Source organism: Neoarius graeffei, chromosome 17 (assembly GCF_027579695.1).
Source record: "Neoarius graeffei isolate fNeoGra1 chromosome 17, fNeoGra1.pri, whole genome shotgun sequence".
Classification (NCBI taxonomy): Eukaryota; Metazoa; Chordata; class Actinopteri; order Siluriformes; family Ariidae; genus Neoarius; species Neoarius graeffei.
Window position 1 is genome coordinate 31,615,238 of NC_083585.1, and position 121,896 is coordinate 31,737,133.

A 121,896-nucleotide genomic window follows, 5' to 3' on the forward strand; every position below is an offset into this window, starting at 1 on the left:
TGGACTCACAGGATGCTGTCAGGGGTAAGTCAGTGTGTTTGCACGACACTATTGATGGGGATGCCATACAGATTCATGTCAAAAATCCCGAACTATCCCTTTAAGTTTGTTTTTGGTCCACTAGAGTATAAATACCTGGAACTCCCCACTAGTCAGACAGAAGTGAAGAAGCCTTTCAAATAAGAGGTGAAACGTCTTCAAGAATTTCAAGCAAGTCCAGTTGCCTTCTTTAGCACCTACGGTTTTAAATGGTACAAACTCTTGTAGCAAAATATATTTAGAATGCAGCTATTCTTATGTACATCAGATCCATCATTAGTTACCAGAAATGTTAACTGCTTGTGAATTGTTTAGATGCAATTATGGTTTCACTTCAGATTACCTGATGGTATAAGACAGAGGAAAGGTACAGGGTTTTGTTACACACTGAGCCAAAAGCAATTTTATTGGCTGCAACTACAACAATTGTGAATTATACCACCTTAGTCCTGTCATAAACAATATAGATTTATCTTAAAATAAATAAGTTGAATAAGTTACAAATATATTCTCTGAATATATAGATAAGTCTACATCTTTGAAAGGTTATACACACATCAATATGGTTTAAAATACATTCATGTACTGAGTATACTAATTCAGAAAGTGACAATGTTCACATTGCACAAAAGCTCATATAAACACCATCTGTCTTCAGATTTCTTTGTTACATAGGCTCAAGCTGCAGGCTCAGTTTAAGATTGTATTTATCAATCACATGACCGCTGAGTAAATACAGAAAGAAAATATACCATGACTGCTCTTAATTTCAAACATTTTCAAGAAATACAAAACAGTTCAAATCAACACTCAACACAGACATGTTGATTTGCATGTATGTATAACACACCCGCGCGCGCGCGCACACACACACACACACACACACACACACACACACACACACACACACACACACACACTTGTACTTTTATCTTTGTGGGGACACTCATTGACATAATGCATTCCCTAGCCCCTTACCATAACTTTAAACATCACAACTGCTTAACCCCAACCTTAACCTAAACCTAATTCTAACCCAAACCCTAAAAGTGAGTCTTAATTCTCAAGCAATCCTTTCTGTCGTCACTTCCCTAAAATGTCCTCAATATGTAGCAAGCACAAGTGTGCGCACGCGCACGCACACACACACACACACACACACACACACACACACACACATTTTTCATTAAATGGTCTATATAAAAGACACTATTCATTACACAAGTGTCACTTACTTTGGTTAAGCAAATTAAGAAACTTTGCAGTTTTCAGTTCCTTCAGTGAAGAAACAGTTTTCATTAATACAAAAGCAACTAATATAACACAAGAGACCATTTACATCTCATATGTCATATTGATTTCAATTTATATATACTGTATAGGCAAACAGTATGAAAACAAGCACTGAATGTTTTAAGTTTCAAAAATTACATGATTCCACTAACAACCACCAAGTTTATTGACATCTAGTGATACCCTTATTCTGATGTATTACAGACAAAAACAAACCCTTGGGGTCTTTGCTGATTATAGTCCATTACACTCTTAAAAGCAAAGGTGCCCAAAATGATTCCTCAGAGTGCCATAGAATAACTTATGGTTTCCTAAAGACCATTTTGTTTGATGAATATTGCCAAAATATAACAAGCTAAAAACTATCCCTCCATAAATGTTAGCATTATGTATAAGCATCTTTCTGGTGAAAAGTGATTTATTCAGATTCAAAACGGGTAAAAATGTATGGATCGGTGTTCTTTAGGAAATCAAAAACTGGTTCTGCTGTGGCATAGCTCTAAAGAACTATTTTTGGCACTTTTATTTTCACACTGACCAGCATGTTATATAACAACTCCCCCCCCAAAAGTAGTGTTACTTTCAAATTTTTGGCCTATATGGTAGTCTATGCATGAGTCATTTATATGTAAACAATACCAATGTCACATTAAACAATTATCTTATTACTGTGTAATATTAGGGCAATATAGTCACAACCTTGTGAACAGCAACAACAACAACAATAACAACAATAACAATAACAACTATTTCAATACAAATACAAAAAACATTATTTGAATGGTAAACTTTGCTGTATTCAGCCATTAACAATTACACCTAGAGTACCATAATCAATTTGATTTAGTACAAGTTACAATAGTCACCTAAGTGAGAACTTGAGGAACATCACAATGTACAGAATACATGTAATACACTTCAGGTGCCCACCATTTAAATCTCTGAAAGTCATGCTTTCTGGATAGATGTCACTTACAGTTTAAAAAAAAAAAGCAGATATGAGCATTACATATTCTTATTTCAAGGGGAATATTAGCCACAACAGAAACCACTGACTTTTGATAATCATCTTATCTGGCAGTCAATCTATAACTACTGAAATATCAGGTATGAGAGGTGGAACATGAGGCATGACCTCACACAGGTAGGGGAAAGTTCAGCACTTCTCCTAGCAAAGGGTCATGTTGCCATATGCCTGTACTGACTGTGTAGCTGTGCCATGAAACAGCAGGTTTGAGTCAAACTGGCACTTTGGCATGGTGTTAGCGTATTGCAGTCTAGCCCCATCTCTGCAGCCACCATAATATTTACACAAAAGGATTATTGCAGGAGCCAGCATCAAGATCTGTCCAATAAGCACTTTATGAGCTCTCCTTTTCAACTGAGCATATTTCCTTGGGCTTTAGACATCCTGGTGTTTCAGCTGGAATCTTATAAATCTCCTCTTGCCTGACCCCAGACTGACAGAATACCTTGACATGAGATGCCTGGAGTCCAAGCTCAAGAGAAGAGCTAGGCACATCTTCATAAGACCAAACAACAATACCTCGGTATTGCTGGCTTCTTAAAAGCTGAAACTAAAATTAAAAAAAAAAAAAAAACAACTTGTACTTGGATTCTGATATTTAATTACTAATGAATTACTACTTACTGAGCAATTCAAATATGCTGAACCTCTGTTATTGCCTTGACTCAAACAGGATGATTGAGGAATAGGCAACATTTGCATTAAATATGATCCTTAGGGAGATGAAGCAAGCTGTAGTGAAGTTTGAAGCAGAGATGTAATTTGTGCTGCATCACCCAAAGGTTTAGATGTGAACATAATGCAGAAGTGAAACAGGGCACTGAAGGATGGACACAGAGCACAAATCCTCAACTGAAAGCCCATCTGAATACCTATATTTGTTCAAAAGATAAACAGAACTGTTATTTAACCAATAACATAATCAGTCAACCCACACATCTCATGAAGCAAACATAATTTTGCACCAAGTAAAAACTGAATTGGAAAAAGTCTGAGAAATCTGCCTTAAGATGAGAGACCACAGACGGCTAAAATGGACATGTGCATTCAGATTTCAGCAGTGCTGAGAGCAACGACAGAGTAGGAGATGCAGAGAGCTGCTCCTAATAATAGCTCTATCTAGTGTTTGGTTATGAATATCAATAAGACTCACATGAAAATAAAGGAAAACTTGTTTAATTAAATCAAAATCAAAAGTTAAAGTTAAACGTAGATTAAATCCATGTTAAGTTTGGACTAGTCTAGGGAAATGCAGTGCATTCATAAATGCTGTTGTTCATGCTTCCCAGGTTAAAAGCAAGTATGTCATACTCTTTAACAATGGTTCTCAAAGTGAAGTACATGAAGCATACCTTGGGGTCTGTGATTTTTTTTTTAAAGATTTTGTTACATTGATGTAAATAAAAACCCAACATTATCAACAACGTTACACTTATGATTAACTTCGAAGAGTTATTAGACTGTTTGTCTGGTACCGGTAGCTTGAATTGAATGAGTTTAAACCAAACATCACTAACTCTTAAACAAGTAGTTCTATAGATTATGTCAATTTGGACCTAAACAAATTAGACCACAGGAATAAAAAGCTCTTCAGTAAATATCCAGAATATTATACAATTTTACATAAAGAGTACTTGAATAGTTGGATTACTTGGAGAATATACCGGTAGATAAATCTGTACTATGGAATTTATTTTACAGTTAAAGCATTAAAATCAATGCTGAAATGTTTCCTGTTGGGGGGAAATATATGGAAAACACACTCTCAAGTGTTGTAGGACACAAGATTCACACAGTGGAAAAGTGAAAATGAATCACTGTTTATAGGAAAGACCTACTACTCCACTATGGACAAAATGTTGAAAAGAAATTACAAGAGAGATATTCAATCCAAGAGGGTCAGTATCTTGTGCAAAGGGATTTCATATATTCCCAACTAGTAAAAATCAAGCTCATCTTGACAAAACGGAGACAAATCATAATCAACACTCATTACAAACTACTTTATTATTTTCTGTATATATAATTGTCAGCAGAGAAGAGACTTACCAGGACACTGTACTGGGGAACCATGTCTTTTCTTTTCTCATCCTTCTTGCTTTCTGTGTGATCAGGGAGTGGTGTTACCCCGGTGCATGCCTGCCCGCACCCACATCACATGGGCACTTCCTTCAATACCCCCAGTCTCTTTATTGGACTCAGGCTGGCTTTGGGCACGCTCCGGTTTGGGATTCAAAGTCATGGGAGGTTCGGCCTGCTGCACAGACATGGTGCGTCGCAAGTGTGTGCGCTTGGACAGGAAGTCTGGCTTTGATGACAGGCCAAAAGAGCTCTTACGTAGAACCATGCGCAATGATGAGGTCTTCTTGGCTCGGGCCCGGTGGCCAAACTGCAGTGAAGAAAGATGCACAGCGTAGCCCTCGCTGAGGAACTGCAAAGCATAGTAAAACCAGGGTCAGGTCAGGATGCAGAGAAACAGTAGAAGGGGAAGCAAAACACAGCACCACCAACAAGATACCTCAGCAATGGAAGATAAGGACGAATTAAAATCTAGATCACCTGGCATTGGTTTTGGTATTTCTTGGATGGCCTGCCCACTATATATATCTGGTTGGGGCTGAGACCCAGCATACTGTAGACAGAGATGTCCTTCATGGAGCCGTAGGCTGAGTTGATCTTAATGTGACACTAACAACATGGAAAAAGGGGCTTTCACTTTCCTGTGAAACTTGTGGTGCAAAAGGGACACAATGAACAATTTTATAGTGAGGATAAATCAGAACACCAGACAAAGAGAACCTTACCTCCTGAATCAAGTTTCTAAGGAAGATGGTTTTCTGGCGTAAAGGGTCATGCACTAATCCTTCAGAGAAAAATATCATGCCCTGGGGAAAGTTATGCTGGGAAAGCCATGACACCACTCTCTGTTTCTGCATGTCTGGACGCCCAGTGATGTAGATAATAAGATAACTCAAGTCCTGCCAGTGTCTTAACAGAAAACACAACATTCATTAGTCATACAATGACACTGAATCAATTACAAAAATAGAGTTGTATTCAGAAATGAGTTAGGCATGCATAGTGAGGAGTTAATACAGAAAATGTGCAAATTGGTATCTGGACTTCAAAATAATCTTTGAACTTTTCACCACTCTAAGCTTTCTGGTGTTATTAGTACCAAATAGTATAACCTGCTGGAAATCTACTTCATTATTATTAGGCTCTGCCATACAGTGACACAGATGTAGATTACACTAATGTTAATATAAACAAATATGTTTTTATATAAATATAAAAAAAAATATGAAGTAAATGCATTTAACTGATGAATTGAACTGTACATATAATTGAAGTGTTGAAGATAACTAAAGTAATTTGGAGAAATCCAAAATTAAACAAGAAGACAGTCATTTATATCTCCCGCCCTATATACCAACTATATACCAAGTTTCAGGATATTTGTCACATTTTTCAAGTTCTGCTGCAGGAAACCAACTCTACCTCTTTACACTGACCTCAGCAGCCCATGACATAAACCCACCAGACCTGTGGTCCAAGTGAGCTAAAAATTAAAATTTCTCACATTTCTTAGTAGCAAAAGGCACATATACATTACCTGATCAACACATATACCAACTTTCAAGACCATGCCACTCATAGTTTTCAAGTTCTGCTCCGGAAAAAAAAAAACCCAACCCCTAAGACTAACCTGAGAAACTAAGTCTGAAATTGTTTCCATGGAAACATGAAAAATTAAAATTTCTCAAATTTCTTAGTATGAAAAGGCACATCTACATCACCTTGTTAACATGTATACAAAGTTTCAAATCTGTATCATGAATAGTTTTGGATATATGCTCCGGAAACGAACATTCCTCTTAAAAACTAAGTCAAAATCAATTTATCTAAGAACTTGAAAAATACTTTTTTTCAAAAATCCAAAATAGCAAAAGGCACCAGTTCACATGTTGCTTGATTTGTATACAAAGTTTCATGAAGAAATATTCAGTAGTTTTACAGATATGGCCTGGAAATGAAAACATGACCGGCCAGACAGACAGCCGGCCAGCCGGAACCCGTTTCTATATCCCCCGCCAAACTTCATTTGGGTGGGGGATAATTAGTAAGTGGTTGGCTAAGAAGCTGGTGCTTGTAGTAGTGTTGAAGCTGCACAGTAGATGGCACTCAAATGTTGCATCTAGTAAAAAATATTCTGCAAAGACACCATTCTGGATGGAGCTTTTTTCATTTTTCAGACAAACCTGACCATGCAAATAATGAACTGAATGGTGTTTGATATTGGCGTTCTCTGAGTGGCATACCGCCAGCGCTGTTAGACTATCCACTGAACTGTAATGGCTGACTTAATTTGTCAATCCTGAGTCCAGCCAATTGTGCAAAATATGTCTTTCTATTTGTAGATCATAGACTTTTCAAAATGACATGAATTTAATTCATTTTATGTTTCTAGAAAACTTCCATAAACTGCCAGTTTCTAGCAGTGATATGCTAACTGATGTTTAATTAGGTAAATGAGGAAATAAAGTTTTGAAACTTTATTTTTCTCTCTTTCGTTAATATTCACCTGACCACATCCACAGCACCAGCCCGTACTTTAGGGTCACTGCCCATAATGGAGACGCTAGCAGCAAAGGACCCATCGATGCTAAACACCACACACTCCATTCCCCGTGGCAGCACAGTCAGGAAAGCTTCTGCATTTGTCTGGTCTCCCCTGAAGGTCAAATCACAATGCTGAGTCAAGAAAAATAAGAGGGTAATAAACAGAAACATGAGAAAAAGGAAAGTGGGTGAATGGGATAAATGGCCATGAAAACACTTGTACCATCTACTGGAGAGTTACTCTGCATCCACCCTGAACTGAACGGTTTAGAAATTTGCCCAATCAAAGCAAAGCCTACACAGACAGTCTTAAATGAACAGTCTCAATCAACATATTATGCCAATAAAACAACTATCAACTATTAATCATAGAAACAAAAATAGTCTTTAGGATACTTGGGGAAAATAGGCACATAGCATGAACATACTTGACAATCATTTTAATAGGATAAACTCCCACAGGCAGCCTTTTGCTGTCAGGGATAGTGTAGGACACTCTGCCATTGCTGTTGGTGACCTCAGTGTCAAAGTGAACCCAGCGCCCTGACTGAGGCTGTGTCATTAAATATATATCCACCTACAGAGAAAAGCGGTGGAAAGAAAGAGACAGAAATATTAGACTAAGTAAAACTATACACAGACTTCACAAGTGTTTCTGACTGATGAGGCTAATGAAAGCTGCTCTCATACCTTCTCTCCTGTCAGAGTCACCATGTCCAGAGGGCCGTACATAAAGCGACCAACCAGAATCTGCGGCCCTTCCTCAGTCGCAATGACATCATTCACTCTGTGGTTGGCAGTGACATTCTGTAAATGAGAAACAGACAACATTTCTTCTTTTTTTTACCTTCCTTTATTCAGCGAAATATATGATGTTGCAAAAAGACATGTTCCTGCAGTGCAGGGTCCTGCCAAAAGAAACTGCCAGCTCTCCATGCAGGCATCTGCATTAATATTACCCTCCAACAATAAATCTTATTTTCAGTGAAACTGAAAAACTGCAGGAACAACTGAGGCAGACAAATAAAGCATAAAGCAACCTTTGAAATAAAAATATCTAATCAAGACTAAGAAAGCCAAATGAACATTTATCTCACAGTAGCAACTAGTGAGGAATTGATATAAAAATTGTTGCTTTCCTTCCAAGCTCAACTGCCATAGATATACAAAATCTAAATGCTACCGATGTAATTACTTTTATAAGTCACAAACCCACCACATTAGTGCATCACTTTTAAGCTGGTGCAACTCTATGGTGAGATCTACTCCGATATATTTGTTTTACAGAGATCTATGACATAAAAATTGAATATAAAAATCATTGACGTAAAAATCTTCATGGATGATATGATTTCTATTTACCTCAGTGGGAAAAACCTGAAAATTTGCCCCAACCAAGAGGGTGACAAAGAAAATATATCAAGCCCAAAGCAGCATCTAGGTTTCATATACTGTATCTATGCACAGCTGTTCTGTGACACAGCATAAGCAAACGTGACAAGATTTGCAATGGCTGGCTTCACATCTTGGTCACTAGCTTATACCTTCTCTAGTCCGTAGTTGCCGCATGATAGTGGAGAGCTATAGTTACTGGGTGGGGATGAGCAGATGATCAACTCAGGAAAAAAAATGTGGTTAAAAAATACTATGAGTATAAAGCTGTATTCAAGATAAACATTAGCATTATATCTTCCTCATCTTTAATAGAAATGAAGCATCTGGTGAAATATATTAGCTACAATACATTATAAGCTGAAAAAAGTCCTGTTTTAAGACTATTTCCTTAGACAACACACACACACACACACACACACACACACACACACACACACACACACACACACACACACACCAGTATATTTATCTGGCACACTTTTGGGTTTAGTCAGAAACTGGTGTACCACTCACCCTAAGCTTAACATGTGTGCGTCTTCGTAGCCATTTCTCTCTGGGGCTGGAAGGGGAAAAAGTGGTGAAGTCTGAGCTGTCTGCCTCCTGAGCCTTCACACAGTCACAGTGCATCACCTGTCAATCACACAAACACACGTAGGCAATCAATGATCAGTGTATTTCAAATATCTGATGAAATCTAAGGCTAAAAAAACAGTCTCTGTCTCAAGAATAAACTAATCTATTTGAAAATGCAACAGTGTGTTGCCAGTTTTGCATAAAGATATGAATGTTTGAAAAGGGTCTATCCTGCTTACTTTCTCTCAAGCTGCAGTTAGATTTTTAAATAATATTAATCTACATAGTACCAAAGGAATTAAGTCCTGAGACCATAAATTAGAAAGCAACTGTAAAGCTATACAGCCTTTCGATTTCATAAATTTGGTGAAATTTAGTTCCCTCTGAAATTTGGACATTGTGATGTATGTTTATTTCTATAATATCTAAAAAAAAAAAAACCCCAGGCCATTCTGTGGCTGGGAAGTTATTTAATTTGAGGGGATTCCCGAGCAAATAATGTGCATGAAATCGCTCGCTTCACCCAGTCAAGCAGACAGAGGAAGTCCGTGTGCGCATGCGCAGGTTTACCTTTGTCGTCTTCTTTTGGGTTTTACGGCAGTTGGCATCCACAGTGTTGCATTACTCCCATCTACAAGTTTATCTTGACCGTGCACTGACAGTTACATCATTTTGTCGCTAAACGAACAGCTGATCACACCAAGGTGCTCGCTGACCACCAATATTTATTAGTTTGGTCCTGCGTTTCCTTTCCTTCACAACATGACGTCTTTTCTTCTCACTTTCTGTTACTGTAGTCGGTCTTTCACGTTTCATTCCCACAGTCACATCCTCCATTCTTCTCTCCTATTTCAAATTTGTATCCCACAATGCCTTGCGTGAATGGGGAAAGCCCACCACGTGATGCATGACGTAGTATCTTGAATTGGGTCATGGTGAAGCAGGAAAAATAGTGGAGAATTTAGGGCCACGTGGCTCTAAATTCATTAATTGTTCTATTTTTAAAAAAACTAATAAAATTGGAAGTCTGTGATTCGAATTCAGTAGCTTTCGGTCCACTAAACAAAAATAATTGGGTGTCGGGGAAAATTCTTTTTATGACCTACAACTGAAAAATCTGAAAGCCAGTCTACCTTTAATAAAACAATTAAACTGTGATGGCCTTCTTTGACACTTGATGAAGAAAAAAAGTTATCAAAGTTAAAAACCTGAAACATCATTGTTTAATTTATCTTCACTAACTTGTGATAGCTCCAGAGCCTACTGTATTCCAGGAATATAAGGTACAATGTGGGTGGCACGGTGGTGTAGTGGTTAGCGCTGTCACCTCACAGCAAGAAGGTCCGGGTTCGAGCCCCGTGGCCGGCGAGGGCCTTTCTGTGCGGAGTTTGCATGTTCTCCCCTTGTCTGTGTGGGTTTCCTCCGGGTGCTCTGGTTTCCCCCACAGTCCAAAGACATGCAGGTTAGGTTAACTGGTGACTCTAAATTGACCGTAGGTGTGAATGTGAGTGTGAATGGTTGTCTGTGTCTATGTGTCAGCCCTGTGATGACCTGGCAACTTGTCCAGGGCGTACCCTGCCTTTCGCCCGTAGTCAGCTGGGATAGGCTCCAGCTTGCCTGCGACCCTGTAGAACAGGATAAAGCGGCTAGAGATAATGAGATGAGATGACATAAGGTGCAATGCAGTTTTACACCATAAATGGGAACCCTTGCTTTAGGCATATTTGAACAGTAAGCATGACGCCATTCAACAAGTAATGTACAACTAGCAGGCCAACATACATTGCAGTTACTTAAATCTGCATTCTCGTGAAGTGGACAACAGTTCAAAACAGTGAAATGATGAAATATTACAGAATAAAATAGAGGTATTCTTGTGCGAGATACAAATAAAGAGAGGAATGATCTTAAATTTATGTATTACCTGTCTGAGTAGAAAGGCCACAACATCAGTAGATTCCCAGTAGGATGCATGGAACAGGTGAGGCAAAGCCACAGTGGGGAATGCAGTCAATACATCTGGACAATAAAGTGCATAGTCCAGCCGTTTAGAGCCCCACCAGCTACTGGAGACTGAAACACACACACAGACACATGCATGCATAATAAATTATTAACTATAATTGCAAATGCATTTCATTTGTAGCTTAACCTTTAGAGTATGACTGATAGAATAGCAGTTCTGAGTGGGCGTGGGTGTGTTTAGCTTGTATAACAGAGTGTGCCTACACACTCACTGTTGGCAGTGATGCAGCTGAGCTTGCTCTCCCAGCAGCCGGATGCCTGGCTGTCTGTGCTAGTCAGACTTGCCCTGCGGCCTCTGCCAACCACCTGCTTCACTGTTCCCTCTGCGTCATTTACCCTCGGACTGAACGGGAGCACAGTTTCTTCATCCAGGAACACATCAGGGTGGTCATGGATGTCATCGGCTAGAAGGGGAGAGACGTGAAAAGGCAGCATGGTGAGCAATGTTTCAGTTAAAATGAATCAGGGCTCCACAACTATAGATAAAATTTAATGCTTTGCTGCTTATTCACAGCACTGTTAAATCTTACTAACGGGCTTGTATAATTAATAATTTTCAAGCAGTTCTTAGCATAATTAGGGTTCTTTCTTATTTTATTTGCAGACTGGATGTTTTTCATTGACACACATTAATGACCAAGTGAAAAAAATAAATAAAAGGAAACAGTCAGCCACCTAACCACTTTCTTTTTAATAGAAACAAAGATCTTATTCTATTGACCCGATTTCTCACATACCCTTTTGCCCAACTTCTACTTCTGTGTGTCTGGAGAAAAAGTGATTTTAAACCCTTCAATAGGCTTTCTAATGAAAGCACTTGGCTTTTACACTTAACTGAACTTTCTGAATTAAATGTCTTTACCTCTACCCTCCTGCCTCTAATACACAGCCTGTTATTCATCACAGGGCCAAACAACCAGCAATTATAACAACTAGCTCTTCTTATTAACAAGCCTAGTGACAGAGATGATGTAGAAAGCAGGTTGCTACATGTGTAAATTCTAAGCAACGTGACACAGGCCGGTAAGTTTGCATTGTTTTCCAGTCCTGGTACTGTCCCTCAAAAGTGGAAAACGTGCACAGATAAATGGCACTTTAATGTGTAAGTCATTGTCAAATTCACACACACTATTCTCACACACGCCTACCCTATACACCTGCTTGAGACTCTCAGTTTACAGTTCAGCCACTGACATGATTCCTCATTAGTCTGACCTGCAGCTCACATTTACGATAATTTATGGTAAGTTACTTGGTGCTTTCAGCAAATTGTTAGAAGAAAAAAAAGTCTTTATTTGTCACATGCACACTCAAACTCATCCTCTGCATTTAACCCATCTGAAGCAGTGAACACACACACACACACACACACACACACACACACACACACACACACACACACACACACACACACACACACACAGAGCAGTGGGCAGCCATACTACAGCGCCCAGGGAGCAGTTAGGGGTTAGCACGGGCGATTGCTCTAAGACAACAAGGGAGGCTCAGCCTCCTCTAAAAATGATGAACATTGTGTAGGATGAATTGCGCTAGGCTTATGTTATAGCCGACCTTATAACATTGCTATTTCAGATCCAGAATCATAGAAATATATGTGCTCAACCCAACTACAGTGCGAAATCATTCCGTTATAACTTTCCCCAGTTCGGCTAATGTGCGCGTGAGTTTTTCCCCCTTGTGACAACACGATGCAGCCCAGGCTCAGTGGACTTCAATGGCATTTGGGAGCTCTGCGCTTTCAATCTCAAAATGCAAGACAGTTATTGGACAAATACTGCAAAAACGCCCACCCCACGGACTCCCAGCCTCAGTGGACTTCAATGGCATTTGGGAGCTATGCGCTTTTCAATCTCAAAATGCAAGACGGTTATTGGACAAATACTGCAAAAACGCCCGCCCCACGGACTCCAAGCCTCACAGTGGGAGGGACATGGCAGTTTCCGCGAGGAGACTGGTGATTGGTGAAAGCGGCCGGATATTTTCTTTGATTGACAGCTCGTTTCAACTATAGACAGACAGCGGTGAATTTCAGTTCAGTCCCATGCGGATTTGCAAGTGCTGTGGTGTATTGTAAGAGATCAGCTTACATTTCGATTTCATTCATTATAAAACAGTTTCTACCAGCTTTTTTAGTTTGTATATATTTTCATTGTAAATAAAGCGTAAATATAGTGTTGTCAAGTTTGCTATCTTAGTTCCAGAAATTTCGTTAATTTGAGTGACTGAACTTGAACTTGAGGGGGCTAGTCAGCTAGCAAGAAAGCTGTGCACGGAGGCCAAGCATTGTTGATTTAATTTTGGCGAAGCCATTTGCCAGTCTTCCTTTCGAGGAAAAAATTAAAATTAAAGAGCAGGGTAGACCAACGCCTCAAATTGACTTGGTGAAAAAGGTAGGGAATAATACTCATTCCTTTCAGCTCTCCTGGTACGAGAAAGTGAATTGGCTAACAGCAAGTTCAGTGATGAGGAAAATGTATTGTTGGCCATGGCAACATGTTCCATGACAGGGTAACAGAATATTTTCTAGAAAAAGAAAGGAGGACAGAATTTTCTTTTAAATAATACTGATATGGTGGTGACCCACATCAACAACAGTAAATAGGCTACTTTAGTAATATGTCGTGGATGGACCAAAAATATAGAATCTATTTAAAATGTTTATGCTGAGTATATTATATTGGAATATATATTTTTCTGGATATGAATTAAACACAGCTACAATTTGGAAAACATTTTTAAACAAAAACACAGCCGAGAACATTTCACACTACAGACCTGGATTAAAAGTGAAGGGTTATCAAAATTGTCAATAAAACATTTCTCAGTCAAAATAAGTAAAATATAGGGAAAGTGTCATTGAATGAAATGTGTGGCACCCAGCTCTATGTTTGGCTCCCCAAGGTCAGTGCTTGTGCCGATTCCAGAACACTCTGCTGTTACTGCTGAGGTTCCTGACAAAGAGCTGCTTTCAATAATGATCAATTTTTAAACAACATGCCACAATTTTAAAATATTAAAATATACACCCCTAACACCACCATCATGTATATTGGACAGTAGGCTAATGGGCCAAAAGAACCTGTTATTTCACAGTTTGTGACCCTGCCAACAATCAGCCAGATCAGAGGCAAGAGTATGGGCAAAATTGATGTGTTTTTTCTTTTAAAATCTGGAAATATCGTAACCGACCAGCCTCCCCTGTTTGAAAGACTACCAGCCGCCACTGGGGGTTAGGTACCTTGCTCAAAGGCACTTCAGCCCAAGGCCACCCCATGTTAGCCTAACTGCATGTCTTTGAACTGTGGAGGAAACCGGAGCACCCGGAGGAAACCCACACAGACACGGGGAGAACATGCAAACTCCACACAGAAAGGCCCCCCGTCAGCCACTGGGTTCAAACCCAGAACCTTCTTGCTGTGAAGCGACAGTGCTAACCACTATACCACTGCAGTGCCACCCATTAATATATTCTAGTAAATTTACTCTCTGGCCTGCTTGCGTCTTCTGACCATGGACTGTGTAACAATACTCTGAATTTACTCTCTGAACTCTCTGAATTACCCCTTGTAATAGATATGTATGTGCTTGATACAGTGGCCTATACGTGCAAAACACATTAACAATCAAAAAGGCAAAAGTGACTCAGTAAACATAACAGCAAAAAACAAACAAACAAAAAGAAACATTAAAAAACTTCTCAACATAAAGCCTTATTATGTTATGCCTGTTTATTGTTGCATCATATTTGTGAACATGAAAGGAAATACCTTCCATCTCTCCCTCTTTAAGCCTGTAGCCCCTGTATCACAGAAACTGGAAGCTGAACCATGGATGTAGGACACAGCTAGTTTAGTCATTGAGGTCATCAGCTGGGACCAGTATGGCCCGAAGAAATGCTAATGGGGTGCCCCTGCTGACATACTATATTTATCTGTTATCAGGTTTAGGCTCCTGCATCCTCTGTGTTACTCTGTGTCGGGGTTGATATGACCACCCGAGATGGATGTTTTACCAAATCTGAACAGGACCATAGACACCAATATCCTATGTAAACTGTTTTCTAGTCTGCACACTTTTTTTATTTTGTCTTTTGCTTTCTGCCTGTGTCAAAACACTGCGAAGGAATGCAAGAGAATTTCAGATGAAGGATAATGGGAGAGACAAAAAAGAGGGTATGGTAGAGAAAAGAAAGATAGACAGATTGTGTTGGACAGACACAGCTAGCAAGCTGAAAGGAGTCAAACAATGGAGTAAAACAAACTCCATTCTCTGAACATTTAAGAGAGAGCTTAGAGATAATAAAAAAAAAAAAACTTGATTGTTTATGCTTATGAAATAATCCGGAGTAGAAGGAATGCAATCATATACAGACTATTCATGCATTTTCACAAGAGAGACAGAATACTCAGGGAATCAAGTAATGTAATGGTCTGAGAATCAAAACCAACCAAACAAACAAATAAAAAAGATTCATGAACTCCTATCTATCAACATCTTCATGTTATAATTTATACATGTAGAATAAATAGTTTGCATTTGGGACTAATCCACAAGAAAATTCAAGGTGCATGTCCAGAAAACCATTAACAAACAAATAGGCCAGCTATTCCTGGATATTACAGATACTAATCACATTTACAGACCAGCAGAGCAGATCTGTGATGACTGTAATGATGAAACTACCTTACCCATGGGGCAGCTCCAGAGCCACACCATGTGGCTACAGTAATTAATTACGGCATTAAACCAGAATCTGTGTGAGCATGTGTTTACTGATATCCATCCTCAATACAATTTTTTTCCTTTACAGTTAATGGGATGTTAATTAAGTAACATAATTGTAAGTCAGTAATTTATTTCTTGGAGGCTATAAGTCATATCCCTGAAATCACAATTAAAAATACTCATCTCAATTTTCACATCTTTAGTTTTCACATAAAATTATATATGGAACATATAATAAATAACACATTTTATGCCAAAATGTATTCAGGCAGCCTAAAGGTTAGAGAAGAACAGCACTCCCTCTGTATCCATGGTTGAAGTGCCCTTGAGCAAGGCACTTAACCCCCCAACTACTCCCCGGGCATGTAGCATAGCCACCCACTGCCCTGGGTATGTGTGTGTGTTCACTAATTCAGGTGGATTAAATGCTGAGGAGGAATTTTTCTTTGTAAAATAAATTAAAGGCTTCTTCTTCTAAAAATGTCTCAATGACTTCCCTGTGAGGATGATGTAGTTTCTGAACACTATATAACTGACTCTCTCCATTGTTTTTTACAGACTCAAAGGTTGCAAATGAGTTCATTTATCCTTTTATTGGATCATTTCCCTCAATAATAAATGACCATGTATCATATTTTTGTCTCATTTGTTTAACTGAGTTTTCTTTCTTAACTTGTGTGAAAATCTGCTGATGTTTGAACAGAAATGTAGAAATTTTTAAAGGGTTCACACACTTTCAAACACCACTGTATATTTATTTGCTGTTAGCTGGGACAGCAAAATGCAGCTTGCAAGCTAGGAAACAATATCCTGTAAGAGACTGTTTAAACAGGAGGGGGTTCTTAGATTCTGTACCATTAATAGTTGGTACTGCATAAAAACCACTGGGTGGTCAGTGGCCCAACATATCAACACTTAGTCTATTTTCCTCACCAATGAGCGTAGAGCGACCATCGCCTTGTGGGTAGCGCTGGTATCGTGGAACAGGGAATGGAGGCAGTCGGTGAAAGAGAGAATGCAGTAGGGGCTCCAGTCTGGAGGCTGACGGGTCAGAGGGGTAGAACAGGTTGAAGATCTGAGAGCAGGCAGGCTGCAGCTGAGTCACTGCCACAAAGAAGTGCAATAAAATTGCAGACAATTACACTTTTTTAAATAACCAAGTTATTTTCTATATAACTCTGTTTCCAAAAAAAAATGGGATGCTGTATAAAAACAGAACACAATAATTTTCAAATCATGGGAACCCTACAGTTAGGTCCATATATATTTGGACACTGACACAAATTTTCTTTTTTTACCTGTTTACTGAAACATATTCAAGTTATAGTTATATAATGGACATGGACATAAAGTCCAGACTTTCAGCTTTCATTTGAGGGTATCCACATTAAAACTGGATGAAGGGTTTAGGAGTTTCAGCTCCTTAACATGTGCAACCCTGTTTTTAAAGGGACCAAAAGTAATTGTACAATTGACTCAAAGGCTATTTCATGGGCAGGTGTGGGCAATTCCTTCGTTATGTCATTCTCAATTAAGCAGATAAAAGGCCTGGAGTTGATTTGAGGTGTGGTGCTTGCATTTGGAAGATTTTGCTGTGAAGAAAACATGCGGTCAAAGGAGCTCTCCATGTAGGTGAAACAAGCCATCCTTAAGCTGCGAAAACAGAAGAAAACCCATCCGAGAAATTGCTACAATATTAGGAGTGGCAAAATCTACAGTTTGGTACATCCTGAGAAAGAAAGAAAGCACTGGTGAACTCATCAATGCAAAAAGACCTGGACGCCCACAGAAGACAACAGTGGTGGATAATCGCAGAATAATTTCCATGGTGAAGAGAAACCCCTTCACAACAGCCAACCAAGTGAACAACACTCTCCAGGAAGTAGGCGTATCAATATTCAAATCTACCATAAAGAGAAGACTGCATGAAAGTAAATACAGGGGGTTCACTGCACGGTGCAAGCCACTCATAAGCCTCAAGAATAAAAAGGCTAGATTGGACTTTGCTTAAAAACATCTAAAAAAGTCAGCACAGTTCTGGAAGAACATTCTTTGGACAGATGAAACCAAGATCAACCTCTACCAGAATGATGGAAAGAAAAAAGTATGGCGAAGGCGTGGTACAGCTCATGATCCAAAGCATACCACATCATCTGTAAAACATGGTGGAGGCAGTGTGATGGCTTGGGCATGCATGGCTGCCAGTGGCACTGGGTCACTAGTGTTTATTGATGATGTGACACAGGACAGAAGCAGCCGGATGAATTCTGAGGTATTCAGAGACGTACTGTGTGCTCAAATCCAGCCAAATGCAGCCAAACTGATTGGTCTGCGTTTCATAATACAGATGGACAATGACCCAAAACATAAAGCCAAAGCAACCCAGGAGTTTATTAAAGCAAAGAAGTAGAATATTCTTGAATGGCCAAGTCAGTCACCTGATCTCAACCCAATTGAACATGCATTTGACTTGTTAAAGACTAAACTTCAGACAGAAAAGGCCCACAAACAAACAGCAACTGAAAACCGCTGCAGTAAAGGCCTGGCAGAGCATTAAAAAGGAGGAAACACAGCGTCTGGTGATGTCCATGAGTTCAAGACTTCAGGCAGTCATTGCCAACAAAGGGTTTTCAACCAAGTATTAGAAATGAACATTTTATTTACAATTATTTAATTTGTCCAATTACTTTTGAGCCCCTGAAATGAAGGGATTGTGCTTAAAAAATGCTTTAGTTCCTCACATTTTTATGCAATCATTTTGTTCAACCCACTGAATTAAAGCTGAAAGTCTGAACTTCAACTGCATCTGAATTGTTTTGTTCAAAATTCATTGTGGTAATGTACAGAACCAAAATTAGAAAAATGTTGTCTCTGTCCAAATATTTATGGACCTAACTGTATACTTCAATGAAAAATTGTACAAACACCGCAAGATCAAATGTCAAAACTGAGACAATTTATTGTTATTTGAAAAAAATATATGTTCATTTTGAATTTGATGCACACCCCGTTAAAATGATGGGTTTTTTTGATGTAAAAAATGAGACCACGATAAATAATTTCAAAACTTTTCCCACCTTTAATGTGACCTATAACCTGTACAATTCAATTGAAAAACAAACAAACCTGCTCAGGGGAAAAACATAAATAAAAAATGTACAATAAACTGGTTGCATAAGTGTGCACACCCTTAAACTAATACTTTGTTGAAGCATCTTTTGATTTAATTACAGCATTCAGTCTTTTTGGGTTCACGCCTACCATCAATTAGCATGACTCTGATTAACCCCAAATAAAGTTCAGACATTTACTCAGTTGCATCCTCCAGCAAAAGCCAGGGTTCACAGAGAGCTTACAAAGATAAGCAACACGTTTAAAAAAAAAAAGTTGGGACGGGGCACTGTGTTACATCACCTCTACTTTTAACAATACTCTAACATTTGGCAACTGAGGAGGCCAGTTGCTGTGGTTTTGAAAGAGAAATGTTGTCCCATTCTTGCCTGATAGACAATTTTAACTGCTCAACAGTTCGGTGTCTCTTTTGTAGTATTTTTTGTTTCATAATGCACCAAATGTTTTCAGTGGGAGACAGGTCTGGATGGGAGACAGGTCTGGATTGCAGGCAGGCCAGTTTAGCTCATGGACTCTTTTATTATGGAGCCATGCAGCTATAATATGTACAGAATGTGGTTTGGCATTGTCTTACTGAAATAAGCAAGGCTTTCCCTGAAAAAGACGTCATCTAGATGGCAGCTTGTTGCTCCAAAACCTGTAGATATCATTCAGAATTAATGGTATCTTCCAAGATGTGCAAGCTACCCATGCCATGTGAACTAATGCACCCCATACCATCATGGATGCTGGGTTTTTAACTGTGTGCTGATAACAAATTGGATGGTCCCTCTACTCTTTAGCCCAGAGGATGTGGAAAAAGAATTTCAAATTTCAATTCATCAGACCACAGGACAGTTTTCCACGTCACCTCAGTCCATTGTAAATGAGCTCAGGCCAAGAGAAGGCGGCGGTGTTTCTGGATATTGTTTATAGATTGGTTCTTGTTTGAATGGTATAATTTTAACTTGCATTTGTGGATGCAGTGACAAACTGTGTTCACAGATGACGGTTTTCAGAAGTGTTCCTGAACCCATGCAGCAGTTTCCACTACAGGGTCGGGTCTGTTTTTAATACATTGTTGCTTGAGGGCTAGAATATTGGTTTTTGGCCTTATCCCTGGCACATCTCCAGCTTCTTTGAATCTTTTAATGATATTATGTACCATAGATGATGCCACCCCCAAATTCTTTGCAATTTTACATTGAGGAATGTTGTTCTTAAATTGTTGCACTATTTGCCTGTGTAGTCTTTCACAGAATGGTGAACTCCTCCCCATCTTTACTTCTGAGAGACTCCACCTCTCTGTGATGCTCTTTTTATACCCAGTCATGTTACTGACCTGTTGCCAATTAACCTAGTTATTTGTGAGATGTTCCACCAGGTGCTTTTTTAACATTACACAACATTTTCAGTCTTTTGTTGTCCCTGTCCCAACTTTTCTGAAACTTGTTGTTGGCATTAAATTCAAAACAAGTATATATTTTTCAAAAAACAATAAGATTTCTCAGTTTCAGCATGTGATATGTTGCGAAATATAGGGTTTCCATGATTTGCAAATCATTGCTTTCTGTTTTTTGTTTACATTTTATACAGCGTCCCAACTTTTTGGAAAGCAGGTTGTAGAAAAATGTAATAAAATTGAAGGCTAGCCACTGTAATATGGTGACAGCACTGCAATTCACTCTTCTGGAACAGCAAGACTGTCTGCCAGGTGTAAGCTAACAATGCATGGAGAGGACAAGATGCTACAGGCTGTGTGGTACTTTAGTATGACGCACTCACCTTCAACCGAAGGAAGAACAGTTCGTCTCATTGCTAACACTAGTCCAAGTGGACAGCCTAGCAGGAAACAATCTGACACCTCGAAGTCAAAACGACCTGGATACAACATTGGACTGCTTCCTCCAGGGCTTAGGTCTCTTCCATCCTGAACTAGACTACACACACACACACACACTTAATGTTTGTATAAATCAGCTCTATGTAAAGAATGTGGTTTTATGGCTAGTGTTTTTACCAAAGATAAGCAACACAGAATAATAGTTTGATAATAACATAATAAATAAGTTTTGCATAAAAAATCATCACATACAGTACATTAAAGGTTCTAATGAAAACAATAATAAGGTGGGTGTTAAGCCACCTTAAGGTCAGGCATGAAACCAAAACAAAATCCTGGCAGTGACATCATTGGTTTGGCATTTTAATAAAGAAAGTGAGATGGATTTTTTCTTAAGGCTACAGTCACACTACAGCTCGTGATGGTTTATCAGTGAAAATGAGGCGTTTGGTGGTGATGCTTCCCTGAGCTTCAGGAAGTATTCCCAAACCCATCTGTGAGTATTCACTGCTTAGTTTGCCAATGAAAACATCACCACCAAATTTCAATGCATGCACTGAAATTTTTCACTACGTTTTTGGCCACTCACAAGGCAGAGACACACCAAAAAACAACTCATTTAGCTCGGAGAACATTCACCATGCAGCACACAATTGGTGGTGATGCTACCAATTTTTCATCACTGAGTATTCACAAACCCATCGTGAGCTGTAGTGTGACCAAGGCCTAGCTTTCTTAATTTTAATTTCATCCTCACCTACCAACCAAGCCCCAAGAATGCAAAGACAGGTGCCCTGTCATGGAAACCTTATACAGTATATCAAAGATGGAGAGTCAGTCAGAGAGCAACTTCGCATCAATTCAAGTCCTGGTCATTCAGCAGGCTGAATATTGATGACTTTGTGATTTCCCATTATTTGCTATGATCAACACCAGTTAATCTCCAAGCCATGGTCTCCAATTATAGAGATTCATATTGAGTCTATGCCCAACTCGTCATTTCTTCTGTAACTATCCAATCTTGTGAAGCAGAGTTTGAGAATTAGCATCTATGCTTTTCCAGCTCACAACTCCAGATAGCCCTTTCCAGAGGCACTGATGATAAGGTACAAGAGGGCATGGAAAAGAGCTCAAGTGGCCAAGAGATTAGCCTCTGCTTTTCAGCAGCATCAGGGAAACCGTTAGCGAAGCCTGGAATTGGCTCTCATGTGCATTCTACAATGAGCATCCACATTGTTCTGGGCTGCCAAGCGTCAGGCACATAGGAGAGGTTGGTGTCACACTTCTGGCACCCAATGCCATGTGCCTCACTACTGCAAGGAATCCCCAAGAGCAGCATTAGTCTACGTCACAGAGAATCTCAGGCAAGTGCATGAAATTTCAAAACAGCAGTAAATGCACATACTGCATATTTATACTAGCACAGATGGTATAAGGCTGCAGAAAGCAGATGGGCCGCATAATGGCAGGGTAGAGGAGACTGACGAAGTCACTGAGACCATGGCCAAGTGCCAGCTACACACATATGCTCAGGCTTATCAAACTAAATTGATGTATGCAGTTGATTTAAATGCTTGTATGCAATTTTGAGAAAATGTAACATAAAAGGAAGTATTCTTATCTTGTAGCTGTGACATAGCTGTGACAAGAACGTTCCATAATTTTCTGAGGAAAACATGAGACTTTGTTGTGTTTGTGAAGCTTACCTGCTGAGAATTGGATTTTGCTGGCTCTTGGATGAGTCAATAGCGCACGAATCACTCTGTTTGCGTGTGAGCCGTTTCCTCCTCACGCGACTCCCATCAGGAGCTGAGATGTCAGTGTTGCTTTTGCTGAGTCGCTTACTGGAGCGTAGACCCAAGTTGGTCTCTTCTAGAAGCCCTGGGTTATTCTGTGTTGGAACGGAGTATACAATACAGCTGGGAAAAAAGAATCACCGCTAAAAGTAACACTTTTACCTAAGTACAAAAAAAAAAAAAATCCAATTCTGGAACCTACTTCTTAGAGCACTGTAATTCAGTTACTAAAAAAGTCATATTGGGATAGGGTGCTTCTGAGAACTGAAATCAAAAGTGGATTAAAAGAAAATTTATACTGAAACCAGAAAACAATAACTACTTACCTGAGGTAATGGATAGACAAGAGGGGAGGGAAACAACTTTGGAGTGGGTTGAAGTAAAACTTACAGCCAAGATCCAGCTTCAAACTACATAGTAGTTTTAGCATGAAATACATACCCTTAGGCTCTCCATGCTGTTGTGTCTCTCTGTGTGACTCGGACTGTCATGTTGTGGGCTGTTGCTGAAACAGAGTGCATCAAAACATAGCACGCCACCCACACAGTCACCCAACAGACACACCTGATCAACAACACACACACACACACACACACACACACACACGTCAGAACCTACAGCAAAAGCAGTGTGCTCTACAACAAAACTCCACAGTAGGAGATCTTAGTTGTGGCCACAGCTCAATAGGACTGTCAATAACCTTAATTGCAGCAACAAAATAACTGTTGTGGCGTCTTAATTACTGATTTGTCACGCTGTAACTATGCTTGGAATTCATTTGGATTCAGGAAAAGTCTATGAAAACACACTGGCAAATTCAGAGCCTAATCTCAGATGAGTATGTTTTTTGTTTTTTCTTGATCAGAAGGTTAATTTGTTAGTCATGTAGGTTCCAACTGTTTTGGTCCGCTCAGGTGATGCACACTGAATATAAATATAAACCAGAGTGTCAGCGACGCAGTAGCTCACACAGCCATACCATGAGAAACCAGACTCGTTTATAATTAGATAAGTTGTTCTTCATGAGAACGATTACAACATTTTGATCTTCCAAACAAAACAATTAAAATCAAAATCCAGTGAAAACTCAGGGAGGAGTAGCGATTTTTGTGACTTGTGAATGGATGAAGGATGCCGCGTGATGGCAATAGCTCACCGGGCTATGGCCGTGTGAGCTAACAAAGAACACTTCCTCTAGAAATCACTTGTGCATCCTAAATTAACCAATCGTGTATTACTGCAATTATCAAGTGGACTAAGAAACCAGGACAAATTAAGGGAGTTCTTCCCCACTGTGGAGTGACTCATGACTCATCAGTGGTGACTCACATACCCCCATCAAATTCTCCCCATTACTACTGTAATGAAGGTTGCCTTTTAATGCTATACCTAGACCAGTTTAGAACAGCTTCTCAGTACCACAGCTCTGTCTATTATGAGATATATAATAAAAGCTAGTATAATAATAATAAGTCTGAAAAAAAAGCTAAATCTGCTTTCTAATCCACAGAAGACAAACCTGGCCAGTGAAACCTTGTCCTTCAGGGGACTGCAGGAAGCTGTGGTAAACCTGATTGGCTTGGGCGATAACTACTGCCACAGCATCCTGGTAGTGCGGTGCTGCAATAGCAAGGAGGGGAAGTGCTGCCAGTGGAAGGTGATCCACACTGCTTGACACACAGCTCTCATCATAACTGTAAGGGTTCAGGCTGTAACAGAAACAGAGATAGAGGTCATGTAAACAAAACAAAGCAAGTTGCTATAAATCTTGCAAATGCAACTCTGATCACGAGATGCCAGCCTTGGGTAAAACACTGATAGCACTATTTTGCCTTCTTATCAAAACTCAATCTGGTGGGACAAAATTGAAAGATTTCCTTGCTCAGAGAGATGAAGTTAGAGACAATGTCTAAGCCAGAGACTGGGTCTCCTCCAAGCCTTTTATACCCTTTAAAGTCATGTCAAACACATGTAGCATGTAGCTTATGTCTCTTTCTATTTTCCTTCCAAATTTAAGAATATTTATTCAAGATCATGCAACAATGCAGCTTGATGTTCTTCCCAGCATGTCTCATGTAAAGTATGTGCAAGGTTTGAGATATGAAGTATGTGTTCTCTGTGATGCAATGGCCTAATGGTTAGAGAAGCAGCTTTAGGACCAAGATGTTGCTGGTTTGATTCCCTGGACCAGCAGGAATGGCTGAAGTGCCCTTGAGCAAGACACCTAACTGCTCCCCAGGCTGCTTTGCGTATGTTGCTCTGGATAACAGCGTCTGCTAAATGCCAGTCACATGATGATGTTTCTTTTTAGTGTTTAAGTTTTTATGACGGGTGGCATGGTGGTGTAGTGGTTAGCGCTGTCGCCTCACAGCAAGAAGGTCCGGGTTTGAGCCCTGTGCCCGGCGAGGGCTTTTCTGTGTGGAGTTTGCATGTTCTCCCCGTGTCCACGTGGGTTTCCTCCGGGTGCTCTGGTTTCACCCACAGTCCAAAGACATGCAGGTTAGGTTAACTGGTGACTCTAAATTGACTGTAGGTGTGAATGTGAATGTGAATGGTTGTCTGTGTCTATGTGTCAGCCCTGTGATGACCTGGCGACTTGTCCAGGGTGTACCCCGCCTTTCGCCCGTAGTCAGCTGGGATAGGCTCCAGCTTGCCTGCGACCCTGTAGAAGGATAAAGCGGCTAGAGATAATGAGATGAGAAGTTTTTATGACATTGTAAATTGTGGAAGACTATGTATGCATTGTCACTACATATAATTGTTATAACATAAAATTACTAACCAGTTTTAAAACTTTGTGGCCAAAAATAAAAAATAAAAATCTAGAGTCCTGGATAAATTTACACTTTAGCCACACCATTAAAACAGCTCTGCTCTGATCACTGCTTGCAACGCCACTAGCAGTGCAATGAATTACTCAGTACAACAATCACAAAACTGGTTTTAAAAAACCCACACACATCAATCCAAACTCATTAGTTTTACTCATTTTTATTAAGGCTGAAATTTCACAAGTCTCCCTTGTTTGAGTCAAGTCAGGGCAACATGCAACTCAAGTATAACAATTCCAAGTCCTTAACTTGAGACCTTATTGTTACTTCCAAGTACTACATTTTTGGATGTATGTTTTATATCCCAGGAGAATTAGGCTTCTTGGCTCAATGATTAATAAATATCAAAATGTGATACAGACATTTTGCTCTCTCTTAAATGCAGGCTGCAGTTGAAGTCTCTGTGCAGCTGTATGGCTCAGCAGAAGGAAGAACTTCAGAAACCCTTTATCTGTTCATCAGCCCTAGCTTTGAATGAGGTGCGCAGTTGGAATCATGTGTAAGCAGGATCACCTTTCTGATATAAATTAAAGCTGAAGATCAGCCTTCGCTCACAGTGCTCATTATTCATTTTAATTTTTACCTTTCACAATACAACCCTCCACGTGCTACTTCTTAAACATTTCAAAAAGACATCAGACAGCAAACTCACATTACTCTGGTATCATCTCTCTAAGCAAGTGGACCACAAGATTGAATCCTGACGATGCCACAGCCATCCATGTCTGGGAGCCAATTAATTAATATTGGTCTATTTCTCAGAGGAAGAATGTGTTAGCCTTCACTTACCCCAGTTGGTAGTTATTGTATGATAGGAGAGAGCTGGTTGGTGGATGGGAATTGGCAGGTGACCAAACCGGGGAGAATAAATGGGAGGAAAATTGTATCTGGAGCAAGCCTTGATATTTTAAATGGCCAATAAAGGTACCTTTTTTTTTGGCTGCCCATTTAACATCTTGGTGAGAGCAATGGTCAGTTTTCCTGACATTAAGTCACTGGTGGGACAAGGGCAAAGCACAGATAATAATATTCTGTAAACAGCAGAACCAAAGCCTTAAAAGTAAAAAAAAAGAAAAAAAGAAAAAAAAAAGATGGGCCTCAAAAAAGAAATCCTTGAGGAAAGGTACAACAATAGATCAAATTTCACTTATACAACTGAAATGAGTTTTGTTTTTGTTTTGTTTTTTAAAGAATTTGTTAGAAGAATGAGGTAAGGGTGCCCTGGTATGAGTCAGGTATTCCCAGCTGAAAAACATGGACTCCCCAACTGCTATTTTTAGAACCTGGCTAGAAAATGAGCCAGGAGAAATGAGGCACCTCTATCACCTAAGACTCCACGATGACAATGAAACAAAGGACCCACAAAAAATGCATTCATTTGCAATTTTATTTTATGAGAACCTATCAGTCAGAGGCTTGTGATAACTCTGTAGCTGCTGAGCTCCTCTCAGAGGAAGACAGATGGGATTTAAAAATCCCATTGACTTTCGCTGAGATAACAAGAGCTGTGTGAAAACAGAACAATGGTAAGTCACATGGGGTGGATGCCTTTCAGCAGAATTCTGCAACAGTTTCTAGAACTTAATTGGCCCTAACATGTATGATGTCATGTCTGCGAGTATTCATGAAAAGATTCAGGAGACCTTGACTTCTTTTTTGTCATCCTGTATCTGTGTTGATTTTAAAATATTATCAAAAGCATTGATGTACATATCAATCATAATACATGAAAACCAGACTTACTGCAATCCTAATTAACTATTTTTGATATCTTGTATGCCATCACCTTTGAGCCTTATAGCCTCATTAGACAAACGGTTTCACAGGTTTGCGGCTGCTGATTTTCCAGAGTTGGCTCAAGTTAAATTAACAGTTTATGTGGATGATGTGTCTGTTTTATCACAAACTCAGACATGATAAATTTATCCAATCTATCAAAAATCTACATCTGCCCACATTAATAAGGCAAATCTTTAATTTTGGGGGAACGGAGAAAACAGGACCTTATTAGTGCTCAGAAAAAGAAGAAGCCTGAGAAGCCTCTGAATTTAACCCATCTGAAGCAGTGAACACATGACTGAGCAATGAGCGCACACACATACCCAGAGTAGTGAGCTGCTATGCTAGAGCACCCAGGAAGCAGTTGGGAGTTTGGTGCCTTGCTCAAGGGCACTTCAGCATGATACAGAGAGAGGGGAAAGTGCTATTTGTTCACACAACTTCCCTCACATTTTTCCTGCTGGTCCCGGGAATCAAGCTGCTGACCTTTTGGACTCAAGGCTGCTTCTCTAACCTTCAGGCCATGGTTGCCCCATAACAATGCAACTGGACCAAGGACTGTTTTAGAATTGTCGGAGTCCTCTTGGGATTGATGAATATATGAAGAAGAACTAAGATGACTAAGCAGATCATGTTATAAAACAGCTAGACAGATGGAAATGTATCCTCCCACAGCTATCTTACAGAGAAAAGGCCCATGTTGTTAATAATATAAAAGCTTCAATATTCTGGGATAAATGTTTAAATTGTGGACACCTCTGATGCCTTGCTTATATGTATTCAAGTCTTTTGTCAAGTTTGTCATGAGAATCACTGCTGGCTTCCTCCAGGAGAGTTACAGTGGTGCTTGAAAGTTTGTGAACCCTTTAGAATTTTCTATATTTCTTTCTCTGTATTCCCTATTATTCCCGACTATTGCACCATTCCCTTGTTTTGTTTGTTTGTTTGTTTTGTGTATACGCTTTAATCCGTGTTGTACTATGAAAGCTAAGTGGTACCGGAGTCAAATTCCTCATGTGTTCGCATACCTGGCAATAAAAGTGTTTCTGATTCTGATTCATAAATATGACCTAAAACATCATCAGATTTTCACACAAGTCCTAAAAGTAGATAAAGAGAACCCAGTTAAACAAATGAGACAAAAATATTAGACTTGGTCATTTATTTATTGAGGAAAATGATCCAATATTACATATCTGTGAGTGGCAAAAGTATGTGAACCTTTGCTTTCAGTATCTGGTGTGACCCCCTTGTGCAGCAGTAACTGCAACTAAACGTTTCCGGTAACTGTTGATCAGTCCTGCACACCGGCTTGGAGGAATTTTAGCCCATTCCTCCGTACAGAACAGCTTCAACTCTGGGATGTTGGTGGGTTTCCTCACATGAACTGCTCGCTTCAGGTCCTTCCACAACATTTCAATTGGATTAAGGTCAGGACTTTGACTTGGCTATTCCAAAACATTAACTTTATTCTTCTTTAACCATTCTTTGGTAGAATGACTTGTATGCTTAGGGTCGTTGTCTTGCTGCATGACCCACCTTCTCTTGAGATTCAGTTCATGGACAGATGTCCTGACATTTTCCTTTAGAATTCGCTGGTATAATTCAGAATTCATTGTTCCATCAATGATGGCAAGCCATCCTGGCCCAGATGCAGCAAAACAGGCCCAAACCATGATACTACCACCACCATGTTTTACAGATGGGTTAAGATTCTTATGCTGGAATGCAGTGTTTTCCTTTCTCCAAACATAACGCTTCTCATTTAAACCAAAAAGTTTTATTTTGGTCTCATCCATCCACAAAACATTTATCCAATAGCCTTCTGGCTTGTCCATGTGATCTTTAGTAAACTGCAGACGAGCAGCAGTGTTCTTTACGGAGAGCAGTGGCTTTCTCCTTGCAACCCTGCCATGCACACCATTGTTGTTCAGTGTTCTGATGGTGGACTCATGAACATTAACATTAGCCAATATGAGAGTGGCCTTCAGTTGCTTAGAAGTTACCCTGGGGTCCTTTGTGACCTCACCGCCTATTACACGCCTTGCTCTTGGAGTGATCTTTGTTGGTTGACCACTCCTGGGGAGGGTAACAATGGTCTTGAATTTCCTTCATTAATACACAATCTGCCTGACTGTGGATTGGTGGAGTCCAAACTCTTTAGACATGGTTCTATAACCTTTTCCAGCCTGATGAGCATCAACAACGCTTTTTCTGAGGTCCTCAGAAATCTCCTTTGTTCGTGCCATGATACACTTCCACAAACATGTGTTGTGAAGATCAGACTTTGATAGAGCCGTTCTTTAAATAAAACAGGGTGCCCACTCACACCTGATTGTCATCCCATTGATTGAAAACACCTGACTCTAATTTCACCTTCAAATTAACTGCTAATCCTAGAGGTTCACATATTTTTGCCACTCACAGATATGCAATATTGGATCATTTTCCTCAGTAAATAAATGACCAAGTATAATATTTTTGTCTCATTTGTTTAACTGGGTTCTCTTTATCTACTTTTAGGACTTGTGTGAAAATCTGATGATGTTTTAGGTCATATTCATGCAGAAATATAGAAAATTCTAAAGGGTTCACAAACTTTCAAGCACCACTGTATATATTTCAGCAGCATTTCAGAATCAGAAACACTTTATTGCCAGGTATGTGGACACACACGAGGAATTTGACTCCGGTTTCACTTAGCTCTCATAGTACAAAACAGATAAAAAGCGTATACACAAAACAAACAAAAAAACAACAACAACAAAAAAAAAGGGGGGGGGGGTGCAATAGGTGCATAGTGCAAAGTAATCCAGGTAAGTCAAGTATGAAATAGATAAATAAATATAAAGTACACAGTGTGCACAGAATGATGAGTGTTCAGATATTTTACAAGTGATATTACTGATATATGAGTCTGGATTTTAGCTGTTTATCACAGAAAGGATTTTCTGTTTTGGTGCAATATGGTACATAGTGCAAAGATGAAATAAATAAGTATAAATATAATATCAGTAACAGTGAGCACAGAATGTCTGTATGAGTGTGCAGATATTTTGCAAGTGATATTACTGATATATGAATCCGGATTTTAGCTGTTCATCACAGAGACAGCCTGAGGGAAGAAACTATTCTTGTGTCTGGTTGTTTTTGCATACAGTGATCTATATCGCCTCCCAGAGGGGAGAAGTTCAAACAGTTTGTGACCAAGGTGTGATGGGTCCGCAGAGATGTTACCTGCCCGTTTCCTGACTCTGGACAGATACAGGTCTTGGATGGAGGGCAGGTTGACACCAATAATTTTCTCTGCAGACCTTATTGTCCGTTGCAGTCTGTTCTTCTCCTGTTTGGTGACCAATCCAAACCAAACAGTGATGGAAGAGCAAAGAACAGACTGAATGATGGCAGTGTAGAATTGTGTCAGCAGCTCCTTAGGCAGGTTGAGCTTTCTGAGCTGGCGCAGAAAGTACAACCTCTGCTGAGCCTTTTTGATGATAGTGACTGTGTTGGTCTCCCACTTCAAGTCCCGAGAGATTGTGGAACCCAGAAACCTGAAGCTTTTAACAGCAGTCACAGTGTTATTGGTGATGGTGATTTCCATCTTGTGGACACTTGTTTCTGTCAGAGTTTAGTTGTGTCTATTTCCATAACAAAGTCTGATTGATGTACAAGAACCAGGGGTCTCATTTATTAACTTTGCATCTGCATAGCTTTTTGTGTAAACAATGTATACCTGACCACAAATATACAGGAATGCTTTGATAAATGAGATCTCGTGTTAATATAGCACTATTTAGCCACTCAGTCCCACTAGACAGGGTATATTCTATATTTGTGTGAATACGTACATGCAGGAAGATGGTCTTGTAATGACACAATAAGCTGTTTTCCATACAGATGCCTAAATTATCCTATGACTGCACATCTGCCACATCCTGTTGAACTCGAAAGAAGTGAAAAAACATAAAAGAGAAAAATAGACCAATGGGAAAATGTAGATTAATGAGGAAACTTATGGGGTTTTTCCACTACCAACGCGGCTGAGTTGGGCTGAGCCGTGCCGTGCTGAGTTGGGCTGAGTCGAGCTGAGTGGGGCTGTTGGGGTTGCATTTCGACTACAACCGGGCTGAACCATGCTGGCTGGAAGTGGGTGGACACATTGGGTGGAGTTAGCGAAAGTGGGTGGACGTCACGTGATGTCGTTAGGCGGCACAAACAGTGACATCAGTGACCTTTTAAGCGGTAGTCTCACGGCCCGGATAGTAAACAATAAACATGTAGGACATGGAGTCGTTAGTGTTGCTGGTCTTGGTGCTGTGGCTTGTTGTCACCGACAACACCAACAGATACTGGCAAGAACGTATAGATGAGGCGAGGCGCATAAGGCTTCAGAAAGAGAGGGAACTTCTTCAATTCCTTCTCAATGAAGACGACGAGGACACAGATCTTCTTCTTCTTCGTCGTAATTCTTCTTCTTCCGGGTTTACGGTGTTTACAGATCCCAGTGTGCTTGTGGGGCATGTGTGGGCATGTGAGGACACTCCTCCTCACCAATCAGTGCACAGGGGAGTGTCTCCTCACGCCCCTAGCCCCACTCGGCTCGGTTGGGCTCATTTCAGCCCAACTCCAAAACCATGCGAGTTTTGGGTGCTGAGTAAGGCTGAAGTGAGCTCAGTCGTGCTGCTCTGAGGTAGTCAAAACGTGAGCCGTGTTGGGCTGAAGTGAGCTGAAAAAGGGTAGTGGAAAAGGCCCATAAGGTACTGAGCTTAAATTGATTTTCTTTTTTACATTCCTACAGTGGGCGGCACGGTGGTGTAGTGGTTAGCGCTGTCGCCTCACAGCAAGAAGGTCCGGGTTCGAGCCCCGTGGCCGGTGAGGGCCTTTCTGTGCGGAGTTTGCATGTTCTCCCCATGTCCGCGTGGGTTTCCTCCGGGTGCTCCGGTTTCACCCACAGTCCAAAGACATGCAGGTTAGGTTAACTGGTGACTCTAAATTGACCGTAGGTGTGAATGTGAGTGTGAATGGTTGTCTGTGTCTATGTGTCAGCCCTGTGATGACCTGGTGACTTGTCCAGGGTTTCCCTGCCTTTCGCCCATAGTCAGCTGGGATAGGCTCCAGCTTGCCTGCGACCCTGTAGAAGGATAAAGCGGCTAGAGATAATGAGATGAGATGAGACATTCCTACAGTGACTCCTTCTACAATATCTGCCATCACTGACACCATCTTCATATAATGGTCAGTAATAGAGAGATGCATTTTGTGTCTTCTGTACTTTGAAAGACAAAACCTTCAAAGCTTTAGAAATGCAGCATGCTGAGCTCTCTGCTTGGATGCTCTACATGTGATATCTGTCAGCTCTCAAAATAGCCAAGCTTTAGCTGAGATTGAGTAAGACAATCAATATCACCCTTTTAGATGGGCCAAAACGTGCTGGAGGCTTACAAGGTTAACCTGTTATCATGATTAACTCATTAATGGATAACAAACGACTGTGATGTTAAACTTTAATCCACTAACCGTAGCATATACTCAGCAATACTCCCAAATAACCACTCCAGATAGTGTGCATATGTGAGTATGTAATCTGCATTTATGTCTCAACAAATTTGCAACAACCTTTTTGGCTAATTGGGCAAATGTCAGCACATCATGTTTTTTATCACTGCTTAATTAACATAACCTTTTAGAAGCATCATTTAGCTCGACAGCACATGACTGACTACCATCAGAAACTGAAGTCTTCCCAATTAGCAAACAAGCTACATGATACATGTTGCTCATGTTGTGCCTACATCATAAGGACAAGTGTATGCTATCTAGAACGCTTTGTGTCTGTCTCTGAGAACTGAGACTGTTGTATGTTAGAGATTATCCATTACTTCTCCAGGGGGTTCAGTCTTCTGCTGAGTTAGGAAAAAGCCATGTGGATGCCTATTTGCATTAATTAATAGCTTTATTCTCTTTTACTGTTGTGATACTTCCATAAGAGTAAACTAGCACAAACTGGAAAAAGAAAGCTCATAGAAATAAGACTGCCTGCTTGAAAAGTGGGTTTTGAGTTGAGGTTGAGACTGCCACCACTTTCACATCAGGAAACTGGATAAGTTGGATACTATAATAGTGACAAAAAAAAGATACACACCTCCAACAACACACTTCCATTTACACAACTGGGGGACATATCAGGCAAAAGCTCTTTCTTAAACTTGAGGTGCATCAGGTAAATGACCTCATTTACATTTGATGCTACAGGTTCATCTACACTAAGAGTGTATCTTTTTATGTGTAATATTGTCTGCAATTGTTGGTGAAGATGTTAGATACATTCAGCACATTGTGGCTGCAAAGAGCCATCAGCCATTTTTCACTTCATCCCAAAGACGGTCAGTCAGGTTCAGAGCTGGTAGATTAAGACCAATGAATCAAGAGAAACTGCTGTATCCCTGCAACCATTGAGTGATATATACAGTGGTGCTTGAAAGTTTGTGAACCCTTTAGAATTTTCTATATTTCTGCATAAATATGACCTAAAACATCATCAGATTTTCACACAAGTCCTAAAAGTAGATAAAGAGAACCCAGTTAAACAAATGAGACAAAAATATTATACTTGGTCATTTATTTATTGAGGAAAATTAGTCAATACGACATATGTGTGAGTGGCAAAAGTATGTGAACCTTTAGGATTAGCAGTTAATTTGAAGGTGAAATTAGAGTCAGGTGTTTTCAATCAATGGGATGACAATCAGGTGTGAGTGGGCACCCTGTTTTATTTAAAGAACAGGGATCTATCAAAGTCTGATCTTCACAACACATGTTTGTGGAAGTGTATCATGGCACGAACAAAGGAGATTTCTGAGGATCTCAGAAAAAGCGTTGTTGATGCTCATCGGGCTGGAAAAGGTTACAAAGCCATCTCTAAAGAGTTTGGACTCCACCATTTCACAGTCAGACAGATTGTGTACAAATGGAGGAAATTCAAGACCATTGTTACCCTCCCCAGGAGTGGGCGACCAACAAAGATCACTCCAAGATCAAGGCGTGTAATAGGCGGTGAGGTCACAAAGGACCCCAGGGTAACTTCTAAGCAACTGAAGGCCTCTCTCACATTGGCTAATGTTAATGTTCATGAATCCACCATCAAAAGAACATTGAACAACAATGGTGTGCATGGCAGGGTTGCAAGGAGAAAGCCACTGCTCTCCGTAAAGAACACTGCTGCTCGTCTGCAGTTTACTAAAGATCACATGGACAAGCCAGAAGGCTATTGGATAAATGTTTTGTGGATGGATGAGACCAAAATAGAACTTTTTGGTTTAAATGAGAAGCGTTATGTTTGGAGAAAGGAAAACATTGCATTCCAGCATAAGAACCTTATCCCATCTGTGAAACATGGTGGTGGTAGTATCATGGTTTGGGCCTGTTTTGCTGCATCTGGGCCAGGACGGCTTGCCATCATTGATGGAACAATTAATTCTGAATTATACCAGTGAATTCTAAAGGAAAATGTCAGGACATCTGTCCATGAACTGAATCTCAAGAGGAGGTGGGTCATGCAGCAAGACAACAACCCTAAGCACACACGTCGTTCTACCAAAGGATGGTTAAAGAAGAATAAAGTTAATGTTTTGGAATGGCCAAGTCAAAGTCCTGACCTTAATCCAATCGAAATGTTGTGGAAGGACCTGAAGCGAGCAGTTCATGTGAGGAAACCCACCAACATCCCAGAGTTGAAGCTGTTCTGTACGGAGGAATGGGTTAAAATTCCTCCAAGCCGATGTGCAGGACTGATCAACAGTTACCGGAAACGTTTAGTTGCAGTTATTGCTGCACAAGGGGGTCACACCAGATACTGAAAGCAAAGGTTCACATACTTTTGCCACTCACAGATATGTAATATTGGATCATTTTCCTCAATAAATAAATGGCCAAGTATAATATTTTTGTCTCATTTGTTTAACTGGGTTCTCTTTATCTACTTTTAGGATTTGTGTGAAAATCTGATGATGTTTTAGGTCATATTTATGCAGAAATATGGAAAATTCTAAAGGGTTCACAAACTTTCAAGCACCACTGTACATGCTTGGTGACATGGTAGATTATCATGCTTGGGGTCCATATGAGTGTAAATAAACTGCACCAATGAAGGTATGAACTTGGTTACCAACAATGTTCACCATGCATACATCATACCTTTCAAACTTCCTCCAATGGATATCAGCTGTACTAATTTGTACTAGGAAAGCATTCTGCACATTATCACACTGTCAGGAATCCAGGAATCTGTAAAATATGCCTGGAACCATGCATTCTTGTTTTTCGCTTCATCACCTAACCTGATCTTCAGTTGCTGTAATAATCCATTGAAGGTAGTGTATTCTGGGATGACACTCCAATTTGGCACAACACCACTTGTCCAGTGTCCACAGTGACCCTGATCAGAATCAAGCGCCTGGGTGCACATCAATGAACAAATGAACATATCAAACATTCACACTAATATTGAATTCAGATATTATTGCCTGGATGTGACCTGCCTGCTTACTTGCACAATTTTTGCCATTCACCTTTGTCCTTTATGATCCACAAGCTGTTTTTGTCCATCATATCACAAACCACTGGCATTCTTCTGTACTTGCACTGTTCTTGATAATGACAACCTTCAAGTGGTTATGCATTAATAGCCTCAGAATACTGCTAAAATTGCCATGTCTAGTGCCATCTATTATGGCACATTTAAAGTCATTAACTGAGCATAGTCCTGAGCTTAAAGCTAGGATAGGAAATTTATTTTAGAAGCCTTTTTTGTTACATTTCTTTTAATTCTCTTTACATCCTGACAGCTGTGAATACATCAAATGCTCTGACAATAAAAAGAAAAAAAATCTGTCATCTGTGGCAGTAGCAGGGCTGTAAAAAACCTGTCCAATCATTTCATTCGGTCCACATGAAATGTTTGGATAGTCTACCTGCCTGCCTACCTACCTACCAACCTACACACCTACCTGAGCGTACTCTGCCCGTGCACTCACTGCATGTGGCCAGAGTCTTCCACAAGGCTAGGCAGACATATTGCGAGCATGACAGCTGTGAGTACTAACAATAGCTATGTTCGTTTGTGGCAGTGGGGGCGTGGTCAAGTGCCGGTCTGTGACAGGATGGCGGAGTCAGGGAAGGTAAGTGGCAGAATCACTACACCTGAGGGCAATTAACCTGTGTTTGTGTGTCTTCCCAGTGACTGTGCCCTACTTAAGGAGGGAGAGCGAGAGCAGAGGGAGCTCATTCCCGAACCAGACGCCGGTCGTGTGTGTGTGTGTGTCTGTTTTGTCTAAAGTTGTTCACTGAAAAGTGTGGCAATAAAAGCCCTATTTTCGAACCTGATCTCTGTCCTGCCGTCTTCTGTGCTCCACCTACCCTTACGAACCGTTACATCGTTATTTACATTTATTATGATAATGTTAGTTGTTTTCATCCATGTAAATGAGACATGAGGTAGTGGTATATGACAATGATGCGCTACACTCGTCTCCCCAACGCTTTCTCATAGACTTGTCCTCCACCAGTAGTCAGGCAGTGCACGTTCATGTGTTTTGGAGGAGTGGCTTTGAAGGAAGGCCTGAAGCAGGGAGGGAGATTTTTCAGTTGGATACTTTCAAAATCTAGCTTACTCCTGTTAATTTCTCCAATGTTGCCTATCCTACCTTTATGTCTTACATTTATCATATGTTCATTCAGTGCTCTTCAGTAAGCATTTTATCCTGTTCAAGGTTACTCTGGATGGGAGCCTACCCTGGGAACAATGGGCTCAAGGCAGGATGGGATGCCAATCCATCACAAAGCAAGCAATAATAAATGTTTCATTACTTTCATTTTCCAAAGACATAATGTTTCCTTACAATACACTGAAAGTTCCTGTCAGGATTCTCATTCCAACCATTAACATCTCAAACTACAACAAATGGAAACATGACAGCACAATTAATGAGGGGGGAAAGGAATAGAGCTCTCAAAAACTGCAACACAGAACACAAAGATGCTCTTGAAAAAAACTGCTAAAGTTGGCATTTAGAAAGAACATTATTATTTTAGGCAGAAACTATTAGAAACTGGCAATTACAATCATTTTAACCATAAGTGTTTAATTGGGCTACCTAATTATGTATGAATTTGTACAACCCCAAATCAGAAAAAGTTGGGACAGTATGGGAAAATGCAAATTTAAAAAAAAAGAAAGAAAGCAGTGATTTCTAAATTTACTTTGACTTGTATTTCATTGTAGACAGTATGAACCCAAGATATTTTATGTTTTGTCTGGTAAACTTCATTTCCTTTGTTATTATACTGTACATCCATTCCTGTGTTTCAGCCCTGCAACACATTCCAAAAAAGTTGGGACAGAAGAAATTTAGGGCTAGTACTGAGAAAAACTATTAAATAATATCCCAACTTTTTCTGATATGGGGTTGTATATTCTTCCTATGCATAACAATCCCTGCATAACATAAGAACAGTCCTGCATATTGCACATTGTGCTCTGAAGAGTTCTGTGGCTTTTCACCCTCTGTTAATAGTCTCCAGCAGAAAGATAGTAAAGTGGGATATTAAATTAGCCTGTTTGTAGGAAGCTTGTATTTTAAATTTTACTGACTCAATAAAGCACCACCACCAATGCATGCACAATGCATGCACCTTCATTCATCCAAAACACAATGACAATGACATAGAAGTAGACATGAGAAGAAGGTATAAATTTGTATGTGTGTTTATCGATGTCTATGTCTATTGACTTGGTTTCTAACAATTTCTAGAGAACCTTATTTTCAGTATTTCATGCCATTAAATTTGCAGGCAAATAGACATTGAATTACTGAAGCCAATTCCTTGATATATATATTCAATCTTCTCCCTCAGTCTGTTCCAAGGGTAAATAATAACCATCACAAACCAAAAGGAGAAAAAATATGTGAGATCATATTATTAATAAAGATAGCTTGTCTAATCCCTTGATTTTAGAGGAAACAAATCAGTTTCTGGGGCTTCATTAGTGGGGTAATTTTTCCTTTAGCATTATCATGAATTGACTTTACTTTGAGGTATTACTTCCACTGTGTACTTCTCATAGATCATATAAATCAAGAACATCCAAGGGGGTTTATGAGCAATGACAGAACTACTTTATAAGCATTTGTTTTTCATAAAGAGACATAAAATGGTAGACAGTAGTGAAATACAGCTTAAGGATTCTCTGCCTAATGAGAAATTGTGTTTATAGCTTTCTGTGAACACTGGTTATGGCCCGAAGGACCTACAGTACACAGAGGTTAAAAATAATTCATTAGCAGTTATATTATCCCTGTTTAATGACTGATTAATGCCCGTGTCTTTGCACATGCTTTTTATACATTTGTTTTGGCTGTGTATGCCCTGGTCTCTGTTGACCCCACAGTCATAGCAAAACAAATACATTTTTTGCTTAGCAAACTCACAACATAACATCCCAGTACATGCATGGTTATTTCTGGAGTACTGTGACAAATTTGGTGGAGGCTGTGGAACAGCTTGCTGGAAAAAGACTAGTAAAAGCTATGTGTATTACATGGGGAAGACACCGTATAATATTATTCCCACAGAGACAGTGTGTCACATAAAGGACCGGGGAAAAAAAAAGAGATGCTGAACAAGAAAACATGACCCATGAAGTCAGGAAAAAAGGATCAGAGTGAGGTTGATAATAAAGAAGAAAATCTGTCAGAGGAAGGCCAATTATATGGACAAGAACAGTAAAACAGTGTGCAGTGAAATGAAAACCATCACTACTACTAACAGTCTTACCAAATGGTGGCTCAAGGGTTTAGGCTCTAGGTTACTAATTGGAGTGTTAGGGTTCAAGACCAAGCTGCTACTGTTGGGTACTTTGGCAAGGCCCTATTGGCTCAACTTATCCACACTGACCCCACAGAGAAGTGGGGAAAAAAGATATGAAGAAGACTCTGATGACCTTTTTATATCTGGATGAAATCAGACCCATAATAAGGACTGTGTTTTTTCTCACATGCCTTTAATAACTATCCTGACTTTGTACTGGATAATTACTTCTTTCTTGTCCTGGATTATTACTCATTAAACTTCCAAAACAATACTGGATCATTTTATGTAATTTCACAGACCTTGTAAATGATACACTCATTGCTTTTCATGGATAGTTTAATGTTTATTTTAAAATTATTAACAATATTCTCTGTAATTATTGATGGGAACAGAGTACAATGAGATGTTTCCCATTAATTATTTCCAATCAGCTCCATGGCATGAATCAGTCAGCCAAATGAGCAAATGTAATCTTTTCCCAATCAGTTTTATTTGCACATCTGCATATTTCTGCCAATAAACATATCATGAATATCAAAGAGATTGAGAAATATTCCTTTATCCACCAATGGGTTTCATATAAAAAAGTTGCACTAGGTACAGATGACTAGAAGGGCTGTTTCACAATTATGGTTGTCTTTTTTGAATAACACTAACTAACTCATGTACCTAGGTCCAGTGTATATATGCTGGAGTTTCTTATACCTTATTTTACAGGGACACACTCGCCCTACCAACAGCAGTAATGTCACTTATAAGTTCTTATAAAGATGTTCGTAAGAATCAAATGCGGTCTCAGTTTTGACCTTGTGGTCTTTTCATTTAATTCTACTTTCATTAATACACTTAGATTTTACTGGTTAAATTCACAATTGCATTTTTTAGCACTAACTAGGTTTTACTTTGGGACGTATATTTAAGTGGAAGTTATATTGTTTTGTCAACTAAGTGCCTCCGACAGTATCCTCTGTCCATCAAAAATGTCTTCTCTGGAAAACTCACCATATGATGAACTTGTAAATGATTTTTAAAGAAGATATTTGTCTCTTTTAAAGCAGAATACTTTGTTGTTGCACAATTTAAAAACAGGACTTGAAACAGCTGTGAGACACATTTGCAGCAGAGCTTCACATGTGGTTGAAATGTGAGTCCGTCAAAAAGGTGTCCTCTCCAGAAAACCACAAGCATCATCACCACTTCAGTTGTTATTACAGTTACCACCATGTACACAGCAAAATCCCCAGTGTTGAATTAACACCCAGAGTGTTGATTTAACACCCTACTGTGTTTATATAGGTCCAATTGGACACAAATTAACTCTGAAAGTGTTAATTCAACACTGAGGAATTTGCTGTGTACAAACATTGCTGCACAGTACTTGACAAATTGTACTTAGAATTACATACATTTCAACAGTTTTTCAATTTGTATCCCTGACTCTTGTGAACTATAAGAAAGTGAGTCAATTTTATAAATACACTATATGCCTCTTCTCACCACAAGTAACATGCCCAGTATATGACCTGTAGCACTGAAATTCTGTGCAGTTAATTTCCATCTCAAAAGATCATTTTCTGGCAGCAGAGAACCACAAAAATCTGAGGTTTGATTTTTTAAATATATTGTAGGCCTAAAATTATTTCTTCCATTGGGTGATATTAAAAAAGTGTATACAATGCCATGAAAGATTCACTTCAACCAGCCAAATACTACAGTGGTGCTTGAAAGTTTGTGAACCCTTTAGAATTTTCTATATTTCTGCATAAATATGACCTAAAATATCATCAGATTTTCACACAAGTCCTAAAAGTAGATAAAGAGAACCCAGTTAAACAAATGAGACAAAAATATTATACTTGGTCATTTATTTATTGAGGAAAATGATCCAATATTACATATCTGTGAGTGGCAAAAGTATATGAACCTTTGCTTTCAGTATCTGGTGTGACCCCCTTGTGCAGCAATAACTGCAACTAAACGTTTCCTGTAACTGTTGATCAGTCCTGCACGCCGGCTTGGAGGAATTTTAGCCCATTCCTCCGTACAGAACAGCTTCAACTCTGGGATGTTGGTGGGTTTCCTCACACGAACTGCTTGCTTCAGGTCCTTCCACAACATTTCAATTGGATTAAGGTCAGGACTTTGACTTGGCCATTCCAAAGCATTAACTTTATTCTTCTTTAACCATTCTTTGGTAGAACAACTTGGGTGCTTAGGGTCATTGTCTTGCTGCATGACCCACCTTCTCTTGAGATTCAGTTCATGGACAGATGTCCTGACATTTCCCTTTAGAATTCACTGGTATAATTCAGAATTCATTGTTCCATCAATTATGGCAAGCCATCCTGGCACAGATGCAGCAAAACAGGCCCAAACCATGATACTACCACCACCATGTTTCACAGATGGGATAAGGTTCTTATGCTGGAATGCAGTGTTTTCCTTTCTCCAAACATAACACTTCTCATTTAAACCAAAAAGTTCTATTGTGGTCTCATCTGTCCACAAAACATTTTTCCAATAGCCTTCTGGCTTGTCCACGTTATCTTTAGCAAACTGCAGATGAGCAGCAATGTTCTTTTTGGAGAGCAGTGGCTTTCTCCTTGCAACCCTGCCATGCACACCATTGTTGTTCAGTGTTCTCCTGATGGTGGACTCATGAACATTAACATTAGCCAATGTGAGAGAGGCCTTCAGTTGCTTAGAAGTTACCCTGGGGTCCCATGTGACCTCACCGACTATTACATGCCTTGCTCATGGAGTGATCTTTGTTGGTCAACCACTCCTGGGGAGGGTAACAATGGTCTTGAATTTCTTCCATTTGTCCACAATCTGTCTGACTGTGGATGGGTGGAGTCCAAACTCTTTAGAGATGGTTTTGTAATCTTTTCCAGCCTGATGAGCATCAACAACGCTTTTTCTGAGATCCTCAGAAATCTCTTTTGTTCATGCCATGATACACTTCCATAAACATGTGTTGTGAAGCTCAGACTTTGATAGATCCCTGTTCTTTAAATAAAACAGGGTGCCCACTCACAGCTGATTGTCATCCCATTGATTGAAAACACCTTACTCTAATTTCACCTTCAAATTAACTGCTAATCCTAAAGGTTCGCATACTTTTGCCACTCACAGATATGTAATATTGGATCATTTTCCTCAATAAATAAATGATCAAGTCTAATATTTTTGTCTCATTTGTTTAACTGGGTTCTCTTTATCTACTTTTAGGACTTGTGTGAAAATCTGATGATGTTTTAGGTCATATTTATGCAGAAATATAGAAAATTCTAAAGAGTTCACAAACTTTCAAGCACCACTGTATAATTAAGCTAAAAACCCATGAATACCAGTAAATGTTGAACTATATTAATTCTTTAAAGGAGAACTGAAGTAATTTTTAAACTTGCTTTATTTCTTAATTAACGTGTTATTCAATTACGTTTTCGGTTTTAGTAACCTTATATCGTGACTCCTATTGGCAACTAATTGCAATTAAATATTATACTTATTGGCCTGTTCGGTTTTTAGCCACGTTGAATTTAGTTCGTTTGGTCCACGGCAGGCGTCGCTTATCCGTGCGATCTTCACAAGACTTGTGTGAGACTTCGAAACATGAAGTGTCAGCCAGGTGTCAGTGCCACCATTTTGAAAACTGTTTTCCAAATGAAATATTGCACAAAAATGAGTTTAAATGATGATTACTGCCTACTTTTTTCAAACTTTCCTGATTGCTATCAAAACAAACAAAACTTCCAGCTTGCTTACATCAGTATTCGACAGAGGGCACGCGCGTCTTTTGACAACGTTGGCAGATGTTGGTCACTTTGATTTCTGCTGTACGTTTTACTTCCGTCCTACGATGTCTCACACAGGTCTCAACAAATCTTGTTTACAGTCGTTGCTTTGACGTATGGACTGATATATTACATAGCATATTTCAAACACTCATAACTTGCTATAGCAGTGACAAAATAGCTGTCAGAAATGCATTCCTATATTTAATAAAATGAGATAAATAGAATTTTGATAATAAAAAAATTGCCTTCAGTTCTCCTTTAATATGGAATCCTTTTTCATGACTCTAAATCAATCTCAGTGACTCACTTGGAAACCAGGGAAAAGGCCTCTGCACACACAGCAGGACAGGGTACCAGCTTGATTAGTATGTGGTGTGTGGCAGCTTCAAAGTGCGCCTGTGACACTTTCTCCAGCACCGAGGACAGAGTGGCCACATCTGCAGCCTTTGCCCCCAGGTCACCACTGGCTAGATCCAGAATGTTCCCTCCGTGCACCACCAATATTAGCACCTGGGTCTTACATCTTGTCTAGGAGCAAAAGAGACAGGACAGTGGGCTTAGCTCAACAAATAAAAGAGACAATGGGGCTGTATTTTTTAAGAGCTGGAAAAAAAAAGAAGTGTGGTTGTGGAGACAGACATTTTGTGGGTTTTTGACCTAACAATAGGCATCATCTAAAGTCCATACCAGAGTTAAATTCTTCTGGCATTTTATCTTTTTCATTTCGTTTGGTTGGTTTCACATGGAAACATTTTCAAATACACCAGTGTACGAGAGGGTTGTTTGATTAGTCAGGAATTTAGTGTAGTGTGCTTTGATGGACAGTTCCTGTTCATTGTGATAAAGAATATTGTATCTCTGTAAGTCTTGCCAGTGTAATAATTGATGTATAACACTTATGGATTATTATGGGGCGCCATTTGTAAAAATAGTTTAACCTTTTTTTGTGTCATTTTTTCATAATTTACTACACTTTTCATACATTTAGAGATAAAATCATGCAAAAAACAGTGCTCTGTTTCCTCATATTATTTTTCTGTGTAAAATTACTTGAAAATTTCTCATTATTTGTAAATGTAAATAATGTGTTTATATGTAAATGTTAAATGTAAATACTAAATGTAAATGTTAAATGTTATACATAAATGTTAAATGTAAAATGTTATATGTAAATTGTGCAGTCTATATGTTTAGAGGATATGTAAATTGACCACGCCCCTGTGATTACTTTTGTAATTGGTTATACCAATAAATGTGTACTTTGATGCCTCCCCTCCTAGTGGTGGGCAGTTCGATTTATCATAGTGAACTGATTCTTTTGAACAGTTTGAGAAACTAAACCTTGTTTTTTTTTAGGTTTTGGTGTTTTGATTCTTTTGCACTTCCAGTACATTTCTTCATTCATTTCTTCAGCTTACAAGAGGTGTGTGTGGAGTAAGCAAAAACTGTACAATTGGAAAGTCCTTTTTATCCCCCGCTGGCCGAAAGGCCTGAAGGGGGATTATGCCGTGGCGATGTCCTGGGAAGGGTGCTCACCTTCTGAAATCAACTCCTCTCACAACTTTTGGAGGAATTTCATGAAACTTGACAGGATTCTTTGTTATATGTTGGTAATACACATACTGCAATTTTGTTCAATTCACTGGCATTTTACCAGAGTTATGGCCCTTGATTAACAAACTTGTACTTTGACAATTTCATGAGGGTATATTAAGCACTTATAGCATAGATATAGTTGCCAGCAGGGGACATTGTGCTCTCAGAGCACTCTTGTTTTTGAATGTGGACTATCATAAAATTGTGCTTCCAGTAACAACAAACTGAACCACAGTTCACTTCCACAAAGGCAGAGACCTATAAATTTTGTTGGATGAGGGTTTACTAGTTTGGTTCATAACTGACTACAAGATTCACATATCTTAAAGCAAACCTAAACTAAAGAAAAAAGTGGTAGAAAGTACAAATGTTAAAGGAACAGTCCACCGTACTTCCATAAATGAAATATGCTCTTATCTGAATTGAGACAAGCTGCTCCGTACCTCTCCGAGCTTTGCGCGACCTCCCAGTCAGTCAGACGCAGTCAGACGCACTGTCACTCCTGTTAGCAATGTAGCTAGGCTCAGTATGGCCAACGGTATTTTTTGGGGCTGTAGTTAGATGCGACCAAACTCTTCCGCGTTTTTCCTGTTTACATAGGTTTATATGACCAGTGACATGAAACAAGTTCAGTTACACAAATTGAAACGTGGCGATTTTCTATGCTATGGAAAGTCCGCACTATAATGACAGGCGTACTAACACCTTCTGCGTGCTTCGACAGCGCATTGATATCTGAGCTCCGTATCAATGCGCTGTCGAAGCGCGCAGAAGGTGTTAGTACGCCTGTCATTATAGTGCGGACTTTCCATAGCATAGAAAATCGCCATGTTTCAATTTGTGTAACTGAACTTGTTTCATGTCACTGGTCATATAAACCTATGTAAACAGGAAAAAAGCGGAAGAGTTTGGTCGCATCTAACTACAGCCCCAAAAAATACCGTTGGCCATACTGAGCCTAGCTACATTGCTAACAGGAGTGACAGCACGTCTGACTGCGTCTGACTGACTGGGAGGTCGCGCAAAGCTCGGAGAGGTACGGAGCAGCTCGTCTCAATTCAGATAAGAGCATATTTCATTATGGAAGTACGGTGGACTGTTCCTTTAACAGAGAATTTATAATAACATCCAACACAAGTGCACAGCAAATTCCCCAGTGTTGAATTAACACCCAGAGTGTTTATATTGGTCCAATTGGACCAATATAAACACTCTGGGTGTTAATTCAACACTGAGGAATTTGCTGTGTGAATTTAATTAAGTTCAATGCCAATAAACATTATTGTTAAGCCAATTAGTTGGCTTTCAATGTACAACATATGCTGACATACAATATGCAATGACAAAACCAAAATAAATACAGTAATAATTTGCAGAAACAATATTATACTGATGCTACTGAAGATAAATTACCTCAAGGCTCTCTAGGCCATCAATGCTTCTCTGGTGGATGCACTTGGGCTGGTCAACACGGCACAGGCTCTCTGAAGAGTATGTGAGAGAGAGCGAGAGAGAGAGAGAGAAAGTGAGCTATTACAGGTCACTGCACACACATTCACAGATAACACCGAAGTGCGCAAAAGCATAGATCCAGTACTGTCAAACCTCTCTAAAATTAAACAACACAATCTGGAAATACATTTTGACATTGAAAAAACACATCTCAAGTATGTGTACAGCAGGAGTGAGTGCACAATTTGGTTTACAATCTAGTATGCTGTCAGTGTCTGTGAGCTGAAAGAGCTAAAACCATTACATTTCACCATCTTTCCCTGTATCTGTTCATCTGAAATTTCCACTGTCTACTCCTGTCTCATAAATCACACTGTCCATCTCATGTTCTCAGTGCCCATAGTTCTTCCACTGGGTAATGCAGGGTGATAGCATGGCACACGATTTGAGAATAAAAGATGTGCTAACTGACCAATGATTTTGAATCCTGGCCTGGCCTCCATTCTTATCACAATAGGAAAGCCACCAACAGCGGGTGTGTGCATGAAAGAAACTGATGGTAACAGTTTTGTTGTTGTTGTTTATTAACTCACAAATGGCAGTGTATGTGCAGAGATGGAGAGCACATCCTTTTTATTCTTGTACTAAAAAGATTCAAAGTAAGATATAATTTTTCAATGAAATTACAAAGAATAGAGAGGCTTTGCACTGTCACGTGACCCCATAGCAATGGTAACTAGGGTGCCATGATAGGGGGCACGCTTGTAGTACTTCATTCAGCCAAGTTAGTTGTTACTGATTGGTATGGGAAGGTTTTGCTGAGTTTTTGGATGTGCAAGCCATTTTCAACAAAACAAAGACATCAGGTTTTTTAATTTACCAAAAGTAATTCATCATCAGGGGAAAAAACTAGAAAAATTTCTAAACTTAGAAGGGAAAAATGGGGGGGAAACATTCAGCGGGACTCGGTGTTGAATGGAGAGGTCAAAAACCCAATGGTATGCTCACTTCATTTCCACAAAGGTAAGAATTCCAAAAAAGTTAATTTCACAACTGCAGCGCGGTGCTCATTCTTATACAGTGAAGTGAACATGAGCCTCAACACAGCAGCTCTGCACAGCCTCACCTTCAATGAGACTTAAAGTGCATTTACATTCGGGGATCCTTTGGAGCGTGTTGTGAGCACGCTTGGGATCCAGTCCTTATGGAAAACACCAGATGCTGATTTGAGTGCAATCAGCACATGCCAGATAAGGACGCTGTTTTCACAGAGCCTTTGTGAAGTGTTCTGTCAGGTATATGGCGGTAGACAGCTCTAAGTGCAGGAAGAGTGTTTATTAGCAGGTGGGATATTTACAAAAACAAAACACAAATGAAACCGAAAGCAGAGTCATAAACATGGCAAGAAACAAACAAATGTGACAGTGATAATGATAATACTTTGCAAAGCCTCTGTCCTTACATGATCACTTGATCACTCGGACCACATTTGGAGGTGGTCTAGGCCGCATATAGCTACATTCTTTTACCAGTGTGTGTGTAAATGTGTCCTGAGCCACACTGCAGGGCCACCTACTCAACTGATGTCTCCTCTGTGTAAGAAAAAGAGTCAGTTCAATTTCAGTTCATTCATTCATTTGGGTGATTCATTCAGAAACATTTGGTCTTCTTTTGGTAAGTAAAAACAAAACAAAACAAAAAAACCTTTTTGAAGGCTAGAGCCATTACAGCCAAGAGTTCTTTGGACAACTGTTCAAAAAAACCTTGAGAAAACATTTTTGTAGTGTAGACTGTGTGCCATTTCTCAGTTTACTCATGGAATAGGCATCTTACAATCATGAGTCATGTTTTGTTCAAGGATGTGATGTGACCACTCTGTAACCCCGCCATTTCTTGTAACCCATCCAACGGCAGATTTGTGGGAAAGTGAGAGGACACCCAAACACTGTCAGCTGGAGTGTTTGTGCTGAGGGCTTTTCTCTGAGTGATTAACTAATCAGCAAAAAGTATGGACTGCACAATAAATAAGCAACATGAAACACAGCAGTGACAGAAACCCTTACACTGAGCTGACTTTGATCAGATAAAGATAACTTTCAAGAGTGGAGAAAAAGATTGTGGAGTTTCTGGAGTACCAGGTGCAGCATTTCCCACTCGGTTTGCACAGCCTGTCCTAGTACCAAACTTTCTGAAATGTTGACTATCCATATAAGCAGCAAGGTTCTATGACTGTTAGCTCACTGGCTACTTTATTATTAAGACCTGTACACCTGCACATTCATGCAATTACACAAATCAGCCAGTCTTGCAGATACAGGTCATGAGCTTCAGTTATTGTTCACATTAAACATCAGAATAGTGAAAAATGTCATCTGACCATAGCATGTAGGTATATTGGTGCCAGATAGGCTAGGCTGAGTATTTCTGAAACTGCTAAGCTCCTGGAATTTTCACACACACAACAGTCTCTAGAGCAGCCTTTCTCAACAGGGGTGCCGTGGCACCCTGGGGTGCCGTCTGGCTTCGTTAGGGGTGCCGTCAAAAATTATATATTCTAACACTGAAATAACTAAAATTAATTAAAATTCCAAAAAACGATAGTTACACTAATGCAGATCATCGCCGCCTCATGCATCATCAAAATTTGTCTCACAGCCCCCTTTCCCATGTCACAATGTCATTGCTGGGGTCAGTGTGACTGCGCATATTTTATATGGGGGTGCCTTGAGAATTTGCATACTTCTGAAGGGTGCCGTGACTGAAAAAAGGTTGAGAAACGCTGCTCTAGAGTTTACACAGAATGGTGTGAAAAACCAACAACATCTTGTGAGTGGTTTCAGCAGAAACACCTTGCTGATGAGAGGTCAGAGAAGAATGGCCAGACTTCTTCAAGCTGACAGGAAGGCTATGATAACTCAACTCACAGTTGGAACTCAATAGCTGCTCAGAACCCATAACACATTGAACCTTGAGGCAGATGGGCTGCAGGAGAAGCCCACATCGAGTTCCACTGAAACAATCAGCTTTGTTGTTCACCGTAAGCACTTTATCTCTGATGGTGCTCTCACTTGATCTCTTGTATCAATCCCTTGAACCCATCAACATTTAGCAGATTAACATGAGGGAACAAAGGTAAGATCTCATCTCATCTCATTATCTCTAGCCGCTTTATCCTTCTACAGGGTCGCAGGCAAGCTGGAGCCTATCCCAGCTGACTACGGGCGAAAGGCGGGGTACACCCTGGACAAGTCGCCAGGTCATCACAGGGCTGACACATAGACACAGACAACCATTCACACTCACATTCACACCTACGGTCAATTTAGAGTCACCAGTTAACCTAACCTGCATGTCTTTGGACTGTGGGGGAAACCGGAGCACCCGGAGGAAACCCACGCGGACACGGGGAGAACATGCAAACTCCACACAGAAAGGCCCTCGCCGGCCACGGGGCTCGAACCCAGGACCTTCTTGCTGTGAGGCGACAGCGCTAACCACTACACCACCGTGCCGCCCCAAAGGTAAGATTTCACCTTAAATAACCCTGAGTATTCATAGTCATTGCATGCTGTACTGATATGACAGGCAAACTCAATCTGTCTGACCCAAGCTAATTAATGACTAATTGAACCCAAAAGCATGAGTAAAATATGAACCTAATAATGTAAATAAAAAGAGGATATGTACCAAACCAAATACTTGCTAGCAGTCAAGTGTTCCTGATTCCAGCTATTGTACATTTCCTGTGCCTGATACAGTTTTGTTGTTCAGATGAGTGGAACAAATATCACTGGTTGCAAGGGGGAAAAACAACTCTTGGCTCATGAAAGAGACTGACATGCAAAGTATATTTTTCTATTCATTTGAGGAAAAAAGCAGTACTACTAAACATACCATTAAACTTTAACCAGCACTAATCTCACAAATACGATTTATTCAATAAGTTACATGATAAGGTAATAAGGAGATAAGGTGCCAGAGAAGCCATGGCCTAAAGGCTAGAGAAGCAGCTTTGGGACCAACAGGTCCCAAACAGTTTGATTCCCTGGACCAGCAGGAATGGCTGAAATGCCCTTGAGTAAGGCATCTACAGTGGTGCTTGAAAGTTTGTGAACCCTTTAGAATTTTCTATATTTCTGCATAAATATGACCTAAAACATCATCAGATTTTCACACAAGTCCTAAAAGTAGATAAAGAGAACCCAATTAAACAAATAAGACAAAAAATATTATACTTGGTCATTTATTTATTTATTAAGGAAAATGATCCAATATTACATATCTGTGAGTGGCAAAAGTATGCAAACCTTTGCTTTCAGTATCTGGTGTGACCCCCTTGTGCAGCAATAACTGCAACTAAACGTTTCCGGTAACTGTTGATCAGTCCTGCACACCGGCTTGGAGGAATTTTAGCCCGTTCCTCCGTACAGAACACCTTCAGCTCTGGGATGTTGGTGAGTTTCCTCACATGAACTGCTCGCTTCAGGTCCTTCCACAACATTTCGATTGGATTAAGGTCAGGACTTTGACTTGGCCATTCCAAAACATTAACTTTATTCTTCTTTAACCATTCTTTGGTAGAACGACTTGGGTGCTTACGGTCGTTGTCTTGCTGCATTCTAATTCTAAGCTTTATTGCAGACACAGGTCCATATAACACATCATATAGTATAAATAATATAAAAAGAAAGTACAAAAATACAAAAAATGTGCAAATTGCATGACCCACCTTAAGATTCAGTTCATGGACAGATGTCCTGACATTTTCCTTTAGAATTCGCTGGTATAATTCAGAATTCATTGTTCCATCAATGATGGCAAGCCATCCTGGCACAGATGCAGCAAAACAGGCCCAAACAATGATACTGCTACCACCATGTTTCACAGATGGGATAAGGTTCTTATGCTGGAATGCAGAGTTTTCCTTTCTCCAAACATAACGCTTCTCATTTAAACCAAAAAGTTCTATTTTGGTCTCATCCATCCACAAAACATTTTTCCAATAGCCTTCTGGCTTGTCCACATGATCTTTAGCAAACTGCAGACAAGCAGCAATGTTCTTTTTGGAGAGCAGTGGCTTTCTCCTTGCAACCCTGCCATGCACACCATTGTTGTTCAGTGTTCTCCTGATGGTGGACTCATGAACATTGGCTAATGTTAATGTGAGAGAGGCCTTCAGTTGCTTAGAAGTTACCTTGGGGTCCTTTGTGACCTCGCCGACTATTACACGCCTTGCTCTTGGAGTGATCTTTGTTGGTCGACCACTTCTGGGGAGGTTAACAATGGTCTTGAATTTCCTCCATTTGTACACAATCTGTCTGATTGTGGATTGGTGGAATCCAAACTCTTTAGAGATGGTTTTAGAACCTTTTCCAGCCTGATGAGCATCAACAACACTTTTTCTGTGGTCCTCAGAAATCTCTTTTGTTCGTGCCATCACTTCCACAAATGTGTTGTGAAGATCAGACTTTGATAGATCCCTGTTCTTTAAATAAAACAGGGTGCCCACTCACACCTGATTGTCATCCCATTAATTGAAAACACCTGACTCTAATTTCACCTTCAAATTAACTGCTAATCCTAGAAGTTCACATACTTTTGCCACTCATAGATATGTAAAATTGGATCATTTTCCTCAATAAATAAATGGCCAAGTATAATATTTTTGTCTCATTTGTTTAACTGGGTTCTCTTTATCTACTTTTAGGACTTGTGTGAAAATCTGATGATGTTTTAGGTCATATTCATGCAGAAATATAGAAAATTCTAAAGGGTTCACAAACTTTCAAGCACCACTGTAACCTAGGAAATCAGAGTTTCTGAGTCACTGCATGATATGTTTCATTTGTTTAGAGGAGTCAGGAAGATATTTGTCAGTTATATGATTATAGATTTCTTATAAACACTTTCATACTTGAGTGTATTATAAAATAGATTTACATAGGCCTAATATATTATTCCATATAACACTCTTTGTCGCATTGTTTTATTATTAATATTGTTATTTATCTGTACTGTTGTATTTCGATATTTGTGTGCGCGCACATTTTTTGTTTGCTTGTTTGTTTAGTTTTGTTGTTGTTTTATTTTTTTTTTGGGGGGGGTGTTTCCCCCTATTTAGCATAAGCAACAATTTTCAATTGGGGCGCAAGCCCTGTTATTGTCCCTTGCCTTGCCCAAACTGCTCCTTGGGCTGTCCATTGCTGTGTGTATGTCAGGGTCCTGTTGTACGTTGCTCTGGATAAGAGCGTCTGTTAATGTCTGGAATGTAATATGGAGTTACCCTCCTTTGAGTTTATAACACCTCTTTTCTGGAAAGGCTTTCCACTAGCTTTCGGAGCATAGTTGTGGGGATTTGTGTCCACTCGGCAACAAAAGCATCAATAAGATCAGGCACTGATGTTGGATGAGAATGTCTGGCTCACAATCAAAGTTCCAATTGCTCTCAAAAGGATTTCAATAGAGTTGAGCTCAGGGCTTTGTGCAGGCCACTGAAGTAACTCCACAACTTGTCAAACCATGTCTTTATGGACCTTGCTTTTTGCACAGGAGCAAAGCCATGTTAAAACAGGTAAAGGCTTTCTTCAAATTGTTGCCACAAAGTTTGAAGCATACACTTGTCTAAAATGTCTTTGTATGCTGTAGCATTAACATTACCCTTCACCGTAAATAAAGGACTTCACCCAAACCCTGAAAAACAGCCCAGACCATTATCCCTCCTCCACTATACTTTAATGTTGACACTATGCCTTCTGCTAGGTAGTGTTCGCCTGACATCCACAAAACCTAGATTCATCTGTGAGATTGCCAGATAGTGAAGCGTGATTCATGGCTCCAAAGAACATGTTTCCACTGCTTTAGAGTCCATTGGCAATGTGCTTTACACCACTCCAGCCTTGACATTGTGCATAGTGATCTTAGGCTTATGTGCAGCTGCTCATCCATGGAAACTGATTTCATGAAGCTCCTGATGAGCAGTTCTTGTGCTGGTATTGTTTCCAGAGGCAGCCTTGAACTCTGTAGTGTAGTGAGTGGTGCAACAGAAGGTAAATGGTTTATATGCACTATGTGCTTCAGCACTCGGCAGCCCTGCTCAGTGAGTTTGCTTGGTCTACCACTTCGTGGCTGAGCACATTGCTACTCCTAAATAATTCCATTTCACAAAAGTACCACTTAAACAGCTCAGTGGGCGGCACGGTGGTGTAGTGGTTTGCACCGTCACCTCACAGCAAGAAGGTTCTGGGTTCGAGCCCAGTGGCCAACGGGGGCCTTTCTGTGTGGAGTTTGCACGTTCTCCCCGTGTCTGCATGGGTTTCCTCCGGGTGCTCTGATTTCCCCCACAGTCCAAAGACATGCAGGTAGGTTAGGTTAACATGGGACGGCCTTGGGCTGAAGTACCCAAGAGTGGCGGCGTGCACGCACATAGCAGCTTTGCACTCCTATGATGAACTAAAATTTCATTGTACATTTGTGCAGTGACAATAAAGGCATTCTATTCTATTTGAAAATTGATTGGGGCAGGTCTAGCAGGGCAGAAATTTCACAAACTGACTTATGGCAAAGGCGGCATCCCATGACAGTGCTATGTTTAAATTTACTGAGTACTACCCATTCTACTGTCAGTGTTTGTCTATGGAGATTGCATGTCTGTGTTTAATTTTATGTACCTGTCAACAATCTGTGTGGCTGAAAAATGACTATGTGTCTCTTTAGAGCATCCTTCATTTTCTCATCTATGAACAATGTATTCATACGCATTTGACCTTATTTAACTTTATGGCCTTTATGTGTTTAGGGAAGATGGAAGAAACAAAAACATTATTGTGGCAGCAGGGGCGTGGTCAAGCGTCGGTCTGTGACCGGAGGGCGGAGTCAGGGAAGGTAAGTGGCAGAATCACTGCACCTGATGTTGGTTAATCTGTGTTTGTGTGTCTTCCCCAGTGACCGTGCCCTATATGAGGAGAGAGAGAGCAGAGGAAGGAAGCTCTCTCCCCAACCAGACGACTGGTGTGTGTGCGCGTGCATGACTAGAGAGTTGACAACGTCTGAAAAGACTAAAATAAAGAGTTTGTGGAACTTAATCCTGGCCTGCCGTCTTTCTGTGCTCCACCCACATGAACTGCTACAATTATTATTTACCTGCACACCAAGAACAAGCCCAATCACCACCCAACCACCACCTCCACCACAAGTCACCCCAGGGCTCATTTACATGTCTTCCTCTGTTGTTCTTAACCATTTCCCATGTTTATGCCCACCTACTTTGCGTTCCCCTGATTAGTTATCTGCTATAAATTCTGCAGTTTCCCTACATAGTTGCTGAGAAAGGAAAAATCTGTGTTAGCACTGGCATTCTGGCCTACATCAGCTTGTTATTCACTTTATACATTTACAGCTATTATTTTTCTACTTTGGTCTGTCATTTTAACATGCACACAAATTCCAGTATTAGAAATGTCTTTTTTCAGCAGATTGATGCCTAGCATTGGTTCAGTATATTGGCTGGCTGATGTACCAGCCAACCACTAATAAAATTACCTACTTTCACACAGAGCATTACAGCAAAATAGTACTGTCTAAACCTCTCAAAGCATAAATGTCTGGTACATTAAGCAGGATAGAAGTGGACTGCAAAATGAAATACCAGACCCTGTGTAAAAGAATACACCTAAAAGCACCGAACTCCACACCCTGAAGTACAGCTTAGAATGTTTAAAAGCTTGTGTCTGTTAGCACTGAAACACCCACCAGTGGCATTTTAGAGCCTTTTCAGCAGCATTTCCTAATTAATGTCTGCCTTTAGCACACCAGGCTGTGACAGACTAATTAATCTATCACCCACTGAACATCTACTCCTTTCGATGCTCAGTCCAGTCAGAAACATGGAATCCAAGCTTGTTCTCTCTATTTTCTTTCATTTCAAATCCAATGTGCATAAACATAAAGACAAAGAACAAAAACTGCATTGCATTTGGGGTAATAAACATGACGATGTACATTAATAAACATTACCAACCATGTAAATATATTTTAGTGCTATAATGTTCCCTAAAGCAGTGGTTTTCAACTGGTTTGGTTTCAGGACTCACATTTTAGGTTGGACCATTTCAAGTCATGACCCAACACTACACTAAATTTGTTTTTCATATCGAAGTAAACAAAGAAATATATATATTAATTTTGCATAATAATGTTATTAGTACTACTAATAATTATCCATTACATTGGCCTAATAAAATTGGATAATACTCATTTACTATTTCAGATAACAGGAAATACATTTTACATATTGGATTGTTATATGAAACTTACATATTGGGTTGATAAGGTTGTACCGCATAAGTATACAGTGGAAAATATCAGTTTATTAAATGAAATGCACATGCTTAATTAAGTGCAAAGTTAACTGTTCACATGGCATTAATATGAAAATGGACCACTATATACTGTAAATACATAAACATAAGTGCAATTTACTTAGCCTAACAAATAAAAGAAATACTGACAAAATATTAAATAACAAATTGTCCACCCAATATGAAATATGCACAACTATTAAACACATACACATAACTAGAAGGACACATGGTAGAGTGCATACCTCCAGCAAGTCACATATCATCATCAAAATCAAATCACTCAAACCTAGGATAATATTAGAGCTGTACACCAAATTTTAACAAAATCTGTTCTCTACTTTTTGAGTTACATTAGGAACAGACAAATAAATCCTGGATCTGCATACATATCTGATTTTGCATCAAAAGCTAAGCAATTGTTCCTTGGCCCATGGCCCATCTTTCCTCAAAATTTCATCAAAATCCATTCGCTAATTTTGAGTTATGTTGTGAAGAGCCAAAAAAAAATCCTGCATCTGCATACATATCCAGATTTACATGAAAATCTAATCAATTGTTCTTTGGCCCATGACCCACCTTCCCTCAAAATTTCATCAAAATCTGTTCACTACTTTTTGAGTTATGTTGGGAACAGACAAACAAACGCAGGCAAAACAAACCTCACCCGGCAGTTTGGCCTATTCATCTTACAAGGTGATTCTGTGACCTTCAGTTTGACATTTCAAGGTCACTCAAGGTCAACATTCATGGTGCTAAATGAAAGCCCATATGGGACGACCTATAAGTTGATAATGGTAATATTTCTCAATCATCAGCTGTCAGGTTAGTCCGATGAAAATCCATGACCTTGAGTTTGACATTTCAAAGTCATTCAAGGTCAAAGGTCATGGTGGCAACTGAAAGCCCATATGGGACTTCTTATATGTTGATAATGATAAACATCTGTCTATCATTAACCATTTTAAAGTTATGAGCCTCTGAAAACCCATGACTTTGAGTTTGACCTTTCAAGGTCATTTATGGTCAAAGGTCATGGTGCCAAATGAGAGCCCATATATGATTTTTTATATGTCAATAATATTAAGTATCTGTCTATCTTGAACCATTTCACAGTTATAAGCCTCTGAAAATCTGTGACCCTGCGTATGACCTTTCACGGTCACTCAATGTCAAATGTCATGGTGCCAAATGAAAGCCCATATATGACTTCCTATATGTCGATAAAATTAAGTATCTCTCTATCTTGAACTGTTTCCCAGTTATGAGCCTCTGAAAACCTGTGACCTTGACCCCTCACATTTGACCCCCAACCGCTAAGAAAACTATGAGAGATACCCCATCATGTAGCACATCAATGCAAGCAGAATTGAAAGATAAACATTTTGGATTTGGTTTGAAGTAAATATGATGAATATGAAGGAAGATATCACAAAAAAAAGAAAAAAAAGATTTTTATCTTTTTGGTGACCTTGACCGGATGACCCTCAAAATGTTGTAGGTTCTATTTGAGACCAATACCCATCTATCCTGAAAGTTTCATGAAGATTGGTCTAGCTGCTTTCCCGTAATGTTACTAACAAAAAAAAAACAAAGAAACAAAGAAACCCCACCGAAAGCAACACCTCGCCCCCTGGTGGACTCTGTCCCGGGTGAGATAAACATAACCTCCTCCAACAAAATTGGCAGAGGTAATAAGAATGAGAATAAACAAGAACAGAGCTGAAATCATAGCCTGTGCAAATCAGTGGGAAACTTGAGGGTGTGATTTCATTTTGCTAAGTCCCTCAAAATCAGGAGGGCTCGACTGGATGCATCTGCTGATTCGTTTAGTCTGAGTGCATAATAGTCACTTGCTTCATGTCCTCACATTCTCCTTGTATTCTCTGTCTGGTGTCACTAGAGATCTGGAGTTTTTTTCAACTGATTTGCAGCAGATTTGCACTCAGGATCTCTCTGGTCATGCTGACAGCAGCAGTTAAAACAAGCTCCTCTGTAACTGTGTGGGTTTTTATGCATTTTTCAAATGCGATGAGCGAATTTGTATGATGCGTAAAAGAGCTTGCTCCTGAACAGTGCACATGTTTTTGATACTGTTTAGAGATATATCCTGAAGCTTTCTTTAAAAAAAAAATCAACTGACTTGTCTTTATGCCTCTAAATAGCCTGCTTTATGAATTTTGATGGTTTCATGCTTTTCTCAACCTATAACTCACTAAAACAACACACACTGTAGGAAATTTTGCTTTAATCACGTTAGACAGGATTGTAAAATCTTATATAAATTTTTATTATTAGCCTATGAAAATAATTATAATGGTAGTCTGAAATGTAAGGTTTAGAGTGCAACTGAGTCACATGAAAAGAAATAGATACATTAATCGAGAACCACTGGATTTCGAGAATCTCTCATGGTTTCATTAGATACATGGAAAATTTGGAAAAATGGGCTTGATTCAGCTGTCTTTGAGGAATCGCTAGTCTTTTTAGTAGTGGATCGTTTGAGATGGCAGGTGTTCTGGATGGATCACTAGTAGAATGTGTTTTCCTGATAAGCAGCCTGTGTCCTGACGCTTGTTGCATATGTGGAATGCCCGCAACTGCTTTTTTTCTGATAAACATACAATATATTTTAGTTTATGAGACCGCTCTTTGTGAACATTATTTCCTTTATTTATGTTTTGCATCAGAAGCACAGCAGATTAGAATCATATTCTCAAGAAGTATAAGAAAAGATGGATACATTAAAAAAACCCTGTGATGGCCTGGCGACTTGTCCAGGGTGTACCCTGCCTCTTACCCACAGTCAGCTGGGATAGGCTCCAGCTTGCCTGCGACCCTGTAGAACAGGATAAGTGGCTACAGATAATGAATGGATGGATGGATGGATGGATGGATGGATGGATGGATGGATGGATGGACGGACATTAAAAAAAACAAGAAACAATGAGCAAAAGTTAATAAAATTATGGTAGTCAGATGAGCGTTATCCTCAGACTGGAAGAAATGGCAAATTGTAGCAAGGTCTTCCCTGGTACATTGCTACAATTTTGCATAAAAAGCAGACCCAAGACTTTCGTTGCTCTCAAGACCAACTTGTTTATTGTATGTTTTGTGGATCATCAATAAATAAATTTTTTCTGCTATCATTCAATGAGATGTAATAGATTTTTTTTGTTGTTTAAAGTACTGTTTTTAGACATGAAAACTGTTGCCTGCACAAACCATCCTTGTCATATTTTTGTTTATCCTGCATAGTTTTTTTCTAGCCTTTTATAGGAAGAGGGAATTTTACTCAATTGGCAGCAAATGTTTACAGATGAGTTATTGCCAAAATTGACAGAATTTGATTGGACGCACATCACATGACCAAGTTTTTCATTGGATATAACAACAGCTACTGGGTGTTTCTTTATTATTATTATCTCATCTCATCTCATTATCTTTAGCCGCTTTATCCTGTTCTACAGGGTCGCAGGCAAGCTGGAGCCTATCCCAGCTGACTACGGGTGAAAGGCGGGGTACACCCTGGACAAGTCGCCAGGTCATCACAGGGCTGACACATAGACACAGACAACCATTCACACTCACATTCACACCTACGGTCAATTTAGAGTCACCAGTTAACCTAACCTGCATGTCTTTGGACTGTGGGGGAAACCGGAGCACCCGGAGGAAACCCACGCGGACACGGGGAGAACATGCAAACTCCACACAGAAAGGCCCTCGCCGGCCACGGGGCTTGAACCCGGACCTTCTTGCTGTGAGGCGACAGCGCTAACCACTACACCACCATGCCGCCTATTATTATTATTATTATTATTATTATTAAACAATAATTTGCTTTTAGTCATATTTTTCCACAGTTTTTAGTTATGTTTTATCATTTGCATTTAGCAACATATTTTTTTCTTCCCAGCAGTCCATGACCTAATCATAAAGGACCTGTGACCCACATCTAGGTGAAATACAAACGGGTAAGAACCGAAGAAAACATAAGGACATTTAAGAGTGAATTACTTAAACAGAACTGGAAAGTAGTATATGAGGAAGAAGATATTGACAAAGCATACAGTGGATTTCTAAATATCTTTAAAACACTATATGATAAAACCTGTCCTGTAAGGAAATACAATGATGGACAAAAACAAGCAAATGGTCCATGGACCAAAGGATTAAAAAATGCCTGTAAAAAAAGAACACGCTGTGTAGACAATTCATAAAAAAGAACCTTAGAGGCAGAAATTAAATATAAAAAATACAAGAATAAATTAACCAGCATTATGAGGACATGTAAGAAGGAATATTATAATAAATTATTAGATAGTAATAAAAATAAAATAGGGCGGCACGGTGGTGTAGTGGTTAGCGCTGTCGCCTCACAGCAAGAAGGTCCTGGGTTCAAGCCCCGTGGCCGGCGAGGGCCTTTCTGTGTGGAGTTTGCATGTTCTCCCCGTGTCCGCGTGGGTTTCCTCCGGGTGCTCCGGTTTCCCCCACAGTCCAAAGACATGCAGGTTAGGTTAACTGGTGACTCTAAATTGACCGTAGGTGTGAATGTGAGTGTGAATGGTTGTCTGTGTCTATGTGTCAGCCCTGTGATGACCTGGCGACTTGTCCAGGGTGTACCCCGCCTTTCGCCCGTAGTCAGCTGGGATAGGCTCCAGCTTGCCTGCGACCCTGTAGAAGGATAAAGCGGCTAGAGATAATGAGATGAGATGAGTAATAAAAATAACATGAAGGGGCTATGGAATGTACTGAATAGTATTATTAGGAATGGAGCTAAAAACAAAAACACAAGCTACCCTGATCATTATATTGAGAATGACAGATCAATAAATAATATGGAAGAAGTGGTTTTAATAGATTATTTGTACCGTAAATGTGGGACCAGATCTGGCAGAAAAGATTCAGGATACAGACACACCTGGAAGGGCGGAGGCTGCTCGATTGGAGAGAAATCCTAAATCTATATAGACCCCTTCGCAGTAAACGTCATTCATACGTAAGCGGAAATTGCACGCGCAGCCTGGACCCAAAAAAGACTCAGAAATGCCTAGTTGTTGTGTTTTCGGGTGTCAGAATCGTAGCAGTGATGGGGTTAAAATGTTCAGAATTCCAGCAGGATTTCACCCATTCCAAAAAAAATCGCCGACGTCTATGGTTACAAGCCATCAAATGTGTAGACTGGGATGAAAGCACTATCAAAAATGCGCGGGTTTGCAGCGCCCACTTCATCACAGGTAAGATCAGGCTATTTATTAAATCTTTCTTTTTTATTCTTTCTAGTCTTCGTTTATTGATGTAGCAAAATACTTTGGTAACGTTTGTCTGATTAGCTGGGTCATAGTTACACAATGTAATGAATATTGTTAGCATGTTAACTTAGCTTTGCATGCAATTTTGTTTGTAGGAGAGGTCTCGCTTGACTCAAGCAGTCCAGATTTTGTGCCATCATTATTTGTGTATGCCTAAAATCACAATTTTAAAGCAAGGATGGAAAGGTAAAATTGTGTGCCCTCACTCTAAATGCCAACTTACGTTGACTGCTCTAACCTAGCTCCTGCCCCGTTCAGTTTCATTTCTGCTCTCTGCCTCTCGCTTTTTACGCAGCTCTGATTTCTCTTAGCTGCACTCTTTACACTATCATTCCTTTCATGCCATTACCTCCTGCAAATTGCTGTTTAGTGTTGCTATTTGCTGTTGTAGCTAAAGCCACATTGCCATCACATCACTGGCATAATTTGATTAAAACAAAATGAATATGAATGTCCCATTGTTAATCAAGTTGTACATGCCCGCACATAACATAATCATATGCGTCTAAAGACTTGTAGGCACGAAGTTTTTCGTGGGTGTGCACTGAAGTCTTGTCAATAAGGTACAAGTATATATCTGGCCATTGTATACCAGGGAACTTACTAACATTGTCCGTCCACTCTTTAATTAAATGCGGATCCGGTAGGCGATGTCCACTTGTTAGAGTTAACTTATTTATGTAGCATTCTCGATCTTGTAACAACAATTGTTTTGCATAATCTGACAGCTCATAATGCCGGTCTATGGGCAGCGCCATTGTTTCTGGGTCCAGGCTGCGCGCGCATCCTGGCAACGGTCGGTTTGTTTACAAACATGCGAAGGGGTCTATTCATTGGTGCAGTTGGCATAAAAGAGGTCATAGACATTGTAAGGAGAAGTGAAAGTAAAACCTCTACTGACTGGAATGATATTGATATGAGTTTAATAAAAAAAAAGTTATTGAAGAAATTGCAGAACCATTTACTCACATATGTAATATGTCTTTTCAATCTGGTAAATTTCCAAACAACATGAAAATAGCTAAAGTTATACCTTTATATAAATGTGGGGATAGACACCATTACACAAATTACAGGCCAGTTTCTTTACTCTCTCAGTTCTCCAAGATCCTCGAAAAACTGTTCACAGCAAACCTAGACAACTTCATTGAAAAATACAAACTTTTAGCTGACAGTCAATACGGATTCCGGAAAGACAGATCAACAACCCTGGCATTAATGGAACTTATCGGGAAAATCACAAATGGTATAGACAATAAAAAACATGTTATGAGAATTTTCATAGATCTAAAGAAAGCATTTGACACAATAAATCACAACATTCTATTCAACAAATTAGAGAGGTATGGTATCAGAGGGGTTGGTTTGGACTGGGTGAGGAGCTACTTAAGCAACAGGCAGCAATTTGTAAAAATTGGAGATCACACATCTGAGTATTGCCCATAACATGTGGAGTACCGCAAGGATCTGTCTTAGGTCCTAAACTGTTTATATTGTACATTAATGACTTATGTAATGTATCATGTATAATGAAATGCATTTTATTTGCCGATGATACAAACATCTTTTGCGCCGGGGACAAATCACAGCAGCTTATGGAGACAATCACAACCGAAATGAATAAATTAAAAAGGTGGTTTAATGTAAACAAATTGTCATTGAATTTGAGTAAAACAAAGATTATGTTATTTGGAAAATATAAGTCGAACCCTCAAGTTGAATTGAAAATTGACAACATAACCATAGAAAGAGTTTATGAAATAAAATTTCTGGGTGTGATTGTTGATCATAAAATCTGCTGGAAACCACATATTAATCATGTTAAAGCAAAAATAGCAAAGATTACTGCAATTTTGGGGAAATCAAGACACATTTTGGATTATGAATCACTACATACTCTGTATAATGCACTCATACTTCCATATCTGAGCTACTGTGTGGAGATATGGGGTAATACCTACAAATCTAACCTGTAGCCGTTATGCACATTACAAAAAAGAGCAATAAGAATCGTCAGTAATATGGGATATCTTGAGCATACAAACGCATTATTCGTAAAAGCACACACTCTGAAATTCACTGATCTGGTTAAACACAAGACTACACAAATTATGTATAAAGCATAACCTTCTTCCGGGTGAAGTACAAAATATGTTTATGGAAAGGCAGGGTGGGTATAACCTGAGAGGGGAAATGAATTTTAAGAGAGTAAATGTTAGAACAACTATGAAAAGTATGTGCATAACAGTCTGTGGGGTGCAATTGTGGAATGGTCTGGATAATGAACTCAAAAATAGCACCAACATAAAACTGTTTAAAAAATTATATAAAAACATGTTACTAAAAATATATGAGAATGAGGACAGGCAGACTATATAGGTGATGATGAAATTGAGAGTAAGTCTGTGACTGGTCTTCTTTTATTTTGTGTATAGTTATAGGTATGTGTATATGTATGTACTGTATAGATGTATTGTATGTGTGTATATATGCATAACATAAGTATCTGTATATATGATTTGATTTGGTCGATATTATACCATGTTGGTATGTCTTGGTATGTTGGTATGTTTTCTTTTTGTTTGTTGCTTTTGTTTTCTTTTGTATATATAGTTTATTATGGCGGAAAGTGCCATTTGATTAGCGGTGGTATAGAGGGTTAGGATTGGATAAGTTATTTACTTCTTCCTAATCCTTTCTGAACATTATTATGTTACTGCCTTGTGGCTACGCTATTCTGTTTGTTTATGACGATGTTTTGATTATTGCATTTTTTATTACATTTTTTTTAATTTTTATATCTTTCTTCTTTATTGTTCAGAATAAAGTAATCAATCAATCAATCAATCAATCAATCAAAAACAATCCACCAGTTGAAAAACACTGCTCGAATGTATATGAAGTCTCTAATATATATGAGCAGAGAGAGAGAGAGAGAGAGAGAGAGAGAGAGAGAGAGAAGCAATAAAGTGGAAATTCAATTCAAGCTCTGGTTAATTGGCCTGCAATTTAAAGACAGATATGATAACTTAAGCAAAGGCAAATTTTCATATATATATATATATATATATATATATATATATATATATATATATATATATATATATATATATATATATATATATTTGCCCAACTGTATGGAGAACACAATGAGAATAAGATGTGATTATGAATTTGACAAGTTAACAAGTACTCCAGTTACAAGCAAACACTACAGAAGTGTAATGAATGATCTGGGAAATTTTCAACAACAAAACACCAAAGGCTCATTATGAATTCAGTGATAATAAGTTCAAACTATTGTTTTCCTTCACTTTCCATGTTGTGTTGGAGAAAAAAAAAGTTCAAATTCCTTGTTCAGAATGCTCCAAATTCATTGTTTATGTGTGTTGCAACAGCCTCATGAGAATAGAAATATGACCAGGTTCTCACAGTGAGAGGAAACTGAAATGTATTGTAAGCCTCAAAAATAATCAGATGCAATAGTACAGTATATTGATAGAATAACCATTGGTGCATTCTCTGTACATCAAGAATCTTAATTAAGCCCTGTATCACAACACACATTTTATTTAAATAAATTTATACCTGTACATAGCACAAGTAGAAAGTCTGAGTTTGGCAGTCTTGCTGTTTTTCTTCAGTGATGGGTGTGTATCATTTAATGAATGACATTAACTGGTTTTATACTAATTTCAAGCAAGTTTCAAACCATGTGACAAAATTTCTTGCTATTGTTGCCCTGATCAACAATGGAGAGAAAAAAAGCTATCCTACTCACACAGAGACCATGTCAGTTATTGTGATTCTCATAATATCCCTACATCTAGACTGTGGTGCCACTTTAGAGAATCCAATCACATTTTAGTTGGCATACCTATGAAACAGTATACGTTTGTGATTCTCATATGTTAGTAGACATTACTTAAAGGCGTCGTGCGGTAATTTCAGCAATCAGGCTATATCATGTGTCAAAATGTCGGGTTTGGTGGGTTATTCAAGCCCCTCGGTTTCCCGCGATCTCAGTGTCACGATGCGCCCGCTACAAGCATTTAAAGTTGACGCACACAGCCAAATTTAGGCAGCCAGCCGTTAACTAGGTCAACTTGTGTGTGACGTCATACCAGTAACCTCCCTTGGGTGATGCTGGCCTGTCGCCATGTTTTCTCTATAGCGTGCGTTTACCAGAGTTGTTTACATTGCGGATTTTGTGGATTTATTCAGTTTGTGGATAGTTTTGAACACTCAAAACACTATGAAATGATGTATTAATATTCTGTGATACAAAATGCCTAATCGGTGTATTGTGTTTGGCTGTAACAACGAACACTGAACACTATTTGTGACTTTTGTTATCAATGGATCTGATTTCAAGGTCATGGCTAGGTATTGATAGAAAAAAAATTATTTTTTTAAAAACACATTGTGGCAGCGGGGGCGTGGTCAAGCGCCGGTCTGTGACAGGAAGGCGAGTGGCAGAAATCACTACACCTGACAGTAATTAACCTGTGTTTTGTGTGTTTTCCCAGTAACCGCGCCCTATTTAAGGAGGCAGAGCTCATCCTAGGACAAGAACACAGTGTGTGTTTCGCTATCAGATTAAAACTGGCGGTTATACTGAAAAGTCTGGCAATAAAAAGCCTATTTGCATCTGAAGCGTTGTCCTGCCGTCCTCTGTGCTCCACCCACACTTCAGAGAGCTCTACAGTGGTGCCAAAACCCGGGACAAGGTGGAGCACCAACCTCGCAGCCCCATGGAATCCTCCCCGTTCGCGGACCTGGTCCACGCCCTCGCCACGGCTCAGCAAAGCCAGCACCAGGCGCTCGTCACGCTCCGAAAGGAGCAAGAGCGGCGCTTCGAAGCCCTGGTGTTGGCCCAGCAGGAAGATCGCGAGGCGCTCCGGCATCTCCTCGCGTCGGCGGGGTCCACCAGCGCCCCGGCCGCGGGCCCGTCTCCCCTCACCGTGACCAAGATGGGCCCGCAGGACGACCCCAAGGCATTTCTCACATTGTTCGAGCAGGTCGCCGAAGCCTCGGGGTGGCCGATGGAGCAGCGCGCGGCGCGCCTCCTCCCCCTCCTGACGGGAGAGGCGCAGCTGGCCGCGCTATAACTCCCCGCCAACCGCCGCGGAGGACGGCCCGGTGAAGGTCCGCGTAGGCCAGCCGGCGGTTGGCGGGGAGTTATAGCGCGGCCAGCTGCGCCTCTCCCGTCAGGAGGGGGAGGAGGCGCGCCGCGCGCTGCTCCATCGGCCACCCCGAGGCTTCGGCGACCTGCTCGAACAATGTGAGAAACGCCTCGGGGTCGTCCTGCGGGCCCATCTTGGTCACGGTGAGGGGAGACGGGCCCGCGGCCGGGGCGCTGGTGGACCCCGCCGACGCGAGGAGATGCCGGAGCGCCTCGCGATCTTCCTGCTGGGCCAACACCAGGGCTTCGAAGCGCCGCTCTTGCTCCTTTCGGAGCGTGACGAGCGCCTGGTGCTGGCTTTGCTGAGCCGTGGCGAGGGCGTGGACCAGGTCCGCGAACGGGGAGGATTCCATGGGGCTGCGAGGTTGGTGCTCCACCTTGTCCCGGGTTTTGGCACCACTGTAGAGCTCTCTGAAGTGTGGGTGGAGCACAGAGGACGGCAGGACAACGCTTCAGATGCAAATAGGCTTTTTATTGCCAGATTTTTCAGTATAACCGCCAGTTTTAATCTGATAGCGAAACACACACTGTGTTCTTGTCCCGGGATGAGCTCTGCCTCCTTAAATAGGGCGCGGTTACTGGGAAAACACACAAAACACAGGTTAATTACCGTCAGGTGTAGTGATTTCTGCCACTCGCCTTCCCTGGCTCCGCCCTTCTGTCACAGACCGGCGCTTGACCACGCCCCCGCTGCCACACACATGTTTTAAGTGTTTCTATGTATCAATCATTAATTGTACAAAATGATTTTCATACATTTATGTATTTGTCATATCTTTCTTTGTCACATGAAATGTTGTCTTGATAACATATGTGGCACATAATTTTAGCAAATGGATGACAGAAGATTAATTGAAAGATTTATGCCACAGAGCTGCCTTTAACTAATAATTATCACTTATTACTGACGATTGTACGTTTACTATACAATACAAAGCTCAATACTCCCAGCCTATAACATACTGAATATCAAGTTAAAATCAACCGCAATAAAAGGAAAATGATGAAAACTGGAATATCAAGGGGTCTACTGTATCAGAAGGCCCACTGCATTTCGCGAGATCGCAAGCTGTCAAGTTGCTAGAATTCAATCTTTCTAGCTATACTTTCACCCCCTACAGCTATCAGTATTACACATAATCATAGATTAATCACACAGCATTCTAATTCAAGTGAAATGGTCTTTAAAAATACACACAAGTAGTGATTTAGTCAGAGAAACCAACCAAAACAAGTCTTCAAGTCGCCGGTCTTCATTCTCGTCTTCGTTTCTGTCGTCGTCAGAACTGTCCTCATTTTCTTCTGAAGATGAGCGCTCAGGTTCAAATCTGTAATGCTGGATACCACCAGGACATTCAGCTGTCAAAATCTCTACTTGTGGGCCATTTTCTTCTTCTGTATCGGTAAAATCAAAGCTAATTTCCTCAGCATCGCTCCTATTTTCTGGTGTGTCCGTCATTGCAACTGCACCGAGTGGTTACTGGTATGACGTCACGCAGCTGTTCCACTGACCGAGAGGGGGCGCTGCGAACGCGGAAAATTTCAAGTGATGGGCATGATCAAATAAGGACCGATTACAACCGTGGGAAGCTTTTGAAAAATAGACGGTCAATTTATTTCGAATCTCGAAAGCATTCTGGTGCAGAATAATGCAACTTTTATTGCCACTGCGTGACGCCTTTAATAAATGAATGTAATACGGGCGGCACGGTGGTGTAGTGGTTAGCGCTGTCGCCTCACAGCAAGAAGGTCCAGGTTCGAGCCCCGGGGCCGGCGAGGGCCTTTCTGTGCGGAGTTTGCATGTTCTCCCCGTGTCCGCGTGGGTTTCCTCCGGGTGCTCCGGTTTCCCCCACAGTCCAAAGACATGCAGGTTAGGTTAACTGGTGACTCTAAATTGACCGTAGGTGTGAATGTGAGTGTGAATGGTTGTCTGTGTCTATGTGTCAGCCCTATGATGACCTGGCGACTTGTCCAGGGTGTACCCCACCTTTCGCCCGTAGTCAGCTGGGATAGGCTCCAGCTTGCCTGCGACCCTGTAGAAGGATAAAGCGGCTAGAGATAATGAGATGAGATGAGATGAATGTAATACTGAGGTTTAGGACAGAATGCAGTTGGTGTAGCTGCTTAGTTAAACAATATTAATAGTAATTCTCTTTGTTACAGTGATGTGGTTATGTCGCAAACGCGACAAATTATGACTCTTTTCAGATACAGTAATATAAAAAGTCTACACATCCCTGTTAAAATAGCAGGTTTTTGTGACGTAAAATTGTACTGTAAATAATACTGTAAATCATGTCAGATCTTTGCCCATGTTTAATATGATATACCACTCAACAAAATTCAAGTGCAAAACAAATAGAAATGTTTTAGAGAAAAAAGAAATAACTTACAATACCCTGGTGTGCATACCCCTTAAATAATATTCGCTAAAGGACCTTTTGCTGGTAATATAGCACTCAGTCTCTTTGGATAAGAGTCTACTAACTCATCTCATCTTGATTTGACAATTTTGTTCCAATCTTCCTTATGAAAATGCTCCAGGTCTATCAAATTGTGAGGGAATCTCCTGTGCACTGCCCATAGGTTTTCAAGATGATTATAGATCTGGATTCTGACTGGGCCATTCCAAAACATTGTTCTTTTTCCTGAAGTCATTCCTTTGTTAACTTGTATTTTTGCTTTGGATTGGTATCATGTGGGAAGGTGAATTTTTATTTTCCATCTTCAGCTGTCTCTCAGAGGCCTACAGTTTCTGTGACAAAAGAGATTGGTATTTGAACCTATCCATGATTCCTTCTGTCTTGACTGGAGCCCTAGCCCCAGCTAAAGAGAAGCAGCCCCATAGCATGATGCTGCCACCATCATGCTTCACCATGGGTATGGTGTATTTTGGGTACCAAGCAGTCTTGTTTGTTTTGTTTTGTGGGGGGGGTCCCACCAAACATGTATTTTAGTAATATATTCAAAAATTTCTACCTTGGTTTCATTAGATCATAACAAATTTTGCCATATGCTACTTCGTTCTAGACACCCTACCCCAAAGCCCAGACATGTGAAAAATATAAGAGATTGTTGTGACATGCAGTAAGTGACCGGTACTTGCCAGATATTTCTGCAGCTCCTTTAACATTGCCACAGGGCTCTTGGAAACTTCCCTGATAATTTTTCCCACACGTTTTGTAAGCTCTTTGCTGGCTTCAGTAGTCAGAGGACACCAAGAAGATGTCATGAAAATCCTACAGAAACAGCTTGTCTTATTTTGGACATGAGTTTGAATGTGATTGACTAATTATGAGCAGTCATATTCCCTTTTATAAAAGGGTGTGCACACTTCTGCAATCAGGTTATTGTAAGTTTTTTCTTTTTTTCATAAAACATTTCTATTTGCTTTTCACTTTAATTTTGTTGGTTGCTATATCATATTAAAAGGTTTCACTTTTTTACTTCACAGAAACTTGCAATTTTAACAGGAGTGTGTAGGTCTTTTTTTTAAAAAACCACTGTATTTACATACAGTTATTTTATTTCAGCTAGCTAAATGATTAACACTATCTGAACTGTATATATTGGTTTCCAGTTGAGAGTACAGTACGCCATGCGCGTTTTGGCTGCCGCTTCTCACCGGAGGTTTTCTCTTTGTGTGTGTGTGTGTGTGTGTGTGTGTGTGTGTGTGTGTGTGTGTGTGTGTGTAGTTTGGTGTTTGTTTTTTGTTTGAATGTTTTGTCCACCGGTTGTGGCATAGCTCTGGACCCAGTTTTGGCGTTGGTTTCCTTCAGGCCTTGATGCGTCATGGGTGATGTCTGTGCTCCTCGCTATGGACTGCAGTGAGCTCGTTGCCCTTTTTAACATCAGGGTTGTCCAGCACTCTGTGCGATGGTGCTTTTGTGCCTGGTGTAGCGTTCTGAGCGATATTGCCCGGTGGCATCGTGTTCACTGTGCAGGTGGTTTGAGACATACCAGTGCTCTGTGTGGCAGTGCTTCTGTGCTCGCTTCGTGGATCCATGATGCGGTTTTCTGAGCGATGTTGCCTGGCGGCGGCGCAGCAGCTATGCAGGTGGTGTGGGATTTATTTTCGTGCACCTAGTGGGACTGTGGTAGCTACGCCATTGGAATTACATCTTGACCCTCTTTTGGTGGACTTTTTTTAAAATTTCTCCCTGATTTTACGACCTTGGGTGTGAGAAAGGCGCTATATAAATCGAACTGATTATTATTATATTTATATTTCAGAAACATTTATACAATGAGAAACTGCCTCATGATTGAGAAAAGCCTACTTACAATCTTGGGAAATACAGACAGTTGTTCTGCTCCCATATTTGTTCTTAATCATTTTGAGGTTATGTGTTATAACATTTCGAGCAGTGCCTCTTTGAGAAGTTGCTTTAATGACTGCAGAATCTGATACAAGGTTCATTTGCTCTTACCTTGTGTCTGGTCAATCTGCCCCAAAGTCTCAATCTGTTCTACCAGATCATTAGAGTTCCACTGACTCATTCCCAACAGCATAGCAGTCTTCCCCTCTAGTACCTCTGCAGGAAACAACATACAGATATAAAATACCAACAATTCATGTATGGGGACTATCAGACAAATGACATACAATATGATTTCTGCATTCCTGCATTATTATATTTTGTACATACTCAGAGTCTAAATGAACTGTACACATCAAATGTACATTAAGGGCCACTGACGTTCACCAACTACGCTGCCTACTGACAAGCCACTGTTTTGGGGAGACAATCACAGAGCCCTTCTATGCAAGATAGGATGGAACAGTTGATAGATCAGTATGCATTGTGTGACAGCAACATGTTCAGTCTTTTCTCCTCAAGCGCAGAGTGTGAAGGGGTAGCTGTGACAGCCTTCTGTCACGTCTGCTTGCCTCCATCAAGCTCTGCAGCCATTGGACCACCCCTCACACTGTAGTAATTTTAAGGGCCTGCAATGGCCATGACCTTATTGTAATTTAGCAAAAACTGAACAATAGAGCTAATGAAAAAGTGAGCGCTATACGAGAGAAAGAAAGAAAAAAAATCGAGGGCTGTATTAAATCTAGATAGACATTGTGGCAGCGGGGGCGTGGTCAAGCGGGTTTGTGAATGGAGAGCGAGGCCAGGGAAGGTGAGTGGCAAAGTGGAAGCACCTTGTTAATTAATGTGCTGTCTGTGTGTGTTTGTGTGCAGTGAGAAGGAGGAGATAAAAGGGAAGAGCAACAGCGTGTGAGGGTCTCTACCCCTCACTGATGTCCGTGCTGTGGCACACATTGCATTTGTGCAACTGCTGAAAAGCGTGTTTTGGTTGGTTTTGTGATTTTGAAATAAAACGAACGTGACCGTAATACCACCTGCCTGTTCCAGTGTCCACTGCATTAGGGAAAATCCTTAGAGACATTTAGACAAATTTGCTAACTTTAACGTCAAAATGGTTCAGGCAGCTAATTTACATGGCACAAATACAACAAGGAGATTTTTAAAATTATTGTTGCTCAACTTGCAAGATGGAAATATAACTTGTGAGATATTTTCTGTAATTGTATGCTATTTTTATTAGCATTTAGTTTGTACTTGGTATTATTAAAGAGCCTGGCTGAAACTATACGTTCTACTAATTATTCAGCATTGTGAGGTGTGAATATTTTTTTCTTCTTGCTAGCTATTTAACTTTGCTGTCTAGCTAACTAAAATGTACCTCATATAGTCATGGCTAGCTTAATCCAATTATTTCCCATGACAGCAATCCTTTTAATACAAGTACATTTAAGAAATTATAGTTCAGATCTGTAAGAAATGTTGGTGTATGAATGTGTAACTGCAGCCTCATGCAGTGAATGGACCAATCTGAAGATGTTCCTCGGCCGGTGATTCCTGGGTCCTTGGATGATCAGATCTACATCAATCCATGACACAAAGTTTTGAAATAAGTGAAATGTAAAAGGTGTGGTTATGTGTCATGTTGCCTAATGAAATTGGGAAAATAACTGTTTTGTCTTAAGTTGGACATTTTCTTTACTACTGCTAAAATTCTATGAAATTCTGTTGTATGAATTTGTATTATTCTATAATTTGATTACAGTGAATCTTATTGTGGGTTATTCTGTGAATCTTATTGTTAATATTTCATGATAATGTGTTGAAGTCATAAATAGTGTATTATTGTCATTAACTAATTTTGTGTCAAATAACACTTTTTGTGTAGGGTTTTAGGCATGTTTTTAATACAATGTGTGTAGCCAAGGATAGCACATAATATGTTAATATTACACATGTTTACACATCTTCATGTTAACCTTCCTGACACATTCACTGTGTTAAAATCATTTACCCAGTGAATGTGTCAAAATTAACACAACAAGCATTGTCCAAAAACTTACCCATTGATATGTAAGAATTTTTATAGTTTGTGTCAGATTTAACACATCCTTTCTAAGAGTATGGGGCTACTTTAATGCCACCATAAAGCTGCTTTAGTCCTGCCATGAAGCTTCTTTAGTGCTACCATGGAGCTACTTTAGTGCCAATTTTGTCCCACCATAAAGCTGCTCTAGACCTGCCTTAGATCTTCTTTACACCTGCCATGGAACTACTTTAGTCCCATGATACAGCTGCTTTAGTTCTGCCATGGAACTACTTTAGTTGTACCATAGAGCTGCTTTAGTTCTGCCATGGAATTACTTTAGTCCCACCATAGAGCTGCTTTAGTTCTGCCATAAAACTACTTTAGTCCTGCCATAGAGCTGCTTTAGTTCTGCCATGGAACTACATTAGTCCTGCAATAGAGCTAATGTACTTTAGTGCCACCATAGAGCTGCTTTAGTGCCACCACAGAGCAACTTTTTTCCCTACCATAGAGCTGCTGCAGTCCCACCATGACCTGATTTCAACCTGCCAAGAAGCTGCTTCAGTCCTGCCATGGTACAACATCAATGCTTTATCTGGCCAGTTAATTAAATAATAAAACAATATCTATTGATACCTTACATAAAAGGCAGATGAGATAAGCAGTTGCCGTTTCTTGTCAGATGTACAAAAGATATAAACCTATACAGCATATAACTTGTCCATTTTGCACTCAGTTGGGTTTTCTTCCAAAAAGCAGTTCCAACACTGGGGTTGTAGCTCTAAAGGAGGAAGTAAAGGGTCTTTTGGGAATTGGCTATGATAAGACTGAAATATAAACACAATCAAAGAGTCCATCAGATTTCTCAGGCATTTGGTACGCTTGCTTTAATCACATTATTTGACCAATTATTTTGCATTATATTCTTTGTATTGTCTAAATTATCTGTAATAGTATGCCAATATGTAATCATGTGCCTTTTAAGGTCAATGTTCTTTTTCCTCCCCACAGTATTCAGCTGTGCTTTTAGACTGCAACAGATAAAACACCAGAAAGGTCATGAATACATAAACAGACGAACTTTAAAAAACTAGTCAGTCAACACGACACCCAGAACACCAAAAGAAAAAAAAAAGCTTTTTGTGATGAAAACAATCAAAGAAACAAGGCATCATTAAGGCTATGGTGTGGAAAGTCATTCTGCAGGATATCATATAGTTATCTAACAGTCACAAGAAATAAAACACCCGCTGTGCCTCATTTACACCAGCTGTCAGTTTCTCATCCTGAACAACAGGATAAGAAATAATATAGTTTACTCAAGAGGATGCATGCACATCGAAATGAATTAAAGGCAACCAATATTTAAAAGAAAAAAAGATACGTTGAATGGCAGTTAAAAGCAGCACTGTTACCTGCTCACCTTCAAAACTTGCATGAAAGTTTTGAGAAACATGGCTGTTGAGCTATCAGTCAGACTGCTCCAAATGAACTATAGTACCAGGTAAAAGTTTGTACACATCTACTCATTTAAAAGTTTTTCTGTATTTTAACTATTTTCTGCATTGTAGAACTATGAAATAACATATGGAACATATGGAATTATGTGGTAAAAAAAAGTTTAACAAACAAAATATGTTTCATAGTTTAAATTCTCCAAATAGCCACTGTTTACCATGATGACGCTTTGCACACTATTGGCATTATCTTAACCAGGTTCATGAGGGAGTCACCTGGAATGCTTTTCAATTAACAGGTCTGTCTTGTCAAAATTTAATTAGTGAAATTTCTTGCCTCAAAAAATCAGGGATGAGGGGGCATCGTAGCTCAGGTGGCTAATGCGCCATACCATAAATCCGGGGACCTGGGTTCGATTCCGACCCGAGGTCATGTCCCGATCCCTCCCCGTCTCTCTCTCCCAATCATTTCCTGTCCTGTCTCTACACTGTCCTATCCAATAAAGGTGAAAAAGCCCCAAAAAATATCTTTAAAAAAAAAATCAGGGATGAGAGTGGGTCCTGACGAAAAAAGCAGAAAATCTGTAAAATGTCCTGAGGGCGCCGAAGGCGCCCGAAGTAATAAGGGGAATCCAGGGGGACACCCCCGTGAAATTTTTTTCAAAATGAGACCTTACACACCCTATTTCCTGCAATCTGAGCTGTAGTTAATTAAAACACCTAATGCCTATTTTCATATTTATTGAAATAAAAACACTATTATATAGAACAATATGTATCAAAATCAATATGTGTATTGCATTAATTTAAAATAATATGTACATTTTATGGGGACTGGTTATTACTCATTGTCAACATCACTTGTTTTTCTAAAAAATGTCTATTAAAATCCATAGTTATTTACAGTTCCATTAATAATTCAAATTTTCATATATTCAATATATTGAATTAAATAAAAACATATCTTATCGAGACTGACCTTTTCCTAATGTCCACATTACTTGTATATGATTTCTTCACAATGTCTAAACTTTAAAGTTATACAGTTATCAACACTGTCAGCTATAATTCAAATGATCATATATTCAGTGTATTGAATCAAACAAATGCATATTTTATGGAGACTGTCTTTATCTTATTGTCCACATCTGTATGTTTTCTTCAAAAGGAAGAGCATATGTCTATTCACACTTTTTACAGTTAAGTTGTTTACAGTTCTCAGTTATTTTTGAAACAAATTTTCATTAGACCATTTAGAATTCTTCTTCAGCTTCTTGGCCAAAGCCAAAAGTTCATCAGTCCTCTCTTTTTTTCCTTTTTCTTTCATTAGCCAGCTCTTCCTGTGTTTTTACATGCTCTAACCTGGCTCTCTTCTGCTCTCTCTCTCACACTCCTCTCTTGCTTTCCTTTTGCTTTGCTAAACTTGTTTTTTATACCAGCATCAATTTCACGTACCTTCGCGTCATCTCGCTTGTCAATAGTATTCGGCATTTTGAGAAAAAACGCAGATTAGAGGAGCGTATTTTTGATATGCAGCTCACGAACATGTGTAAGTTTTGATAAAAGAAAACAGTTGTGGGTATCTTTGTAAAAACTGTTTTGATTGGCTATTATGGTCTCGACATCGATGTTTTGACCAATAACAATGTAGATAACACGAATTTTACATAACATTCAACGAGATTAAACGAGACTAAAGATGGTGACTTACAAATAATGTGTAAACATCGTTGGAGTTAATTAAGTTTGAACAACATGAAGGAACATACCCCAACCCCCCTCAATTAATTAAAAAAAATTCTCAACGGATTTGGCATAATATAAAAAGGTCGTTTTTTTACTCAGAAAAAGCGGAAATAAAGCGGAAAACTCTCATCCCTGAAAAATTCAGCACTAGATGAGCTACAGGTGAAACTTCGCACTGAATTTTTGAAAATTTGTGTGTGTGTGTGTGTGTGTGATAGAGAGATTGGAGACAGGTCAGCTGAGTTAGATATCTGGTGATTGTGAGCTGATGAATGGATGACATGGTTGAACATGTGATATGACTGCTGAAGTCATACATTTTGGAGCAGAGTTCTGGGAGTTTGAGTTTCTGGCAGATGGTGATGTGACAATTATGTTGTTATATTAAAGATGGACAGCCTTTTGATTTCATAAAATTGGTGAAATTTAGTTCCCTCTGAAATTTGGTCATTGTGATTTATGTTTATTTGTGTAATATCTCACAAAAAACAGGCCATTCTGCGGCTGGGAAGTTATTTAATTTGAGGGGATTCCTGAGCAAATAATGTGCATAAAAATCACTCGCTTCGCGCAGCCAAGCAGACAGAGGAAGTCTGTGTGCACATGCACCGGTTTACCATCTTCTTCTTTTGGGTTTTACAGCAGCCGGCATCCACAGTGTTGCATTACTGCCATCTACAGGTTTACCTTGACCGTGCACTGACAATTACATCATTCTGTCGTTAAATGAACAGCTGATCACACCGAGGTGCTCGCTGACTGCCAATATTTATTAGTTTGGTCCTGCGTTTCCTTTCCTTCGCAACATAACATCTTTTCTTCTTGCTTTCCATTACTGTAGTTGGTCTTCCACATTTCATTTGCACACTCGCATTCTCCATTTTTCTCTCCTGTTTCAAATTTGTATCCCACAATGCCTCATACGAACAGGGAAAGCCCACCATGTGATGCATAACGTAGTATCTTGAACTGGGTCATGCTGAAGCAGGAAAAAATAGCGGAGAATTTAGGGCCACGTGGCCTTAAATTCATTAATTGTTCTATTTTTTAAAAACCTAATAAAATTGGAAGTCTGTGATTTGAATTCAGTAGCTTTTCGTCCACTAAACAAAAATAATTGGGTGTCGGGGAAAATTCTTTTTTATAACCTACACTTGAAAAATCTGAAAGGCAGTCTACTTTTAACCAGGCATCCACTATATAAGTATCAAATTCTGGTGTACTAAGTATTAAAGTATTACGTGTTCTGGAAAATACTGACAGCTTTCTATTGGCTAATGCTAGCCAGCCAACCCTTGAGTTATTTTGATGTTATATTTTACTTCTACTTGAGTTATTATTATTATTATTATTATTATTATTATTATTATTAAGTACCAATACTTTGACTTGAGTACAGTTTTTGCTTACTGTACCCACCTCTGGTCACCATCCTCAATTTTCTTGCCGCCCTGATCATTGAATATTTTACTACCTATCACTGCATTATTCTGTATTTTAGGACAAAAAAAATACAGTAAATGGCCAAATTAGGAATTGGACAAATAATGAATACTAATGAATATTTGAGATGTGCTTATAAATGTTCATAACTCATTGGTAGTCTCAGTAATAACAGGCTTTGGGTTGGAGAGACTGAAAAGGGCATGATACAGAAATGCATTAACAATATATAGGCATAGTTTTAAGAATAAATGTGGTTTGAGATGTGTTATATAGACACTCCAATAACACAAAAGGCCAGAATAAAATATGTCACTTTTATGGTCCAGTGATCTGGTCATATTCTGGAAAACAGGCATTTATCAAGTCTGACAATAATTTTTTACCAGACAATTGCAATTAAATTACAGTGTGACTCACACTCTGTTCTGTAAACACATTCAGAGATCGTGATTTGTCCAACTGTTTGCTTAAAGAATCCGAGTGCCAGGGGATCTGCTGTCATTTGCCTGTCATAGTCATGCATTTGATGATCCAAACCAAACACACCTGATGGAAATGCTCTAAAATGAAATACTATATTTCCCACATAAAGCTACATAGGGACACAATGTCACTTACATTATAAATGAAGTGTGAAGATATTAGACAAGTCTAATCTTACAGGAATAACAGATGCCCTTCTAAGTAGATTTTGATTAGGCTAATGATGGCTTATAGAGAGATATAAAAAATAAAAATAAAAATAAAACCTAGCAGTAGATCAGTGAACTGAAGGAGCTGCCCCATAATCAATGAAAAATAAATTAATTAATTTCATATCATTTATAATGATAACAAATGGCTGTAGTAACATAAACAGAGGAATCCATTGCAAAAGGACTGCAAATGCTCATGCTTAGGGAAACTCTGACAACTTATTTTCATTACTCAAGTAAGCGTGTTCTTTATAACAGATTACTCACAATGGAAGTTTGTCAAGATGTCAATAAAAGCAATGAAAACAGAGTTGACCCGGAACACTGATTTTAAATTTAGTTACGCTTCCGCTCTGGTGAGGAAAAAAATCATCAAATGGTTTAACAACATATTCCTCTGGGCCATGAGTCCAATCTAAGTCCATGCAATGTGGAATCTACAGTAATATACCGAAGACTGTGGAAAAGGCTTAAATCCATTGGAATCATTGGAAAGTGTGAATAAGAGACTGATGGGATTGGGATGCAGGGGAAAACTATTTTTTTCAAGTTCAGTCCGCAAATTTTCTGTGGGATTCAATTCATGGCTTTATGATGGCTATTCCAAAACTTTCACTTTTTCATCTTTAAGCTTCAAGCGACCAAGCTATTTTAGTGACTAATATGACTGGTGGGGTCATTTATGACCCCGCTATATTCAGTACATGAATTTGTATACCTAGCTATTGTCTCTTGGTTTTACATACATACAGTTAGGCCCATATATATTTGGACACTGACACAAATTTTGTTTTTTTTACCTGTTTACTGAAACATATTCAAGTTATAGTTATATAATGGACATGGACATAAAGTCCAGACATTCAGCTTTCATTTGAGGGTATCCACATTAAAACTGGATGAAGGGTTTAGGAGTTTCAGCTCCTTAACATGTGCAACCCTATTTTTAAAGGGACCAAAAGTAATTGGACAATTGACTCAAAGGCTATTTCATGGGCAGGTGTGGGCAATTCCTTCGTTATGTCATTCTCAATTAAGCAGATAAAAGGCCTGGAGTTGATTTGAGGTGTGGTGCTTGCATTTGGAAGATTTTGCTGTGAAGAAAACATGCGGTCAAAGGAGCTCTCCATGCAGGTGAAACAAGCCATCCTTAAGCTGCGAAAACAGAAGAAAACCCATCCAAGAAATTGCTATAATATTAGGAGTGGCAAAATCTACAGTTTGGTACATCCTGAGAAAGAAAGAAAGCACTGGTGAACTCATCAATGCAAAAAGACCTGGACACTCACAGAAGACAACAGTAGTGGATGATCGCAGAATAATTTCCATGGTGAAGAGAAACCCCTTCACAACAGCCAACCAAGTGAACAACACTCTCCAGGAGGTAGGCATATCAATATCCAAATCTACCATAAAGAGAAGACTGCATGAAAGTAAATACAGAGGGTTCACTGCACGGTGCAAGCCACTCATAAGCCTCAAGAATAAAAAGACTAGATTGGACTTTGCTTAAAAACATCTAAAAAAGCAAGCACAGTTCTGGAAGAACATTCTTTGGACAGATGAAACCAAGATCAACCTCGACCAGAATGATGGAAGGAAAAAAGTATGGCGAAGATGTGGTACAGCTCATGATCCAAAGCATACCACATCATCTGTAAAACACGGCGGAGGCAGTGTGATGGCTTGGGCATGCATGGCTGCCAGTGGCACTGGGTCACTAGTGTTTATTGATGATGTGACACAGGACAGAAGCAGCCGGATGAATTCTGAGGTATTCAGAGACATACTGTGTGCTCAAATGCAGCCAAACTGATTGGTCGGCGTTTCATAATACAGATGGACAATGACCCAAAACATAAAGCCAAAGCAACCCAGGAGTTTATTAAAGCAAAGAAGTGGAATATTCTTGAATGGCCAAGTCAGTCACCTGATCTCAACCCAATTGAGCATGCATTTCACTTGTTAAAGACTAAACTTCAGACAGAAAGGCCCACAAACAAACAGCAACTGAAAACCGCTGCAGTAAAGGCCTGGCAGAGCATTAAAAAGGAGGAAACACAGCATCTGGTGATGTCCATGAGTTCAAGACTTCAGGCAGTCATTGCCAACAAAGGGTTTTCAACCAAGTATTAGAAATGAACATTTTATTTACAATTATTTAATTTGTCCAATTACTTTTGAGCCCCTGAAATGAAGGGATTGTGTTTAAAAAAATGCCTTAGTTCCTCACATTTTTATGCAATCATTTTGTTCAACCCACCGAATTAAAGCTGAAAGTCTGAACTTCAACTGCATCTGAACTGTTTTGTTCAAAATTCATTGTGGTAATGTACAGGACCAAAATTAAAAATGTTGCCTCTGTCCAAATATTTATGGACCTAACTGTATGTCACTTCCTGTGTTCAAGACAGATACTATAAAAATGTATAAATGTAGATAGGTATGGTTTACAACAAATTTTAATGCAAAAAGAAGGTAAAGAGACACAGCATAAGAAGAATATAATGTAATCTAGACAGTCTTTGTTATGTCTTACTGGAACATTTACTTAATTCAACAACAATGACTGAAAATATATCATGAAAAGAAAAGTATGAGCAAAAACATCCATTGCAGTGTTGATGGGATCTTTGTAACATTAAAACTAGTGACTAACTAATATGCTAATACTAGCTAACATGCTATTTCTAGCGGATATGCTAATACTAAAATTAATCATCTCCATTAATGGAGCTATTTTCATCATCACTTTGGGCCTCAAGTCTCATCTCATTATCTCTAGCCGCTTTATCCTGTTCTACAGGGTCACAGGCAAGCTGGAGCCTATCCCAGCTGGCTACAGGCGAAAGGCGGGGTACACCCTGGACAAGTCGCCAGGTCATCACAGGGCTGACACATAGACACAGACAACCATTCACACTCACATTCACACCTACGGTCAATTTAGAGTCACCAGTTAACCTAACCTGCATGTCTTTGGACTGTGGGAGAAACCGGAGCACCCGGAGGAAACCCACGCAGACACGGGGAGAACATGCAAACTCCGCACAGAAAGGCCCTCACCAGCCACGGGGCTCAAACCCGGACCATCTTGCTGTGAGGCGACAGTGCTAACCACTACACCACTGTGCCGCCCCTGGGCCTCAAGTATCTGTCTCAATGCTTCTGCAGCTGTAAGTCAAGCTATTTTTGGTCTGCTTGCCATGGTTCACTGCAACAAAAGTACAACATACAGATAAGTAGTTGATGAAAGCAAAATTTGATAAGGAATTACTGCAAGAAATCTTATGTTTTTTTCTGGGGTCATAAATGACCCCGCACAATTTTTCATTACTCTTGCCACACCCTTCGGCCGATCCCTGCAAAAACCTATAAACAGTTGTAGGACAAGTTAACTGACAAATTCATGGTAGGAAATATTTTTTGGATCAAATGTAAAAAAACTGCACACACAATTACTGTATATGCCCGGGGTCATAAATGACCCCACATGGTCGTTTGAGGGTTAAGCTATTTTGTTACAACTTTTTAAGTATGCTTAGGATCATTGTCTGACTTGAAGACCCAATTTCAATCAAGTTTTAACTTTATTGCTGATATCTTGAGTTTTGCTTCAGTATTTCTAGATAATCTTACTTCACATAGCCTGCATAATGTATTTCAACTTGGTCAGGCCCATCAGCCCAAATCTCATGACATAAACTCCCCAGTGAAGGGCACTTGACAGAACTTCTCTACTGTGAAAATGCCCAATTATCCAATTTCTCAGCTCCACTGAGAACAGGACTATAAAGCAGGTCAATGTAGAGGCAGCTTCTGTTGATAATGCAAGCTTATTTCTTATTAATTTTGCATGTAATGCTCTGTGGTGACATAAAACTTTTCTCATGGCATGATTCCAGTGGCTATTTAAAGCTTGGTGAACTGCATAATTCAGCGGGAAATAAATAAACCTTCGAAGATTCATTGCCTTTAGCCCAGGGAAATCCTACACACACACACACACACACACACACACACACACACACACACACACACACACACACACACACATTTTGCTGTATATTTTGTTCACCTTATCTTTAAACATCTTCAGCAAAACCAAACATGATGCAACTAAGGAAATGCTATTCAAGAAGGAAAAAAACTTAGTTTGAAATGACTCGAATGAACCTTAATTGGGATGATGATGGCACTACACAAAAATAACCCCTAATAGTGAAGTGAAGGAGAAAATCAATATAGTTTCAGAATTATTTAGAAATCTTAGACATTTTGACTGCAAAAGTATCTGCATAAATATAAGCAGCTAATGTCATTTGGAACAAAATAAAAACTGATTCCTGAGTGAATATGAGCTGAATGTTAGCAAGAAGAAAAGAGTAGTGTGGGTATTTAACTTAAACAAATGCAAAATATAAAGTCAAAAATCTCTTTGTCATATGTATAACTTTTTGTCATTACTATGATGCTTATAGTGGATGTCTTGGTTGCCATATTTGTGCCATATAACCTAAATAGTAAAATATTCTGGTTCTGTTTTAAATGAGTCCTGTTGGTAAAAAATATTAATTAATGCACACTTCAGACCATTAATTTTAAATAACAAGCACTGAATTACTTTTGAGTACTTTGCTACAAATGTACATACAAATTCCTAATCACTAAATACAACAAGGGTTGAATAAGAATGTTTCATTATGCCAGATACGTCAGAATCAGTCTGCTGCTGTATTGAGTGACACCTTAAAAAGACGATCAAAGAAATGAGACTGCAAGTGACAAAGAAAAGGCAAGATCAAGACAGAGTGAGACAGAGATGGAAAAGCAGACAGGAAAACTGAATTAAGTACACCACTAGAGGAACATGACGCTAACCTCGGGCATCAAAAAACTCATCATCAGAGCTGTCCATGGATTCTTGGGTGATGTTCCGCATATACCAGTGGGAAGCGCTGTGCTTGCGTAAAGTCACTGCAGGGAAGAAAACAGAAAAATGATTATGTGCATAAGCAAATAAAGAGGAGGACTGTATCGTTAAGATACAGCACAACATGGTGAGCATGAATCTGTCTAATTTTATGGTGGGTCAGACAGATAATACAGACTGAAACAGTGCATTTAAAAGAAATAAAAAAAATCTGATTAAAATGGAAAAACTATTAAAAGAATTGTAAATCATATGAATTCATTGGGCATAAAGTCTTTAAGACATCAAATTAATTTTTTAATGGCTTCAGAAAATTAGGCTCAGAGCACACATCAAAGGCCCCTGGTGTTCTGATCCACTCATATCAGTGTTAATAGCCTTTTAATTTAACGAGAGAAAACAGCAATAGTGCTAAGACTGTTATTCTTTCACCAGTCTCTCTCTCTCTCTCTCTCTCTCTCTCATAAAGAACTTTGCTGAACTGGGATACTTTGTTATAAAGCACTTACGTACAACTGAGACTCCTTCCATAAAAGTTAAAAAATATCTCTTCAAAAATAAATATCACTAAATCAACAAATATATGTTTTACTTTGTTAAACAACATTTTTTAAATAATCTGTTTATTATTAGTCTCATCATCTGCTGTAAAAGTCCCTATATATGGGCTGTAACTATAGAAACAATAATGTTTCAGAACAAGTGAATTAATATAAACCTATCATTAATGTTACAGCTACTGCCCAAGCTGTGCTGTTATATGAAAATAGTGTACACTTTCTTACCAATCAGATTTGCACATTTGACCACATTCTGGTATAATGTGAAATAAAATCTATCAATGTATGTTTGACTTTGCTAACATTAGACAAGTATATACTGTAGTTAACATCAATGCTTGTTTTCCTGTCTTTTTTTTTTTTTGGCTATCAGTTCTGTACAATTCAATCATTTGTTGATTTTTTTTTTTTTTGTAACTTGTGAACATGGAAAAATCAATATCACCATGGGCGTAAAAATGCGTATGGACTGTATGGACGCGTCCATACCAATATTCAGCTGAGTTTAAAATGTCCATACCATTTTTGAATGGAGAAGCCGCGATGCGGGAAACGCTGAATAAAAGCACCAAAAGCGGTATCGCTTCCAGCTGATTTTCAGTTGTGAACAGACCTCTCAAAGACGTCTGACTATTGGTGGGGACAGGTAAAAAAGCTTTATGAAGCTTTGATTGGCCCACCTCCCGTTGCCTTGACGTTGCTATGTTTTTTGTTGTCATTGGCTGTAAGCAGTAGCAAGCGGTAAAATCAGCATCCAACTCGCTGCTACAGCAAAACAGCACACAGGCAGTGATGTTGGGCAATAAAAGAAAACGTAAGGAGGACATAAGACATTATTTTACCCAGTCAACGGTAAGCTATTCAAAACAATGTTAAATGTTTACTTATATTTACTGTAACAGCAAGGAGTTTCTGTTTGCAATCTCTCTCTCGCTCTCTCTCACACACACACACACACTAATAAATGCTTGTAGGTAATGCTAAATGTTTACTTATATTTACTTTTTTCTTGCTCATTGTTTGCATGTATATGCATATGTATATATGCGTGTATATGCGTATGTATGTAATCTCTGCAATAAAATGTGAAAATATAAAAATGTGAAACAATTGTCACTTAACCCTTTCAACTTAATGAATAAACATTTTTGCAAAATGCACTACAACTACCAAAACTCTTCACACTTCTACCACCCATACCTACATTACTTCCAGATTCTGAAATTGCAGTAACTCAAAAGGAAGCACATGATGTTTCAAATGTGTGAAAATAGTAAAAGTTGTGTGAAAATGAAGCAGCAACACATAATTTTGATTGATTGTGTTGTTGTATTTTGGGTAGGTCATCCACTACAGCGAAATTCACAGAAACTTCAATGTCCACTTTCTCTGTGTGATAATGTATTGCCCGTATACATGCAGATGTTAGCCTAAGACTAAGTGTACCTGGTGCTAAAAATCAAAATAACACAAAGGAATGGACAACCAATCATTTGTACAGTGTAGGCCACATTTTGTGCGACAACCATGGCGCACTGGGGCGCTTGGCCAAATTATGTCCCCACCAATATCAACACCGTTTTTATGCCCTTGAATATCACAACAGCCTAACCACTACCATATCATTCCAATAAAGTAAAGTACCAGTCAAAAGTTTGAATATATTACTATTAACGAGTTAGTGTGTCAAACTTTTGTTTGACTGGTACTTTAAATTGAATGTTATGCATGAAATGTCAAGTGGGGTAACAGGTTTTACTCAGCTGGGTTTATCAAAAATGTTTCCTGAAAAATGCATACTTAATTTTATATTCATACCTAATAAACTGACATTATTTGTCAGTTTTCTGTTTTCAAACAAAAGAAAATACCACCAGTATTCCTGAAAGTGCAAAATTTACTTTTGTGGATAAATAAAATGGCAATCATTTAGTGACTTTTGAATAAAGAATGTTGATTATCAAGTGTACATTCATGTATGAAAAGTATATTATTTCTTGTTTAATGGTTACACCATCTGACAAAGTCAAGCTACATGACTTCTAAGACTTTTTAAAAATTATATTAAAATGATTTCAAAAAAATTAAATTTAAATAAAAATAAACATATATAATAATGAGAAGAATGTTTGGATTTAAAATATTGTCGGGAGGGTTTTGAAATATTCATTTACATACAAGGTTCCTGAAAGGAGATGAGTGAGGGGTTCTGGTTTACTCAAATCAATGCTAATAGCTTTATGATCTAATGCCATGCAAACCCAATAGTTTTAATTTTTTTAAAAATGACCATAAATAAAGCAATTATCTACCTAAAAATTTCATTTGTAATGTCAATTCTAGATCTAGTTAGGAAAGACTTCTGGTGAGTAATATGCTAATTTTCTCACAGCACTATTAACTCATCTTTTATGTTGTATAAGAGCAAATGAGGAACTGAGAAATGATTGAGTCAATGAATGAGTTTTAAGTGTTGACCTGGAGCAACTTGCATCAAATATTACATAGTATTTCTAAGCCAGTAATCAAGTAGAGTGGAGCTCATTGACCAATTTAGTAAACGTTTTGTTGCTGATGTTGTTGTTTTTCAAGTAACACATCCAGTTCAGCTTATTACTTATTGAGACAGGATATTAATATTTTTTATTTGTCTATTGTGATATTCAGACTTCCTGAGAGTGGTCTACCATATCAATTTTCCTGTACTCATGTCCGAAAATCTGACAATGACACAGTGGCATACTGACCACTGTTAGTGCAGCTCTGCATCCTATTTTGCCCTGTCCTACATCACCATTTCTGTCACGATACAAATCTGAAAATCAATTCAATCAAAGGTGCTATTTATGACATTTCCTTCACAAAAATGAAAGGAAAAGTATTCATTCTAATTCATCCAACTTTTGAAATATACAGGGTGTTTCAAAAAATTTGATATCATTTCACAATCTAATAACTTTGCCAATTCTCCTTCATCCATCCATCCATCCATCCATCCATCCATCATCTTTAGCTGCTTATCCTGTTCTACAGGGTCGCAGGCAAGCTGGAGCCTATCCCAGCTGACTATGGGCGAGAGGCGGGGTCGCCAGGTCATCACAGGGCTGACACATAGACACAAACAACCATTCACACTCACACCTACGGTCACTTTAGAGCCACCAGTTAGCCTAACCTGCATGCCCTTGGACTGTGGGGGAAACCGGAGCACCCGGAGGAAACCCACACAGACACGGGGAGAGCATGCCAACTCCACACAGAAAGGCCTTCATCGGCCGCTGGACTCAAACCCAGGATCTTCTTGCTGTGAGGCAACAGTGCTAACCACTACACCACCATGCCGTCCCCAAGGCTCCTTCAATTGACCTCAAATTTTAGCAGTATGTGTGGAAACAGGTAAAAATTTAACGTTTAATGTTTTTTGTTTTTATCTTTTTAGGTATAGACATGTCATTCACTGGAAAAGCAAAGATGCTTTGTGTGTTAGAGTACGCTCGAACACAGTCGAACAAGACTGTGCAGCATACATTTATGAGAGAATTCTCTAAAAATGCACCAACTGCAATGCAGATTTGGACATGGCACAAAAAGTTCAAAGAGGAAGGCTGTCTGTGCAGCGCAAAACGATCTGGACGACCACCAGCATTGGAAGAGACAGTCGAGCAGGTTCGCGAATATTGAAAATTTGTGAAATCGTTCATGGAATCCACATACCTTTGAATTTCTCATTCAAATTTTGAGGAATAAATCTTACATTGCTCACCATTAAGCCTGTTCAGTTTCATTTGCCTAGACTGTGTAGTTTCTGGGATATTTACATCTCAAATAATATACAATTTTTTCAAAGCACCCTGTATACTGGGCGGCACAGTGGTGTAGTGGTTAGCGCTGTCACCTCGCAGCAAGAAGGTCTGGGTTCGAGCCCCATGGCCAGCAAGGGCCTTTCTGTGGGGAGTTTGCATGTTCTCCCCGTGTCCGCGTGGGTTTCCTCCGGGTGCTCCGGTTTCCCCCACAGTCCAAAGACATGCAGGTTAGGTTAACTGGTGACTCTAAATTGACCGTAGGTGTGAATGTGAGTGTGAATGATTGTCTGTGTCTATGTGTCAGCCCTGTGATGACCTGGCGACTTGTCCAGGGTGTACCCCGCCTTTCGCCTGTAGTCAGCTGGGATAGGCTCCAGCTTGCCTGCGACCCTGTAGAACAGGATAAAGCGGCTAGAGATAATGAGATGAGACACCCTGTATACTATATAGCCAAAAGTATGTGGACAATTGATCATCACACCCATACGTGTTTCTTCCCCAAACTGTTGCTACAAAGTTGGAAGCACATAACTGTATGTCTTTGTATACTGGACCATTACAATTTCCCCTCACGGAAACTAAGGGGCCCAAACTCTGTTCCAGCATGAAAATGCCTCTGTGCACAAGTGAAGTCCATGAAGACAGGGTTTGCCAAAGTTGGTGTGGAAGAACCGCTGCGCAGAGCCCTGACCTCAACCCCACTTTTAGGATTAATTTGTTGACTGTGCTCCAGACCTCTTCGCCCAACATCAGTACCTGACCTCACTAGTCAATTTGTTGCTGAAAGAGCAAATCCCCACAGTCTCACTCCAAAATTTAGTGGAAATCTTTCCTAGAAGAGTGGAGGTTATTATAATAGTAAAAGGAGGACTAAATCTGGAATGGGATTTTCAACACACACATATGGGTTTGACGGTCAGGTGTCCACAAACTTTTGGACATAGTATAAGTTCATTGTTTACTAAATATTCATGCTCGTCCAGGAGGTAAGAGCAACACATTTTCAGCACAGTGAATGTAACAGATGTGTTTACAGATGTTTTGATATCAAAATACCCACTATATGAAAACTGCTGTGTAAAACTTGTAAAGCTTTGTCTATCTGCTTCAACATTTATAAACAATCTGTCAAGATATTGTTGAATCAGGAAATGTAATTTTTAGGCTGCTAGGCCTCTCAAAGCCCAGTTCTACACTCCATATAAAAAATTATGTGCTTATGATTTTTCCAACTTTTTTTTTTATTTTTGCTCTGAATCCGAATCTAAAATGAAGGTAATAAAGCGTTTAAGTGACTGAAGTTGATGGCCCAAGTGTATTATTTAATTTAAGCCATGAATGATTACTATGCAATGTGTAGAACCACAGATATTCAAGGTTTAATTTAGGGCTGTGCGATGTCCCCTTAATTGGCATCGACGATGTTTACAGTGCAAACATCGTGATGGACGATCATATCGTGGGCGGGGGGGGGGGATTTGAATACCACGTTATTAAATATATTATTATTATTATTATTATTATTATTATTATTAAAAGTATTAGATACTCATCCGAGGCTTTGGCACGTAAAGAAAAAAAAGCGCTAGGTGATGTGGAATATTTGGCCTTGATAACGGATATGTGGTCCAGCTGCAACATGATGCCCTATATGTCAGCTACCGTACATTATGTGGACCGAGAGTGGGCAATGCAGTCCAAATGCCTGCAGACGAGTTTCATGCCAGAGACACATTCAGCGGACAATTTAGAAGACGCATTGCGCGAGACACTTGCCGAATGGAAAATAGAGGAGAAAAAGATCGCCTGTATAACAACGGGGTGAATATTGTCACAGCCATCAGGCAATTGAAATGGCCGTGGTTAAGTTGTTTTGGGCACAATTTGAACCTGGCCATAACCAACTCGCTTGCGCAACAGAGGGCCAGTACAGACCGAGCGTTTGGAGTTTGCCGAACAGTCAACACTGCGTTTGCGCACAGCTGGCTTCGGAGAAATGAGCTGCGCAAAGCGCAGGTGGAAATGAACCTCCCCGAGCACTCACTGATCACGGCAAGATATTAATCAGCTCTAACAGTGAAAGACTAGTATTCAAACTATGAGAAGAAACTACACTTAAGCTATTACTCATTGTTTATTTACACCATATCAATTGAAGATGCGTTTCGGCCTTTAGTGCGCACTTGAACGCGCTAATTTTTCCAAATTTATTAGTGTTTGAATTATTGCACCAGCTTTTAAAATCATGATTTAATATTGTTTTTTTTTTACTGTCTTTACACTTGTCAGAATCACCTTCATTCTTCCATTTGGTTTGACATTATGGCTTAGAGTGGACCATTTTGTGTCTGAAAGTAGGCCTATTTACCAGATTAAAGTTATTTGACTTCTGCCGAAGTCTGCGCTTCACTGCCGTTTGATAAGGTGAAATATTTCCCGACTGAAGTCGTTAATAGTGGCTATTTGTTTGAACAACATGACAAATTTTACATTAAAAGTACAGTGTAGGCTAAAAAATGAAGTCAAAATTTATTATTAGTAGCATACTGTATTTGTGTAACCACATGTTCACTAGCACGTCCCTGCACCATAGCCTACGTGAACAAGCGGTAATAGGATATTACTTTATAATGATTTATATAATTATGTATTTATAATATGTTATATATTTATATATTAAACAAAACTAACTAATTAAACTAACAAAAAACTAACTTTTTAGGTTAAATAGGCCCAGATGATACCGTATATGCATGTTTATGACAGGAGGGGGCGTGGTATCACGATGGTGGCTCTCCATCATGATGGATGACCACCATCGTCGATGGACGATGGCATCGTCTATCGGCACAGCCCTAGTTTAATTGAAACAGTCAAATATAGGCGAAAATTACAAATTTTCCCCATTACACTAAAGGAGATAAACATATCTTGTACCATTTGCTGCAGCTTATTCATTTCTTTTAGATATTGTTGTCTAGTCTTACAAAGATCATGTATGTAACATGACAAAAGGATGACTTAAGCTAGTGGAAGAATTATCTCCATGCAGAAGAACAACTTACTGAACACTTTGCATTACAATGTGTTTAAAATAGATTTTTTTAATAGATATAGTTTATAGTTCAATTTATCCTAATTGAGCCAGAGCTGTGCTGGTCTGCTCACACATCAGTCACCTTGGAGTCCACCAATTACATAATTATGCTCTCAGGGTGATTATACTTTCTACTGAAGGATATTTAATACTATTCCATGCATACAAAAAAGTCCTCAGTTATAACCACTCTGTCTTGATTTAAAAAGAACACCTCCAAGAATCTGAAAAGACAGCTATTCGTATGTTGCTCTGCAAATTGAACTTTAACAAAGACGTTGCACAAAAGTGTTGGTACAGTGGTGCTTGAAAGTTTGTGAACCCTTTAGAATTTTCTATATTTCTGCATAAATAGGACCTAAAACATCATCAGATTTTCACACAAGTCCTAAAAGTAGATAAAGAGAACCCAGTTAAACAAATGAGACAAAAATATTATAATTGGTCATTTATTTATTGTGGAAAATGAACCAATATTACATATCTGTGAGTGGCAAAAGTATGTGAACCTTTAGGATTAGCAGTTAATTTGAAGGTGAAATTAGAGTCAGGTGTTTTCAATCAATGGGATGACAATCAGGTGTGAGTGGGCACCCTGTTTTATTTAAAGAACAGGGATCTATCAAAGTCTGATCTTCACAACACATGTTTGTGGAAGTGTATCACAGCACAAACAAAGGAGATTTCTGAGGACCTCAGAAAAAGCATTGTTGATGCTCATCAGGCTGGAAAAGATTACAAAACCATCTCTAAAGAGTTTGGACTCCACCCATCCACAGTCAGACAGATTGTGGACAAATGGAAGAAATTCAAGACCATTGTTACCCTGCCCAGGAGTGGTCAACCAACAAAGATCACTCCATGAGCAAGGCATGTAATAGTCGGTGAGGTCACAAAGGACCCCAGGGTAACTTCTAAGCAACTGAAGGCCTCTCTCACATTGGCTAATGTTCATGTTCATGAGTCCACCATCAGGAGAACACTGAACAACAAGGGTGTGCATGGCAGGGTTGCAAGGAGAAAGCCACTGCTGTCCAAAAAGAACATTGCTGCTCATCTGCAGTTTGCTAACGATAACGTGGACAAGCCAGAAGGCTATTGGAAAAATGTTTTGTGGACAGATGAGACCAAAATAGGACTTTTTGGTTTAAATGAGAAGTGCTATGTTTGGAGAAAGGAAAACATTGCATTCCAGCATAAGAACCTTATGCCATCTGTGAAACATGGTGGTGGTAGTATCATGGTTTGGGCCTGTTTTGCTGCATCTGGGCCAGGATGGCTTGCCATCATTGATGGAACAATGAATTCTGAATTATACAAGCGAATTCTAAAGGGAAATGTCAGGACATCTGTCCATGAACTGAATCTCAAGAGAAGGTGGGTCATGCAGCAAGACAACGACCCTAAGCACCCAAGTCATTCTACCAAAGAATGGTTAAAGAAGAATAAAGTTAATGTTTTGGAATGGCCAAGTCAAAGTCCTGACCTTAATCCAATCGAAATGTTGTGGAAGGACCTGAAGCGAGCAGTTCATGTGAGGAAACCCACCAACATCCCAGAGTTGAAGCTGTTCTGTACGGAGGAATGGGCTAAAATTCCTTCAAGCTGGTGTGCAGGACTGATCAACAGTTACCGGAAATGTTTAGTTGCAGTTATTGCTGCACAAAGGGGTCACACCAGATACTGAAAGCAAAGGTTCACATACTTTTGCCACTCACAGATATGTAATATTGGATCATTTTCCTCAATAAATAAATGACCAAGTAGAATATTTTTGTCTCATTTGTTTAACTGGGTTCTCTTTATCTACTTTTAGGACTTGTGTGAAAATCTGATGATGTTTTAGGTCATATTTATGCAGAAATATAGAAAATTCTAAAGGGTTCACAAACTTTCAAGCACCACTGTACTTATGCAGCCTCCCCTCAACATAAAGGGGAGGTGATGATATTTTAAACTCCGTGATATCAATGTTGTATATGGTGATTATACATGCTTTTTCTGCATTGTTTAGATGCCACAAATGCGTATCAAACAATGGACCAGTAGTACATTTTTACTTTTTGCAACTACAAATGTGGGTGGCATGGTGTTGTAGTGGTCAAGCACTGTCACCTCACAACAAGCAGGTGTGTGGAGTTTGCATGTTCTCCTCATGCTTGTATGGGATTACTCCAGGTTCTCCGGTTTCCTCCCACAGTCCAAAGACATGCGCATTAGGTCACCTGGCTACTCAAAATTGCCCATAGGTGTGAATGTGAGTGGGAATCGCTGTCTGTCTCTCTGTGTTAGCCCCAGAATAGATTGGCGATCTGCCCAGGCTGTATCCAGTCTCTCACCTGAAGTCATCTGGGATTGGATTCTGCTCACCTGTGACCCGTAATGGATAAGCGGTATAAAAAAAATGAATGAACTATAAATGTAATGTACTGTTTCTCTAATTCATGTCACAGTTTTAAGGTTTTCATTTGACTCATGGTTGTATATGACATCAATCTTCAGAGTCACCAACCTATTAAGCGCATCACAAGTTTACTAAAAGCTTGCAGAGGTACAGGAAAATCCTGATTTACTCTATGGTATATCCGGATAGAATGTAATACGCTACTATTGCCATTGGAGACAGTAGAAATGCTGTTTCTTTTCACCATGTAGTTTTGTTTGTATGACTGGTTTCATTCAGTCTAACTCACAAATATTTTAAAAAAAAAGGTCAGTTAAACTTTGGTAAGGCAGTTTTTGTTTTTAATGAACACAAGAAACTGATTTAACTCGCAAGATAAAGGGTGCTCACTTACATTACAGTAAGTCAGGAGGTCAGACTGAACACAGGAAAAAGGGATTCATGCTGAGTTTAGTTGAACTTCAGTTGAACTCTTGAAACCATGAGTAAGAGAGAAAAAAAGAAAAAGCTGTGCTCACTTCTCTCTGGAATAAATAACTAATATGAGAGCATGCTGTTATAAAAATGCAATCACACTGGCTGCGTACTTTTTCTTTTTGCTCCATAAGCTTCATTTCTGACTGCCCGCACGTCCCTTGGAGCTCAGTACCACTGAACATGTCTCATCTCATTATCTCTAGCCGCTTTATCCTTCTACAGGGTCGCAGGCAAGCTGGAGCCTATCCCAGCTGACTATGGGCGAAAGGCGGGGTACACCCTGGACAAGTCGCCAGGTCATCACAGGGCTGACACATAGACACAGACAACCATTCACACTCACATCTACGGTCAATTTAGAGTCACCAGTTAACCTAACCTGCATGTCTTTGGACTGTGGGGGAAACCGGAGCACCCGGAGGAAACCCACGCGGACACGGGGAGTACATGCAAACTCCGCACAGAAAGGCCCTCGCCGGCCATGGGGCTCGAACCCAGGACCTTCTTGCTGTGAGGCGACAGCGCTAACCACTACACCACCGTGCCGCCTCCACTGAACATGTCTTGCACCAAAAATAAATATATGCTAAAAGAAATAGCATATATCATACAGACTGAACTTTGAATGATGGCAACAAGAGAACAATGGCAATACATAAATTGCTAAAACTAAGTCAAGTTTTTTTTTTTGCATCCACTCAAAAAAATACAAGGGTGATACAGCACAGTGTATGAAAAGCAGAGACACCTTTTAAAGCCACACATTGATAAAGAATGGATGGCTCAAAGTAAAATACCCTAAGCAAGTTGCATTTACTCTAAAAACAGTAAAATATGTCAAATACTAGCTTAAAAGATTAGTGAAGGCTGTTTAGACCAGCCTTTCTCAACGTTAGGGGTGCCGTCAAAAAATTATATATTCTAACATTGAAATAAATAAAATAAATTAAAATTCCAAAAAACGATAGTTACACTAATGCAGATCATCGCCGCCTCATGCATCATCAAAATTTGTCTCAAGGCCCCCTTTCCCATGTCACAACGTCACTGCCGGGGTCAGCGTATGGTCAGCATGACTGCGTATATTTTATATGGGGGTGCCTTGATAATTTGCATACTTCTGAAGGGTGCCGTGACTGAAAAAAGGTTGAGAAACGCTGGTTTAGACTGCTTCAAATGGTTAGGCCACATGTAGTGCAGACTCCAGATTTAATACCATTTAGATAATGAGATAGCAAGATAAACATGATCCATTTGAGCATTTTAATTTCACTCATATCCAGAGGTCTGAGTTTCTAGAAGTGAGTCACATCAGAGATGACAATCGTATATTCTGCTAAACTACAAGTGACTCTCCAAAAGAAAAGAAAGAAAAAAAAATTCACACACAGACACCTTCAAATATGTCACCATTATGATTGTGTTTCCCCACAGCATATGTGCAGTGTGGTTGGTAAACACTCCCATCTGGTAGCGCTCTGCCTGAAGTGGCACTCTCCACTGTGAAACGCTGCATATGGCCCTTTAACCCTGAAAACACTGATGTGCTAATAAAATGTTCAATTGTGCTTACCCTAAAAAGACAAAAACACTGCTGCACTGCATTCTTTAATTATTAGTTACTATTTCTGGAAAAAACATGCAAAAGAACAAGGACAAGCTATATCAACTACCATACAGTGCTGCTTGAAAGTTTGTGAACCCTTTAGAATTTTCTATATTTCTGCATAAATATGACCTAAAACAACATCAGATTTTCACACAAGTCCTAAAAGTAGATAAAGAGAACCCAGTTAAACAAATGAGACAAAAATATTATACTTGGTCATTTATTTATTGAAGAAAATGATCCAATATTACATATCTGTGAGTGGCAAAAGTATGTGAACCTTTGCTTTCAGTATCTGGTGTGACCCCCTTGTGCAGCAATAACTGCAACTAAACGTTTCCGGTAACTGTTGATCAGTCCTGCACCGACTTGGAGGAATTTTAGCCCATTCCTCCGTACAGAACAGCTTCAACTCTGGGATGTTGGTGGGTTTCCTCACATGAACTGCTTGCTTCAGGTCCTTCCACAACATTTCGATTGGATTAAGGTCAGGACTTTGACTTGGCCATTCCAAAACATTAACTTTATTCTTCTTTAACCATTCTTTGGTAGAACGACTTGTGTGCTTAGGGTCATTGTCTTGCTGCATGACTCACCTTCTCTTGAGATTCAGTTCATGGACAGATGTCCTGACATTTTCCTTTAGAATTATCTGGTATAATTCACAATTCATTGTTCCATCAATGATGGCAAGTCCTCCTGGCCCAGATGCAGCAAAACAGGCCCAAACCATGATACTACCACCACCATGTTTCACAGATGGGATAAGGTTCTTATGCTGGAATGCAGTGTTTTCCTTTCTCCAAACATAACGCTTCTCATTTAAACCAAAAAGTTCTATTTTGGTCTCATCCGTCCACAAAACATCTTTCCAATAGCCTTTTGGTTTGTCCACATGTACTTTAGCAAACTGCAGATGAGCAGCAATGTTCTTTTTGGAGAGCACTGGCTTTCTCCTTGCAACCCTGCCATGCACACCATTGTTGTTCAGTGTTCTCCTGATGGTGGACTCATGAACATTAACATTAGCCAATATGAGAGAGGCCTTCAGTTGCTTAGAAGTTACCCTGGGGTCCTTTGTGACCTCGCCAACTATTACACGCCTTGCTCTTGGAGTGATCTTTGTTGGTTGACCACTCCTGGGGAGGGTAACAATGGTCTTGAATTTCCTCCATTTGTATACAATCTGTCTGACTGTGGATTGGTGAAGTCCAAACTCTTTAGAGATGGTTTTGTAACCTTTTCCAGCCTGATGAGCATCAACAGCGCTTTTTCTGAGGTCCTCAGAAATCTCCTTTGTTCGTGCCATGATACACTTCCACAAACATGTGTTGTGAAGATCAGACTTTGATAGATCCCTGTTCTTTAAATAAAACAGGGTGCCCACTCACACCTGATTGTCATCCCATTGATTGAAAACACCTGACTCTAATTTCACCTTCAAATTAACTGCTAATCCTAGAGGTTCACATACTTTTGCCACTCACAGATATGTAATAATGGATCATTTTCCTCAATAAATAAATGACCAAGTATAATATTTTTGTCTCGTTTGTTTAACTGGGTTCTCTTTATCTACTTTTAGGACTTGTGTGAAAATCTGATGATGTTTTAGGTCCTATTTATGCAGAAATATAGAAAATTCTAAAGGGTTCACAAACTTTCAAGCACCACTGTACATAGGCAGCATGCCCAATAAACAGCGTTCAAGGTTTTTTGGGGGGAGGCGAGGAAGTGGGTGAACAACAAAAGTGTCGACAGCAGCAATATTGGGTAGTAAAAACAACACCTATGGTCACAGCACTGAAGGAATTCATACTGAGCTCCTTTAAAGGAGTTTGGGCACTTGAGAGTAAACCACAAAAACTACTTTTGATCAAGCTTGAACTGGGATAAAGAAAATGCATGACTGCAAATTTGCAAAAATGTTATAAGGAAATATGAAGATAAGTAGTATTACAGTTCTAACTGAACGAATAGACTGTTAGTATTGCACTATTACTCCTCTGAAACATAAATGCGTGATCCTCATTCAACTGTTTTCTATAGCGAGTGACACAGAGATTCCTCTGAGAGGTTTCCCTCTCTTTATGTTTCAGTAGCCCATAATATATGCTACTGTACAGAGTAGATTGTATAATAGATTGGCTGCTTGAACTCTTCAAAATTATTATTATTTTTTTTTAAATGTTTGAGTAAATGCAAGTACTATTACACCCATCCTAACCACCATGGGTAATAAGAATCATCTGGATACATTTTGTGCATGTCAGCTCGTGGCTACAATCAGAGCCACAGGTTTCTTGTCCTCCAAAGCTGAGGTTAAACTCTTCTTGTCTCTTCTGCCTCCATCCATCCATTATCTGTAGCTGCTTATCCTGTACAGGGTTGCGGGCAAGCTGGAGCCTATCCCAGCTGACTATGGGTGAGAGGCGGGGTACACCCTGGACAAGTTGCCAGATCATCACAGGGCTGACACATAGCCCATGTTTACATTAGACTGTATCAGCGGATCATCAGATTAACGTTTTTAAAACGATTAGTGTGCACACAGCAACACCAATACACGATTTGCGTGCACACAGCAATACCAATACACGGATACGCTCGGCTCCGCAGGCATCCTGCGCTCCAAATCACTCCGCCCTGAACAGCGAGTGCCCTCTGGAGGGTGCGCACTCCGGCCTTGCGCAGCTCACAGAGCACGCGAGTGAAGTGAACAAGCTGTGATTCGGGACTGAGCCGCTGTGTGTGTGATCCCAGTGCATATCACTTACCACTTGCAAGTGGAAGGATGGCAAGCCTAAAGACAATCATAACTACACAATGGGCAGTATTTGCATCAGTATTTGCAGTATTTTCATACTTTTATACTCTTTAATGAAAGGTGATACAAGGCGGAAGTCCGCGCCGTTTTTCAGCAGTCACGTCACATGACCAACGCCAGCGAATCAGGAAGGTGGATGTCACAGTGACGTTGTCCAATGAGACACCAGCTAGAGCTCAGCACAGCATATCCGCATATTCTGAATGTTTACACAGCACCGGAGCTGACACGATCTGGATTGAATACGTGGACGCTGGCGGATTCCCGTTTCCCGGCGTTTCCAGGCGGTTTAATGTAAACGGACAGTGCATCCGCGAAGAAAACGAGACAGATACGGTCTAATGTAAACGTAGCCATAGAGACAACCAGCCATTCACGCTCACATTCACACCTACAGTCAATTTAGCGCCACCAATTTGTCAGGAGTGGCGAGCTGAGGTGAAGTGAGGACCAAAGAGCAAACTCAGGAAACAGGCAGTGTAAAGAGAAAACTTCTTTAATGAAGTAGATGGCAGAAAGGCAAAGGTACCGTAGGGCTCAGGCAAAAATCGGTAGTCAAAAAAACAGGCCAGGAGGTCAAAAACACAGGAGCAGGTAGACACAATCAGGGACAAAAAACAGGACAGAAAAATCTTCACAAAAACTGATGAACACAGGGACAAGGGAAATCCAGGTAGAGGTAGCAAAAGAGACAATTCAAAAGAACAGGCAGGCAAAAACAGGGACAAAAAACTGGACAGAAAAACTTGACAAAAACCAAAGAAAAATTCAGGCAGGGGGAATCAAGAAGACACAATATCAAGGAGCTGAGGTGAGGAAAGTCTACGGTGGTGTTTACATTAGACCAGGGGTTCTCAACCTTTTGCAACCTGGGCCCCACCAAAGCTGGTTCATTGCAGTTGGGGGCCCCTCTTCTCGCCCCGCCCCCATCCCCCCCCCCCAAAAACACACTCACCCGACCTACAGCACCTTATATCGACAGATAGATAGATAGATAGATAGATAGATAGATAGATAGATAGCCCCGGGCTAGATTATTATTATTATTATCATTATTATTATTATTATTAGTAGTAGTAGTAGTAGTAGTAGCAGTAGCAGCAGTAGTAGCATTATCCATTCCATAGAAATACATAGGCCTATTATCATTATTAGGCTATTGTTATAATTGGCAGTAGCACCACATTTCTAATCTGCTTTCGGGCATTATTATAATTATAATTATTATAATTATTATTATTATTATTATTATTATTATTATGGCCTATTATCATTACTAAGCTGTTGGCAGTAGTACAAGACTTATGTTCTTTCAGGCATTATTATTATTATTATTATTATTATTATTATTATTATTATTGCTGTTGTTGGTTGTTGATATTATTATTATTATTATTATTATTATGCTATTATTATTATTAATAGGCATTATTATTATTATTATTAGTGTTTTTATTAGGTATTTTATTAGGCTTGGAGCCGCACGTCCCTTGGAGCTCAGTACCACTGAACATGTCTCATCTCATTATCTCTAGCCGCTTTATCCTTCTACAGGGTCGCAGGCAAGCTAGAGCCTATCTCAGCTGACTACGGGCGAAAGGCAGGGTACACACTGGACAAGTCGCCAGGTCATCACAGGGCTGACACATAGACACAGACAACCATTCACACTCAATTAAATAAAAAACATAGCCACCTTCAGCCAATCAGTTTTCACCAGGCACTTGACACAACTAGCATGGATCTGTCATCACAAAACTTGTTAGGTACTGTATGTTCATCTTTGGTATCTTTATTCCTCTATGTATCTTGGCAAGAACTGACCTCTGGGGATGCTATATGCGAAGGATATAGCAAGGACCTCACAGATCTCTGCTTGCAGCTATACAAACCCAATTCCAAAAATGTTGGCACACTGTGTAAAATGTAAATAAAAACAGAATGTGATGATTTGCAAATCATCATGGAAACCATCCAGACAAAATTTTTTTCAGGGAAGGCCTTGCTTATTTCAGCAAGAAAATGTCATACCACATTTTGCACATATTAAAACTGCATGGCTCCTTGGTAAAAGAGTCTGGGTGCTGAACTGGCCTGCCTGCCGTCCAAATCTGTCTCCCACTGAAAACATTTGGTGTATTATGAAGCACAAAATACAACAAAGGATACCCCGAGCTGCTGAACAACTGAATTTGTATATCAGGCAAGAATGGGACTGTTAGGACTAGGACTGTTTTGGCCTCTAGAGGCCGCTGTTATTTCCTTTTCATGTCGTGTTCATTTTGGCCTCTAGAGGCCGCCACTGTTCCTGTGTTTTGAGTTTGTGTTAATTGCCTAATTATCTTCACCTGTGTCCTTAATTAGTTTGTCTATTTATACCCCTGAGTTCAGTCCTCTTGTCACGGAGTCTTTGTGCTGTTATGTTTATCTCCAGTTTCCTTTGTACTGTGTTTTTTGATCTTCTTAGCTTTTGTATTTTTGCACTTTGCTTTTCTTTTGGATTATACTCTTTGGTTTTTTTTTGTCTTTTGTTTTGCCCTGTATATAGTGTATATAGTTTAAATAAACCTTTTGATTCTTTTTCTACTTCCGCCTCACGCCTCTGCATTTGAGTCATCCCCCTGGTGGCCTAGTGGGGGTTTGCTGGATTATCACACCAACGAACCAGGTTCGAATCCCAGCAAAACCCTAACAGAAAGACTCCGACATGACCGACTCAGCAGAGGCTGCTTCAACTGTCTACCCGGCCAACCTTCAGGGAATTATGGCAGCTTTGACACGCTTCGGAGCGACCATGGACGCTCATGGACGTACGCTCACCAGCCAACGTGAGGCCCTCGCTCGCCACGAGGAACTGCTTCAGCAAATTGGGAAAACCCTGGCACAGCTGACATCTCTGCCTGCATCTCCTGCCCCTGATCCAGTTCCTGCTCCTGATCCAGCTCCCACTCCTGCTCCAGTGCCTCCTGCAATGCTGCCTTCTTCACCTCGCGAACCCAGCCTTCCTGCACCACAGAGGTATGACGGCAAGCACAGTGAGTGCCGAGAGTTCCTTACCCAGTGTCAACTCACCTTTGAGCTTCAGCCTACCACCTACACTACGGATCGCCGCAAGATTGCCTTTGTGATCACCTTATTAGCTGGTAAGGCGCGAGCCTGGGCTACTGCTATCTGGCAAAGACAGGGACCTGAGTGCTTTGATTTCCAGCTGTTTTCTGAAGAGATGCTTCGGGTCTTCGATCAGGCAGACATCAGTACCGACGCAGCCCGAAAGCTCATGTCCATCCGGCAAGGAGGAAGCGTCGCAGATTACGCCATCTCGTTCCGAACACTCGCAGCAGTAAGTGGATGGAACGAGACTGCCCTGGTATCAGCCTTCCACCATGGTCTGTCTGACCCCATCAAGGACGGTCTGGCCTCTATTGGATGCCCAAGTGACCTCGAAACCCTCATCTCACATGCTATTCGTCTGGACAACAGGATGAGAGAACGCCACCAAGCCTTGAGCCCCCCCAGCCTCCCTACCTCTACCTGGAGACCATCTACCTCCTTCAGTGACTGTCCAGAACCCATGCAAGTGGGTCGTACTCGCCTCTCCGCATCTGAGAGGGAGCGCAGAAGGAGGGACAAGTGCTGCATCTACTGTGGCAATCCTGGTCACTTCCGAGCATCATGTCCCGAACTCTTGGGAAAAGGACCGCCCCGTCCAGCCGAGGGAGGGTTGTGACGGGGCCTACCCTCTCTCCCGGACTCCCTGGCCAAGGAATCTACATCCCGGTCTCCATCTCCTGGGGTGAGTCTGTCCACTCTTGTCAAGCTTTGATAGACTCAGGGGCGGCTGGGAACTTTATGGATATTCACTTCGCCCAAAGCATCAATATACCTACTGCACCTCTTGAAGTCCCTCTGTCTGTGTCTGCCCTCGATGGCCAAGCGTTAGGTGATGGAAGAGTCACCCAAGTTACTTCTCCAGTTTTCCTCCAGTCTCAAGGTCACAAGGAAGAAATATCCCTGCACCTGATTCCTTCACCTGAGTTCCCAGTTATTCTAGGCCTTCCTTGGCTTACTCGCCACAACCCTCGCATAGACTGGGTAACAAGCCAGGTTGTGGAATGGGGCCCTGCATGCCATGCCTCTTGTCTGCTCTCTAGCTCTCCTGTGTCTCCTGCCGAGCCCCCTGATCTCACCGAGTTATCTCAAGTTCCCACAGAGTACTGGGATCTCAAGGAGGTATTCAGCAAGAGCAGGGCCGCCGTTCTTCCTCCGCACCGGGCCTACGACTGTGCCATCGACTTGCTCCCTGGGACTACCCCTCCTCGTGGCAGACTGTTTTCACTCTCTCAGCCAGAACGCAAGGCCATGGAGGAATACCTCAAAGATGCCCTGGTCTCTGGGTTTATTCGACCCTCCACTTCACCTGCTGGAGCCGGCTTCTTCTTTGTCGGCAAGAAGGATGGGGGGCTCCGACCATGTATTGATTACAGGGGCCTGAATAAGATCACTGTGCGCAACCGATATCCCCTTCCGCTGATGTCCACAGCTTTCGACCTGCTCCAAGGCGCCACCGTCTTCACCAAGTTGGACCTACGGAACGCATACCACCTCATCCGTATCCGACAGGGAGACGAGTGGAAGACTGCCTTTAACACCCCGTCTGGGCACTACGAATACCAGGTGATGCCCTTCGGACTCACCAACGCACCAGCTGTTTTTCAGGCCCTAATCAACGACGTCTTAAGGGACATGATTAACCTATACGTTTTTGTCTACCTCGACGACATCCTTATCTTTTCCAAGACCGTGCAGGAGCACCGCCACCATGTCCGCCAGGTTCTCCAGAGGCTGCTACAGAACAATCTGTTCGCCAAGGCCCAGAAATGCGAATTTCATGTTCCCGAGGTCTCCTTTCTGGGATTTATTGTACGGACAGGCCAACTCCAAATGGACCCTGCCAAGACCCTGGCCGTCCGGGATTGGCCTACTCCCAAGTCCGTTAAGGAGGTTCAGCGGTTCTTAGGATTCGCTAACTTCTACCGCAAGTTCATCAGGAACTTCAGTTCTGTGGCAGCACCCATGTCAGACCTCACCAAAGGGACAGGTGGATCTTATGGCTGGTCTCCTCAGGCAGAAAAGGCATTCAAAGACCTCAAGGACCGCTTCTGCACAGCACCCATTCTGGTTCTCCCGGACACCTCCCAACCATTCATCGTGGAGGTGGACGCCTCGGACAGTGGTGTCGGCGCGGTGCTCTCTCAACGTTCGGAAGGAAAGCTGCACCCCTGCGCTTACTTCTCCCACCGCCTGAGTCCTGCTGAGTCCCGGTACGATGTGGGGGATCGAGAACTGCTAGCGGTCAAACTGGCCCTTGAGGAGTGGAGGCACTGGCTGGAGGGAGCACAACATCCATTCCTGGTTTGGACTGACCACAAGAACCTGGAGTACCTCCAGCAAGCCAAGAGACTGAACCCTCGACAGGCTAGGTGGGCCCTGTTTTTCAGTCGGTTTGACTTCACCCTCTCATACCGCCCCGGCTCCAAGAACACCAAACCTGACGCACTGTCCAGACTGTTCTCTGCCACTAACAGGGAGAATGAAGTCGGGCCTATTATCCCTGTGTCCCGGATTGTGGCCCCTGTCCGCTGGGGTATTGAGGAGGCTGTCCGACGAGCCCAACGCCAGGACCCCGGTCCTGGGACGGGGCCACCAGGCCTCTTGTACGTCCCACATCAAGCCCGGGCCAAGGTTCTCCAGTGGGGTCACTCTTCCCCTCTCACCGCCCACCCGGGAGCTCGGAGGACCCTGGACTTCCTGAAAAGACGCTTCTGGTGGCCTAACATGGAGAAGGAAGTAAGGTCATTTGTCCTGTCCTGTGAGGTTTGCACCAGAACCAAGAACCCACGACAGCGTCCCCAGGGTCTCCTGCATCCTCTGACCATTCCCCGGCGTCCCTGGTCCCACGTAGCAGTCGACTTTATCACGGGTCTCCCTGAGTCACAAGGTAACACGGTCATTTTGGTCTTAGTTGACAGATTCTCCAAGGCCTGCCGCTTCATACCACTGTGCAAACTCCCCTCTGCTCTTGAAACTGCGAAACTTTTGTTTAATCATGTCTTCCGAGTCTTTGGTCTTCCACAGGACATCGTCTCAGACTGAGGGCCCCAGTTCTCCTCCCGAGTGTGGCACGGGTTCTGCAAGGTCATCGGAGCCACTGCCAGCCTCTCCTCTGGGTTTCACCCACAGTCCAATGGTCAGACGGAGAGGCTCAACCAGGACCTGGAAACCACCCTGCGAGGCCTGGCTATGGATAACCCGACATCGTGGAGCACCTGGCTGCCATGGGCGGAGTACGCCCACAACACCCTGCAGTCATCGGCCACCAAGCTGTCGCCATTCCAGTGCCAATTCGGGTTCCAGCCACCTCTGTTCCCGGACCAGGAGGAGGACGCGGGGGTGCCCTCGGTCAACCAATATGTGAGACGGTGTCGCAAGACCTGGAGCAAGGTCAGGAAGACCCTCATACAGACCTCCAGAACCAACCAGACTCAGGCCAACCGCCATAGAAGACCTGCACACGCTTTCCGCCCTGGGCAGCGTGTTTGGCTGTCCACTAAGGACCTTCCACTGCGGGTGGAGAACCGCAAGCTTGCTCCTCGCTACATTGGCCCCTTCAAGGTGGTGCGCAGGGTGAACCCTGTCTCCTACCGGCTCCAGTTGCCCCGGACTCTGAGGATCAACCCCACTTTCCATGTTTCCCTGTTACGGCCCGTACTGACGTCTACGTATGCCCCTGCCCCTAGGAACCCCCCACCCCCCCGCATCTTCCAGGGGCAGACTGTGTTCACTGTGAATCACCTGCTTGACTCCCGCCGGGTCCGCGGCGGGTTGCAATATCTGGTGGACTGGGAGGGCTATGGTCCTGAGGAGCGCTGCTGGGTTCCTGCTCGGGATGTCCTTGATAAAGAACTATGTCGGGACTTCCATTCGGCCCATCCGGATCGCCCTGGGAACGTCAGGAGACGCTCCTAGAGGGGGGGGTCCTGTTAGGACTAGGACTGTTTTGGCCTCTAGAGGCCGCTGTTATTTCCTTTTCATGTCGTGTTCATTTTGGCCTCTAGAGGCCGCCACTGTTCCTGTGTTTTGAGTTTGTGTTAATTGCCTAATTATCTTCACCTGTGTCCTTAATTAGTTTGTCTATTTATACCCCTGAGTTCAGTCCTCTTGTCACGGAGTCTTTGTGCTGTTATGTTTATCTCCAGTTTCCTTTGTACTGTGTTTTTTGATCTTCTTAGCTTTTGTATTTTTGCACTTTGCTTTTCTTTTGGATTATACTCTTTGGTTTTTTTTTGTCTTTTGTTTTGCCCTGTATATAGTGTATATAGTTTAAATAAACCTTTTGATTCTTTTTCTACTTCCGCCTCACGCCTCTGCATTTGAGTCATCCCCCTGGTGGCCTAGTGGGGGTTTGCTGGATTATCACACCAACGAACCAGGTTCGAATCCCAGCAAAACCCTAACAGGGACAACATTTCACTTGCAAAACTACAACAATTGGTGTCCTCAGTTCCCAAAATTTTACAGAGTGTTGTTAAAAGTAGAGGTGATGCAACACAGTGATAAACATCTCCCAACTTTTTTGAAACATGTTGCTGGCACTAAATTCACAGTGAGCATATAGTTTAAAAAAAAAAAACAAGATTTCTCAGTTTCAACAATTGATATGTTGTCTTTGTACTATTTTCGATGAAATATAGGGTTTCCATGATTTACACTCTGTTTTTATTCATGTTTTACACAACTTCCCAACTTTTTTGGAATTGGGGTTGTATATCTTTTTTGTGGGTTTATACACCAAGTGGTTAGTGTAGCGATCCATGCTGCAATATTCATCCCCATGCAGCTGGCATTTGAAACAGAAAATGGGCATGAACTATGCTCACTGCCTCAGCATTGACCATCAAAAACACACAGCATCTAACTCCAAACTCCTTGATGGAGTACTAGGATGCTATGTCTTCAGCCACAACTGGGAGATTTCAAATGGACAATGACTTAGCAGTTGAATCACTGTGTTCAACTCCAGCCTCACCAGTGTCTGAATGTGCATCTGAATTGGTCCATGCTGGCTCTCAGGCACTGCTGACAGGTTCTGAATTGGCCTTGCCAGCCATGCTTAAAAATGGGAGTGCCCAGGTGCTTGGCAACCGACAACACCTATTTTATTATTATTATTAATTTGTTTTTTTTTTTTGGTTGGTCGTGTAACACATACCACCTCAGACTATGGAATAAAGACATAAGATCCTATCTAAGATGTCCAATTGGATGGTTATTACCAATGGCTGCAGAAAATTGTACATAAAGGTACTAGTGCTCATCATTACATTCACATGGATCTATCCAAACAGCAGTGACTGAAGCAGTCAGTCATGAATGGCTGTGTGAATCCTTGCTCCCTGCCTTTCTTGCTTACACTCCGTCTCCTGCTCACAAAAGACTGCAGGGTAGCAGCGAGCATGGACCTGCTGTCTGTTATTGCCTCTCATGGAAATCTATTTTTAGCTCAGTACTTCATCCAAATGGTTGTGCAAATTAGGCAGAGCACAAACATTTCAGAGAGAGCTGACAATGAACTGTTTGATTTAAATCCATTAAGGATGTTGGACATAGCATCACCTTATCAATCCAAAACATATATATTATATATTAAAATATTAATATCATTATATTATTATAATAAATATTGCTTTGGATTAAAAAAAAAGTGCTGAAATGTGATGTCATGAATATTTACCAGAATAAAGGCTTCCCCTATAACTATAAATTTGCTCCACACATTGCTAACCTGGAGGAGTTGGACATGCAAGAAGTCATGCACATCACCATAGCAACAATTGAAAAAAATAGAAGCATAGTAGGATATATTTAATCCTCCTATTGATGCCCCATTGAAGTTAGTTGCTGCAGTTTAAGCTGTTTGAATCTAGTAACACATTGTTTTATTATAGCCTAATACCACATTGAAGGTTATGAAAATATTACTGAATAACGGCAGAATCTTTTACATAAATTATGGTTTACATCCCACCTTTAATTAAAGTTATACGGCCTTTCAATTTCATAAAATCGGTGAAATTTAGTTCTCTCTGAAATTTGGTCATTGTGATATATATGTTATTTACCAGCTGGGAGGTCCGTATTGTGAAATACCGTGACCGAGGTCTTGAAAGTACTGACCGAGGCCCTCTGGGCCGAGGTCAGTATTTAAGGCTGAGGTCACGGTATTTCACCATACGGACCGACCTTAAGCTGGTAAATAATATATTTATTTTTTCTTTACCAAATTCTAACAGAAAACGAGAGCGCCCAAAAGGGAAAACCGAGCCGAGCCAAGATTTTGAATCCTCATTCATGGCTGTAATGCAAATGGCTTCCTCCTCGGTATACAAGTGCACTTCCATGGCAGGAAAAAAACTACATTTTGCCGCCTATGTAGTCCCCTATTTATACAAATAGGAGTCATTCAGGATTCAGCCATGTTTTTGCTCAGCGTTAGCAATAGTTAAAGGTTTTTAGCTTTCTCCTGAAATGTTTTATTTTATTTCTTCTTCCTCAGGGTAGTAAAACTCGCTTTCGCTGTGAACACTGTCGTTATCACTATCCATGCTGTAAAATTAATGCTATTCTCCTGAGAAATGCTGGCAAAAATTTATAAGATTTTTGATAATCTTATAAATAAATCTTATAAAAAAAAGATAAATGTTGACAAAAAATGCTACTATGTTTGTTGTTGTTGTGAACGAGCAGGTCGCCAGAGGTCCATAATCGGGGTCCGTAACTGGGGTCCGTATCGTAGGATACGGACCTGCTCGCCAGCCAATCACAGCGCAGGATTTGATGGAAACCGGACCGTGAAAAAAATATATGTTTATTTCTGCAATATCTAAAAAATAAAATAAAATAAAACAGGCCATTCTGTGGCTGGGAAGTTATTTAATTTGAGGGGATTCCCGAGCAAATAATGTGCATGAAATCACTCACTTCGTGCAGTCAAGCAGAGAGAGAAAGTGCATGTGCGCATGCGCAGGGTTACCTGCTTCTTCTCCTTTTCCTTCTTCTTTTGGGTTTTACAGCAGCTGACATCCAGTGTTGCATTACTGCCATCTACTGGTTTATCTTGACCGTGCACTTACAGTTCCATCATTCTGTCGCTAAATGAACAGCTGATCACACCGAGGTGCTCGCTGACCACTGATATTTATTAGTTTGGTCCTGCATTTCCTTTCCTTCGCAACGTAACGTCTTTTCTTCTCGCTTTCCGTTACTGTAGTCGGTCTTTCACGTTTCATTCGCATGCTCACGTCCTCCATTTTTCTCTCCTGTTTCAAATTTGTATCCCACAATGCCTTGCGTGAACAGGGAAAGCTCACCACGTGATGCATGACATAGTATCTTGTATTGGGTCATGGTGAAGCATGAAAAAATAGCGGAGAATTTAGGGCCATGTGGTCCTAAATCCATTAATTGTTCTATTTAAAAAACCTAATAAAATTGGAAGTCTGTGATTCGAATTCGGTAGCTTTCGGTCCACTGAACAAAAATAATTGAGTGTCAGGGAAAATTCTTTTTATGACCTAAACTTGTAAAATCTGAAAGGCAGTCCACCTTTAATTTCATGCATTTATTGGCAAACTATGCTGCTGTTAAAATTAATACTCAAAACAACACTTATAATGGGATTCCCCATAAGGGGTCATGGAAACCTGCTGATTATTCCACATTATCATGTGTACAGAGAGTCACGTGTTGTCAAGAAAAAATTTATACAGTATAATGATATTAAGAATAGTAAGAGTGATCTACTTAATACAGGTAGTCGTCGACTTACGACTGCGTTTGGTTACGACTGACCGGTCATAAACCGATCTGGTCGTAAGTCGGCCTATGTTAAATGAACGTAAGTATATTGTGATGGGTAATGATATTGTAATCATCTTAAATTCTTATTTTATCAACATTTGCTTATTTCATTACCTTGGCTCATTATTTGGTTTAAGTCAAACACTGCATACTACACTGCGTACAGTACAATTCGTTTAATATGTGCAAAAGGGCAATTCCATGTAAATGTCAACCTCACCATTCAAAAATAAAGCAACATGTAATACATCAAAACCACTCCCAGAGATACAGTGGTGCTTGAAAGTTTGTGAACCCTTTAGAATTTTCTATATTTCTGCATAAGTATGACCTGAAACAACATCAGATTTTCACACAAGTCCTAAAAGTAGATAAAGAGAACCCAGTTAAACAAATGAGACAAAAATATTATACTTGTTCATTTATTTATTGAGGAAAATGATCCAATATTACATATCTGTGAGTGGCAAAAGTATGTGAACCTCTAGGATTAGCAGTTAATTTGAAGGTGAAATTAGAGTCAGGTGTTTTCAGTCAATTGGATGACAATCAGGTGTGAGTGGGCACCCTGTTTTATTTAAAGAACAGGGATCTATCAAAGTCTGATCTTCACAACACATATGTTTGTGGAACTGTATCATGGCACGAACAAAGGAGATTTCTGAGGACCTCAGAAAAAGCATTGTTGATGCTCATCAGGCTGGAAAAGGTTACAAAACCATCTCTAAAGAGTTTGGACTCCACCAATCCACAGTCAGACAGATTGTGTACAAATGGAGGAAATTCAAGACCATTGTTACCCTCCCCAGGAGTGGTCAACCAACAAAGATCGCTCCAAGAGCAAGGCGTGTAATAGTCGGCAAGGTCACAAAGGACCCCAGGGTAACTTCTAAGCAACTGAAGGCCTCTCTCACATTGGCTAATGTTAATGTTCATAAGTCCACCATCAGGAGAACACTGAGCAGCAATGGTGTGCATAGCAGGCTTGTAAGGAGAAAGCCACTGCTCTCCAAAAAGAACATTACTGCTTGTCTGCAGTTTGCTAAAGATCACATGGACAAGCCAGAAGGCTATCGGAAAAATGTTTTGTGGATGGATGAGACCAAAATAGAACTTTTTGGTTTAAATGAGAAGCGTTATGTTTGGAGAAAGGAAAACACTGCATTCTAGCATAAGAACCTTATCCCATCTGTGAAACATGGTGGTGGTAGTATCATGGTTTGGGTCTGTTTTGCTGCATCTGGGCCAGGACGGCTTGCCATCATTGAAGGAACAATGAATTCTGAATTATACCAGCGAATTCTAAAGGAAAAGTGTCAGGACATCTGTCCATGAACTGAATCTCAAGAGAAGGTGGGTCATGCAGCAAGACAATGACCCTAAGCACACAAGTCATTCTACCAAAGAATGGTTAAAGAAAAATAAAGTTAATGTTTTGGAATGGCCAAGTCAAAGTCCTGACCTTAATCCAATCGAAATGTTGTGGAAGGACCTGAAGCGAACAGTTCATGTGAGGAAACCCACCAACATCCCAGAGTTGAAGCTGTTCTGTACGGACAAATGGGCTAAAATTCCTCCAAGCCGGTGTGCAGGACTGATCAACAGTTACCGGAAACATTTAGTTGCAGTTATTGCTGCACAAGGGAGTCACACCAGATACTGAAAGCAAAGGTTCACATACTTTTGCCACTCACAGGTATGTAATATTGGATCATTTTCCTCAATAAATAAATGACCAGGTATAATATTTTTGTCTCATTTGTTTAACTGGGTTCTCTTTATCTACTTTTAGGCCTTGTGTGAAAATCTGATGATGTTTTAGGTCATATTTATGCAGAAATATAGAAAATTCTAAAGGGTTCACAAACTTTCAAGCAGCACTGTATCACCTAGGCCTGTATTTTACAGATGTGAATAAGTTGAACCAATTTGTAACCAACCTAATATGTCACTATCAGTCTTTCTTTCTTATAATGTAAAACCCAAGCTAAAATAAACTTTGATCATGTACAATTCTATATTATTGCCACAAGCCACAGAAATGTATGCTAAAATCCACAAAACAGCAAAACAATAGCCATCCTAAATATTATTTAAGAACTTTGATAGTTTTAGCTGATATTTAGAGTTTTTCAAAGGGTTATGGTGGTTAAATTGCTGATTTTCTAAACATATGCCATGTCTATTTCAGATGCGGCACATCCATAACGGAATTTCGTCACATCCATAACGCTGACTTTTCCTTCTGAAACTCTGCATGAAATACAAAATATTTTAAACAAAGATTTTTTAATATTCACCTTGGTCCCCTCTATCAAATGGATATCTCCATTTCGACATTAGGTTTACAATTTCACAGAGTTTGATAAAAATGTACAGTCATCCAAGAAAAGTGATACTTTTTCTGTCACATCCATAACGCATCTTTAATTGGCATTTTCTGGCATGCCCTAGATGTACTATGGGAATTGTTCTTGTTCTATCACTTCTCCAGTATGGTACAGCCTTAAAATATGCAACACCTGTTTAAATACTGGGAGACAATAAAACATGCACTGGGTCATTTGTTGCCATTTTGAGTTCAAGTGTCACGTCCATAACGCTGGAATTGCTCAAAACAAAAAACACAAAATACAGGTATGAAAAATAGAAAACATTTTAGTTTGAAACATACCAAAATATAAATGTAAAACATAGCAAAATACAAAACTTAGTGACCGCTGGCATCACTGGTGCTTGGCTGTGGGTCGTTTATGTCATCATCAGCTGTTGCAGCGCTCGGGCTGGCGGGAGGATTTGCTCGTTTCATAAACCAGGAGCTGGGGCGGAAACTGTTGTACACGGCGAGAGGCTGGATGCTGGGCGGGGCCAGAAGCTGGGGCGGAAACTGTTGTACGCGGCGAGAGGCTGGATGCTGGGCAGGGCCAGGAGCTGGGGCGGAAACTGTTGTACGCGGCGAGAGGCTGGATGCTGGGCGGGGCCCGGAGCTGGGGCGGAAACTGTTGTACGCGGCGAGAGGCTGGATGCTGGGCGGGGCCAGGAGCTGGGGCGGAAACTGTTGTACGCAGCGAGAGGCTGGATGCTGGGCGGGGCCAGGAGCTGGGGCGGAAACTGTTGTACGCGGCGAGAGGCTGGATGCTGGGCGGGGCCAGGAGCTGGGGCGGAAACTGTCGTACGCTCAGCTAGCTCAGCTGGGAAACACTTGCCAGTCATAACCAGACGGTCGTAAAGTCGATCGGTTGTAAGTTGCATAGGTCGTAAGTCGACGACTACCTGTACCTAATATATACAGGGTTAGTCAAAATTATGTTAACACTAATGGATTATTTTTCTCCTGCAGACAGACCTACGCCATGGGTGACAGATTAAATGGTACTGCTGCTCGCTGGTTTTTGTGTGTTGAACACGATGGTGAACAGGTTGAGACCATCCTGTAAATCATCTTGCACATATGATGTATGTTTTGTGAATAAATGGTTTCTACCATTTAAGTGTTAACATAATTTTGACTAACCCTGTCTTAAAGGAGTACGCCACCCCCAGGTGAAATTGAGTCAGTCCCTGCAGTCCCTAGAGTTGGATGAGTGAGCCAAAGCGTATTGTAGCCGACCCAGCCATTGTCCTGATCTAGAAACGCCCCGGTTAGCTTTAGCTTAGCGTAGTCGCTGTAATCCAGCGTGTCCAGCTAGCATGTCATTGCAAAAGTGAATCAAATAACTCAAGATTTTTTATAATTATTTCTCATGACCTGTACATTCACATCGAGTACACATATCAATGCAAATTAACACGAAGGATTTACTAGACCAATTTATATATGGAACTATTTTCGGCCACAGCACAGGCAATGCACCGCTGCAGGCGCAAAGACACCACGCAGCACCTGAAAACCCTCAACTTCCGTCAATACACCAGCGTGACTATTAAGTTCTCTGCTACTAGGCTGACACTGACAGGTGTGCTTTCTCGAGTTGTAATGGCGATGAATATGGAAGATTACATGACAGACGAAGATGATGACTTCGACTACCAAGATCCAAGACCCTACCTTTTCGAACCTGAGTTCGAAATGTGAGTCGGACTAACGGGAAGTTTCAGTTATAACATTAGCAATGTATAACCCAAGGAAGGAGGGATAGAAATTATACTTACAGGCATGGATGATGAACTCTGTTCTGCCTCTGTACTGAAAATGGATGGAACGCCCGTATCCTTCAGATGTAGCAACACCTTTCTCGTAGCATACTGCATTTTTTCTTCGTAGTCCTCCGGTTTGAAATGCTCATCGCAAACACGATATTGATTGATTTTATCCACTGGTGTTGTTGCAGGAATGCCGAGGGCTGCAAGCCAAAGATTTCTTCGTTCCACTGGTTTTGGAATTCTGTGAAACATTATGTCCGTGTATGTCCTCTGCTTGTTATTGCAGCCCTTCACACAGCAAATAACCATTTTTCCTCAGTAGATGTGAAACTAACTTCAAACTACTTACGTAACAACCTTACTACAACTTCTTCTCTTCTCCTCTTACCGCAACTACATGCTGGTAACACTGGTGTATTGATAGAAGTTGTGGTGCCGCATGGTGTCTTTGCGCCTGCAGCGGTGCATTGCCTGTGCTGTGGCCGAAAATAGTTCCAGATATAAATTGGTCTAGTAAATCCCTTCGTGTTAATTTGCACTGATATGTGTACTCGATGTGAATGTACAGGTCATGAGAAATAATTATAAAAAATCTTGAGTTATTTGATTCACTTTTGCAACGACAATGCTAGCTGGACACGCCGGATTACAGCGACTACGCTAAGCTAAAGCTAACCGGGGCGTTTCTAGATCAGGACAATGGCTGGGTCGGCTACAAAACGCTTTGGCTCACTCATCCAACTCTAGGGACTGCAGGGACTGACTCAATTTCACCTGGGGGTGGCGTACTCCTTTAAGTGTATTGGGGCAGCCATGGCCTGAAGGTTAGAGAAGCAGTCTTGGGCCAAAATGGTCACCGGTTTGATCCCAGAACTGGCAGGAAAAATATGAGGGGAGTTGAGTGAATGAATAGCACTTACTCCTCCCTCTGTATCATGGCTGAAGAGCCCTTGAGCAAGGCACCTTACCCTCAACTGGTCCCTGAGTGCTGTACCATAACTGCCCACTGCTCTGGGTATATGTGTGTGCTCATTGCTCACATGTGTGTGTCCGCTGCTTCCGATGGTTTAAATGCAGAGGAGGAATTTCGCTGTGCTTGAGTGTGCATATGACAAATAAAGGCTTCTTCTCTTCTCTTATATACAGCTACAGTTATTCTTATAAACCTGACAAGCCTTACCAGGCTTCAACCTGCCAGACAATCTTCTGCTTGGATGTTTTACACAAAAATTCATATGGTCAGTTAAAAAAAATAAAAAAATTCTAAACAGCACAGATGGCACTCACCCATGTGTCCAATTCATTTTGTCCTGTGATTTGTGTCTGATACTTGACTGCATTATGACAGATCCTATAAAGAATGACTGGCAGAGAAACGAAAGGGTCTAATGAGGTATTAGAAATCCTGTTACTGCCTTTGTAAATGAAAAACAAACCAGTCTTCCTACCATTATCATCTCACATGTCCTACAGTTTAAATATACCACATCAATCTGTAATAAAACAGCATTATTGCTACATTGCATATGTGTGTGTGTGTGTGGGGAGAGAGAGAGAGAGAGAGAGAGAGAAATGGGAAGAGCCCTGTAATGAAATGGACTGAGGATGTGGGATGTGAGAAGCCTTAAATTCCATGTCTTGACGTCTTGGTCAGGGTGTTAGCAAATGCCTTTCATATAGCAGCAGATAAAATGCAACATAAATCCTAAATAGTGGTTAAAGGTAAATATGTTCAATCAAATTGTGGCTTTGAAAGATCACTGAGGCATTATTTTAGTTCTAACAGTCAAAAGTATAATAATTAAATTCATAAGCAGGATTCCATCTGCTCTTACAAAGCTTACTTGGCTCTCACACAAAAATACTTGTGCACACTGAAAATTATCCTGCTCAGGCACAGATTTATTTTGGTAACCCACAAAACTGTATGCATACTCTAAAAATTATGCTGGTCCTACAGTATGCAAATGTATTCACTCTTTTGGAAAGTGTGCATATGCATTTGATTTCACCATATCTACTCACAAATTGTCACTCCACCCTGGCAACTGTCAGTTTTTCAGTGCAACAACACAGCAATCATCAAACAGTAAGAATGAAGCATCCAATGAAATTGCTAGTCTCTTTGGCAGAGGTAAAACTGGGTGGTTACAAGCCAAAATCCACCTAAATATTTATTATTTAGGCTTATTTAATTATTTTAATAAGCAAGGCAGTAACAATTAGTTGACAAAACCAACTATCAGTTTTAAAATTAATTTGCGTAGTTCGTGTGCTGTTTACTTAAGCAACACCAAAAAAAGGTGTTATAATGTAAGACTGCAAAGGCCTGTATTTTTTCATAGCAGTACACTGATTATGCATGTCCAGATTAAGAGAAATAGACTAACCAGTTCACGTTATAGCTAATATTACATAATGACTCATGGTAATGACTTGAAGTTTTTAAAAATTACAATCAGACTAATAAAATATGTGATCAGCAAAGTAATTTCATAATTAATATCAAGGTTTGTACAATGGTGATTCTGCATTGTAAACGCCGCAATACTCTCTGAAATGGAAGATGAATGTCAATCTGGATTCTCAATTGGCGGTCACCTCCTCTCCAGTCTCAGCTACAATGATGATATTTTTGGAATAAATGAATCCTGTCAGGACTTACAATCTTTCGTTAACCCTCTTGCTAAACATGCTGCAGAAGCCGGACTTTCTATCAACATATCAAAAACAGACTGCATGACAACAGACAAATCTAATCCAGACCTCAACCTTACAATAAGCAAACCAGTAAAGCAAGTTTCTGAATTAATCTACCTCGGACACAAACTCTCTTCAAAAAAACGACGGAATGATAGCTGTGAACCATAGAATTGGACTTGGTTGGGCTGCTTTTGATAAGAACAAAACTGAACTAACTTCAAAACGGATCCCATACCACATAAAATCAAGCATCTACAACACCTATGTTCTTCCTGTAGTCTTATATGGACTAGAATGCGTCAACTGGACTTCTGCTGCACTACAGAAACTGGAAGTCTTTCAAAATCACGTACTGCGACTTATGACTAACACCAAACTCTCAGACCATGTCAAAATTGAAGATTTCACCAATCACCTCGGTCATCAAAAGTAAAGTACTCAAACTGTTTGGCCACATAAAACGCATGGATTGTGGTGTTAGCAAGATCTGTTTAAAAGGCATGATTAATGGAAAGAGAAACAGGGGTCAGCAACCTAAGAGATGGAGAGATAACATCACAGCATGGACAGGTCTTGATATAAATTCCCTGAACGCTCTTGCCAAAGATAGAGATCTGTGGAAGCAACTATCTCATGTTAGTGTGCATTTTGCTGTAGGCGTAGATAGCGGTTAATGATGATTGTACAGTGGTAAGGCAATGCAGGCTACTGATTTATTACAATTTTTAAAAAAGAGAAATTAAATATGATTAAGCTGAATCTTCAAATTATTTATCAAATATCTAATGTGTAATTTAAATTAGTTATTGCATTGAAACAGGGATACAACTGTTAGAGTATTAGTCAATTAGGCCTGTCAACAGATTATGCAATTACAACCCCAAATCAGAAAAATCTGGGTCGGTAAGGTGAAATTGAAATTAAAACTGAAAACAATGCTTTGTAAAAAATTGACATATACTGCACTGGCGGCACGGTGGTGTAGTGGTTAGCGCTGTCGCCTCACAGCAAGAAGGTCCTGGGTTCGAGCCCTGGGGCCGGCGAGGGCCTTTCTGTGTGGAGTTTGCATGTTCTCCCCGTGTCCGCGTGGGTTTCCTCCGGGTGCTCCGGTTTCCCCCACAGTCCAAAGACATGCAGGTTAGGTTAACTGGTGACTCTAAATTGACCGTAGGTGTGAATGTGAGTGTGAATGGTTGTCTGTGTCTATGTGTCAGCCCTGTGATGACCTGGCGACTTGTCCAGGGTGTACCCCGCCTTTCGCCCGTAGTCAGCTGGGATAGGCTCCAGCTTGCCTGCGACCCTGTAGAAGGATAAAGCGGCTAGAGATAATGACAATGAATGAGATGAGATATATTGCACTTAAAACAATACAACAGCACATTATTTGATGTTTTACCTCATGATTTTTTGTTTGTTTTTCAAAATAAACATTTTAATTTTGATACTTGCAACACATTTCAAAGAAAGTTAGGACAGTAAAACATTTACTAGTTTATAATGTTGCCATTCCTTCTCATAATGCTTAAAAGATGTTTAGGGACTGAAGACCTCAAGTGATGAAGTGTTTCAGGTGTTACTTTGTCCCATTCTTCCTGCCAACAGGTCTTAAAGTGTGCAACAGTATGGGGTTGTTGTCATATTTTTTTATCTCAAAAGTCACCACACATTCTCTTTTGGGGACAGGCACCCTCTTCTTCCACAGCCATGCCACTGTAATGTGTGCAGGATGTGGTTTTGCATTATCTTGTTGAAATATCCATGAAAAGGATGCCATCTTAAAGACAGCATATGTGGCTCCAAAATCTCAGTTTACTTTTCTGCATTAATGCTGCCATCACAGAAGTATAAGTTACCCTCTCCAAGGGCACTGACACAACCCCATACCATGACAGACACTGGCTTTTGGAATTGTTGCTGGTAACTTGTTGATGGTCCTTTTAGTCTTTGGTCTGGAGCACACAGCGTCCATTTGAGGGATCAGAGATCACAGGTGTTCAGCTTAGGCTTGCGCCCTTGCCCTTTATGCACCAAAATTCCTCCAGATTCCTTGGCTCATTTAATGATATTATGCATCATACAGGGTGAATCTCTTTGTATCTTTCTTTGAGAAACATTGCTTTTAAACATTGCAATAATTTTCTTGCACATTTGTTGACAAATTGGAGATCCTCAGACCATCTTTGCTCCTCAAAGACTAGGTCTTTCCTGGATACTGATTTTGTACCAAATCATGATGACAATCACCTGTTTCAAATCACATCATTATTTAATTGCTTTAGCTCATTTTTAGTCCTAAATAGATGCAGGAATGGATGCATATTAACAAATTAAATGAAGTTGACCAGACAAAGCATGATTTGTTTTGGGTTCATACTGTCTGCAATGAAATCTAAGTCAAAGTACATTTAGAAATCACTGCTTTCTTTTTTTTTAATTTGCATTTTCCATACCATAATTGTTTTTGTTTTCTGATTTGGGGTTGTATAAATAATCCTTTGTTGCAATCCTTATGTAAACATCTCAATATTACAGGATTTGTAAACAACATTGTTTTCTCTGTTTTTTTTTATTTATTAGAAAAGTAGTTATATCCAATCTACTGTAGCAGGTTACTTAACACAGGAATATCCATGTCTATTTTAGAGCAATTCCAGCGTTATGGATGTGACACTTGAACTCAAAATGGCAACAAATGACCCAGTGCATGTTTTATTGTCTCCCAGTATTTAAACAGGTGTTGCATATTTTAAGGCTGTACCATACTGGAGAAGTGATAGAGCAAGAACAATTCTCATAGTACATCTAGGGCATGCCAGAAAATGCCAGTTAAAGATGCGTTATGGATGTGACAGAAAAAGTATCACTTTTCTTGGGTGACTGTACATTTTTATCAAACTCTGTGAAATTGTAAACCTAATGTCGAAATGGAGATATCCATTTGATAGAGGGGTCCAAGGTGAATATTAAAAAATCTTTGTTTAAAATATTTTGTATTTCATGCAGAGTTTCGGAAGGAAAAGTCAGCGTTATGGATGTGACGAAATTCCGTTATGGATGTGACGCGTCTGAAATAGACATGGCATATGTTTAGAAAATCAGCAATTTAACCACCATAACCCTTTGAAAAACTCTAAATATCAGCTAAAACTATCAAAGTTCTTAAATAATATTTAGGATGGCTATTGTTTTGCTGTTTTGTGGATTTTAGCATACATTTCTGTGGCTTGTGGCAATAATATAGAATTGTACATGATCATAGTTGATTTTAGCTTGGGGTTTACATTATAAGAAAGAAAGACTGACAGTGACATATTAGGTTGGTTACAAATTGGTTCAACTTATTCACATCTGTAAAATACAGGCCTAGGTGATCTCTCTGGGAGTGGTTTTGATGTATTACATGTTGCTTTATTTTTGCATGGTGAGGTTGACATTTACATGGAATTGCCCTTTAAGGTATTCTCTGATAGAGGTGTGATTACAAATATAATACTAATAGATGCACTAATGATGGTCCAAGACACTCTCAAGATGGTCTCTGAACACTATCAAGATTCAGCTGCTGTCTGAAAGTGAAAGGTTGATCCTAAATTGATCCAACTGTAGGAAGTAAACAAAAGGTTGTGTATTATGGGTTTCAGGCAGGGCAGCAGATGTATGCAGATGTTACCTGCTCCACAGACCTGTGATGTGCTAAATAAACCAAAGCACAGAATAGCAGTAGGATATTTAGACCAGCAAACAAAAAGTCAATATAAACATTGAATGTGATATAAAAATATTTTTTTAACTTAGTTATTTTCTATATGCCATTTTCTAAACATTTATTTCATGCTGACTTTATATTCTCTGTGCTTAGGTTATTTTTGCAATTTTACACGCACTTGGCAAAGGTATGCTTTTTTCCCCCGTCAAACACTATTTCTGGCCCTACAGCCAATGTCAGTGAGACTGTAAGGGAGTGGAAACAATTTATTTGGTCAAACTTCAGATTGCTTGATAGCTTTTGGCAAAGATGGTGCACTAAAAATGGACAGAGAGGACAAGAACATCTCAGAATGAGAACATAAAAATATACACAGGAAAAAGATGCTGCATCATATTGTCCACAATAGCAATGACTATCAAGGTCTACTCACCACCAGCTGTCATAAACTATTAAAACAACACTGTCCATCTGCTCTGCGAGTACACAGGACATGTAAAGCAAAAGTGCCAACGACAGTCCTGCCCTGTACTAGTTGTCAAGTATTTTTAATAGTCATAACATCTCTTGTGTATCATGCATATCCTGTTATGCACAGCTTATAGACCGTTTGCACATGACATCACATGTCTCATGATCCTCTCTGATTTAGCTGTGTCCACCATCTTTGTGGAATAATACATGCATAGCAACAAGTACCTTAATACAAAATGCCGCAAATTTGCACAGTTATCAGCTGCTCAAACAATTCTGCTAAGACTGGAGTCAGATTGTTTAGTTTACCCACTGTTAAAATGCAAGAAAGACCCCACATGGAAGAGTTAACCCATAGACATAAAATACATAAAAGAGACCAGCTACAAATATGTACAAGTATGTGCAGATCATTTCGTAAAGGGTAAGTTTATATTTCTACCATTTATGTGAACCAAAGACAAAATATATATATAAAGATGCGACATACTGTAAGTGATATACATGTAAGCGCTACTCCAATTTATATTGCAGTTACAAAGGCATAGCACAAAGCCCCAGTAAGATGTAGACAGTTGAGCTTGGTAAAACATTGCGTTAGAAGACGTCAATAATTAGGTTGGTTTTTTTGGTTTGTGTTTTGTGTAACATTTGCCCACATCAGGAACCTACTAGATCCTTACAGTAAACTTGCGCTAAACTTTTGTATGCTTTCATCTGCTTCCCAGTGCTGAAGCTAGTACGTAATTCACGATGTCTGTGTAATTCACACTCAGCCACGTCGTCTTCACACTCTACGACATTGCTGTACGGATCCACCCCTGAACATTCTTTTATCTTTTCCCTGTATCTGACCTTGTCACTATTACTCAATTCGTGATATCCATCCATTATCTGTAGCTGCTTATCCTGTTCTACAGGGTCGCAGGCAAGCTGGAGCCTATCCCAGCTGACTACGGGCGAAAGGCGGGGTACACCCTGGACAAGTCGCCAGGTCATCGCAGGGCCAACACATAGACACAAACAACCATTCACACTCACAATTCACACCTACGGTCAATTTAGAGCCACCAATTAACCTAACCTGCATGCCTTTGGACTGTGGGGGAAGTCGGAGCACCCGGAGAAAACCCACGCGGACACGGGAAGAACATGCAAACTCCAAACAGAAAGGCCCTTGTCAGCTGCTGGGCTCGAACCCAGGACCTTCTTGCTTGTGTGTGCCGCCAATTCGTGATATATTTGCAAAAAAATTACAGTTCGCCAATGTACTCTTGTCGGTCGCCATGGATGTTATACTACAAAGATGGTGGACACAACAAAATCAGAGAGCATCATGGGAGATTCGTGATGTAAGTGCAAACGGTCTATATAAGTATATGCAGTAAAACAAGAGAGGTCTTAAGTCCAAAATAAGTCCATCTCTAATACGTGATGGACATTTTTTCTTTGCAATTGTAACTAATATAGGCAGTGTTGTGGGATTACACAGAAATGAGAGAAATTGTTTAAGCAAAGGGGCGGCACGGTGGTGTAGTAGTTAGCACTGTCGCCTCACAGCAAGAAGGTCCTGGGTTCGAGCCGAGCCGCCAACGAAGGCCTTTCTGTGTGGAGTTTGCATGTTCTCCCCGTGTCTGTGTGGGTTTCCTCCGGGTGCTCCGGTTTCCTCTACAGTCCAAAGACATGCAGGTTAGGCTAACTGGTGGCTCTAAATTGAGCGTAGGTGTGAATGTGAATGTGAGTGTGAGTGTGAATGGTTGTTTGTGTCTCTATGTGTCAGCCCTGTGATGACCTGGAGACTTGTCCAGGGTGTACCCCGCCTCTCACCCATAGTTAGCTGGGATAGGCTCCAGCTTGCCTGCGACCCTGTAGGACAGGATAAGCGGCTGCAGATAATGGATGAATGGATGGATGGATGGATGGATGGATGGATGTTTAAGCAAAACGAGAACAATGTCAAAACTACCTGGGAGGCAATGACTCCACAAATATGTGCAACTGTGCTTAATTTTCAATTCCCAAGGCTGTGAAGTAAGAATAATCCATGCGACTTAAACTGTGTTACTCTGAGGCTATTCTGTGGACTAATGCATGCATCTATTCGAGCCGTATTAGTGTGTATGAAAGAGAAGTTTGTAAACAGGATATACTGATATAAATGCACGCTGAGACACTGAGCACGTGATTAGTATTGACTGCGCGCTATTACAGCATGCATTCCTGCACATCAGCGAGCCAAGTACCGTGAGGTGCGCTCCTGCTTCTACCTGTTAACCAAATACAGCATGAAAGAATGACAACACCGAGGCTGTGTATGCGGGAAATATATGTAACCGTAACTCACCTTTGCCTTTTGTCTCCGTAGCCATTTCCCAGGTGCGTGTGTGTGTGTGTTTCCCCGCCGTCCAGAAGACAGAAGAGTGTCAGTTAGTTTGGACGGCGCGCACGTCTCAGTGCAGCGGAGCAGCAGCTGGCAGAGACACGCACCACCTCAAACCTCCACACACTCATTCCTGCTTCAGGATGCTCAGCGCATCCTGCCTATAGGGAGACCGAGTCATGAAAGGCAGGAAAGGTAAAACACGGCTTCTGTTGAACACAGGCACACACACACACACACACACGCGTGCGCTGGGGTCTGTACTTGTGCAGTCTTTTGCGCCGAGCCTCTCCAGCGCGCGCAGGCGCGCGTGTGTGTGCTTATGTTCGAGTGCCTCCAGCGGCACAGGCGACTGCTTGTCGTTTTTCATCCTGTGACCCTTCGAAAATTCAATCCATCATGTCAAAACACAATCCTCCTTCTCCAGGATACATGATGCACGATTTCATGATCCTGATTTCATGCCCAGTCCATATACTTGGGTGGGGATTCAAATAATTCTCACCCAAGTGTAAGCATAA

The 121,896-nt window shown here is 40.3% G+C and overlaps 1 protein-coding gene across 1 annotated transcript; it reads right to left on the reverse strand.

The window, feature by feature from the left end:
• Positions 1–1,445: 1,445 nt before the first annotated feature.
• pitpnm3 (PITPNM family member 3) lies at positions 1,446–121,599 on the reverse strand. The gene is made up of 20 exons (XM_060944006.1): positions 121,340–121,599; positions 82,224–82,319; positions 70,084–70,188; positions 45,759–45,829; positions 43,057–43,277; positions 23,991–24,180; positions 22,913–23,035; positions 22,382–22,566; positions 20,618–20,772; positions 16,655–16,825; positions 11,188–11,379; positions 10,875–11,023; positions 8,891–9,007; positions 7,673–7,789; positions 7,411–7,559; positions 6,945–7,094; positions 5,164–5,347; positions 4,919–5,047; positions 4,409–4,790; positions 1,446–3,231 (listed from the first exon to the last, which is right to left on the reverse strand). Exons 1-19 carry the CDS (start codon positions 121,362–121,364, stop codon positions 4,470–4,472), a joined length of 2,850 nt encoding a protein of 949 aa, XP_060799989.1. The 5' UTR covers positions 121,365–121,599; the 3' UTR covers positions 1,446–3,231; positions 4,409–4,469.
• Between the last annotated feature and the right edge of the window lie 297 nt (positions 121,600–121,896).

Coding starts and splice junctions, on each gene's coding strand:
- pitpnm3 (XM_060944006.1), bottom strand. CDS start 121,364: ATGGCTACGGAGACAAAAGGCAAAG. Junction 20,773..22,381: donor CAAAATCCAATTCTCAGCAG/GTAAGCTTCACA, acceptor GTGTGTGTGTAG/TCTAGTTCAGGATGGAAGAG. Junction 5,048..5,163: donor TTAGAAACTTGATTCAGGAG/GTAAGGTTCTCT, acceptor CCATGTTGTTAG/TGTCACATTAAGATCAACTC.